The sequence below is a fragment of the Bos indicus genome, chromosome 7 (genome assembly GCF_029378745.1).
Source record: "Bos indicus isolate NIAB-ARS_2022 breed Sahiwal x Tharparkar chromosome 7, NIAB-ARS_B.indTharparkar_mat_pri_1.0, whole genome shotgun sequence".
Classification (NCBI taxonomy): domain Eukaryota; kingdom Metazoa; phylum Chordata; class Mammalia; order Artiodactyla; family Bovidae; genus Bos; species Bos indicus.
This window is the reverse complement of record NC_091766.1, coordinates 71374045-71518223: the sequence shown is the minus strand read 5'-3', so window position 1 is coordinate 71518223 and position 144179 is coordinate 71374045. Positions and strand designations below refer to the sequence as shown.

The 144179-nt window shown below is 41.0% G+C and overlaps 2 protein-coding genes and 1 non-coding gene across 14 annotated transcripts; 1 reads left to right on the top strand and 2 right to left on the bottom strand.

Moving 5' to 3' along the window:
* Positions 1 to 39409: 39409 nt before the first annotated feature.
* Positions 39410 to 73784, top strand: PWWP2A (PWWP domain containing 2A). 11 transcript variants are annotated; one of them, XR_011567782.1, is made up of 4 exons: positions 39411 to 40078; positions 56481 to 57445; positions 66288 to 66439; positions 69136 to 69255. XR_011567782.1 is itself a non-coding variant. In XM_019965338.2 (4 exons), the coding sequence occupies exons 1-4, from the start codon at positions 39495 to 39497 to the stop codon at positions 71683 to 71685; spliced, it is 1683 nt and encodes a 560-aa protein (XP_019820897.2). In that variant the 5' UTR covers positions 39412 to 39494; the 3' UTR covers positions 71686 to 73784. The 11 variants fall into 11 exon arrangements, 10 of the variants coding, with proteins under 10 accessions (XP_070650035.1, XP_070650037.1, XP_070650036.1 ...); XM_019965338.2 differs by lacking the exon at positions 66288 to 66439 and adding an exon at positions 71672 to 73784 and having other exon boundaries at positions 39412 to 40078; XM_070793938.1 differs by lacking the exons at positions 39411 to 40078; positions 66288 to 66439; positions 69136 to 69255 and adding exons at positions 40214 to 41399; positions 43063 to 43126; positions 71672 to 73784 and having other exon boundaries at positions 56481 to 58175.
* LOC139184289 (small nucleolar RNA SNORA33) lies at positions 50693 to 50822 on the bottom strand. Its single transcript, XR_011567878.1, has one exon. It is a non-coding gene; the product is annotated as a small nucleolar RNA SNORA33 (small nucleolar RNA).
* Positions 73785 to 79927: 6143 nt separating the features above from the next.
* Positions 79928 to 128881, bottom strand: TTC1 (tetratricopeptide repeat domain 1). 2 transcript variants are annotated; one of them, XM_019965341.2, is made up of 8 exons: positions 128764 to 128881; positions 127369 to 127729; positions 99164 to 99224; positions 97991 to 98103; positions 94767 to 94803; positions 90190 to 90338; positions 87815 to 87869; positions 79928 to 80545 (listed from the first exon to the last, which is right to left on the bottom strand). In XM_019965341.2, exons 2-8 carry the CDS (start codon positions 127696 to 127698, stop codon positions 80412 to 80414), a joined length of 879 nt encoding a protein of 292 aa, XP_019820900.1. In that variant the 5' UTR covers positions 127699 to 127729; positions 128764 to 128881; the 3' UTR covers positions 79928 to 80411. The 2 variants fall into 2 exon arrangements, with proteins under 2 accessions (XP_019820900.1, XP_019820901.1); XM_019965342.2 differs by having other exon boundaries at positions 128790 to 128876.
* Between the last annotated feature and the right edge of the window lie 15298 nt (positions 128882 to 144179).

Sequence of the window (144179 nt, the reverse complement as noted above, 5' to 3'; positions counted from 1 at the left end):
TTGTACATTTTGGCAATAAAGCCTTGTCAGTTGCCTTATTTGCAAATGTTTTCTCCCATTCTGTAGGTGGTCTTTTAGTTTTATTTATAACTTGCTATACAAAAGCTTATAAGTTTGGGTACCATTTGTTTATTTTTGTTTTTGTTTCTATTGCCTTGGAAGACTGACCTAAGAAAACTTGTCAGAGAATGTTTTGCTTGTGATCTCTTCTAGGAGTTTAATCAGAACAAAAGGGTTCTAACGTAGGTTTGGGTTTTTTTCTTTGTTTGTTTTGTTGCTGATGACTAAATCTAATAGTCTGATCATAGAAAGTGAAAGTCACTCAGTCGTGTCTGACTCTTTGAGACCCCATAGACTATATAGTCCATGGAATTCTCCAGGCCAGAATACTGAAGTGGGTAGCCTTTCCTTTCTCCAGGGGATCTTCCCAACCCAGGGATCGAACCCAGGTCTCCCTCATCACAGGCAGATTCTTTACCAGCTGAGCCACAAGGGAAGCCCAACAAACCTGGCGAGGGTAGCCTATCCCTTCTCCAGTGGATTTTCCCAACCCTGGAATCAAACTGGGGTCTCCTGCATTGCAGGTAGATTTTTTACCAACTGAGCTATCAGGGAAGCCAAAGTCTGATCATGATGCTGAATAAATGTGTCTTTGAAAAATCAAACAAGTCCGATTAGATGTCCATAGGCAAAAAAAAAAGCCTCCACATAAACCTCACACTTCATCTCTGGTGGTAGTTTAGTCGCTAAGTTGTGTCTGGCTCTTGCAACCCCATGGACTGTAGCCCACCAGGTTCCTCTGTCCATGGGATTTTCCAGGCAAGAATATTGGAGTGGGTTGCCATTTCTTTTTCCAGGGGATCTTCCTGACCCAGGGATCAAACCTGAGTCTCCTGCACTGCAGGCAGATTCTTTACTGACTGAGCTACCAGGGAAGCCCCAACTGGATGAAGAAGTATTCACACTTCATACAAAAGTTAAATCAAAATGGATCATAGACTTTAAAACTTTTAGAAAAAGAGTGAAACATCTAGGAGTGGGTAAAGAGTTATTAGATTTAACACAAAAAGTAGGATTCATAAAAGAAAAAATTGATTAATCGGACCTTATCAAAATATAAAATTTTTGATCTGTGAATGTCCCCATGAAGACAATGAACAGTAAGCTACTCAGTGGAAGAAAATATTTGGAAACCATGTATTTTACAAAGGACTAGTATCTAGAATATATCAAGAACCGTCAAAGTCAGTAGTTTTAAAAAGCAATCTAATTAGAATTGGGTTAAAAACATGAATAAGCTCATCAGAAAGAATATGTAGATAACAAATAATCACATCTTTATGTTCAACATTATTAACTATCAGGAAATGCAATTAAAACTACAATAAGACACCATTACACATCTATCAGAATGGCTAAAATAAAAATTAGACAACACATACTGATGAGGATGCAGAGAATAGGAATCACTCACATTTTACTGGTGGGAGTGTCAGTGGAAAAGAGTTTGTTGTTTAGTCACTAAGTCACGTCTGACTCTGTGACCCCATAGATTGCAGCATGCCAGACTTCCCTGTCCTTCACTATCTCCTGGAGTTTGCTCAAACTGATGTTCATTGAATTGGTGATGCCATCCAACCATCTCATCCTCTGTCGCCCCCTTTAGCTCCTGACAGCAGTCTTTCTCAGCATCAGGGTCTTTTCCAATGAGTAGGCTCTTTGCATCAGGTGGCCTAAGTATTGGAGTTTCAGCTTCAGCATCAGCACTTCCAGTGAATAGTCAGGGTTGATTTCCTTTAGAATGGACTGGCTGGATCTCCTTGTTATCCAAGGATTCTCCAAGAGTCTTCTCCAGGACCACAGTTCAAAAGCATCAATTCTTTGGCACTCAGCTTTCTTTATGGTACAACTCTCACATGCATACGTTACTATTGGAAAAACCATAGTTTTGACTGTACAGACCTTTATTGGCAAAGTAATGTCACTGCTTTTTAATAAGCTGTCTAGGTTTGTCATAGCTTTCCTTCCAAGAAGGAAGCATCTTTTAATTTCGTGGTTACAGTCACCGTCTGCAGTGATTTGGGAGCCCAAGAAAATAAAGTCTGTCACTGTTTCCACTTTCTCCCCATTTATTTGCCATGAAGTGGTGGACCCAGATGCCATGATCTTCATTCTTTGGATGTTGAATTTTAAGCCAGCTTTTTCACTCTTCTCTTTCACCTTCATCAAGAGGCTCTTCAGTTCCTCTTCATTTTCTGCCATTAGAATAGTACCATCTGCATATCTGAGATTGTTGATATTTCTCACTGCTTGTGAGTCTTGATTTCAGCTTGTGAGTCATCCAGCCTGGCATTTTGCATGATGTGCTCTGCATATAAGTTAAATAAGCAGGGTGACAATATACAGTGTTGATGTACTCCTTTCCCAATTTGGAACCAGTCCATTGTTCCATGTCTGTTTCTAACTGTTGCTTCTTGTCCTGCATACAGGACAATAGTTTAGCGGTTTCTTTAAAAACTAATTATTGCAATTAGCATGTAATCCAGCAATAGCACTCCTAGGCATTTTCCCCAGAGAAATAAAAACTTATGATTACAAAATAGGCCAGTATATAAACACTCTTAGCAACATTATTTGTAATAGTCAAAAACTGGTATTAACCCAAATATATTTCAGTGGTGACAGGTAAAGCAAACTGAAGTACATATCATGGAATAATTTATCACTTAATAACATAAAAGAGTAAACTACTGACCCATGCAACAACCTGGATGAATCTCCATGGAACTGAAGTGGAAGAAGGTCAATTCTAAAGGACCGCATACTGTATCATTCAATTTATACAACACTTTTTTTTTGGGGGGGGGGCCCCCACTCTGCACAGCATGTGGGACCTTAGTTCCCCAAACAGGGATTGAACCTGAATCTTAAGCACTTCTGCACAGCATGTGGGATCTTAGTTCCACAAACAGGGATTGAAACTGAATCTTAAGCACTTGTCAAGTGGGACAGTCCCATACATAATGCTTTGCAATGAAAAAATTTTAGAAATGGAGGATGGATGAGTTGCAGGTGTTGGGGATGAAGTGGGGAGGTAAGTGTGGTTGCAAAAGGGCAACACGAGGGATCCTTCCGGTGATGGAGCTATTCTGTATCTTGCCTGTGGTGTGGACAAAGGAACTTATATAGGCGATAAAATGACAACTCCTCATTCCCCTCCCCTCACCAGCCCCTGGCAACCTGTGTACCATTGATTCTTTCTATCTTTCTGAATTTGACTATTCTAGGTATCTCATAAGTGGAATCATACAGTATTTGTCTTTTTGTGACTGGCTTATTTCACGTAGCATAGCGCCCTCAACGTTTATCCATATTGTATCATGTGTCAGAATGTCCCACTTTTTAAGGCCAAATAATATTCCTTTGTCTATAGCACATTTTGTTTATCTGTTCATCCATCGATGGACATTTGGGTTGCTTCCACCTTTTGGCCACTGTGAATAATGCTGCTATGAGCATGAGTGTACAAACAACTCTTATTCCCTCCCTTCCTGGCCTGGTGAAGGCTTCTGTCCTGCCTCCTAACCCACCCAAAGACTGTTCTGCCTCCTTGGCTTGAATTCCATGTTATCAGTCTTTGCTTCATTTGTCCTTTTTTTTTTTTTTTTTTCAACTTTTGAACGGTCTTTGATTTCTCCAAAGTGCTTGGCACAGGGCCTTGTTATGGTCTCAAGTCTGAAAAGCTTTGGGCTGGTTGCCAGAGCTGCCAGATGGCTGTGTGAGCCAGGCCTGCCTGCCCTCGAACCTCACCTTACGTCTCCCTCTGCAGCCACACCGCCCTCTCCAGTTCTTCCTGCAGATGCCTTCCCTTTGCAGGGCCTTTGCATATTCTCTTCCCTCTGGCAGAAAAACCTTCTCCTGCTTGTCCTGAACTCCTAAAATTCTTCTTGAATATCATTTCCTTGGCCAGGCATTTTTTATGCCTGTGTGCGTGTGCTAAGGTGCTTTAGTTGTGCTCGACTCTGCGATCCTATGGACTATAGCCTGCCAGGCTTCTGTGTCCATGGGATTCTCCAGGCAAGATTACTGGAGTGGGTTGCTGTGCCCTCCCCAGGGTGTCTTCCTGACTCAGGGATTGAACCCTTGTCTCTTATGTCTCCTGAATGGGCAGGCAGGTTCTTCACCTCTAGCACCACTTGGGAAGCCCTCCATGCCTGTACTTTTCCTTTATGGCACTTTTCAGAGCTAGCTATGTGAGGTTACTTGTTTATTTTATTTTTTGGCTGTACCGTATGGCTTGCAGGATCTTAGCTCCCCAACCAGGGATCGAAGCCACAACCTTATCTCCACCCACGGAGGTGGAAGCTCAGAGGCCTAACCACTGGACCACCAGGGAGTTCCCACAGTTACTTATTTATTAGTGCTCTTCCTCTCTAAACTGTAGGCTTTCTGAGGCCAGGGGCTGGGATCTATTCTTATCGTAGTATCCTTTGTACCTAGCCTAGTGCCTGCCATATAGAAGGGGCTCCGTACATTTTGGTGATTGAAATAATTCACAGGAAGCAAAACGCTTGGACTAGGAGACCTGATGTTATGTAATACTTTGGAGGGCAGGGGAAGATAATAGTTGTACCCCAAATCCTAAGAACTGGGGTAGAAGGCTAACTTTTCACTCTGTTCTCTTGAGTGGTCTGGAGTGTTCACTATGTGCACGTGTTACATATAAAGAGGAATCCGGAGGCCTACCTTGAAAAGGGGACATTTGGACCTAGGTCTGTGTGCGAACTCCCTCCTGTACCCCTTCCCCTATTCTCACTGGCGCTCCAGAGAGTGATTTCAGAAAGAGATCCATTGTCCTTGCAGGAGAGGTTCTGCCAGTTATTTGCGCAGCCAAGCAGGAAGTTTACTCAACCAAAACAAAGACCCACTGGGACGAGCTTTTGAGCCTGACTTTTCCTTATGCTTAAACTTGCCACAGTAGCCGGTCCCTACAAAAATACTGTCCTTCCTAGTTGGTCATGAGACTTGGGTCATTTGGAGTTCCAAATCATTCAGTCCTTTCAAAAGTACTGACCTTTGTCTAGAAAGAAAGGAAGAGAGGGAGGGAGGGAAGAAAGAAAGAAGAAAGGAAGAGAGGGTTGGAGGGAAGGAGAGAGAGAAAGGAAGGAAAGATAGAATGAATAAAGATCCCCACCCCCTTGCCTGTTTCTGCTTCTGAGATGCTGTCAGAGGAGATGGCTTGGTTGGGCTTGATTCCATTCTCAGGGCAAATTTTTTTCTCTTGATTCTGTGCTTTTCAGTTTCTCCATGTGGCTACTTGTCCAAGGCCCTGCTTCGGCCACCTCTGGGAAATCAGAGCCAGGTCTAGCAAGCCTGTATCCTAGCTACCTTGGAAAAAGAAAAGGACCTTGATGAGAGAAGAGCTAGAAATAGCAGAAGTGTTGAGTGAGGCAGCAGGCAGACGCAAGCAAAGGCCACAGCTGCTTTTGTATCTCAGCCGGAGAACATTTGTTGGAAAAGCTAGAGCCTGAGCTCAGTCTTTAGACTGAGATGCAGAAAGGGAGAAGTTGATTAAGGAAACACTGTGTTGCATTCCTGCTTCCAGGTATGACACATTGTGGGAGATTGTTTCATGAATATCAGGTCATCTAACCTTTGTAATAATCTTGAGGGTGATAATTACTAGCCCACATAGCCTATGGGAGATCTGGAGTCCAAAGAGAGTAAGTGATGGAGCCAGGATGTATCTCAAGGGTACCTTGAGGGTACCTTGTATCTTTCTTATGGCTGGTGCTTGGCCACGTTGCCTGGACACTTTGATCAGCCCTGCCCAGGCAGACATTAGCCCTAATATCCAGCAGGGCTTCCCTGGTGGCTCAGATGCTAGAGTCCACCTGCAATGCAGGAGACCTGGGTTCAATCCCTTCATTGGAAAGGTCTCTTGGAGAAGGAAATGGCAACCTACTCCAGTATTCTTGCCTGGAGAATCCCATGGACAGAGGAGCCTGGTGGGCTACAGTGCATGGGGTCGCAGAGTTGGACACAACTGAGCGTAGTGTTCTGTCTGACTGCCAGCAGGTGAACTGTGGGTGTGGCTGCTCCACAGGGCATTAATGAAACCATCGATTGATCAACCTCCATAATATGAATCAGTCAAGAGTTTCAAATTTGGAGTTCGACAGCTTTGGTTTGAAACTGGGCTTTACACGTGGACTAGTGTGGTGTGTTTGAGCCTTTTAGACTCTTGTGACCACTTGGTCTTTCTATGCCTCAGTGTGTTCATTTGTGAAAGGGGGATTAGATTGTGGCAAGGATTAAGTGACTTAACAAACATGAAGTGCTCAGCACAGAACCTGGCACGTAGTAGGAGCTCTATAAAGGTTAGCTATGATTTACTGAGCACCTACCACATGCTAGGTCTGGGGCTAGGGTTTGGAGATGAGCAACGCAAGGCCCTGGTCCTTGCTCTGTTTGGTCCAGTGCAGGGGGAAACAACAAATATTAATCACACAAGTAAATAGGAAAAGCTTTGTGGGAAGCTGTGACCTGAAAGATAGAGGGGAATGTGCTAAAGAGGGTGTGGGGCTCCAGGCTGAAAGAAAAGCACCTTTCTGAGCTTAAAAGATATTATGAGATCATCTGGGTTTTTGAGATCCTTTCTGTTAGATTCCTCTGAGCCTGTGGGCTGGTTTCCATTACTCCAAAGACAGAATCACATGCTGAAAGCTGATCTTTGGACCACAGCCTTCACAAAGACCATCAATGGTTTCACCAAACAAAGATTCTTCTGGGGAAGTAACAAAATATGATTGGTACTGGGTCCAAGGTGAGTGAATGGTTAAAAAGGTGAGTTTGGATTGAGACCAAACTGGGCCTGGGTCTTCAACTTTTGGTGGGTTTCAGGTCACCTATGGATACTTTTCAGTGCATCCCAGGGCCAGACACTGGGAAATCCTGAGTTGGTGACTTTAGGTGGCGTCTGGTAATCTCTATTCTCTCATGCTTAGCAAGGAGTGAAAACAAAACCATAATGCTCTCATTTTGGATGCTGGCTCCACCACCTGCCATCTGGGTGACTTTTAACCTCTCTGAGACTAAATATCTTCAATGAGGATAATAATACCTACCCATAGGGCTGTCATAAAGATGGGGTGATATTAATATACATAAACATTTATTAACACAGACCTTGGCATGTGGTGAGCATTCCAAATATGGAAGTTATTTTTACTAACATTTTTGGCCAACAATGAAATATTCTGTTCAAGTTTGGCAGTGGGCATGATTTATTATGGGAATCCTGACCCATTGCAGGCTGCCAATGAGACGGATCAGAGATCCTTTTTTTTCGGTAATTTTATTTATTTCTTTATGGCTGTGCTGGGTCTTTGTGGTGGTGCGCAGCCTTCTCACTGCGGTGGTTTTCTTGTTGTCCAGAGCACAGGCTCTTAGGACCTGCAGGATTCAGTAGTTGTGGCCCATGGGCTTAGTTGCTCTGTGGCACATGGTCTTCCTGGATCAGAGATCAAACCCATATCTTCTGCACTGTCAGGCCGGCAGATTCTTTGCCACTGAACTACCAGAGAAGCCCCAAATATCTTTTTTTTTTTTTTTTTTTCGGTTGTACCAGATCTTAGTTGCAAATGTGGGATTTAGTTCCCTGACCCAGGGATCAAACCCGGGTCCCCTGCATGGGGAATGTGGCATCCTAACCACTGGGCAACCAGGGAAGTTCCCAAGATCTTTTAATATTACATTCTTGTCCTTCCCTTCTCCATTTCTCTTCTTTGAACTCCTGGCTGGAGTGACGATAACAGCACTTTGGCCTTAGGGGAAAGTCAGGCAAGAGTGAATGCATTCCTTCTGCAAAGTTTTTTTGAGGCCTACTGACAGCTAGAGACTTATCGAAGTGCAGGGGTGGGGGCGGTGAGGGAGGTGTATGGAAGGGACAACCATCATTCCTTATAGTGACCAGTGGTGAAAAGAAAATAAAACAAGTAAAGGGGTATAAAGGAAAGGGAGAGGAGCAGAGTCTGAATAGATGATCATTCTTTCTTCAAATTAGTCATTTTGAGCTGCTTTATACCCAGTCCAAAGATGTTGTTATTGATTATGACTTTCCTTCTCTTGAAATAGCTTTCAAAGACCAGAGTACATACTTTGGAATACTCTTATAGTGGCTAATACTTATCCATTAAGGGGAAAATATCCTTATGGAAAATTTTTTTTTAATTTAAGTTTAATTGATTTACAATGTGGTGTTAATTTTTGCTATACAGCAAAGTGATTCATACACATACATATTTCTTTTTTATATTTTTTCATTACGGTTTATCCCAGGACATTGAATATAGTTCCCTGTGCCATATGATAGGACCTTGTTGCCCATCCATTCTATAAGTAATAGTTTGCATTACTAGCCCCGAACTGCCAGTCTATCCCCCTCACCACCTCCTCTGCCCCTTGGCAACCACGTCTGTTGTCTATGTCTGTGAGTCTATTTCTGCTTCACGTGTGTGTGTCTACGTGTGTGCTCAGTTGTGTCCAATTTTTTGCGACCTCGTGGACTGTAGTCAGCTAGGCTCGTCTGTTCATGGAATTCTCCAGGCAAGAGTACTGAAGTGGGTTGCCATTTCATTCTCCAGGGGATCTTCCCAACCCAGGGATTGAAGCCAAGTCTCCTGCATCTCCTGCAGTGGCAGGTGGATTCGTCACCACTGCTCCACCTGGGAAGCCCTTCTGCTTCACAGACAGGTTCATTGGTCATATTTTAGATTGCTCAAGTAAGTCATATCATGGTATTTTTCCTTTCTCTTTCTGACTTACTGAATACTTAGTATGATAGTCTCTGGTTGCATCTATGTTGCTGCAAACAGCACTATTTTGTTTGTTTAATCCCTGGGTTGGGAAGATCCCTTGGAGAAGGAAATGGCAACCCACTCCAGTATTCTTGCCTGGAGAATCCCATGGACAGAGGAGCCTGGTAAGCTACGGTCCATGGGGTGGCAAAAGAGACGATCACAACTTAGTAACTAAACAGTAGCAGCAATAGCAGTATTTCATTGTAAATATATAACACCTGGCAATGGCACCCCACTCCAGGACTCCTGCCTGGAAAATTCCATGGATGGAGGAGCCTGGTGGGCTGCAGTCCATGGGGTCGCTGAGGGTCAGACATGACTGAGCAACTTCACTTTCACTTTCATGCATTGGAGAAGGAAATGGCAACCCACTCCAGTGTTCTTGCCTGGAGAATCCCAGGGACAGAGGAGCCTGGTGGGCTGCTGTCTATGGGGTCGCACAAAATCAGACACGACTGAAGTGACTTAGCAGCAGCATTTATCTATTCATCTGTTGACGGACGTTTAGGTTTTTCCATGTCTCGGTTATTGTGAACAGTGCTGCTGTAAAGATAGGGGTGCATGTATCTTTTCAAATTATAGTTTTGTCTGGATATCTGCCCAGGAGTAAAATTGCTGGATACCATTCATATTTGGTTTTCTGAGGAACTGCCATACTCATTTTCATAGTGGCTGCACAAATTTAAATCCCTTCAACATTTTAGGAAGGTAGCATTTTCTCCACACCCTCTCCACATTTGTTATTTGTAGTTATTTATTTTTGGGTGTGATGAGTCTTCATTGCTGCAGGTGGGCTTTCTCTAGTTGCAGGGCATGGGCTTAGTTGTCCCTTGACAGGTGGAATCTTCCCAGACAAGGAATGGAATTCATGTCCCCTGCATTGGCAGTCAGATTCCTGACCACCAGGAAAGTCCTGTTATTTGTAGACTTAAAAAATATATATATGTATTTTGCTGTGCCAGGTCTTAGTTGTGGCATGTGGGTTCTAGTTTGTGGCCCCAGGGATCGAACTGGGGCCCTCTGATTTCGAGCTCAGAGTCTTAGCCACTAGACCACTAGGGATGATGGTCATTCTGATTGATTTGAGGTGGTACCTTATGGTAGCTGTGATTTGCATTTCTATAATAATTAGCAATGTTGAGCATCTTTTCATGTGAGTATGCTGCTGCTGCTGCTAAGTTGCTTTAGTCGTGTCTGACTCTGTGCAGCCCCACAGAAGGCAGCCCACCAGGCTCCCCCGTCCCTGGGATCCTCCAGGCAAGAACACTGGAGTGGGTTGCCATTTCCTTCTCCAATGCATGAAAGTGAAAAGTGAAAGTGAAGTCATTCAGTCGTGTTCGACTCTTCGTGACCCCATGGACTGCAGCCTACCAGGCTCCTCCGTCCATGGGATTTTCCAGGCAGGAGTCCTGGAGTGGGGTGCCATTGCCTTCTCCGTTAATGTGAGTATAGCCCAATGTATTTTTTCTTTGGAGAAATGTCTATTTAGGTCTTCTGGCCTTTTTTTGATCCTGTTGTTTGTTGCTGAGTTGTGTGAGATGTTTGTATATTTTATAAATTAAGCCCTTATCAGTTGCATAATTTGCAAATATTTCTCCCATTATATAGGCTGTTTTTTCAGTTTTGCTTTCTTTTCAGTTTTGTCTTTCAGTTTTGCTTATGGTTTCCTTTGCTGTGCAAAAGTTTGTAAGTTTGACTGGATACCATTGGCTTATTTTTGTTTTTATTTCTATTGCCTTGGGTGATTGACCTAAGAAATATTGGTGTGATTTATGTCAGAGAATGGTTTGCCTATGTTCTCTTCTAGGAGATTTATGGTGTCTTATATTTAAGTCTTTCAGCCATTTTGAGTTTTTGTGTGTGCACATGGTGATTTGCACGCAACTGTCCAGCTTTCCCAGCACCACTTGCTGAGGAGACTATCTTTTCCCCATTTTATATTCTTGCTCCTTTGTCAAAGAGTAATTGACCATAGGTATGTGGGTTTATTTCTGGGCTCCCTATTTCTGTTCCGTTGGTCTATATGTCTGTTTTTGTGCCAATACCATGCTGTTTATTTTTAATTTATTTGGCTGTGACGGGTCATAGTTGTGGCATGTGGCATATTTTAGTTGTGGGAGCGCAGAATCTTTAGTTGCAGTATGTGGGGTCTAGTTCCCTGAGCATGGATCCAATCCTGGGCCACCTTCCTTGGGATCATGAGATCTTAGTCACTGGATCATCAGGGAAGTCCTGCGCTGTTTTGATTACTGTAGCTTTGTAGTATTGTCTGAAGTCCGAGAAGATTATGCCTCCTGCTTTGTTCTTTTTCCTCAAAATTACTTTGGCAATTCTAGGTCTTTTATGGTTCCCTTAATTGTATAAATTGTAGGATAATTTGTTCTAGTTCTGTGAAAAATGTCTTGTGTAATTTGATAGAATCACTTTAAACCTATGTATTGCTTTGGGTATTATGGCCATTTTAAAAATAGTAAATCTTCTAATCCAAGAGCATGGGATATCTTTCTATTTCTTTGAATCATCTTTAATTTCCTTTATTCATGTTTTATAGTTCTTAGCATATAAGTCTCACCTCCTTGGTCAAGTTTGCTCCTTATGGAAAATTTTAATCATGCAGAAAAATAGAAGAAAAATTACAATGCCTTCTATTTCTAACATTCAAATGTAAAATATTAATACTTTAGAGTATTACCAGGAGTTTTTATGCATTTAAATAATATTGTAATACTTTATATCCAAAGACTTATATCATAAACACTTTTCATGTTAATGCAAATCTTTATGAATACAAGTTTTTTTTTAATGGTGATGATATTCTTTTACTTTTGAGTGGTGAATTTTCAAAGCTTTCTTAGAATTTCTCAATGGTATACTGTTCTTCACATGTCTGAGACCCAAGAACAAGGTAAAGTCTTCATTCCAAATTCAAAGATCATTTTTTACAGCAGCAATCTGAATACAACGTTTAAAGTTGCATAATATACCACTGAGTGGCCATATTATAATTAATTTACCAAACCTTGTTAGTGAAATTTAGGTTGTTCCTTTTCCCTCCCCTTTAACAAGGTGAAAGTGAAAGTCACTCAGTCGTGTCCGACTCTCTTAGACCCCATGGACTATAAGAATCCTTGGAATTCTCCAGGCCAGAATCCTAGAGTGGGTAGCCATTCCCTTCTCCAGGGGAATCTTCCCAATCCAGGTCTCCTGCATTGCAGGTGGATTCTTTACCAACTGAGCCATGGTGCATAGTGATAAAATTCTTTGTAGATAAAGTTAAAAAAAAAAAAAAAAAACACTTACCTAGAAATTGAAAAATTAAGGACCTTGTTTATATTATCAAGTTGCTATTCAAAAAGAAAATATCAAATTGCAGAGGCTTGAGTGCCTAAAGGAAAGCTCATCTCACTCACCTTCACTAGCATTTGATATCACCATTTCTTTCATCTTTACAAGTTCTCTGGGAAAAGCCATGGTCTCTCATTTTTGTTTTAATTGGAATTCTGGTTCCATCTCTTACAAACCATGACACGACCTTGGGGAAGCTAGTTTACAGTTCCAAGCTTTGGGGTCTGGGACTTACTGGTGGTCCAGTGATTAAGACCCTGTCCTTCCACTGAAGGGGGCACGGGTTCAGTCCCTGGTGGGGGAAGTTGCACATGCTGTGATGTGTGACAAAAAAAAAAAAATTATATATATATATATATATATACACACAACAAATAAGTTTTGGAGTCTGTTAGGCCAGGCTTGTGGTGTTGGCTTAGCTATCACCAACTGTGTGATCAGGGGCAAATCACTTCACTTTCCTTAGTCTGTTTTCTCATTTGTATGATGCATAGGAGTTACTGTGAGAACAAAATGATTTCTTATTTGCAAAGCATCTATCAAGTAATAGTTATTATAATCACAAGCCCAGTATGACTAAAAGATGTGATTATTATGGCCTCCCTTTATACTTGTGGCTTTAAGATGCCAGCCTCTCTAATCACCCAGCCTGCAAATTTACAATGTCAGGATTTGAATTTGGAGGTTCACACCCAGCAGGTTTCTCCTCAGCTTTCAGAAGTATGATCTCCCTGAGAGCTGAAAACCAGGAGGTAGACAAGTTAGAAATCAATTGTAACTCAAGCATGGGAAGCTCGATTCTAATCCCCTGTCAGGTAGAAAGAGGGCAGAAGTTGGAGTGGTCTCCCAGGGCCTCAGGCACTGTTTGGAAAGACGTGGGTAAGATGTGGGTAAGACAGAGACAGGCAGCCAGCTACAGCCCGACCTTCTCCAGAGATTCCTGACAGTTGCCAGCAGAAGTGAAAATGAGGGAGACTAGTTAGATAGAAATTCCTCTTCCATATTCATGCAGGATGAAGGCAGAGGTGTTGATTTCCTCTTAAGTACACGTGTCACTTCAACTGTAATTACCTTTCTGCAAATTCAAGTATAGACTGGGGTGGGTAGGGAAGGAAAGGATGTGAATCTATAATGGGACTCTAAAAAGGAAAACAAAAGCCGCAACAGCTCATCAAATTTGTAACCAAATGCAAACTGCAGTCCCTTTCTGGGACAATTATTGGGAGGTAGAACTGATGGAGAACTGGATTTGTTTGACCAGATGTGGGTTCTCATAAAGGAAATTCACACATCAGGACCCATTTCCTCCATCAGGAAATGGAGGCTGCCCCAGTGGCCCAGCCCAAGTCACAAATCTAAACCTAAGTCAAGCCCTATCTTTTAAAAACAGCCTATCTCTCAGAGTAAGAAAACAAGATAAAATGGGATTTCAAATAAGATACAGTTTGGAATCAAAACAGGTCCAGGTGACTGTAGGACCAATCTCCAACAATCATACCTTTCTACTCTGTGACTCAGCCTCCTTAGAATTTAATGGGCTAAGATTTTTGATCTCAATTACAACGTCAGGGACTTCCCTGGTGGTCCAGTGGTTAAGAACCCACCTGGTAATAACGCAGAGGATGCAGGTTTCATCCCTGGTTGGAGAGCTAGGATCCCATATGCCACGAGGCAACTAAGCCCGTACGTGGCAGCTACTACTGAGCTTGATAGCTCTGGAGGCTGCACACCACAACTTGAGAGCCCGCACTCCACAACAAAAGGTCCCATATTACACAAGGAAGATCCCGAGCGTCACAACTGGGGCCCGATGCAGCCAAATAAATAAATATTCTAAAAACAAGTTACAAGGGTAAGGGGAGTTCCCAGGTAGTCCAGTGGTTAGGGCCCTCCACTTTCACTGCCATGGCCGCAGGGTAAGTCCCTGGTCAGGGAACGAAGATTCTGCAAGCTGAGCCACCAAAAAAAAAAAAATTACAAGGGCACATAAAGATCACACCCAGTGGAGAAATAACCCTTGAATTCCCTGGCCCACCCGAATCACAATCATTATGTACGCCATAATCTGCAATGAATAGTATTGAAGATGTTTCACCCTATGAGACTCCAGAGTTATCTGAAGTTCCCCAGAATCTGTGGGCAACTCTATCATCAGACATTTAGCAAAATCAAGAGTGCTAAACTCAGAAAAACATAATCTACCAAACTTTTGCCTAAATTGATTGGATATCCATTAATATCCAAAGGCTACACATCCATTGGATATCCATTAATATCAAAGGCTACACAAGGAATCATCCCCATTGTTGAATCTTAAATTTTACAAAGATTACTGTTGCTTGCACCAGGCCTTGTCATACTCCCATCCTCCCAACTAAAACACCAAGCGGGCAAGGATGGCAATTTGTCCAAGACCTAAGGTCGATAAATCGCGATTCCTCATTTTCCAGTTCTACCCGATCCAAAGACCTATTATCACAGGTCCCACCAACTGTTAAATGGATCACAGTAGTAGACTTAAGCTCAGCTTTCTTTAGCATCCCTGTGGACCGGAATCACCAACATTTATTTGTCTTTCATGGAACACTCAGCTATACACTTGGACCACAATGCCTCAAGGATTTACTGAGGCTTCCACGTATTTTTCCCAATCCCTCTACCAAGATCTGAGCACCCTACAATCCCCTCAGTTTTACAATATGTGGGTGATGTGTTGGTATATTCACCCACACAGGAAGTCTCTAAATTAGACTCAATATATTTACTCTAACAGTTTCCAAACAAAGGTCACAAGTCCTCAAAGAAAAAAACGTGAATTTTGCAATCAGTATATTTGCTATTTAGGACATGATTTAAAGCACTAGGGGATTTTACTTTTCTCTGAAGTGCATACAGTGAATACAAAACTTTCCCAAGTCTACCATAAAAACAAAACAAAACAAAAAAAAAGTTTTAGGCCTGGCAGGATATTGCAGGCTTTGGATTCCTAATTTTTCCTCAAAAGCTTCCCTGTTTTAGGAACTCACCAAAACCACACCAGAACCATCCTCAGGGGAAGACAAACATGAACAAGCACCTACTGACCTTTAGACAGCCCTCCAAAATCCCCGGCACTGGGGCTACCCAGCTATGACAAGTCTTTGTAGTCCTCCATGAAAGGAATAATAAGGCTTTAGGAATTTTTTTTTTTTTTTTTTTTAATTTTTGGCTGTGCAGGGTCTTCCTTGCAGCTCTCCAGCTTCTCTTTTTGCAGCTCACAGGCTTTAGAGCTCGTGGGCTCAGTAGTCGCTGTGCACGGCTTCTCTAATTGTGGCATAGGCGCTTAGTTGTCCCACCCAGCATGTGGGATCTTAGTTGCCCAATCAGGGATCATACCCATGTCCTGTGCATTGGAAGACTGATTCTCAACCCCTGGACTATGAGGAAAGTCCCAGGCTTTGGGAGAGGAAGAACGAGACCTGCCAAATATGCAGCAGGCCGCTGAACATGGGAGCCAGGGCTCACGCAAATCAGCTTACGGCAGTCACAGCTGCAACTCAGTTAATAATAGCCTCAACAGGTCTGAACTGATGTTTATCTCAAACATCTCACACTGTTGTTCTAAGATCAGCATCTTCTCTCAAGTAGACCCACTGCTTATAGATTCTGCTTTTGTCTCCATCTAACATCTTAAACGCTGCCTGGCTTGGCTTCCCTTATCATGTGCAGAAGAACATGGCTGCGAGACAGTCACTTTTCAATTAGGTACCCCACATCCAGATCTAAAGGACATAGGCCTATATAACCCAGGTTTAGTTCTCTGTGTGGATGGGTCTCATACTGAAAATAAACAGTGAAAATATCAAGCTGGTGATGAGGTCACTACTCAATATGAGTTCATTGAATGCAGACCTTTCCTGCAGGTAATTCAGCACAACAGGCAGAATTATTTGCCTTGACCAGAAGAGCATGCATCATAACTCAAGAAAAAGCAGTTAACATTTACTGATAGCCACCATGCCCTTAGCATGGTAGATAGTTTTCCAACTATCTACCATGCTAAGCAACTCCTATTAAAAAGAGGGAATAAGTCGAAGTTCTTCTCTCCACCATTCTCCTCCCTTCTAAACACACTATCATTAAAATCACTCTTAAAGAACTGAGCTTGAAATACCAGAGAAAGGCACGGGAAGATTTTCATGCCACAGTCACTGCATCCACACTTCCCCTACTAAGGACACCAATACTAGAAATCATATTAAAAACAAATTATTTAGGGGACTTCCCTGGTGATCCAGTAGCTAAGACTCTGAGCTCCCAATGCAAGGGGCCAGGGTTCAATCCCTGGTCACGGAACTAGATCCCACATTTGCTGTTGTTCAGATGCTCAATTGTGTCTGACTCTCTTTCACTCCATGGACTGGAGCACACCAGGCTTCCCTGTCCTTCACTATCTCCCAGAGTTTACTCAAACTCGGGTCCATTGAGTTGATGATGCTATCCAACCATCTCATCCTCTGTCACCCTCTTCTCCTCTTGAGCTCAATCTTCCCCAGCATCAGGGCCTTTTCTAATTAACAGGCTCTTCGCATCAGGTGGCCAAAGTATTAGAGCTTCAGCATCAGTCCTTCCAATGAATATTCAGGACTGATTTCCTTTAGGATTGACTGGTTTGATCTCCTTGTAATCCAAGGGATTCTCAAGAGTCTTCACCAGCACCACAGCTCAAAAGCATCAGTTATTCAGTGCTCAGTCTTCTTTATGGTCCAACTCTCACATCTGTACATGACTACTGGAAAAATCATAGCTTTGACTATACAGATGTTTGTGGACAAAGTAATGTCTCTGCTTTTTAATATGCTGTCTAGGTTCATCATAGCTTTTCTTCCACGGAGCAAGTATCTTTTAATTTCATGGCTGCAGTCACCATCTGCAGTGATTTGGGAGCCCAAGAAAATAAAGTCTGTCATTATTTCCATTGTTTCCCCATCTATTTGCCATGGGACCAGATGCCATGATCTTAGTTTTTTGAATGTTTAATTTTAAGCCAGCTTTTTCACTCTCCTCTTTCACTTTCATCAAGAGGCTCTTTATTTCCTCTTTGCTTTCTGCCATTAGGGTGGTGTCATCTGCCTATCTGAGGTTTTTGATATTTCTCCTGGCAGTAATGAATCCAGCTTGTGAGTCATCCAGCCTGGCATTTTGCATGATGTATTCTGCATAAAGTTAAATAAGCAGGATGACAATATAGAGCCTTGACTTACTCCTTTCCCAATTTGGAACCAGTCCATTGTTCCATGTCTGGTTCTAAGTGGTGCTTCCTGACCTGCATATAGGCTTCTCAGAAGGCAGGTAAGGTGGTCTAGTATTCTCATCTCAGTTTGTTGTGATCCACACAGTCAAAGGCTTTAGCATATTCAATGAAGCAGAAGTAGATGTTTTTCTGGAACTCTCTTGCTTTTTCTATGACCCAGCGGATGTTGGCAATTTGATCTCTGATTCCTCTGCCTTTTCTAAATCCTATTTGCCCTTCTTGGGATTGGAATGAAAACTGACTTTTTCCAGTCCTGTGGCCATTGCTGAGTTTTCCAAATTTGCTGCATGTTTAGTGCAGCACTATAACAGCTTCATCTTTTAGGATTTGATATCGTTCAGCTGGAATCCCATAACCTCTGCTGGTTTTTGTTCGTAGAACATGAACAAGGCTTCCTAAGGCCCACCTGACTTCACACTCCAGAATGTCTGGCTCTAGGTGAGTAATCACACCATCATGGTTATCTGAGTGAATAAAACATTTTTGTACAGTTCTTTTTCCACCTCTTCTTAATATCTTCTGCTTGTTAGTCCATACGATTTCTGTCCTTTATTGAGCCCGTCTTTGCATGAAATGTTCTCTTGGTATCTCTAATCTTCTTGAAGAGATCTCTAGTCTTTCCCATTCTATTGTTTTCCTCTATTTCTTTGCACTGATCACTGAGGATGGCTTTCTTATCTCTCCTTGCTATTCTTTGGAACTCTGCATTCAGATGGGTATATCTTTCCTTTTCTCCTTTGCCTTCCACTTCTCTTCCTTTTTCAGCTATTTGTAAGGCCTCCTCAGATAACCATTTTGCCTTGTCGCATTTCTTTTACCTGGTGGTGGTTTTGGTCACCACCTCCTGTACAATGTTATGAACTTCTGTCCATAGTTTTCCAGGCACTCTGTCTATCAGGTATAATCCCTTGAATCTATTTGTCATTTACACTATGTAGTCATAAAGGATTTTATTTAGGTCATACCTGAATGGCCTAGTGGTTTTCCTTACTTTATTCAATTTAAATCTGAATTTTGCAATAAGGAGTTCATGTACTCAGTCATCAGCTCCCAGTCTTGTTTTTGCTGACTGTATAGAGCTTCTCCATCTTTGGCTGCAAAGAATATAAACAATCTGATTTTAGTATTTGACTGTCTGGTGACATTCATGTGTAGATTCCTCTCTTGTGTTGTTGGAAGAGGGTGCTCTGACCAGTGCATTCTCTTGGCAAAACTCTTTGCCGTGCTTCATTTTGTACTCCAAAGCCAAATTTGCCTGTTACTCCAGATATGTCTGGAGAAGGAAATGGCAACCCACTCCAGTGGGATTCTTGCCTGGCGAATACCATGGACAGAGGAGCCTGGTGGGCTACAGTTCATGGGGTTGCAAGAGTTGGACATGATTTAGTGACTAAACCACCACCACCACCAGGTATGTCTTGACCTCCTGCTTTTGCTTTCCAGTACCTAGTGGTGAAAAGGACATCTTTTTTTGGTGTTAGTTCTAAAAGGTCCCGTAGGTCTTCATAGAGCTGTTCCACTTCATCTTCTTTGGCATTAGTGGTTCGGACATAGACTTAGATTACTGTGATGGTTACTGTGAATGGATTCTTGCCCACAGTAATAGATAAAATGGTCATCTGAATTAAATTTGCTCATTTCCTAACCATTTTAGATCGCACATACCACAACTTAAAAAAAGACCCTATGCACCATAGCTAAGATCCAATGCAGCCAAATAAATAAAAATAAATATTTTAAAATGTTTATTTGCTTGCACAGGGTATTAGTTGTGGCACATGGGATCTTCAACCTTCGTTGCAGCACTCGGAATCTTTAGTTGCAGCATGTGGGATCCAGTTCCCTGACCAGAGATTGGACCCAGGCCCTCTGCATTAGGAGCAGAGAGTCTTAGCCATTCAGTTTAGTTCAGTTCAGTCACTCAGTCGTGTCCGACTCTTTGTGACCCAATGAATCGCAGCATGCCAGGCCTCCCTGTCTATCACCAACTCCCAGAGTTCACTCAGACTCACGTCCATCGAGTCAGTGATGCCATCCAGCCATCTCATCCTCTGGCGTCCCCTTCTCCTCCTGCCCCCAATCCCTCCCAGCATCAGAGTCTTTTCCAATGAGTCAACTCTTCGCATGAGGTGGCCAAAGTACTGGAGTTTCAGCTTTAGCATCATTCCTTCCAAAGAAATCCCAGGGCTGATCTCCTTCAGAATGGACTGGTTGGATCTCCTTGCAGTCCAAGGGACTCTCAAGAGTCTTCTCCAACACCACAGTTCAAAAGCATCAATTCTTTGGTGCTCAGCCTTCTTCACAGTCCAACTCTCACATCTATACATGACCACAGGAAAAACCATAGCCTTGACTAGACGGACTTTTGTTGGCAAAGTAATGTCTCTGCTTTTGAATATGCTATCTACGTTGGTCATAACTTTCCTTCCAAGGAGTAAGCGTCTTTTAATTTCATGGCTGCAGTCACCATCTGCAGTGATTTTGGAGCCCAGAAAAATAAAGTCTGACACTGTTTCCACTGTTTCCCCATCTATTTCCCATGAAGTGATGAGACCAGATGCTGTGATCTTCATTTTCTGAATGTTGAGCTTTAAGCCAACTTTTTCACTCTCCTCTTTCACTTTCATCAAGAGGCTCTTTAGTTCTTCATTTTCTGCCATAAGGGTGGTGTCATCTGCATATCTGAGGTTATTGATATTTCTCCCGGCAATCTTGATTCCAGCTTGTGTTTCTTCCAGTCCAGCGTTTCTCATGATGTACTCTGCATAGAAGTTAAATAAGCAGGGTGACAATATACAGCCTTGACATACTCCTTTTCCTATTTGGAACCAGTCTGTTGTTCCATGTCTAGTTCTAACTATTGTTTCCTGACCTGCATACAGATTTCTCAAGAGGCCGGTCAGGTGGTCTGGTATTCCCATCTCTTTCAGAATTTTTCACAGTTTATTGTGATCCACACAGTCAAAGGCTTTGGCATAGTCAATAAAGCAGAAATAGATGTTTTTTCTGGAACTCTCTTGCTTTTTCAGTGATCCAGCAGATGTTGGCAATTTGATCTCTGGTTCCTTTGCCTTTTCTAAAACCAGCTTGAACATCAGGAAGTTCACAGTTCACGTATTGCTGAAGCCTTGGATCACCTCAAAAGGTTTTATATCAATAAGATCTCCAAGCTCTGCGATATTCAGGGTGGCCATTTGGTTCTCCCACAATCTCTTTTCCATATCTTATGTTCCATGTCACACCATAAGAACAGGAAGAAGTATTTACAAGCTATCAGCACTTTCTTTCATGAGGAGGAGAGTGAGAGAGTGCCAAATAGTGGCAGACTTTTAAGCTTGTCTGAGTGCCTGAACTGCTAAATCAATAGCTGCCCAACAAAAATCCCTGGACTCTGACCAAAGTTGTTCTTGATAATAGATAGCCCTTGATTATCTTTTAGATGAACAAGGAGGTATCTGTACTGTGGCCAACACCACTTACTGCCCTTGGATTAATAATTTAGGGAAGTTGAGACTCGGCTGTGTAAGATCACTGAGCAAACCATTTTACTTAAGAAGGTGACTCCTTCAACAGGGTTTTACTTTCATCTATCTGGTCTGAGTTGGTTTGCGTCGCAGGGACCTTGGCCTCAAAGTACCCTCCAAATATTGGGTGGCATCCTGCTTATAATCATGCTAATAATCTCCCTGGTGTGCCATGTTCTCTCAAAGGCTTTAAATGCATGCACGCAGCCTCTGGGGACCAGACAAATGATCTCCGTTTGCCTAGAGCTGATCTCAGGTGGCCTCAGCCTGTGGGGGCTTGATGCAGGATTTTAGTTCCAGACCAGAGGTTGGGGTCAGGCCACTGCAGAGAGAGTGCTGAGTCTTAGCCACTAGACCACCAGGGACAAGACCCTGGCTTGTCAGCTGTGTAGAAATGAATTTCCACATAGAGATGAAAAGTAGTGAAACTAACAATGTGTTTATCAGGAGGAAAAAAAGTGTAAGTGTGGATAGACACACTGGCAAGCTCAGAGAGAGTCGCACCCTTGCGGTGATTTGAATCACTCTTCAAGGGTATTTCTTCTGGGTTTCCCTTGGCCAATCACCTTGCTTTTCCTAGTTCTGAGTGTATTTGGCATATCTTAGGACCCTCCCCTGTGTACTTGTGCATCTCTTAGCCAAGATGGATTCTAGTCAAGAGGCTTATGTGTACTTTGACATCACTTATTATGAGGTGATGCCCCCTCCCTCTTGACCTTCAAGGAGTCTTTCTGTGCATGTGTAGTTGGGAAGGTCTCCTGGACTTGGAGAATGAGGAGTATGTGGTCTTTTATCTCTTATCTGGGCAGGATTTAGCTATTCTCTGAATCCTCATCTGGGAGTATCTGTCCCCAGGGGGACAAACTCTGGCTGCTGAGCCTGGGGCCCATTTATCTCCTGCCTCGGAATGTCAAAAATGAGATGAAGAAAATAGCTAACTCAGGGACCAAGACCCTGGTTATCCTAGCCTATGAATTCCAGTTAGAGATCCAACCTGATCCCAGCATTCACAGAAAGCAGTAGTGCAGAGCAGAGCTAACACCTTAAGTTTTAATCAATGCTCTAGTAAAACTGAGAGTATTGATTAAATGTGGCGAATTGATAAATCACATTCATATATCAGGACCTACAAAATGGAGCCTGGGGCTTCCCTGGTGGCTCAGATGGTAAAGAATTCACCTGTAATGTGGGAGACCTGGGTTCAATCCCTGGGTTGCGAAGATCTCCTGGAGGAGGGCCTAGCAACCCTTTCCAGTATTCTTGCCTGGAGAATCCCCATGGACTGAGGAGCCTGGCGGGCTGCAGTCCATGAGGTTGCAAAGAGGCCAGGTGAGCGACTAAGCACGCCAGTGGCCTGATCCAAGTTATAAATCTAAACCTAAGTCAGCCCACACTATCTGGAAACACCTGACTGTCTAGGAAACTAATTACAGTCCTCCAACTCAGCTAAAGCTGGCTTACCTTACCCTATAGAGCAGGACCTCCCTGATTTCCTGGTCAATCACACCCTGTTTCCACATCCCTTCATCTGATGCTCTTTTGCCCAAAACCCTTTAGAAGGAGTGCTCTTCTGCTTGTGAGGCACTGTACTTCCCCATCCATGGGTTGTTTTCACATAAGTAAAGGACAGAATATTCATTTCTAAGACGCATTATTTTTGTCATTTAATGTTTAAATTTTGTTACCTGAAAAATGGGTTTGCCTCTTGGCTCTTGGTATATGTTGAACCAAAGATGGGGTTAGAAGGTAGGATTTATTATTACTAGCAGCAGGTGAGGAGAACACTGGGGATCTTTCTTAAAGCAGTGTCTCCCCAAGAGCAAAGTTTTAAGCTTAAAAAAAAAAGTGTTAATGGCTCTATCAGGTCTGACACTTTTTTTGACCCCATGGACATGCAAAGTCCTGAACAGGCTTGAGCAGAGGAGGATTCACAATAGAATTGGGGCCAAGGTCACAGCTAACTTTTAGTTAATTGAAGTCCGGAGGGTCAACATCATCATTTCATTCCCCACCAGGGTGGGGCCTTTGTTCATGCAGAACTTAAAAGATATATTATTATGTATATCCCCTGAGGAGGAACTAGGACTTCAGTTCAGTTCCCTTCAGTCACTCAGTCGTGTCTGTCTCTTTGAGACCCCATGAATCGCAGCACTCCAGGCCTCCCTGTCCATCACCGTCTCCTGGAGTTCACTCAGACTCACGTCCATCAAGTCGGTGATGCCATCCAGCCATCTTATCCTCTGTCGTCCCCTTTTCCTCCTGCCCCCAATCCCTCCCAGCATCAGAGTCTTTTCCAATGAGTCAACTCTTCGCATGAGGTGGCCAAAGTACTGGAGTTTCAGCTCTAGCATCATTCCTTCCAAAGAACACCCAGTATCATGCATCGAACCTGGACTGGCGATTTGTTTCATATATGATATTATACATGTTTCAATGCCATTCTCTCCCAAATCATCCCACCCTCTCCCTCTCCCATAGAGTCCAAAAGACTGTTCTATACATCAGTGTCTCTTTTTCTGTCTCGTGTACAGGGTTATTGTTACCATCTTTACAAATTCCATATATATGCGTTAGTATACTGTATTGGTGTTTTTCTTTCTGGCTTACTTCACTCTGTATAATAGGCTCCAGATGAGGAACACGTGTATACCTGTGGCAGATTCATGTTGATATATGGCAAAACCAATACAATATTGTAAAGTTAAAAAATAAAATAAAATAATTAAAAAAAAAAAAAGAAATCCCAGGGCTGATCTCCTTCAGAATGGACTGGTTGGATCTCCTTGCAGTCCAAGGGACTCTCAAGAGTCTTCTCCAACACCACAGTTCAAAAGCATCAATTCTTCGGTGCTCAGCTTTCTTCACAGTCCAACTCTCACATCCATACATGACCACAGGAATAACCATAGCCTTGACTAGATGGACTTTTGTTGGCAAAGTAATGTCTCTGCTTTTGAATATGCTATCTAGGTTGGTCATAACTTTCCTTCCAAGGAGTAAGCGTCTTTTAATTTCATGGCTGCAGTCACCATCTGTTGTGATTTTGGAGCCCCCAAAAATAAAGTCTGACACTGTTTCCACTGTTTCCCCATCTATTTCCCATGAAGTGATGAGACCGGATGCCATGATCTTCGTTTTCTGAATGTTGAGCTTTAAGCCAACTTTTTCACTCTCCTCTTTCACTTTCATCAAGAGGCTTTTTAGTTCCTCTTCACTTTCTGCCATAAGGGTGGTGTTATCTGCATATCTGAGGTGATTGATATTTCTCCCGGCAATCTTGATTCCAGCTTGTGCTTCTTCCAGCCCAGCGTTTCTCATGATGTACTCTGCATAGAAGTTAAATAAGCAGGGTGACAATATACAGCCTTGATGTACTTCTTTTCCTATTTGGAACCAGTCTGTTGTTCCATGTCCAGTTCTAACTGTTGCTTCCTGACCTGCATATAGGTTTCTCAAGAGGCAGGTCAGGTGCTCTGGTATTCCCATCTCTCTCAGAATTTTCCACAGTTTATTGTGGTCCACACAGTCAAAGGCTTTGGCATAGTCAATACAACAGAAATAGATGTTTTTCTGGAACTCTATTGCTTTTTTGAAAGATGAAAGTGAAAGTGGAGAGTGAAAAAGTTGGCTTAAAGCTCAACATTCAGAAAACGAAGATTATGGCATCCGGTCCCATCACTTCATGGGAAATAGATGGGGAAACAGTGGAAACAGTGTCAGACTTTATTTTTTTGGGCTCCAAAATCACTGCAGATGGTGACTGCAGCCATGAAATTAAAAGACGCTTACTCCTTGGAAGGAAAGTTATGACCAACCTAGATAGCATATTCAAAAGCAGAGACATTACTTTGCCAACAAAGGTTCGTCTAGTCAAGGCTATGGTTTTTCCTGTGGTCATGCATGGGTGTGAGAGTTGGACTGTGAAGAAGGCTGTGCGCTGAAGAATTTATGCCTTTGAACTGTGGTGTTGGAGAAGACTCTTGAGAGTCCCTTGGACTGCAAGGAGATCCAACCAGTCCATTCTGAAGGAGATCAGCCCTGGGATTTCTTTGGAAGGAATGATGCTAAAGCTGAAACTCCAGTACATTGGCCACCTCATGCGAAGAGTTGACTCATTGGAAAAGACTCTGCTGCTGGGAGGGATTGGGGGCAAGAGGAGAAGGGGACGCCAGAGGATGAGATGGCTGGATGGCATCACTGACTCAATGGACATGAGTCTGAGTGAACTCTGGGAGTTGGTGATGGACAGGGAGGACTGGGTGCTGCAATTCATGGGGTCGCAAAGAGTTGGACATGACTGAGCGACTGAACTGAACTGATCGGATGTTGGCAATTTGATCTCTGGTTCCTCTGCCTTTTCTAAAACCAGCTTGAACATTTGGAAGTCCACGGTTCACATATTGCTGAAGCCTGGCTTGGAGAATTTTGAGCATTACTTTACTAGCGTCTGAGATGAGTGCAATTGTGCAGTAGTCTGAGTATTCTTTGGCCTTGCCTTTCTTTGGGATCGGAATGAAAGCTGACCTTTTCCAGTCCTGTGGCCACTGCTGAGTTTTCCAAATTTGTTGGCATATTGAGTGCAGCACTTTCACAGCATCATCTTTCAGGATTTGAAATAGCTCAACTGGAATTCCATCACCTCCACTAGCTTTGTTCGTGGTGATGCTTTCTAAGGCCCACTTGACTTCACATTCCAGGATGTCTGGCTCTAGGTGAGTGATCACACCATCATGATTATCTTGGTCGTGAAGATCTTTTTTGTACAGTTCTTCTGTGTATTCTTGCCACGTCTTCTTAATATCTTCTGCTTCTGTTAGGTCCCTACCATTTCTGTCCTTTATTGAGCCCATCTTTGCATGAAATGTTCCCTTTGTATCTCTAATTTTCCTGAAGAGATCTCTAGTCTTTCCCATTCTGTTGTTTTCCTCTATTTCTTTGCATTGAACGCTGAGGAAGGAACTAGGACTTACCACTGAACTATTGTCTGACTGCCTTTTCCCTGCTCCTGCATTTCTTTGTTTTCTAAAATCAAGGATTACTGAGACGTGTTCAAGGGCAAGCAGTGCAGCCAGGCTGATTACAAAATGGCTTAGGCCAAAATGGCTTCTTTTATATCAAGAAAGCCATTCCTGGTTCTCTTTCTATGGGGACCTTGTAACCTATATTTTTATAAACCCAATTTATAAGCTAAATGGCTCTCAGAGCCTCAGTTTCCTCATCTGTTAAGTGAGGATAATAGTACCAATCTCATGGATTTTATAGAAATGAATGGTATAAAGTATATATTATCCCAGTGCCTGCAAAATAATAAGAATGCCTGCTTTTTTTTTTTTCTTATGGGAGACAGTTGTGGGTGTTAACATACTGTTTTATATAGTTGAAATGTTCAATTTTATTCTTACTAAAGAAGTCTTTTCTTTATGAAATGATGTAGTACATAATAATAGTGATTTGGTGACTTTATCTGGCAAAATAAAGGGTTAGTATCCCTAAGTTTGTCCTCTACTAGTACAATATAGATAACAATATCTTTCAGATAATATTGTTGTGACAATTAAAGGAGAGAAATGTGAGATGATGTTCTACATAGGTCAGCTGAGCTGGAATTAGAATTTTCTATACCACCTCAGTTTTATAAAAATACAATATGTATCACATATATTACTGAAAAATTTCTAGTAGCTGTATTAAAAATATGAAAAGAAATGGGTGAAATTAACTCTAATAATGTATTTTACTTAAAATATTATTCCAGGGACTTCCCTGGTGGTCCAGTGGTTAAGGCTCTGTACTTCTACTGCAGGGGCTGTGAGTTCAATTCCTGGTCAGGGAATTAAAATCCTTCATGCTATATGGCTGGAGAAGGCAATGGCACCCCACTCCAGTACTCTTGCCTGGAAAATCCCATGGACGGAAGAGCCTTGTAGGCTGCAGTCCATGAGGTTGCTAAGTGTCAGACATGACTGAGCGACTTCGCTTTCACTTTTCACTTTCATGCATTGGAAAAGGAAATGGCAACCCACTCCAGTGTTCTTGCCTGGAGAATCCCAGGGATAGAGAAGCCTGGTAGGAAGCCGTCTACGGGGTTGCACAGAGTCAGACACGACTGAAGCGACCTAGCAGCAGCAGCAGGGGCGGCATGCTACATGGCACGGCGCGGGGGTTAAAAAAATATATATATATATATATAATTATTCCCAACATGAAGATACTCTATTTTTGAATTTTAATGATTTATTTTTATTTATGTTGATTTGCAGTATTGTGTTAATTACTGCTATATAGCAAAATTATTCAGTTCTACATATATATACACACATTCATCTTTTAATATATTCTTCTACATTATGGTTTATCATAGGATGTTGAATATAGTTCTCTGTGGTATACAGTAGGATCCTGATGTTTACAATGGGATATTTTATATAAAATTTTTCTCCCACAAGTCTTTAAGGGTCAGTGTGTATTTTATACTTATATCGCATCTCAGTTTGGACCAGATACATTTCATGTCTTCAGTAACCACACAAAGCTGGCAGCCACCCTGCTGGGCAGCATAGCTCTGAAAGTATTGGCAGCAAGGCTATAGGGAGGTACAGATTTCCATTCTTCCCTTCTCTTCCCTTGTCTAAATCTTTTGAAAATTGAAAATCAAGCTATGAAAAGCATTTTCCAAATTCACCTTCCTCTCTATGGAATGTCCTTTTTTCAAGTACTCTGCTCCTTGGCTAACACACAGCAAAGGTGTTGGGCTCTGGGTGAGTCTGGGAGAAGATTGTAGACTTTTCTGTTTTTGTCTGTGACCAGAAGTTCTAGCAGGAGAGTACTTTGTAACTTTGGAATAACAAAAACCACTTATTGAATGTCAGGCATAGTGCTAAGTGATTTATATTCATTATTTTATTAAATCCTCACAATGACTTATAAAGTAGGTTCTATTATCATGTTTGTACAGATGCAGAAATAAAGGCTCAGAGAAGTGAAGTAACTGTCAAAAGTCACACAGCTGGACAATGGCTGGACTTGATCTCAGTGAATTTGAAGTCATTGCCTGAACTAATGAGCTATTGTACCATCCTTTATCATTAGTAAATTGCAGAGTAGCATTCAAATTCGCCTCTGACTCCAAGTAGACAGATTCAACCATTCTCTGAAGCTTCAGGTTTCTCAATTTAAAAGGAAACAATGACAGTCACTTTGCAGGGTAATTTTAAGGATTAAATGAGCTAATTTACTTGCAAATCTGTACTGGAAATCAAAATGCTTTGTCTCCCTACAGGAACTCTAGTACTGGCCTTTCACCAGGGGCTCATCACAATCTGATTACCATAAATTTGGTAACCTTTAGTGACAGTCCCAGGAAGTGGGACCCCAGTGCTTGGCACAAAAGGCCAAGAAGTTAGAAAATTTAGGATGAGAACATGGGCCCTGCACACCCTTGATGATGAGAAATTGTGGGTGAGTCCTTTCTCCTCTATAAACTGAGGGGACAGAACTGGAAGGGTTCTCAACCCCTTCCCAGCTCTGACCCTTCCCTCTGCACAGCAGAACACTGCCTCCCTTCCATCAGGCTCAGGCTCCCTGCACACCATCGCCCTGCCACCCTCCCCTCCCTGCTTTAAAGGCCCAGTGTGTCAGCTGCATGACTGTGAATGTACTCAGTGCCTGTTCCCCCGTGGGTGGAAAATGCAGAGGTGGCCTTGTTATGAATGAATATCGAGCAAAAACCACAGGGTTGAGGCTTCAGAGAGAAGTCACTATGGTGACCAAAGCCAAGAGAAGGAGCGCGGGCTCCAAGAGCCCTCCAAGGTCTCTAGCATTTCATTCCAGAAGTCTGCCAGCCTCCCCACACTGGGCTCCCCCCTACCAGGAGCTCTGCTGAGTTAAGTGCCTCAAGGTCAAGCGAATAAAGCGAGGACGACAACTAAATTGGCTTGTCTGTTCCCTTCTTCCCCAGCAGCCACAAACCTGGGTGGAGAGGGCTGAGTATGGAAGGAATTCAGATTTGGATATGGGGAAACGGGTCACCTCTGAGGGTTCAGGGACAGGCGGAGGGTGGGAGCCGGGCCACCTCTAACGAATGCTGAGCCACAGAAACAGTCAAAGTCAAAGAGCTCCTTATGAATCATTCTCAGTCCTTGAAAACTCTTTGAGGACTTGCTTCTTGTTTTCACCCAGTAAACATACGAGAGCAAAATATGATGTGCTGTGACCCAAAGGAGAATGGAAAGGGCAGGCTGGCGAAGGCTCTGGGTTCTCAGATCGGAACTCTTGTGCCTTCTCCCCATCACAACCCATGTCTCTGAGTCATGCCTGAGGCTCTGCACACCCAACCCAGACAGCCCATGTTTGTGATCTTCCTGTTACAAGACTACCCAGGTTCCATTTTATACACTTATTTATTTGCTGAAGAAAGATTTTAAACATTTTCTGTAAGAAATACATGTTCTATGTAGAAAAATGAGAAAATTAAGATAACTGGGACATGTAGATGGGCAAAAAGAGAGAGAGAGCCACAGTGATCCTGCTAAGTCGCTTCAGTCGTGTCTGACAGTGCGACCCCGTAGACGGCAGCCCACCAGGCTCCTCTGTCCCTGGGATTCTCCAGGCAAGAACACTGGAGTGGGTTGCCATTTCCTTCTCCAATGCATGAAAGTGAAAAGTGAAAGTGAAGTCGCTCAGTCATGTCCGACTCTTGCGACCCCAGGGGCTGGAGTCTTCCAGGCTCCTCTGTCCATGGGATTTTCCAGGCAAGAGTACTGGAGTGGGGTGCCATTGTCTTCTCCGACAGTGATCCTACTCCCTAGTAATAACTATTCATTTAGTCATGTTTATGAATTTTACAATTTTTTTTGGCAGTCCTGCGTGTGGGATCTTAGTTCCCAGATGAGGGACTGAACCCATGCCACCTGCAGGGGAAGCATGAAGTCTTAACCTGGACTGCCAGGGAGGTTACTACAAATGTTCTTGAGGGTATGCTGTATGCCAGGCACTGTGCTCTGTGCGTGCTCCGTTGTGTTCAGACTCTTTAAGACCCTATGGAGTGGGACCCCCCCCCGCCCCCCCCCACCCCCCCTCAGCCCCCCCCGCCCCCCCTCGCCCCCGATCCCTGCCCTCCAGCTCCTCTGTCCATAGGCTTCTCCAGGCAAGAGTATTGCATGGGATTATTGTTCCCTCCTCTAGGGGATCTTCCCGACCCAGGGATCCAACCCATGTCTCCTGCATCTCTTGTGTTGGCAGGCTGATTCTTTACCACTGAGCCGAAGCACTGCGTTCTGTGGGAGAGGTCAAATGATGCACAAGACTGATGTCACAAGGGCTTTTTTCTATGTGTAGCTGTATGCACATTCCTTCCTAAGAAGAATCTCTGCTATTTTAAAAACAAATACAACAGAAAGTAGGAACTTGATATAAAAATGAACCAAAGCAACATAGAACTGAATATTCTATTCTGTTTGTATTTGCAAATGTAACAGCTCTGTTGTTGCTGTTTAGCTGCTAAGTCATCTCTAACTCTTTGTGACTCCATGGACTGTAACCCACCAGGCTCCTCTGTCTCTGTCTCAGAGTGGGTTGCCATTTCCTTCTCCAGGGGATTTTCCTGACCCAGGGATCAAACTGGCATCTCCTGCGTCAGCAAGTGGATTCTTTTCCACTGAGCCACCTGGGAAGCCCAGCACCTGTGTAGTGAGAGAAATTACTGGGGGTAAGCACGGAAATAGCTGCTTAGAAACGAGTAGCCATGAACTGAATGCCAAGACTAGGGCCTGGCTGGCAGCCTCTAGCTCTGAATTTATATTGTATTCGTGCTTAGCCTTGCCCAACACTTACATTGGGTGAACCAAATGACCTCCACACTCCCACTCGGGCCTTCAGACCTTTGGGAGGGATAGTAAGAACAGTTGCTGCTTCACAGCCCTGATCCAGGTAGAGATGATTGTTTTTTTGAGGTAGAGGTGATCATTATCATTAGAGGCAGAGACAAGGAAAGCAAGACAGAGAGAAACTGTGATGACACAGAAGTAATTCTATCAAAATGAGTTTGTGTTTTTTCAAGAATGGATGTCATATCATATGAATCTCTTTAGCTGAGGTTTCCACCTGTTTTTCAGAAAGATTCACTTAAGTCTGTCAGAGCAAATGATAGTTTTTTTCAGAAAAAGCACAGGGAGCTCTTTGTAATCAACAAGCAAATAGATGTTACTCTTTGGTGCCTATATTTACTAGCTGTGTAACCTTGGGCAACTTACTTAACCTCTCTATTCCTCAGTTTCCTACTCTGTAATGGTGAAAATTATGTGATTATACCTCGTAGGGCTTAATTGATTTAAGGCTTGATGTAAAGTAAATACTTGATAAATATTAGACATTATTACTTGGCCTAGCACTGTGCTAAGGAAGTTATAAAATTAAGTCCTTACTTTACAAGGATCTAATAATCTAATAGCTACCACATTTGACATGAGGGGAGAACCCAACCTAGAGGAATGTTAAGTAAATAAAAGTTCTTGGAATTATTATGAGGGGGTGGGTTCAATCAGAGGTGTTTAGAATCTAAGGTCAGGTTTTATTTTTGTTTTTTTAGATTTTCTACTTTAAAGGTCAGATTTAACCTGTCGGTTTGAAAGTAGAAGGCTAGACCCAAAAAATGCACACTGATTTGCCATTTACCCAAGGATCCTGTCCCAGGGAATGGCTAAGGAAACATAAGAAACAGCCAAAAGATCAAAGTTGCCGAGAGCGCATTCTTTGGAGACTATGAGGCCCAGTCTCTAGCTTTGGAGGCTTTCTTTGACCTGTCCGAGGCTCCCCCTCTTGCTCGGTCGTTGCAAAGATCAATGTTCATTTCTGTAAGATACGAAGCATGAAGTCTGGCCAACCATTAGGGTTTGCCTAGCTAGGCCTGAGTGGTGTTTTGTTTTGTTTTTTTAATTTGGTTTTTTTTTTTTTTTTTGGACCGTGCCATGCAGCATGCAGGATTTTAGTTCTTAACCATTTGACCACCAGGGAAATTCCAGGTCTGTTCAACTTTTAACACTGAACATCCTGTGTCACAGGAAATATTTAAGTTCCAGACAAACTGAGACATTCAGCCTAGAACCACTCCCTCCCAAGCAGTACCCTTAGGGTCCCTTTTGAGGGAACTATGTTGACACGGCAGCTGTTGAGCATATACAGAGAGGGGCAGGGACCATGTGAAGGAACACCTGAGACCAGGGAGGAAGATGACTCAGGATGGTGCCCACCTGTGATGTGCTTGATTCCCCCAGGCTCATCTGGCTGCTGTCTCAGCCTGGCACATAATAGGTGCTCACTAAATAGCTGGATAGATGACGGCTGTCTTTTCTTCAATATTGGGATTTACTTTTTTTTTTTTTTTAATATTCATTTATTTATATGGCTGTGCTGGGTCTCAGTTGCAGCATGCAAGATCAATCTTCCTTGTCGCATGCAGGATCTTTAGCTGTGGCATGCAGGATCTCGTTCGCTGAGTAGGATCTAGTTCTCTGACTAGGGATTGAACCCTGGCCCCCTGCCCTGGGAGCTCAGAGTCTTACCCACTGGAAATCCCAGGATTTATTTTTTTTAGTATGATGGCCCCTTCCACCTGCCAGTCTGAGGTGAGGATCTGTTACTAGGGGCAGGTAATATGGTGTGGAAAGCATCTGCATTGAATAAGAGGCCTCAGCAGGGTCTGTGGATGAGTGTGTCGGGATGGGGGGAGGTTTGGGGAAACATCTAGAATATTTTTTCTTTTCATCTTTTAAAACCTTGAAATGAGGTGTCCATCAGCTCCCAGTGATCCTTGCCTTCTTGGTACTCCTACCCCTGTGTGATCTTCTACTCTTGTGTTTGGGCTGGCTCTAGTGACTTGCTTTTGAACAGAACACAACAGAAGTGACAGGATGCCTCTTCTGAGATTAGGCTATAAGACACTGTGACTTCTGTCTTCCTTGCACCATTTCTCCCTGGCTCTTCTCATTTTCGTGCTCTGATGAAGCAAGCTGTCAGTCACAAACTATTCTCTGGACAGGCACACATGGCAAGGAGTTGAGGGCAGCCTCTGGCCGGCAGCCACTGAGGAACTGAATCCTGCCGGGATCATGAGAGAGAGGTTAGAAGTGGGCCCTTCCCTAGTCACACTTTCAGATGACACTGCAGCCCCTGCTGGCATTTTGATTATAGCCTTGAGAGAGACCCTAAATAGAGGACCCAGCTAACCCTTGCCTGAATTTCTGACCCAAGACACTGATAAAATAAACGTGGTGTTTAAGACACTAGCAGTAAAGGAAAACTAATACAAATCTATATACAAAAAAGCACATATGTGCACAGGTTGATGAATTTTTATAAGTTGAACATTCCTTATAACTAGTGAGTAGATGAAAAACAGAAAAATATCAGAGTCCCAGGAAACTCCATTCATATTCCCTTTTAGTCACTAGATGTACCGTCCCCTTTCTCCTGCTAAGAAAGGAAGAGTTGTAACTGCATAAGTTTATTTTCGGAGAAGGCAATGGCACCCCACTCCAGTACTCTTGCCTGGAAAATCCCATGGGTGGAGGAGCCTGGTGGGCTGCAGTCCATGGGGTGGCTAAGAGTCGGACACAACTGAGCAACTTCACTTCCACTTTTCACTTTCGTGCATTGGAGAAGGAAATGGCAACCCACTCCAATATTCTTGCTTGGAGAATCCCCAGGGATGGGGGAGCCTGGCCGTCTATGGGGTCGCACAGAGTTGGACACGACTGAAGCGACTTAGTAGTAGTAGTAGTAGTAGTAAGTTTGTTTTCTTTGTTTTTGTACTTTATATAAATGTGATTACACAGTACGTAAAACAACTTTTTAGTGGATTCTCAGAGATCCCTTAATACATTGAGAACCGCTGAGACACATGGAAAGCCAGTGACATGTCTGTCGGTAGTTATCATCACAGTCTTGGCCTGGGAGTGGGTCATCTGATTTTAGAAGAGAAATATTGGTTACTTGGACAGAAATAGGCCTAGAACAGGAGGAGCAATTTATTCAGCCACTATGACTTCACGACCATGTGCTGATAGTTACTTCCTTTTGTCCTGAGTCTCCAGGACCCATGCTTTTGTCTTTCTGTAATTAGATTTCCCGAGAGACCAGGCCAGGAAACAAAAACTACTAAAACATAATTAGCCATATTTATCCGTCTTCATGAACCACCACTCCAGTGTTTGGGTTTTTACTTTATCTTCCCTGGGTAGGGAAGATCCTCTGGAGGGGGGTATGGCAACCCACTCCAGTATTCTTGGCCTGGAGAATCCCATGGACAGAAGAGCCTGGCAAACCACAGTCTGTGGGTTCACAAAGAGTTGGACACAACTGAGCAACTGAACACATACACAAATTGTAGTACTCTGGAGAACTCAGATCAAAGTCTGTTTGAGACAGTGAGAATCCACTTGGTTAGTCAGCTGGATTTCTTATCCCTGACATTCATCTGTCAATCCACCCATCCTTTCAACAATTTGTCCAACCAAACAACTATTCATCTGTTATGGTCTGAATGTTTGTGTCCCTCCAAAATTCACATGTTGAAATCTCAACCACCTAGGCAATGGTATTAGGAGGTGGGACTTTAGGGAGATGATTAGGTCACTAGATTGGACTTCCCAGGTGGCACAGTGGTGAAGAATCTACCTGCCAGTGCAGGAGATATAGGTTCATTCCCTGGGTTGGGAAGATCCCCTGGAGTAGGAAATGGCAACCCACTCCAGTATTTTTGCTTGGAACATTCCATGGACAGAGGAGCCTGGTGGGCTAGAATCCAGAGGGTTGCAAAAAGTCAGATGTGACTGAGCACTAGGTCACTAAAACAAGGCCCTTATGAAAAGAGACTAATGCCTTTATGAAAGAGGCCCAAAAAAGCACTCTTGCCCACTTCTGCCAGTGAGCATACAACAAGAATTATGCAAGCTGAAAGAGGGCCCTCACTGAACTGTCCTGGCACCTTGATCTTGTATTTCTAGGCTGCAGACCTATAAGAAACAACTTTCTGTTGTTTATAAGTCGCCTGTCTGTGGCATTTTGCTCTAGCAGCATAAATGGACCAACCTTTCAACTATTCATCAAAACCTTTCTCAATTCAGCAACAAATGCCATGTGGCTATCCATTCTGTACAGGCTTCCCTCATAGCTCAGTTGGTAAAGAATCCACCTGCAATGCAGGATACCCTGGTTCAATTCCTGGGTTGGGAAGATCCGCTGGAGAACGGATAGGCTACCCACTCCAGTATTCTTGGGCTTCCCTTGTGGCTCAGCTGGCAAAGAATCCACCTGCAATGTGGGAGACCTGGGTTCAATCCCTGGTTTGGGAAGATCCTCTAGAGAAGGGAAAGGCTACTCACTCCAGTATTCTGGCCTGGAGAATTCCATGGACTATACAGCCATGGGGTCGCAAAGAGTCGGATACGACTGAGCGACTTTCACTTTCACTTTCACTTCATCCATCCTACAAATACCTCCTCTATGCTTACCCTATGCCAGGAGAAAGCTGAAGGCAGTGGAGACTAGGATATAGCAGCACATGTAAAAACTGGATTCCCAGTAGATCTGGAAACCCCTGAGGGCAGATCCTTGGTTTTGTATTTGAAGTACATAAAATAAGACTTCTGTTTTCCTTTCCAGCCTTATCTCCCTAGCTTATCTTCTTATTCCTCTTCAACCACATTGAATGAGAGATTTCTCGATCATTAGGGTTGACTCTTGGGACTTCATGGACTGTGGCCCGCCAGGCTCCTCTGTCCATGGGATTCTCCAGGCAAGAATACTGGAGTGGGTTGCCATTCCCTTTTCCAGAGGATCTTCCTGACCCAGGGATTCGACTGTGGTCTCCTGCATTGCAGGAGGACTCTTTACCATTTGAACCACCAGGGAAGTCGCACTGGTTTCTCTGGAGTAAACCAAGCCCTCTTGTGTCACAGGACTTGAGCAACTGCTGTTCCTTTTGACCCAAATGTTCCTTCAGCAATGTCAATAGCTGGCTCCTCCTTCTTTTTAAATGTATTTATTTACTTAGCTGAGTTGAGTCTTAGTTGTGGCATATGGGATCTAGTTTCTGACCAGGGACTGAACTCAGGCCGCCTACATTAGGAGTTTGGAGTCCCAGCCACTGGGTCACCAGGGAAGTCCCTGGCTCCTTCTTAATCCTTTGCATTGGTTAAAATGTCTTGTCCTCAGAGAGGTCTTTTCTGACCACCTTATCTGAAAGAGACACTCTCTGCCTCTCCCCTAGCTATTCCCTATCACCTCACCCTGTTTATTTCTTGTATGGCATTGCTCACAATTTGTAATCATGTTATTTATTCACTGCTTATTTTCTAGTTCCCTAAGTAGAGAAATAAGTCCCAGGAGGCTTACATGTTCTTTCTGCCTGTCTTCTGACTGCTAGCCTGGTAACTGGCATATAGTGTGTGTGTGCTCAGTTGTGTCCAACTCTTTGTGACCCCACAGACGGTAGCCTGGTATGCTCCTCTGTCCATGGGATTTTTCCAGGCAAGAATACTGGAGTGGGTTGCCATTCCCTTCTCCTGGGGATTTTTCTGACCCAAGGAACCAACCCGGGTCTCGTACATTGTAGGTGGATTCTTTACCACTGAGCCACTTGGGAATCCCCAACTGACATATAGTAGGCCTTGAATATTTATTTGTTGAATAAATGGATGAAAGATCTCCCCAGTATTAGAAAGCTTGAAGAGCAAGGGAGAGCAGACCCCAAAAGATAAAGTAGGAACAGAGAGAGCCTTGAAGGACAAGCAGAAGAGGCTAGGAAGCCAGTAGAGAATCTTGAGTTGCAGGCTGAAAATGGTGATTTATTTAGAAGGGTTACTTGGTATCCCACAACCTGCTATAAATCCTTAATTTAAAGGATTTACTGCAGCATCTTGCAGTGAATTACTGCAAGAGGTAATCACATCCTAGGACCTGAACTGTATTTTTCTCCCTGTAGGATATTATGCAATGTGGGAACTCTGTGTGGGTCTCCAAGTTTCATAGAACTATATGTAATGTTTAATTGATTATGTTGAAATATAGAAAAGCAATCATGGTAAAAACTCTGTAAGGTGGGATCCATGGCTGTTTCCTGCAAGAGATCTAGCCTGCAGGGGACAGATTATTTGTTCAATGAATAAGTGAAACAATCATGCTCTTGAAGGACCTGCATTCTCTAGGATCTGTTGCTAGCCATCTGTGTGATGGCTAAGAAGACCTGTAACCTGGCTAAGGATCAGTTTTCTCACCTGTAGAACAGGGAGAAGGTTTAACTCACAGGGTTTTAAATAAGAGCTTATGGGGGAAATCTCTGGTACACAATGGATCAGTACCTTTATTTCCTTCTGTTACTTTGGAGATGCTGAACCTGCCCTGATTGGGATTTCCGGCTTGCCTTTCCCAAGAGCTCCAGGGCTTGAAATAGGGCCTATGGCGATTTTTCTTTCCCATTTTCAATCCTTTCAATGTAAAACTGTAGGTTTTTAAAAAATTGAAATTAGTTGATTTATATTTAATTGAAATATAGTTGATTGATAATCTTGATAATAGATAATCGATAATGTATTAGTTTTAGGTGTATAGTAAAGTGATTCACTCATATATATATATTCTTTATCAGGTTATTTTCCATTATAGGTTGTTATAAACTATTGACTATAGTTTTCTGTGCTATACAGTAGGTCCTTGTTGTTTATTTTATATATAGTAGTGTGTATTTGTTAATCCCAAACTCCTAATGTATCTATCCCCCACTCCCCCCCCCCCCACAAAAAAAAAACCACACAAAACCTTGGAATTCTGACTCTGCAATTTACTATATGACCTTGGGCACCCTTTTTGTGCCTCAATTTCTTTATTTATAAAACAGGTGTAATAACAGTCGGGCTTCCCTGGTGGTTCAGTGGTAAAGAATCTGCCTGCAATGCAGGAAATGTGGCAGGAGCCATGGTTCCATCCCTGGGTTGGGAAGCTCCCCTGAAGGAAATGGTAACCCATTCCAGTATTCTTGCCTGGGAAAGCCTATGGACAGAGGAACCTGGTGCACTTAACAGTCTATGGGGCGGAAAAAGAGTTGGATACAACTTAGCAACTAAGTAACATTACCAGTAACTGCCTTATAGGAGTATTTTAAGGATTACATGAGGTGTTATACCAAGTGCTTGTACTAGTGCCTGGCACATAGGGGATGCTTAGTAAGTACTGGCTGTGATGAGTCTTTATCATTCCCTTTTTCACTCCTAATTTTGGTAACCTTTCTTCCTTTCCTCCTGTAGGCATTCTTAGTGCATACGATCTCTTCTGGAGAAAAGGCTCACTCTGAGGTACACTTTGAGAGAAATGGGTTCAGTAGAGTCTTCCAAACAAACAAATCAAGAAACTTAAAGTGGGAATAGACAAGTAGGGGCATTAGAACCCTGAAGAGAGAGGCTTTTTGCACCTGTAGCATACACGAGGCAACGATAAAGGCTGAAGCAAGAAACCAGGTGTGACCACTTTCCAGTGAATTTGGGTTGAAAAATTGCTATTCATGTGAAGTCCAGCAATGCCGCAGAACTAGTCTCTGAAACATTCATCAGCTTAATCCAGTGTGTATGATGTTCTTCTGGTTTTCATTAGCATTTTCCTACTTCGAAATAAGTAGGTGCATTGTTCCTAGAAAGTGGAGAGTACTCAATGAGACACTCCTTGTGTGGGAGCTGAAGCGGCTGCCATGAGGTTATGGAGAATGTCTTTCACATCTTTCTATCCCTAGCACTAGCACAGTGCCTAGCATAGGAGGAGCTCAAAAAGTGTTCGTAGAATTATCTTCAAACTTTAGTTGTCCTTCCCAAAGAAGCTTCTCTTGCCCACACTCGGCCGCAAGCAGGTCCGCTCCTAGAAATAACATTTATTCTAAGGACCTCTGCGCAGAGAGTCTTGGGAAGCGGTTCCCCTCCCTCATTACCTCGTTACTCCTCCCCTCTGTAGCCTTTGAAAGAACAGGCACGCCACGTGATTCCCTCCTTTATCCCACCTCCGAGAAAACCTGGTTGATAATGGGCAGGAGCATAGGCCAACCATAAGACTTTACTTTCTCTTCCATCCAATAAAAAGAGGCGATAGGTACAAGGCTCAGCTTTTGTGACTTCCCCCTCCCCCTTTGAGCCCGCCCCCCCACTTCTCCTCTAAGATTCGGCATTTGACAACTCGTCTGGCCAATGAGAAGTTCCTACTCTGTATGAGAAGGCTGGACCGACTGAATGATAGACATTCCCACCTGACCAATGAAGTGTCACAAGTGTGGGAGGGGTGTAGGGCAGGACCAATGGCGCGGTGCCAATAACGAGCATCGGGGTGAGGGCGGGACAAAACTGTTTGCTGGAGGGAGGGGAAGGCCTAGGGAACCAAACAGCGCTGCCGCCGCCGCCGCTACAACCCGAGTTGGAGGAGGGAGAAGCCAGGAAGAAAATGGCGGCCGTGGCTGCAGAGGCGGCAGCGACTGCAGCGTCCCCCGGGGAGGGGGGCGCCGGCGAGGCCGAGCCGGAGATGGAGCCCATCCCCGGCAGCGAGGCCGGCACTGACCCCCTCCCGGTCACGGCTACTGAAGCATCTGTGCCGGACGGAGAGGCTGACGGGCAGCAGTCCTCTCCTCAGGCCGATGAACCGCCGCTCCCGCTGCCGCCGCCGCCGCCGGGGGAGCTCGCCCGCAGCCCGGAGGCGGCGGGGCTGGAGCTGGAGCCTGAGGAGAAGCTGCCCGCTCGAGTAGTGGAACCGGGGGCAGCCGCGCCTCCGGAAGGGCCCAGCTTGCCACCTTCTCCTGTACCGCCGCCGGAGGAGCCCCCGGCTCCCGAGGAGCGCCAGGAACCGCCGCTGCCCCAGCCAGCAGCCCCGGCTCTCGTACCGCCGGCGGGCGGGGACTCCGCGGTGTCGCAACTGATCCCCGGCTCGGAGGTGCGGGTCACGCTGGACCACATCATTGAGGACGCGCTCGTCGTGTCGTTCCGCCTCGGGGAGAAGCTCTTCTCCGGGGTCCTCATGGATTTGTCCAAAAGGTACCGCGCCCGCCTCCAGCAGCCCCCCGGGACGCCCCGGCCCGCTCGGTCCCCGGGGAGGGAGCGAGTCCAGGCTGCCCACCTACACCCGGCTCCCGCCTCTCAGGCGTCCCGCCGCCTGCGCCGCCCTCGGGTACCGCGCGGCGCGTGGCGCGCGCTCCGAGTGGGGCAGGGGCGCGGGGCCGCGAAAGGGCGATCCCTGCCCCAGGTGGGCGCCTGGAGGCAGGTGTGCCTCCAGGTGGGGGGCGCGAGTGCTTGAGGGGCTCCTGGGTCTCACCCTCCCCCCCCAACCCCAGTCCCAGCCTCCTTTCACACCTGACCCTGGCTCACCCACACTGAGTCGGGTGGGTTAATGCAAAACGCAGAAGAATTTTCGCAGAGTACGGGATACAGGGTGGGGGAGATTGCTGTGTTCCGAAATTAATCTTTAATGAGGTTGGAGAAAGGGGTGTGTGCGTTGGGGTTCCGGAAACGTTAACTGTCACTCCTTATAAAGGGAAGAGCATTTATTGAAAATGAGCCTTTTGATTGTTAATCTCAATGTTAGAACTAATTCCCCCTATATAACTGTTCAATACGGAAGCATATTTGGGTAATTACGATAAATTTTAAGAGAAGTTTAAAGAAGAGATGGGATTTTTGTTATTTAATTTTTAATATCAAGATGATGTGGTATAAAAGTGTTCAAATACTAACTTCTAAAACTGGATACAGTTTGAATGGTTGAGTTCACCCATAAACCTCTTTAGCACATTTTCATTTCTTACATTAGGTTGTTTTGGGGCTTTGGTTTATACAGGTGAAGATACTGTGTTCCGAGTCTAGAATTAAGTTAACCTTTTTATTCTCTTCTTTTGCAGATATGAAGTGCAGAGACTCCCATTCACGGCTCTCCATTCTGTTTCCTGCAACAGCACACACTCTGATGGTATTTCACCTGTTTAGAAATGGCTTATTTTAGTGTGTTTTGCTTTTAACTGCTTGCCCTCCCATCAAGACACAAGAATCTTTCCTTGTTTGGGGAAGAAGTGTGTAATAGAAGTATGGGAAAAGATGGGAGCCTTTACCATTACCGCAAACACTTCTCAAAAATTTTTTTTAGTTTTTTCATTTATAAAGAATTTTGGGTTAGGACTTTTGCACTTTTGTTTTCGTAAAACAGAAAGCAGAATAAGACCAGTGTGCTTTCTACTGATGTGTTTATTAGCAAGCGAGAGAATGTATGGTCAGTAGTGTGTATGCTATTGAATCAAACAGAAGTGAAGGGCAGTGATTGTGTGAGAATCTGGATTTCAAATCTGCAAAAGGAAGGTGCAAAAAGGTAAGTTGTTTCTGGAAATGGAATCCATATTGCTTTCCTGTTTTGAGGTGCTCATTGTCCAGGTGTTTTGTTTGTTTTTAAAATTTTTCTTTCATAGGAAATTGCAGTTCTGTTTTACCTACAGTACTTCTAATGAACAGCAGCTTTTGTAGCTCTTGTTATGAACCTTTTACATTTTAATGTTTTGAAATGAAAAGATCCTGTCATTAAAGTATTTTTTAAAAAGCCATTAAGGGAACCATATTAACTTTTCATTTCACAAATATTTGTTGAGCACATTTATGTAAGGCACCCTCCTAGCTATTCTGAATACTATATGTATGAGACACAATCTGACCCTCCTAGAAACGTACATGGGAAGCATACACATTATGGAAGTGGTGAGGAAATAAAACAGTTTTTAAAATTTAGCTCTTTGAGGAAGTATTGGGTCAGTGATTGATTAGTTGAATATCCTTTCATAATATAATTTGGAAAAATAGATCTGCCAATATTATTTTGTAATCTTTGCATACTTTGCATACTTTCATGCACAGTTTTGGGGTTAAACTGATGATCCAGGAGAGAAATCTTTACAGATTTTACCAAGACTGTGAGTATAGTCATCAGTTGCTTTAAAAATAGTTTGTATCAGGAATTCCTTCTCCGATCAGTGGGTAGGATTCTGCACTCTCACTGTCTGGACCCGGGTTCCATCCTTGCTCTGGGAACTAGGATCCCACAAGGCCGCATGACCAAGAGATAAATAAAAATAAGTTGTTTCCTATTTGAATTGGCCATTGAGTGAAACCTTTAGGTAGAAATAACAACAGCTTCCTCTATATGGGAGAAGGATATGAAAAAAATAGACTGTATAACTAAATCACTTTGCTGTACACCTGAAATGAACACACACTGCGAATCAACTGGACTCCATAAAAATTAAGACAAGAGCTTCCCTGTTTTTTTTTTTTTTTGAGTACCTGTTAAGTAACAGGCTTTGAACCTCATGCTTCAATTCTGGGGGTATTTTTCATTTATATGAGAGGAAATTCCATCAGTTTGGCCAGTTATTTAGCTTGTAAATTGCAAAGATTCAGATGTAGTTGATCTGATTCTAAAGCCTGTGCATTTTCTAATTTCATATTAGAAAGGCAGTTGGGCTGGCAAATTTCCTGTTAAGTAGTAAGTAAAGAAGTGCATGCTTCTGAAATATATGCTTATCCTTCTGTTAATAGCTATATCGGATAATACAGAGGTTGTGTATGTTGGAGCCAGGCAGATATTTTTAGTCAGCTCATAGCCATACCTGCTCTGGAGACTCCGCGTTTTCATAGCTGTATACTGGGAACGAAGTAAACTCTGAGGCCTTGGTTCTTGCCTCCTCAGTGAGATGTCAGAAAATAATGAACATTTGGGAGGCTACTAGGTGCCTCCTAGTATGTGCTTTTCTTCAGTCTTCCAATGGGCCAGTTCATGCTTTTATTAATTTTTTTATTCTGACGTGTGGCACAGAAATGTCTTTCAAAGTTGGAAGAGTTGTTCATGTAGCAAGAGTGTCTGATCCTAGAGTACAGGATTTTATATATATATATGTGGCTTGATCAAGAGTCTGCTTTTTGTAAGCATTTGCTTGACATTCTTTACCTTCCTGTCATTGAATTATTTTTTCCTTTATTTTTAGAATTATTTGATTGAAGAAGACATTTTTGAAGAGAATCTTTTTGTGGAAAAGGAGCAGGACACATGTAATTAAAAAAAAAAACAAAACCTAAAGAAAAGAAAGTGGTGCTGAATGGTACATTGATCTGGACAGAGTTTCAGGGTACATGGGTGCTGACTTCTAGCATCTGCCTCTCCAGTTAATACCTTGACTTTGGGCAAATCTCTTTGCCTGTCTGGGATTCAGTCTCTATCTAGTCTTTATGAGGCTAATTCATTTTGACTTAAGGCAATTCACTTTACACACAAATAAGCAAACAAACTTTACACCTCAATTTATAGACCTAAATAGGGTGACCAAGTGGTCTGGTTTTCCTGTACCATCCTACACAGGTACCTGGTTTCCTGTACCTGGTTTGATTGTTGATCTCCTTTCTTTATTCAAAGTAACTTGCTTTGGCAAGTAAAAAACATGGTCACCCTAAAAATGAGGATATTTGAATATCTAGTTAGAACAGATATTGTGTAGTGGAGTATTTGTTTGAAACTGAATGGCTTTAAGTTGAGGCTTGCATTATTTAGTTTATTCTAGGCATATCCACTATTTTATCCTCAGCCCTCTTAGGTAGTTTAAATTAACCCTGTCTACTTTAGCAAAGTCTAATGACAAGCAGATAAAGTAATCAGGTAACTCCCAAATGTAGTTTGGTGTTCCTATTGTCTTTTCTTCCTTAACCTTATGCTTTTGAAATTTTGACTTTGGTACGTTTGTTTCTTCATCTAGCATTATATAGTATTATATAGTAAACATTCCTTCAGGTTGCTAAACTGTCTTAATGCTTATTTTAGACAGAATAATCATTGGTTGTACAATATTTAATTTTCTTATGGTAAATAAACATCCATGGTATTATGGTAAGTGGATGTTCCTTGCTCTGACATATGTCAACTGTTAGCCAGATTTGTTTTATCATACACACACCTCCACTGGGTTATTTTGAAGCAAATCGTAAACATCATTTTACCATAAATATTTTGGTACAGATCTCTAAAAAGATAAGGACTTTAAAATTTTAACTGTACTACTGTTGTCATATCTAATATAGTAGCAATTCCTTCACATCATAATATGCAGTCAGCGTCTCAAAATTAACATCTAAGTTTTGTTCAAATCAGAATTCAAGTAAAGTTTATTACATTGCAATTGGTTAAGTTCCTTAAGGTTTTCATCTGTAGTTCTCCTACCATTACTTTTATTCCCTTGCAGTTTATTTGTTAATCCATAGCCTTTTTGGTAGAATTTTCCACATTGTGACTTTCTTCCAATTGCATCCCCTTGGATGCATTTCCATAACATTTTAAAAATAGTTCTTTTCCCTCAGGAGTAAACAGATGGGACAACTGTAGCCCCCTACAGGCCCCCAAGGGCCTTGTTTTGGGTCAGTAGAAATGATACGATATCTTTTGCCTGCCTGCAGACTTCTAGGCCTCTCCCTTAAACACACCTCCAACTTTAGTAATTCCAAACATAGAAAAGTTCAACCAGGCAAGATAACTTGCTGAGGGCAAAAGCCTTCAGCCAGAGCTTCTGAACATGTAGTTTCTCAGGCTTCTCAATCTATACTTGAAACAAAATAAGTCTTTCTGTAAGTTGTGACTGACTCTCTGCCCCACCAGGCTTCTCTGTCCATTGTATTCTCCAGGCAAGAATACCGGAGTGGGTTGCTGTTTCCTTCTCTAGGAGATCTTCCTGATCCAGGGATCAAACTCAGGTCTCTTGCTTGGCAGGCAGATTCTTTACCACTGAGTCTTTTGAAGGGACATATGTATGAAACCTGTGGTTTCTTTCTATAAGAGGGATCTTTAAACTGTTTGTTACTATTCTTCACATCTTTAAAGTTATAAAGCTACGTTGAAGTCCTAAAAAATCTTTCTGATCCCGTATTTTGGGAACTGATATGAATTAAGGGATCATGAAGTAAATGCTTAACGCTTAAAAGTCCTTGTGCATTTTTAATTTTGTGGTACGTACTTATTAAAGATTGTAGCTAGTTGTATTTTGGAAATGATCTTTTATAAAACTGACTTTTGTATATGCAGGTTGCATTAATAAGAACTGAGGTGATTTCTTAATAGACAACTTCAGATTTCACTAAATTCTTACGACAATTTATAGATTTACTTGTTTTTTTAAGGAAATATAAACCAAGACAATAATTTTTTTTCTTTACAGACATCATGAAACGTATGGTGCAATAGCCCTACTTTTGGTGGGAAAAATATACAGCCATTCTGGTGAAGCAGTGAGTAGTGGTATGAGTAGCTTATGCTAAGTGTCCAGGCTGAGAATTTAGGCCCTGAAGTAGTATGCTTGAATGATTGTGTTGAGTTGTGCATATTTAAAACACTTAAAAATATTTTTGATTATTCTGCTTATATCCAAATGTGTTGATAAAGAATTTCGACAGTAAAATAGCGTAGAGATGAGTGCCAATCACTTTGACCCAGGCAGCTTTAGGACAGCCACTGCTGTACTTGTATATATATTGTATTGAGAGTGAACTCTTCATTGCTGGTTGGACTACAGTGATTTTTTTGGAAGTGATTAGTTATTGAACATTAAAAGTCTAGTTTGAATGTAAAGAATCTTGTAATATCATAGTATTGAAAATGAATTTTGTAGACTAGATAACTAGATGTGTTACACACAAATTATGCCAGGCATGTTTTATTGGAGTTGGGTCTCCAATAAAATGAGGTTAAATTTCAGCCTTTTATGTGTGAATAAGACCATACTTCACTGTGTACTGTCTTAAAGCAATGCTCTTGATGGAACTAAGTTTAATCTTCCTGAGATCAGCTTTTCTGCGGGGGGCCATTAAAGAATTTGTGTTCATCTTCTCTGTTATGGCTGAGTTAATTTCACATTGATTAAAAATGAAAGATATTTTTAGTAGTTAACTTGTGCCTCCGAAGTACATCCTTGTTTCTTGATATTTATTGGTCCCATTCTATCTTAATTCCCTCATTAGTTCAGGCACACCAGAACAGAGCTTGCTTTAGTGGCAGATCATGCAGGAAAGTGGAGGTTAAATTATACTCTGGATGGATTTAATAGAGAATGTTTTGGCTAAAATCTTTTGAGCAGTTTTTCTCAAAACAAATGTGCTTTAAGATTTCTGAGCTTCGCTCCACCAATTTGTTTTTAACAAGCTGATTCTGATACAGATGACTCTTAGAGCATATTTGGAGATAACTGACTTTTAGGGGTAGTTTTGCCAAGATAGTAGGACCATAAATTTGTTAAACCTGTTTTTAAAGTTATTGGGTAATTTGACTGGAATGTAGTTACAAAGTAAGCAATACATGGGCCACTTGGGTGGCAGGTCAGATCCTTTGTGTAGAACTGGTAATTAGACTTGCAAATTGTTCCCTAAGTCTGATTGCCTACTAGAAGTTTAAGAAGTCAATTTTTGTCTCTTTACCTTTGGACCAAGTGGCCTTAACAAAATTGTGGGGTCTTTTAGCCTTTTTTAAAACAAATAATTCCTATAATATTTGACTTCTCTTTTCTGCTTATTCCCACCATTTAAAAAGGTTGCCAAGCTTTACTTTCTATAATTAACAATAGTTACTATGTATTTCCCACTCCCATTCGAGGCACTGTGCCAGGTACTTTGTAGATATTGTTTCATTTTACTCTAGGAAGTCCAATGAAGTTAAATTCTATTAATCTTCATTTCACAGATTAAGACACCAAGGCTCAGAGATTAAGTTAATTGCCTAAAACTATAAGTGGTAGGAATTAGCAGGTGTATCGAAGACACCTTTTTGCTCATGGAATAAGATGAACAGCTGATAGTCACAGTGGTTTCTGAGAACTACATTTTGTGATTTGAATAGGAAAGCACTGAGGAGCCTTTTTTTTTTTTTTAAGTCTTTATTGGATTTGTTACAATATTGTTTCTGTTTTAGATTTTGGTGTTTTGGCCAAGAGGCATGTGGGATCTTAACTTCCCAAGGAGGGATCGAACCTCCTTGCCCGGCATTGGAAGGCGAAATCTTAACCACTGGACCATCAGGGAAGTCCCCGAGGATGCGTTTTTGAATGACATACAATTCTTTAAGATTTACAAACAGCCTTGTTCTACTTCGAATACATATAACTATTTTTTCCCATTGTCATTTAGCTTACAATTGTGGTGGGGAGTTACCCTACTAGGTAGGAATGGCAGAGCGCTCTGTTCTCACGCCACCAAGAGTAGCTGCTTGACTTTAAATTGTGAGCTGCTTTTCAGTTAGTTCAATTTAGTGAACTCTTTGGGGCATTTTTGAAAATGGGGTTTCTTCTTCATATATGGTCCTAGGTCTTAAATGTTGTGCCTTGGTTGGCCTGGTCCTGGCAACAGTGGAGTCTACTTCATGGGAGGAATCACAAAATGTCAGATTGGAAGCTTGTTGAGCACAAGATCACATTGATTAAGTGCTGGATGATTGAGTTGGAAAAGACTTTAAAGACTAACCTATAGTAAGTTGTTGGAAACCTGTTTGTGGTAAAACAGAAATAGTGAAATTAATTGAATTAGTTGCTTTTAAAAAAGTCCATCCATTGAGAAATAACTTAGACCTCTGTGTGATAGATCCTACTGGATATAATACAGAAATATCAAAAGTACATAGAAATAATAATGGAAACATAGAGAACTTAAGACTATGTATTGGTGTCTTAGAGCCAGGACCAAGGGAATTCTTTCCAAGTGTTTGAAAACTGATGAGTATTTTGTTGATAATTAAGATTCTTTTATTATACCAGTGTTCATTTTCAAGTATCTTTCTCTAAGTGATGTTATACAAAAGTGAAGTCAAGATTTGTCAGCTCTTAAAAACGTTTTGCCGCTTCATGGTCATTATCATTTTCTTGGATGGTTATTTTAAAAGAATTTACTGTTAGGGAGTTAAATAATTTGAGTACCATACAGATGTTATGACCATTTTGCTTTGAAAAAGAAGGAAGTGTGTTTTCTTTATAGTTGTTTCCATATTTCCAGAATATCCAGGTAAGTAGTTGTTTTTAGAGCAGCAGTTACCAGCCTTTTGGCACCAGAGACTGGTTTCATGGAACAGTTTTTCCCTGGACTGGGGTCGGGGGGTGGTTGCAGGATGATCCAAGTGCATTACATTTCCTGTACACTTGATTCTATTGTTATTGTATCAGCTTCACTGGAGATCATCAGGCATTAGATTCCAGAGGTTGGGGACCCCTATTTCAGAGGATTAGTTGAAGGTATATGAGTGGGAGCTTAAACTCTAAATTATTCACGATTAACCTCTTTTTTCTTTTCCTCCAAAAACTATATTTATGAAAGGGAATTGCATGGACTTTTCAGAAGATGGAGTAGATCCTTAGGATTACAGAGATGTTCTTTTAAAACTTATGCAGCCTGTCCATGCTCCCCACCCCTAGTTAATTTTTCCTGGCATTCTTGTTCATAATATGTGGATGTTTTGTTTTTATGTTGCTAAAGTCATCTTCCCTCCCTCCCTCACCCATTTGGGTACCCACAGTCCTTGCAGATTGCCTTTATAATACTTGGGGCTTTTAATTAAAAATATCCATTTACTCAGTTAACAAAATTGAATATATTTTATTTTTTAAATATTGTTTTATTTATTTAGGCTAGGCTGTACAGATTCCCAACCAGGGATCTTAGTTCCCCAAGCTGGGATCAAACCCATGCCCCCTTTAGTTAAATGCAGAGTCTTAACAACTAGACCACCAGGGAAGTCTCAGATATGTATTAATTTTACTATAATAATAGTTATCATATATTATACCTGCTGCTGCTAAGTCACTTCAGTCATGTCCAACTCTGTGCGACCCCATAGACGGCAGCCCACCAGGCCTAGTATACAGTAATTATTTATACTCAATTAATCTTGACAATTCTATCAAGTTACTTCAATTCCAATATTGAAAAAGCTCTGAAACCAATTTTCTGTTAAATTTTTTGGTGGCAAAACCTAACCTGACTGAAGTTATATGAGGATATTATATGTGTTTATCCCATTTAGCGTGAAGTTGTTTCATTTCACCGCTGAACTAGTAATATGCTTGATGAATCAGTGCTTATTATCTTTTGAAAGCTGGGAAAAATTCTGAGGCCTGTCCACCTCGATGGGGTTCAGAAAACAGTATGTGGGCCTGTTAGCTCCTCCACTCCCTTAGAGGTGGAGGAGAGGGGTTAAGTAGCTTGATGAAGTAAGGGGAAGCAGCAGTAGTGTGGTTAAGATTCTGATTTTGGGGGCAACTGCCTGGATTTGTATCTTGGCTGTACTGCTAACTAGCTATGTGATCTTGGGAATGTCATTACACTCTGTGCTTTAGTTTTTCATCAGCTACAAATTGTGATGATTAATCAGTTGCTGTAAATAGAATAGTGCCTAGCACAAAGTACTATATAGTTGTTAACTATTCATAGTTTTATGAAGTAGCTATTAAGTGGCAGAACTAAGATGACAGCAGCTGTTACAGTCATTTAAATAGGTTTGCTTGAATAGCCACCCAACCTAATGCATTGTGGCCTGCAGTATAATCTGCATCTTCAAATAACTTGAAAACATCTGTAAGCTTCAAGTAATACTGGTGAAGTATAACTTTCCCATTTTAATAAGGAAGGATGACATTTATATTTTATGAAGGAGTGAGATAAGTAGGAGTTTTCATGATGGATGGTGAGGGATGTGTCTCAATTTTTTCTTCCAGTAACCCCTTGGGGCAGGTGGATTTTGAGGGAATTATGGGCTTTGTCATGAAGAGAAAGTTACAGTGTCATTTGGGAAATTTAGTCCTGCTTATTACATGCTTCTAAAACATAATTGAAAAGGGCTCACTTTTGATGAAGACAAATTTCAAACTTAGGGAACGGAAGATGTTTTGTGTTCTTTTCACTTATTAAATGGTGGGACCAGACTAGAACAGCTGAACTTTTTAACAAGTGATTTGTACTTTTGGTCCCATCACTATGTAATCAGAAACCTGCACTGGCATTGTCTTTTTAGGAGACTAGTACTCTTCTTCCCTTGCACTCTTACCTAACCCTCCCTCATACACACGCTCATCAACATGTCCTCTTTTCCCACTATATGGATTATCTGTGTTTTATTGCTTGTGTAAGCCTCTGAACTGTCTCCTATGGAAGGGGGTGTCAGTTTGCTGATGGGTAATTCCTGTGCTGCATCTTATCACCTGTTGGCTTTTTATTTTTTGCTTTTTTATTTTTTTTCTAAAAAACAAATGTGGCTTTACTAAAATTTACAAACTCCCAAGTTGTTAGCACTAGTTACAGTGAAGCTTTACAAAAAAAAGAAAGAAAAAGGGGCTTCCCTGGTGGCTCAGAGGTTAAAGCGTCTGCCTCCAATGTGGGAGACCCGGGTTCAATCCCTGGGTTTGGAAGATCCCCTGGAGAAGGAAATGGCAACCCACTCCAGTATTCTGTACTGGAATTCTCCAGTACTGGAGAATCCCATGGACGGAGGAGCCTGGTAGGCTATAGTCCGCGGAGTTGCAAAGAGTCAGACACGACTGAGCAACTTCACTTTCACTTTACAAAAAAAATAGCACATCTTATTAAGTATTTCCCACCATTAAAATGCCTTGTAGCCATTTTCAGGGACCTTAATGACTTCAATGTCTTTAAGGCTCGTAACATGGCTTTCCTATTGCCAGCATTTTCTAAATTTCTGCAGAAACACATTCAGGTAAGCAGATTCTTTGGCTGGCTTAAGTTTTTTGCTTTTTTAAAACCTAACTGTAGTTGGTTACCAACATTCAAAAACAGGCAACCACTCTCTGCCACTCCTGTTTTGCTCTTTACTTAATCTGCTTGGGCCCTTCCAGGTATAGTCTATTGCAAGGCTCATTGCCTAGCCAATAATCCTCAGTGCTTTCTTTCCCTCTGGTCTAGAACCCTTTTTTAGCAGGGACTCATGCATTCTGTCTCACCTACTGCAGTTGATCCTAGGGCTGGGAACTAGTTTTATACTATCTGACTAATTAGCATACTTGTATTTGAATAGATTTTGTGCTTAGTGGTAGTTGAGGTGAGTTTGTGGGCATTTATGTTTAAGCAGAACAAATTTTCTTTTTTATATACTTCTTTGGAGGTTTTAATTTTTTTCCTCCTTGTCTTGTCTGTGCCACAGCATCCCTAGTTTCCCAACTAGGGACCGAACCCGTGCACCCTGCAGTGGATGCTTGGAGTTTTAACCACTAGACCACCAGGGAAGTTCCCTGCTTGAAAGTTTTGAGGGAACTGAGGTGTAAACTAAATTTAAGATTATACTTTTTAGAATAATTTTTACACTTTGAAATAATCTCAAAATAGAGAACTTAAACTCTTTTATCCTAGCTGCACTGATTTTTAACGTTTTGCCACATTTGCTTTATCATTCATTATATAAACACGTTTTTCTCTTGAACTGTTTGAGAGTAGGTTGCATACATCTTCTCTCTTACCCCTTAATATTTGAGCATTTATTTCCTAAGATCAAAGATATTTTCCTACATAACCACAGCATAGTTTTCAAATTCAGGAAATGTTGATAAGAGAACATTTATCTGTTTTGTAGCTCATGTTTCATTACTTTGTCAATTTTCCCAAAAGTGTCCTTTAAAACTTTTTCCTTGAGTAAATGTACTGCATTTAGTTGCAGTATAATATAGAATGTATGAAATGGGGACTCTTCCTCCCTTTAGTTGTCTGTTCTTACTCACCAGAGGCTCACACAACAGGCAATGTTGTGTGCTCAGGGCACCGGGTCTGTGGTCATGTGGCCTCACTGGTGATGTTCCGTTTGAGTCTTCTCTCAGGTCAGGGTGTTCTTCTGTTATTCTCCATCATAATTACTATTTCCCTTGCAGTAATAATTCCTTTATCACCATGGAAATATACTGCTTCTCATCAAACTTGCCCCTCTTCATTAGACAATTAAAAAAATTTAATTGTGGTAAAAACGTAAAATATACTCTTTAAGTGTATGTAGTTCAGTGTTAAGTACATTCATATTGTTGTGAAGCAGATCTTCAGAACTTTTTATCTTAAAAAACTGAAACTTTGTACCCATTAAGTAACTCCTGTGAGTTTGACTACTATCAGTGGAATTGTACTGTCTTTTTGTGATGGACTTATTTCACTTAGCATAATGTTTTCAAGGATAATACATGTTGTAGCATGTGATAGGATTCCTTTCTTAAGTCTGAGTCATAGTGCATTGTACTTTATACATTTGTCTGTAAATAGGCATTTGGGTTGTTTCCATCTTTAGCCTGTGGTGAATGCTGCTATGTATGTGTGTGTGCAAATATCTTTGAGATATTTGAGAAACCTTTTTTTTCTTCTTCCAGTTATTGGCTAAATACTCAGAAGTAGATGTGTTTAATTTTTTGAAGCATATATGTACATTGTATTTTAATTTTCTACCTCACGTAGCTGATATTGAAATAATTTCATTTGACCTAACAACCAATCTTGTAGAGATGCACTGTGAACCAAAATCAGCTTGCTTTAGTTTTCCCTCCCTTATGATTGAACCTATTGGTGATTTAAGGAGGGAGGTAGATTTCTGAAAACATCTGCTTGAAATAAGTACATCTAGATATTTAAAAAAATGGGTTAATTTCATATAATTTTTTCCTACTGTAGGTTTTTATAAGAGAAAAGAATTCTGAGAGAGAGAGGTTTCCCTTTGTCTTTCCTTCATACACTTGAATGGAGGGAGGTTTGGTTCAAACGGAACTCTGGCGTCTGTCTCAACTAACTTGCCTGAACTTCTTTTCTGAGCAATTGTTTCACATCTGCATTGGCTGAAGATTCTTTTTCATAGTGATTTTCTCTTGCTTTGACACAAAATAACTATTAAGCCCCATTATTTGCCCTCAGAATTTTGATATTCATTACTCCTAGATTATTAAGATGATGGCTAGTTTTAAACTAGTTCTGAACTAAATTCACAGGAATCCACAGAAGTAGGGCAGGGAGGTCTCCTGTCTACTTTATATCCAAAAGCTATTTTTAATTAAGCTATAATACCTGAATAATTTTCCTTTAGAAGATTTGGGTACTAAAGATTGGAAATGGATAGGAGTTAGAATGAGTTGTTGCTAATGTGTTAATAAAGATCCTCATGCTGCACAAAGAAGGGGAGGGGAAAGAGAGATGGTTTGAATCTTTCTACTCGACGCTTGAAGTATTTGTAAAAAGTTCTTTTGGAAAAAGCTCATGCAAGGGATACTAGTCTGCTTTCTTCCTCTCCACTGATCATTAAAATCTTCCTCTGCTGAGGCCACCCTTTGAGCATTTACATGGGACATAAATATCTTCACTTTAGAAAAAGGTAAAGCAGATATACTTGCTAAAAATTTAGATCCTGTGTTCCAGCCTAGGAGAGTCTGCACATTCAGTCTTGGGGCAGGGCTTAAGAATCTCCCTTTTCAAACACCGTTGAGTCATGGTGTGTTGTAGATTTCCCCAACTGTATTTGAGAAATTAGATTTTAGGGTTTTTAGAAGACCATAGTTTTGTTGCTACTTTATATTCTTATTAAGGTTACAGTTTCATAAGTCATTGGCTTTCATACTTGAGCATAGTAACGAATGTATTTTATCTGTGACCCCGTATATACACATATTACATGAGACAGATGCACTGCAGTTACATATATTTACACATTTTTAAAAATTTAAATCATAGACATGACTCACAAATAGACATGACTGTTGATTTTGCAACCAGCCTTTCCACACTTAGTTTGAAAACAGCCATGGTATTAAGTGTTCTTCCTGGAACGGTAACCAAAATGATCACTAAGATGGAGTAGGACATTGATGCCTTTTTCCTCTTAAATTTATCATTCTGGTTCTTTTTGGAAGTTTTGTTATCAGTTTAAAAAATATTTGCCAATCCACTACCCACAATTACCAGTTAGGCTTCTTTCTTTTTTTCCCTCTCTTTTTTGGCCTCTTTTTTTTCCATTATCATTATACAATCAAGTGCTTCCCTATGTTATTAAAAATATGTAATACTTGTATATGCATGAGAGGGAAAGGCAAAAGATCTAGTGGGGAAACTAATGTTCTTATTAAAAACTGCATGAAGGTGGACATATGAGATTTCACAGCTTATTTGACATAAACAGATGTAAAGTAATTGGCCAGATGATACGTAAGATACACAGAAAAGGATCTGAAACTCAGGTAAATTGTTAGTTGAAAGTAAAATTAAATTACTTGAAAAATGGTTAACATTTATTGACCTGTTAACCTCCCTGAATTCTCTAAGGTAGGAAATAGTGCTATTTTCTTTTATACAAGCAAAAACTAAATTTAGAGGGGTTCAGGACTGCCTGAGGATACAAAGTTGTTAAAAAAAAAAAACAACAAAGTAAGATGATTGCAGTTTAGTTATCCCTAATGAAAGGAAGGAAATTTGTTCTTTTCTCAATTATAGAAATAAGTGAAAGTATAATGGGACAAAATGATGGCTTATACAAATTAGGGAATTCTGTTAATACAAATAGTTGTCTCACCTCATTAAGTTTTTTATGTCGCTGCAGAAGAAAACACAGAAATACCTTTGCCTTCCTGTCATCTTGAAAAAGTGTTGAGCACTTACGTATAAGGGCAAATACTCAAAGTACGTTGCAATTAAGTAGTCAGGAAGCAAACACTTGGGTACAAAATGCTATCCTGGAATAGAAAGCTACTTAAAAAAAATTTTTTTTTTGGTATTGAAGTATACAGTTGAAATTTAATTTTGCAGTCTGACATAGAGAGGAATTTGTCTTTCCTTTGTGGATTAGCACAGACCCAAACTTGTCCCACCCTAGGTAAAGACGGCGTTCCTCTTCCTTTGTGACTTATATTTGCTAAAAGTTGCTGGTTTGTGGTAGTCAAGCTAACAAAAGACTTCAGGAAGAAAACCATTCAGGCCTTGGAACCAAATATCCTGGTGTTGGCTCTTCCTGTATCCCTGCCCAAGTTTAGGTATCTGTAGCCCTAAGAACTCAAGATTTCTTTCCAGTGAAGAATTCAGTACATTTTCAGGGACATAAGGATGGTTTAGAGAATGTGAGAACCAAGACTCAACCATTCTCCAGAAAAACAGATCTATATAAAACATTTGCATCTAATAAGGTCAGGGGTTCCATCTGACTATTTGAAGCCAGTTCTTGGGTTCTACGCACTTTTGCTTTAGAGGATTGGCATTAGAACTGTATTGTGTTCAATACTGTTTTACTCAATTAGTGCTTAAAATTAGCACGTTAACATGTACTTGATGAAATTGGTAGTGTGCTTTTATTTTTATGTGCAAGATTCTGCGTATATAGCAAGTTTAGATTTAAGGGTTCTTGATGTTCAGCTCAGGCAGATCAAACCACAGTAAGTCCACCTGAGAAGCAAGGTTATTTGACTCCTGTTTTATTAGAAATTGATCATTGTAGAGACTTTGTTCTCTACCATTGCTTCACAAACTGGGTTTGGATCTGTAAAGTTCTGAAATCCATTTACTGCATCTGACTAGCATCAAAACAAATGAAAATAGACCAGAGTAGAAAAAAATACAATTATGTATAACATATTGTAAGGTTAAGTATTTAGTGACGCTTTTGCTCAGTTGTGTGCATTTACATATGTATGCATGCATGTATACATGCATAAACATTTTATTGGATTGCAACGTGAAGATATTTCTTAATGTGTGATGTGATTTTAAAAAGCTCAAAAGCCATAGTTCTGTAGCTCTCTGCTTTTGAGGTTATCTGAATTTCTAATATTTCTGTGTTGTTTCCCTGCACCCCCACCCCCTTGGGGATAGGGCGGGGTGGATGAATGGGATGAGCTAGGGTAGAACAGTAAAGTAAATACCTGTGAATCTTTAGGGTTTAAACAATAAAGTTGAGATAGGATTTTACTGATTCAATATTTTGGAGTAGGTAAGGCCAAATTTGCTTTGTGAAGCTTTTGAAAGCTATTATATAACCAGAGGAAGATCCATATACTACACATTTATAGTTGCATTTATTGGACATGTCTAGTTGAGAGAGTGTTACAGCAAATGACATTAAATATTAAGCTGTCGGACAGAAACTCCTTACTGATTCAAGACTGAAAAGACCTATTTGAAATAACAGCAGCTATCATGGCATTGCTTAGAGCAACTATTGAGTATTTCCTGTTGAGTGTATGCCAAAATGTAAGACAAAAAAAATGGAATGGTATGCTTTGGGACTTTTGTGGGGAGGTCCATCCGTAGGTTTTTGGATTGTTTTTTAAAGTGAAATAGCTTTCAAGGAAGGTCACATAAACAGTAGGTGGTCTTTCAAGAAATGGAATTGTAGATGCTAACTTAATGGTTTCTTTTTTTCCTTTCATTTCTTTCAAAGGTTTGGGCCCCATGGGATCCCTGTGACAGTATTTCCCAAAAGGGAATATAAGGATAAACCCGAAGCCATGCAGCTCCAAAGTAATACATTCCAAGAAGGGACAGAAGTCAAGTGTGAAGTGAATGGTGCTGTTCCCAATGACCCTTCTCCCGTCCCGCCTCCTGAGCTCAGCTTGGCCGAAAGCCTGTGGACTTCCAAACCACCACCTCTCTTCCATGAAGGAGCACCTTATCCTCCCCCTTTGTTTATCAGGGACACATATAACCAATCAATACCTCAGCCGCCTCCTCGGAAAATTAAGCGACCCAAACGAAAAATGTACAGGGAAGAACCTACTTCAATAATGAATGCTATTAAACTACGACCCAGGCAAGTTTTGTGTGACAAGTGTAAAAACAGTGTTGTTGCTGAAAAAAAAGAAATTAGGAAAGGTGGTAGTGCAAGTGACCCTTCTAAATATGAAGATAAAAAACGGAGAAGTGAAAGCGTAACTACTGTGAACAAAAAACTGAAAACTGACCATAAGGTGGATGGGAGAAGCCAAAATGAAAGCCAGAAAAGAAGTGCTGTGGTTAAGGTTTCAAATATTCCTCACAGCAGAGGCAGAGTAGTCAAAGTTTCTGCTCAGGCAAATACATCAAAAGCTCAGTTAAATACTAAAAAAGTGCTCCAGAATAAAAACATGGATCATGCAAAAGCTCGGGAAGTGCTGAAAATTGCCAAAGAAAAGGCACAGAAGAAGCAGAGTGAAACCTCTACATCCAGAAGTGCGCATTCAAAAGTTCATTTCACACGTCGGTATCAGAACCCTAGCTCAGGCTCTCTTCCACCCCGGGTTCGTTTAAAGCCCCAGAGGTACAGGAATGAAGAAAATGACTCTTCTCTGAAGACCGGACTGGAGAAAATGCGAAGCAGCAAGATGGCACCCAAGCCCCAGTCCCGTTGCACCTCTACCCGCTCAGCAGGTGAGGCCCCTTCAGAAAATCAGAGTCCCTCCACAGGCCCTGAAGAGGCCAGCAGTGGGGTTCAGGACACAACTGAAGTGCTTGTGCCTGGTGAGCAGGAGGAACCGCAGACACTGGGCAGAAAGGGCAGCAAAAGCAGTATCTCTGTTTACATGACCCTAAATCAAAAGAAGTCTGACTCTTCCAGTGCTTCAGTGTGTAGCATTGATAGCACAGATGATTTGAAATCCTCCAACTCTGAGTGTAGTTCTTCTGAAAGTTTTGATTTTCCTCCAGGCTGTATGCATGCACCTTCCACCTCCACTTCCTCCTCTTCGAAGGAAGAGAAAAAGCTCAGTAATTCCTTGAAAATGAAAGTCTTTTCCAAAAACGTCTCTAAGTGCGTCACACCAGATGGCAGGACCATATGTGTAGGGGACATTGTCTGGGCCAAGATATATGGCTTCCCCTGGTGGCCAGCCCGTATTCTTACCATAACTGTGAGCCGGAAAGATAGCGGCATTTTAGTCCGACAGGAGGCCCGTATTTCATGGTTTGGGTCTCCAACAACATCTTTTCTGGCTCTTTCGCAACTCTCCCCCTTTTTAGAAAACTTCCAGTCACGCTTTAATAAGAAGAGAAAGGGCCTGTATCGCAAGGCTATCACAGAGGCAGCTAAGGCTGCCAAGCAGCTGACCCCTGAAGTGCGGGCTCTGCTGACACAGTTTGAATCGTGAACATGGACAGTAAGGTAGGCAAGAACCTTTGGGAGGCGCCACAGGTTTTCTAGTCTAGTGAGGGGTAACTTCTATGAGACAGCTTGGCTAAACCTGAGAGAGAAACTGCACTCAGTTGGCTGCTTTTTTATACTTAATCTTATAGCCATTTTTAGACAGAGAAGCTTAAACTGAACAAGCAATCAAATTTTGTCTTTAGGAAAGGAGATTTTAGCAGTATTTTTCAGTTTTGAAGTCTAAAACCATCACAAGGCATAGGAGCCATAGCCTCAACTGAAAATGAATTTTTGCAGGGACTGTTAATTGTCATTTGTACCTAGTACTGTGTGTATGTGTATATGTATATACACACATGTACATGTATGTGTGTGTACATAGATGCATACATATATAAAATATCGCCTGTCACTATGTGACACAGGTTGCATATTTGGGATGTTAAGGGCTGGTGAGCTGGGGGGAATAGTGATATTTAATGACTTCTTAGTTTTTATTAATCAGTACTTAATACGTGCATAATGGCACAGGAGTTTGATATTTGGATGTCTGACAAACTGAGCTGCTTGCTGTGAAGGTGCAGACTGGGGAAGCAGCCCAGTCCTGAGGATTAAGACTGTCAAGGCTGGCTAGGTCTGAATCATCGCGCCCTCTCTCTTGTCCAGTGGGGACTTAACAAAAACTTTCAAACTTCTGGTTTGGGAGTTTAGATAGATTTGTCTTTGGATATGTAAATAGTTGATTGCTAAATTTGGTCAGATTTCTCCTGACTGACTGGCTGTTCCTAAATTCTTAGGATATGTCCTGGTAAATTACACTTTGTGAATTAATTGTCATATATGTAATTGTTGCATTCTGGATGTACCTAGTTTGATAATTTTTAAAAAAATATTTCCGTTTAAGGTTATCTGTTTGCAGGTCAGAAAATGAGAAACTGTAATTGTGTAATGCTTTGAAATGTAAAAAAAAAAAACAAAAAAAAACAAGCTGTAAATAAAATCGACTAAATCCAAATTATTTGTGTGTGTTTCTCAAAAAGCTTTGAAAAATTTCAGGATGGTAGAGAATTATTCTTTGTAATAGTATATAGAGAAGATGAAAAAAAAATCACCTATATTTTCCTGTTTGCCCTATCAGGGAATATATAATCTGAGCATAGATACAATTCAAATGAGGGACTAATCAATATAGTCTTAAAATGAGGTTTTGTAGTTTAGAGGTCTGATAAGCTTCTAGATTTGAGCCCATCCTCCAGCCAATTTCTCATAAGTACATGGGTTTTAATTACTTCATATTTAGCTTTAATATTTCACCGCATGCTTCATTTTTTTTTGGTTTGTTTTACATTTGGGTAATTACAAAGACTCTCTTTTCTGCTTGATCTTCTGCCTCAGGTATCATTGCTTTTGGGGCTTGTAACTTAGCTAACTACTTTCTACATGGTCCATCTGTCCCTAAGATTTGATCTCTTATTTTCCATTTTTAGATTTTTTTATTCTTAGTGAAAAATCTGATGGCCTTTTAGAGGCAAGTTTCTCCCAATATTTGTAAGTTGGTTTCATATTGTATGCATCCAACTTAACCTTTAAGTATGATACAATGTCAATTTGACACTTTTGGAAACTTGGAACTTTTAAAGAGAGCAACTTTTTGTGGATTCCTAAGTAACCAGTTTGAAATACTGTAGTTCCTATGGAATTATGAAAAGATTTTAATGGAGACTGAAATCAATAGTCTGTCAGCTTCCTTAAGGTAAGGTACTGATTTCTACAAGTAGAATTTTTTCTGGGGAACTCAGTCAATGCTTTTTGATTATAATAAACACACAATTTAAAAAAGATGTTTCACTTGAACATATTCTTTCCTGCAAACAGAAATAACTAGTATTTTTTAAATTCTTTGATTATAGGCTGAAAGAAGTTCAGTGTGATTGAGGAGTTTTAAGGAAGTATCTTAAAGGTTTTCAGAGTATTTGTTTCAGATTAGTGAATTTGTTCATTATTTTTTGAAAGTTTCAAATCTAAGGTTTAGGAAGTTTTAAACATAGGCAGAGTCACCTAAGTTATGTCATTCCAACGTCTCATGAAATGATCCAGGTGAGTTTTATCCTAACATGCTTTGGACAGTGGATATTGCTAATGGAGTCAAGTGCTTGGGCAAATGCTCTTGTGGGATGAACTAAATTTGTTTCAGAAGCCATGGGGAAAGAAGAAAAAATCATGATTGAATATAAAAGTAAAACTGAATTTGATACAATCCATACCTTGGAGGAAAAAGTTGAAGCATGATCACAATTGTGCATGATCTCTAATCATGCCAAGTAAGCCCTCAGTTTTAAACCAGCAGTCTGGTATATTTCATCTGAATTTTCAATAAGGAAACTAGTTTGAAAGAAATTCTGTAATCTTTTTAAGATGTACTCTATGTTCTAAACACTAATCCAATAGCTGCATACTAAACAGTGTTTTATTCAAAGAGAAATTTTTTAAGCAGGTAAGATATATTTGTCCAGGGTCCACTGTAGATGGAGATAGAATTGGATTGGGTAATTGTAGTCATTTTTCTCTTTAAGTTTCTTTTTAATGACAAAAAAGGAGACACTTGGCTCTTTGTGTTGTGCATAGTCGCTCAGTTGTGTCTGACTCTTTGTGACCCCATGGACTGTAGCCTGCCAGGCTCCTCTGTTCATCGGATTTCCCAGACAATACTGGAGTGGGTTGCCATGCCCTTTCAGGGGATCTTTCCAACCCAGGGATTGAACCCAGGTCTCCTGCGTTGCAGGTAGTTTCTTTACTATCTGATATCTGTGGAGACAACCAAGTGGGTATTTCCCCCTGAACAGAGAGAATACTAGGCTTAGGCCAAGTCTCTAGTGGTCCAAGAAGACTGGTTAGAACAAGATTAGCAAGGGTGAAAAACTAAGCAAAGTAAAAGCTATGAAGGCTAGAGATGTCTATTTCTAAATGTAAAGCATCAGAGTGTGTTTTAGTTTTCTAGAATTTATAGATCAGAAAGAGTCTGGTTTAAATTTGGAAGGAGCTCTTTATAGATGTAGAACCAGAGATCTAAGTTATCAGTGAAACAGAGAAAGTAGAATTCACTCGTCTGAAGCCCATTTGCAGGACTTGACAGTGTCCCTACTTGGATATTGAATAACGTTTATAGTAGTGAGTAGAAAAGACAGTAGGAATATAGATATGAGGGTGGGCTGCAGGCAGAGGAATATGGAACTTAAAATCAACTAAATGAATGTATACATTAAGTCTGAATATCTAATGTGAAAATACTGAGTTGCACCCATATTTGAGCTGGTGCTTATGCTGAAGAACACATTTACATTCCATTATATACATATACATCCTTAAATACCTGAGTTGGGAACTGGAATACCTTAAGAAACCAATAATTTGGATCTAAAAAATAATATTTTCCCTTGTAAGTTGTGAATTTCTCTATACTTCCTGCTGCATTGGTTCACATTTGTTACTACTCATAGCAGAGAAGAGACTGGGAAATGTCTAGAAAAGTTGGTAATATGTAAAGTGAGGACAGTGTTCTGATTTGTATCCAGTGGTGGTCTCCAGTAGGGGATTTGCCAGAAAACTCTGAAGACCCTATTTGTAAGTTGGGACAAATTTACTTTTTTCTTTGGGACTGTACAAGTATGGTTGATATTAAAACAATTAAAATGCCTGATAGAGGGAATTCAGAAATAGAACAGGAGGCTGGTGCCGTGCCAGTTGTCAGGAGAAATAAAACAGCTAAGCTGTCTCAATTACTTTTACCTCATTCTGACTTAGTTACTAGGCTCTTTATACTCTGTTTGCTTGTGTATGTTTACTGTATACCTTATTTCAACAAAGAGTGAACAGAAATGTTAACAGATGGAAGCTTTAGCAGTTAAAGTCCTGGGGATATAGATGATCTATGCATTTTTAGTTTTCCAGGAAGTCTTGGTGTTTTTACCATGGAGAGTTGATGCTGAGATGAGAAGAGAAACAGCTCAGCTCTTTGTTTACTCAAGTAAGAGACTTAACCTTTATAGACTCAAACAGGGCCTTTTTCCTGTTTACTTTTTTTGTGACTGTAGGTGGAACTCATTTCTTCTCTTATATTAATAGATCATTGTAGTTTGCTGAGATTTTATTTTTTTGGTATTTAAAAACTCATTAAATATACCTAACCCAGTTTACCATTTTAACCAGTTCTGTGGCATTAAGTGCATCTACATTGTTGAGTAGTTGTCACTATTATCCATCTGTAATTTGGTTTTGGATAGAAATCTTCTAAGTTTGAGTGGTATTGTTCTGGCAGCCTGGTTTCCAGCATTCCTTCCTAACCAACCTATAGTTCTGCACTGTGCTAGTGGTGCCCATTTTTAAGAACTATCAGATCAAGTTGCTCATTCCTGTCTGACTCTGCGACCCCATGAGTCCCAGCACGCCAGGCCTCCCTGTCCATCACCAACTTTAAGTTCACTGAGACTCAGGCCCATCGAGTCAGTGATGCCATTCAGCCATCTCATCCTCTGTCGTCCCCTTCTCCTCCTGCTCCCAATCCCTCCCAGCTTCAGAGTCTTTTCCAATGAGTCAACTCTTCGCATGAGGTGGCCAAAGTACTGGAGTTTCAGCTTTAGCATCATTCCTTCCAAAGAAATCCTAGGGCTGATCTCCTGCAGAATGGACTGGTTGGATCTCCTTGCAGTCCAAAGGACTCTCAAGAGTCTCCAACACCACAGTTCAAAAGCATCAATTCTTCGGCGCTCAGCCTTCTTCACGGTCCAACTCTCACATCCATACATGACCACAGGAAAAACCATACCCTTGACTAGCCGGACCTTTGTTGGCAAAGTAATGTCTCTGCTTTTGTATATGCTATCGAGGTTGGTCATAACTTTCCTTCCAAGGAGTAAGCGTCTTTTAATTTCATGGCTGCAGTCACCATCTGCAGTGATTTTGGAGCCCAAAAAAATAAAGTCTGACACTGTTTCCACTGTTTCCCCATCTATTTCCCATGAAGTGATGGGACCAGATGCCATGATCTTCATTTTCTGAATGTTGAGCTTTAAGCCCACTTTTTCACTCTCCTCTTTCACTTTCATCAAGAGGCTTTTTAGTTCCTCTTCACTTTCTGCCATAAGGGTGGTGTCATCTGCATATCTGAGGTTATTGATATTTCTCCCGGCAATCTTGATTCCAGCTTGTGTTTCTTCCAGCCCAGCGTTTCTCATGATGTACTCTGCATAGAAGTTAAATAAACAGGGTGACAGTATATAGCCTTGATGTACTTCTTTTCCTATTTGGAACCAGTCTGTTGTTCCATGTCCAGTTCTAATTGTTGCTTCCTGACCTGCATACAAATTTCTCAAGAGGCAGATCAGGTGGTCTGGTATTCCCATCTCTCTCAGAATTTCCCACAGTTTATCGTGATCCACACAGTCAAGGGCTTTGGCATAGTCAATAAAGCAGAAATAGATGCTTTTCTGGAACTCTCTTGCTTTTTCCATGATCCAGCGGATGTTGGCAATTTGATCTCTGGTTCCTCTGCCTTTTCTAAAACCAGCTTGAACATTAGGAAGTTCACAGTGCACATATTGCGGAAGCCTGGCTTGGAGAATTTTGAGCATTACTTTACTAGTGTGTGAGATGAGTGCAATTGTGCGGTAGTTTGAGCATTCTTTGGCATTGCCTTTCTGTGGGATTGGAATGAAAACTGACCTTTTCCAGTCCTGTGGCCACTGCTGAGTTTTCCAAATTTGCTGGCATATTGAGTGCAGCACTTTCACAGCATCATCTTTCAGGATTTGAAGTAGCTCAACTGCAATTCCACCACCTCCACTAGCTTTGTTCGTAGTGATGCTTTCTAAGGCCCACTTGACTTCACATTCCAGGATGTCTGGCTCTAGGTCAGTGATCACACCATCGTGATTATCTGGGTCGTGAAGATCTTTTTTGTACAGTTCTTCTGTGTATTCTTGCCACCTCTTCTTAATATCTTCTGCTTCTGTTAAGTCCATACCATTTCTGTCCTTTATCAAGCCCATCTTTGCATGAAATGCTCTTTTGGTATCTCTGATTTTCTTGAGATCTCTAGTCTTTCCCATTCTGTTGTTTTCCTCTTATTTCTTTGCATTGAACGCTGAAGAAGGCTTTCTTATCTCTTCTTGCTATTCTTTGGAACTCTGCATTCAGATGTTTATATCTTTCCTTTTCTCCTTGCTTTTCGCTTCTCTTCTTTTCACAGCTATTTGTAAGGCCTCCCCAGACAGCCATTTTGCTTTTTTTGCATTTCTTTTCCATGGGGATGGTCTTGATCCCTGTCTCCTGTACAGTGTCACAAACCTCATTCCATAGTTCATCAGGCACTCTATCTATCAGATCTAGGCCCTTAAATCTATTTCTCACTTCCACTGTATAATCATAAGGGATTTGATTTAGGTCATACCTGAATGGTCTAGTGGTTTTCCCTACTTTCTTCAATTTAGGTCTGAATTTGGCAATAAGGAGTTCATGGTCTGAGCCACAGTCAGCTCCTGGTCTTGTTTTTGCTGACTGTATAGAGCTTCTCCATCTTTGGCTGCAAAGAATATAATCAGTCTGATTTCGGTGTTGACCATCTGGTGATGTCCATGTGTAGAGTCTTCTCTTGTGTTGTTGGAAGAGGGTGTTTGTTATGACCAGTGCATTTTCTTGGCAAAACTCTCTTAGTCTTTGCCCTGCTTATGACTGTATTTACCAGAGTAGGTTTTGGGTTAAAACCATCACTTCCTAATGACAAAAACAATTTTGTGAATATGAAAATCATTTAAATGATTTTAGTAATGGAATTAATTAGTTTCCAAAACTTGTTTACATACCATCCCACTCTTTACCATATTTTCATAATATGGGTACTGTTTTTCCACTTTTTATGTCAGTACTACTAATGAAAAAACAGATATTCCTTGACATATGTAGATAATTCTGTTTGGAATTCTGAGATCATCTTGTTTATCACACTCTGGTAGGAAATACTGAATTTTTATACCCTGTCTTAAAATCCATCTTGGATAGAGCCAGGTTTTAATGCATCTAATTAATCTTTGAAAAAACTAATTGCCAAACTTGAGTTTTTTCTTATATGATCCTATGTCATGCTAGCATAAATTAAAGACTGGTTGTGGGGATGTGTAAAGGAAATGAAACCAGATTCAGAAGTTACCAGGATTTATTGAAACAGTGAATTTGAGTCAAATTCTCACTGTTCACAGAATAAATTAGATGGCTGTAGTATATGTAGTCTAACTTGTGGGCCTTTTGTTTTAGACATTTTGGTTTGTGAAACCATAAAACTTCAATGTTGAAAACTGGCTAGTTCTAAAATTACTTGTCTTTAAGCTTAGTTTGAACATAAATATTAAGTTTTTGATATTTGTAAGATCTCATTAAAAAATGGAATTTTCCTTTTAAGAATGTGACAGTTAACTTCCTTTTATTGACTTAGAAATCTTAGAGCGCTTTTATTACCAGAACCGTCATTTAAACCTCCTTGTGATTTTTTTTCTATCCGGTGTAGCTATCTAGAAGTAAAACTAGGTACCCCTAGTTACATAGCCAAGTGTTACAGCTGTATTATAATTTTTTCATGTAAACTAAAAAACTTGTAATTATAATGCACATCAAGGTTTAGCAAGGTCTTTTTGTTGTTTAAATATTTAAAATAATTTTGTAATCCTCAGTATCCCTCACTTAGTTGTCTGCAGCACAAAGATTCACTTAAAAGCTACCAAAAAAGCTTGATAAATGTGCTGCCAAAGTGAGCACAAAAGCTATTGAAAAAGCTTGGAAGGAGCACGGAGCACATCCCCATCCCCTCCCAGGACCCTGTTCCCCCAGGTACGTTACCTATTGTACTTTATAATAGGGTTCCTCCCCTCCCTCCCCTGCTTGCCTGGGGAGACTTTTTTTTTTTTTTTTTTTAAGAAATGTGAGAGGATCATCCTGTTGAGTGTAAATGATAGAAATGGATACTTATGAGAATATAACTTGCCAGATGCAGGTGAGCTGGAATGTTTGTTAACATTTTTGCACTAATAGTACTTGGTATCAGTCTTTTAATTGAGCAAAGGATCGGTCTTTTTCACTTTTCAGGCACATGGTGGAAAGTACAGGCTCTTGAGCTAGATAGACTTCCTATGCAAAACCTGACTTGGATCTGCCACTTCCAAGCTGTGTGATCCTGGGCAGGTTACTTCAGTGTCATGATCTGTGAAATGGGGAGAAAAATATTACCTCTTCAAAAGGTAATTGTGAGAATTTCAATGTTCAGAGCAATAAAGTGCCTGGCCCTAACACTTAACATAAATACTTGCTGTTATAACTACCACTTTCTGTATGTGGCATAGAAATTTCATTCTGGTAGCTTCGGATAGTATCTTTCTGCAACATACATGCAGTATAAAGTTTTTTTTAACAACTTAAATTTTCTTGTCTGAAAGTGAAAGTGAAGTCGCTCAGTCATGTCCGACTCTAGCCCACCAGGCTCCTCCATCCATGGAATTTTCCAGGCAAGAGTATTGGAGTGGGTTGCCATTTTTTAAATCTGAAAATCCCACTAATCATAGTATGATCAGATACCTAAAAGTGGCATGATCTGAGTGGTCTCAACAGTCACCTGTGGAGAGCAACTGGGCTGGAGGTCATGGAGGTTATAGTAAGAAGCCCATGAACACTGCAGCTCTTGAATGAGGAAGAGTAATTGTGCTTCAGACACTTGTGTACTGATGACCAGTCACCATCTCAGAAGGCCTTCAAAGGCATGAGCAGCGTCTGAGCTGGTGGGGCTCAGTGGGGCAGAAGTCCTCTTAGGAAGACTTTCCAAAGGCATTAGAGCTACAGAGGTATACTTCTCAGCTTTTAAGTAGCATAAATTAGCAGTTTTTGGTTTTCTTGTTTCCTGGAACCTCGGTGTTTATTATTTTAATATTTTGCCAATTGGTGAAAAAGTGGACATTAACTTGAACATTCCTTCTTAGTGCCACTGGTGTGATTTGAGTAGGAGATCGTTTCCCATTTCTAGCAGGGAAATACCTCACATTCCAAGGCCTTGATCTGTGTGTGTTGTGGTTGTATTTTCCAGAGAGTAGTCATTTCTATCTGCGGCTCATTTTTGAGGTGCTGTTGTTTACCAACCTGTGATTTCCCCTCACCATTTAGTTTTTAGCAGGGAGTCCAGCTGGGAGTGGCACATCTTGGTGGGAGTCCTGGAATGCTGGGAAGAACTATGCAGTTTGTCTAAAACCCTAAAAAAGAACTGGTTAGAAAAACAGCATTGAGGCTGAAAAACCAGAATGTCTACTGTAAAATGTTTTTCCTGGTGGTTCATGTTGCATCATGCTACTCTGTATTAAGAGAGGCAGCAGGATGTATGTAATTTTAGTTCTTTAGTTTTTAATTCTGGGCTTTGCTCTAAGAGTGTGACCTCCTCTACTTCATTCCTTCATGTGCTCTAAAAAAGGGAAATTCTTACCTGTTCTGGTTTGCCCCTTTATGTCTTTGCTTGCATCCCAGGGAGTAGTTGCCATTGTTGCATGTAAGCTTTTCTCTTAAAAAGGACAAAAATAAGTACTTTCCAGTGAAATCCCTGCCTTCCATGAGGTTCTCCTATTTACTACCTCACTGTCAGGGTTTCCTGGTTCTTCCTAATGGATCCTGTGTGGTCAATTCTAAAGAAAAACCTTGAGACCCTAAAAGCTTTGAGGGGAAACTCAGCATTAGCACAAAAGACAGGCCAGGCTCTGTGGACTGGGGTCTTGAATGTTAATATTTTCACAGCATTTCTGGGCACTGGTAGGGTTAATGCATAGGGTAAGATTATTCTTTGATGCAGCTTTTTGACCCCCTCTTGCCTAGATGTGAAAAGGAGATTCTTTAGAATCATTGTTGAAACCTAAGTTTTACCCATGGAGGGAGAGAGGTTCAAAAGATAATTTTTTGTGCATTCATATTTCTACTTGTGTGATTGCTGTTGGGTTATAGCTAATAGTATATTTGTTTCCCCATAAACAAAAGGGTAAATAACCTCATTATTGAACATCATTTAAGGAATCTGTTGAGTTAAAATTCAGTAAGTAATCATGTTTATAGATCAGGTGTGTAACGTTTCTTCTTTTTCAGTATCAGAAAAGCCTATTTTAAGGTTTTGATTAGCTACTCTTTCTGATTTAGAACTTAATATTATAGGGACTGGACATTATCTAAATCAGTGATCCCAGAGTTGCCTACACTGATATGATACATGAGTTGTTACTTATATATATACTTATATATATATACTATATATATATACAGTATATACTATATACTGTACTTAGAGAAAAAAGGAAACAAGCAAATAGGTTAATAAAAAATAAGGCTGAACAGTAACCCTTTGGTGTTTGGTCTCTCTTCTGAAAGCCTCAGAGAAAGCTTTCCTTGTCAAACCTATTTCAAACAGGTCTGACCTCACAGTAAGTTCAGCTGTTGAATGGTACGCAGAGGTGCCACTGGCATTACAGAGAAAGGGATTCAGGCAGTTTTGGTGATTCTTCAAAGCAGAGTCTCTGAGCTCGTTAATGCAGGTAGGGATGACAGCTTTGGCCCTTGTTGAATACTGAGACAATCAGGACTCTCTCACCACTAGGCTAGTGTTAGGCTAGTACAAGATTTTTGTCAGAATTAAACCGTGAGTTAGCATTGGCGGGCAACATTTTCATGAGCCTTAAGGCATTTTGCGGCTCAACTGACTTGGGCTGGAGAGTGCCCTCTCCTGGCCAAGACTGGTGTGTACACACCTCAAGTCTACCAGCGCTTCCCATTGTGTGAAGCCAGCAAGCTATCTAGAATAAATTCATTATGAAAATTCAACTGAATTTTAGTCTATTTTTTTTTTTTTTTTGGTAAATGGATGAAAAAGAACTCAAATGCTCTATTTTTGTTAACTTGGTTTTTTCTACCATAGGTCTCAACAAATGGCAGCTATTACATCAGACAGTGACGAGCGCTGCTGCTCCCTTACAGTGTCTGACAGACCACTGTGGATTCAGACTGGGAGCATTGAAGTTAACAGTGAAACGGGCAGGTCTGTCTGTGCTAAGCCCTGCCACAAAGTGAAGAGGGCATCATGTCATCACTTATCATTCCCTAAGTAGATTAGGCTAGACATAAAAGAATGCACTGGTTCTTTTTCCTTTGTTTTCATTGACCTTGGTAGCTGGGTGTACCTCATATTGGTGGTAGTTTTTGTGAGTGAAAATAGCTTTCAGTCACCATTACTTGTGTTTTAAAAAAAAAAAAAAAAAGAGAGAGCCGCCTCCGGAGCACTTCATGATGGAGAGGAGTTATCTCCTAGGGTGGGAGAAGCTGGGTGTCCAGTTGCAGAATTATGTCAAGTAGTGACTGAGGCTCCACAGAAAGTCAACTAGTGGACTTGTCTTTTCTCAGTCTTTTGTCTCTTTTATATTCATTAACTATTTAGTCATTACTTAATATATATATTAAGAATATATATCTGTATGTAAACATACTCTTAGTGAATTAAATCAACCTCACTTGTCATTTACATGAGGCAAGTCCAAATTCAAGACGGTGGCAAAAGATAATGCTGAAGTACAGCTGTAATCTTTCTTCACATTTAGTAAAACCTCCTTGGATAATGCACAAAAAGCTTCTTTGGGGCTTTTGTAAGGCAGGAAGGGCTTAGGGATTTTTGTTGTCATGCTGCTTTTGAATTTAGGATCTTTTTTTTTTTTTTGCTTCCTTGAATTAATGCTGCTTAACTCTGCTGTTTGAAGCTAGTGAAGAGCTGTAATTGGGCTGTATCATTGTGTATGAGCTGAAATTTGCAAACCAGGTCAGAATGGCACATTTTGGATCAGAGATTGTGGCTAGAATATTTTGGACTCTAAATATTGTGTAGGAGTCTTAGGTACTGGTGACCCCTTGAGGGAATAGCATTTTCAGTTTTCTTCATCTCCCACAGAAGGAATAGTAAACTTCAGTCTTTGGCTTTCCTGCCAACTTGAATAGGCCTCACTAAGGTTGAAGCCAGATATTGGGAGAGTCAAAAATAGAAATAGAATTGTATATAGAATTGGCTCTTTACCTTTTTTTCTCTTTCAGTTTATACAATGGGGATATTTACTTCCAAATTTCCATGAGTCTAAATTTATTAGTATTAGTGAATAGTCTTAGAAAATAAAAACTTTTCTTAGCTCAATGTCAGATTTTAAAATCATGTTAATGATTCCATTGCTTTAGTAAGCATGGACTACTGTTGTTTTGATGTGTGCAGTATTTATGGCTAGAAGTAACTTTCTATTGCTGGAGAAGAAATGTGATAGATGCCCTGTGAAATTTATAAGCCTTGATCCAGTAAGTGAATGAAGCCTGGCAGCACTGGGAAGTTTACATAAGATCAAGAGTGCTATCAAAAAATGAGAACTACACCTACTCTGAAATGTCCGGAAGTCAAATACTGGGAAGGACGGGGATGGTTTTCCTTTTTCCCTTTTTGCTTTGTCTATTATTATTCCACTGAAGATACCATATCTTTTTTTTTTTTAAATACATTTGACAAAAAATCATCATTCTTTCCAGAGATCACCTCTTTTGGAACTCAAACCCTTACTGGTACTTAGGCTTCCAGGTTGGAAAGGCAACTGTAGAGGGTTTCAGTGGGATTATACCACTTCCTGGGATCAAAGTGAGGTTGTAATGTTGGGCCTTCTGGTCATGCTCCTTAGCAGTGATTTTGATAAGCCTCATCCTATATAAATATTCTGTTCAGAGTCAGGCTTTCTGTTGGAGGTACAGTGCAGAGTGGCTCTGCTGGTAACTTGGTCTGCTGGTGTACCAAGGACACTGTGGTCAATGGAACCAGTTGTCTTCTGGCTGCAAAACAGTACTGCTGATGCCTTTGGATGTGCTGCGTGTCTACCCCGGGGAGGCACCCTCCACCCCTCTCTCTCTGTTTCGTTCTTACATGTGTGTAGACAGTGTCATCTGCAGCAATTTTTACCTGGTTTTGTATATAAATTTGCTTCTTAATCCTGTAGGTAGCCTGTGCTAGAGGAAGACTGCTGGTGTTTCATGGTCCACAGCGGCAAAACTGACTTGCAAACTTTTCTATTGTTACTTGTGAAATGGCAGCGTAAAGGACAAAGCTAAAATCCCCCTTTTATTAGGCAAACATTCACAAATAAGTGTTGAAAAATATACTCAAGTGCAGATCGACTCTGTGACGGTGATAACCATTTTATTTGTGTTGGAATTTGCCCAGATATGCTTTGGAAAGAATAGGAATGCTTCTGCTGGTTTATAGTGGCAGTAAGTTGTTTTCTCAAAAAAATGCACACTGGTCAAATTTAATTGATTTTAAGTAAAAAATCAGGTGTGATCCCACAATCTATATAGGGCTTAAAAAAACAAGGACATCATTTTTATCATAATTACTTGTGCTTAACTACATTTTCTTCCTTTTCTTTACTATATTTCAGCACAAAGACATTAGCAGGCTGCTGGTTTCATGGACCTGTACCACAATGACAGAGAACACCAGAGCATCAGGACTGAATGAAATTGGAGACTCAGATTTTTAAAGCTGCACTAAGAAGTAAATGTTCAGGCAGTGATTAAAACCAACAGTCTATAAAGAGGCACTTGCATATTGTGCTATATTAAACTGAAGAAAAGGTATTAGGGGAATATTTTATTAAAAAAAACCTATTGCAATAAATTATGCATGAGATGAGGAGGAAAGTGATGTGAAATACGCAAAGAACTCTTGAATTCTATGTGTGAAGAATCACTGACAGTACCTTCTTTTGAACGTGAAGTTCTCAGTACAGTTTGGACACGCCTAAAAGGCACAGGATGATGACAGAAATGCTGAATTATTTTTCATATTAAAACTGCTTTCTCCAAGGTTTACTGTTAATCAGCTCAGAAACGATGATCTAACATCCTACTAAAAGGATGGTAAAGTGTCCCTATACCCCACCAAGAAAATTTGGATCTTTTCTTTAATAAAGCAGGACTATGCTCTCTTAAATATACATTTGCTTGTTAGAACATATTAAGATGTATTTATTTGCCACCAGTATTTAATGTTTTCTGCACATTTTCATAACTACATTCTTAACTTTCAAATTCTGACTCCAAGTGGATAGGCTACTGTCAATCTTGGAGTGAAAACATACTCTCTAGGAACTAGTTCTTAATCTTGCTGAGCTGGAAAGGCTTTATTCTTCCTGTCCTTACTGATTTTATCGAGTTCACAAAAGGTGATAATATCTGAATTTTGATACTGACCTCTCTCCACAGAGAGCCCCTCTTTCTAATAAGTGCAAGAATTCCTCAGAGGTGTCCGATGGGACTTGATCCTGGGGAACAAGCAGCAGGAACCATAAAGACGGTGAAGTTTTCATGCATAAAGTATGAATTCTTATTCACAGAGACCATAATGTTTTATCTATGAAAATTACACATTATAAAAGACCTTACTTTTTCTTTTTTAATGAATGGAGAAAACATTGAGAAAACCAGATGAACTTGTTAGTACTACATTTTTAAGGCATTTTATATTTGATGGTGCCGTACTTTTAATAATATACCTGAAGTTTTTTAGTGGCAATACTGATTTATTTTTTAAACCAGAAAGGTAATCCATAGTGATTACTTAATACAAAAGGAAAAAAATGCCAAAAATAAAAATACAAAATTCATTTGAAGCAACATAAATGATAACTGAGCATTTGGCTTCAGTGCTCAAACTTTGCATAATCTTACTATATGTGTTTGGAATTACTTATTAACCCCACACTCAGGATTAACACACAGTTCTGGGTAAGTTTTAGAACATTTACTATACCAGCTAGGATCTGTTTTACAACCCTAGAAAAGGTAGGCAGTCTTGCTTCTAGCGAGTTTAATGCCAACCCTAATTACGCTGTAACTAAAAGTCTTGATTCCATTCTAAGATTGTCTTTATAGAAAATTTTTTATCATGAAGTCATTGTACATTTGATGAAGTCTGAAAGAGTCAGCTCAGGAACTGCAGCAGCAGGAAGCTCTAAACACAAGCGACGCTCTGCTCTGGCCCAGAGCTTAGGCTGGGGTCCCTCTTGTTCTTTCAGATCCGTAACCCAGCAGTACCACTTCAGGCTCATTTCTGATAACCTGATAACTCCCAGATCATAGCAGATTTTGCATAATCAAAACTTCTAATTGCAGAGTGATGGAAATGACGAAGTAACATAAAGGCAAAAAGAACTGGGAGAGATCAGGTTTTAAGTATCTAAACATTTTTTATGACAATTCTCAGTGGTGTTTGTTATAAACCAGACTTTCATTTTTTTGAAAAATGAAACTTGGTGGTATTTAAAATCTAGACATACCATGTTTGCTATTTCACCTTCATTGCTTTAGTTGCTTAATATTTAAGCTTTGCTTCATGCTACCTTCATCTGTATTTCAAATCTTCACAAGCCTATTTCATTTTGTAGACTTGAATGACAACAATTGTTTCTCATCTAAACTATGCTGAGACCTAAATGTTAAAGAATGTTGTGTAACATATATTCAATAAAGTCTTGATTTTTTTAAAATTTAGTTATTTAAAAACTATTTGTTTACTACTTAGGAGTTAGGTTTTAAAGATTATTTTTAAACTGTTAAGATTCAACCACTTGTTCTCTAGGAAGCTGTTTTTAAGCAGCACTGCTTCCTTAGGAGAACAGCCTATAATCACTGGGAGATTTTATGGGATGTCTTTATGACCAAGGATGGAGGAAGGGAAACTAGCTTAATAAGGAACTTGTGCACAAACATTACTGTTTTCTGATAGAAACAAATAATCTACCATTCAGAGCTGGATGTAACTAAACATGTACTGTTGGGTTTGTCTTAATTTCAAGTAGTTCTACTCTTATGGATAAATGGTTGCTTCTTTAAAAGCTGAGTACCTCCAATCTGAGGGCAAGTGTTTGACCAGAAACACTCAGTTGTTAGGAAAAATTAGCCTCTGGACACCTACTGGACAGCTGAGATTTAAAAAGGCTGATCTAGAAACCTAAAGTCAGGTAAATTCTGTTTTTTTTTTTTTTTTTTTTTTCATTTAAGTAAAGCAATCCTTTAGAAGGCTGCCTGTTATTCCAGAGTATATACACAAGAGTCTTTAACTGCAAACATTCTCCCATTTCAGTTTACCTAAATGTGTAAGAAGGAAGCCACTGGAGTATCTCCCTGGGAATGCTGGCATGTCACTGCACATAAAAGTAAGCTGTTTTCTTGCTTTTATACGTGACAGCTCATTTCTACTCTTTCAAGTAATGATTCTTCCCTCAGTGCTTTGAAGAGAGTATACTGTAAGTGTTTCTTAAGCATACTTTTCTCTGGTGAACAGCACCCTGCCAAATCTTGGCTTATTCACAAAGAAGTTTCATGGCCTTTGCTTTGATATCAAAGGGTGATGACCTTGGGATGAAAGAATACAACTCAGGCATTCTGTGCCAGAGGAAGAAAGAGCTGGCTAAACCAGTGGCTAGGTCATTGTCCTAAAGAGTTAATACTTCTAGGATTAGCCCTTCATTGCATTGTGGAGCACGGTTTTAGAAGCAACCTCACATACAGGAGGCAAAATGAGTGGGTGATATTAGGATGATGCTTCTATCTCAACAGGCACTTCCCTTGTAGCTCAGTCAGTGAAGAATCTGCCTGCAGTACAGAATAACCTGCTTTACTCAGTAGAGACATGTATTTTAATCTTAGTTCTATCAGTTACCTTATTGACAGAAGAATCACTTAGTGGCCACACTGGCCAAGATGAGGTATGGAAAACAGGTGTCTCACTCAACTAGCTCGAGTTCTTATTCAGCCAAGGCCAAAAACACAGGTGACATCAGGGAACTCTACAGAATAGTTCAGTCAGGGAATAATCCTACTTTTCTGAATTCTGCCTGTGCCCAGGGCCTGAAGCCTGTGGATACTGAGCAGACCGCCCACACCTGTAATCTAACAGAGGCAAATGGATTCAGCAATGGGCAGTGCCCCGAGGTAAAGAGGAGCCTGATGTGTCCCTGCTCTAGAAACGCAGGGCCAGGGGCTTCAGTGAGACACAAAGCGACCTCACAGAACGCGCTTCCACAGAGCTGCTTTCATGCTGGTAGAAAGGGAGCGGCTGGAAAAGCTGCCTCCTGGCCTCTGGAGCCGACTGAGAATCCAGTCAGTCACACGGCTCTTGGAAATAAGACAGTTTCCCAGCTAACTCCCTGAGGTAGCGCTGCAGATAGCATATCTGTTCTGGGCAGCCAAACTATCCCTACACAACAGTCCTGTGTCCTTGAGACTAAGTACCAGAGAGTCCTCCAAAGCCTCCATCCTTTGAAATGTAAACACTTTCCCATCTCACACTGTTCCCTTGCTTCCCAACCCTGGCCTCCTCCTTGTCTTTAGTTTGCTTGACGATGCTCATGCTTGCTGATTTCTGACTTGGAGGGCAGTGTGCCTGGTGTGATGGGGTGTCAGATGCGGACCTCCGCTGGCACAGCACTCCACCTGGTACTAGGAGTTCCACTGTCTGCAGATCTGGCTCCTCACACCTGCAACTAAAGGCTTCCTGAAGAGCATCTGGGTTGATTCCCTTCACATCTGTCAATCATGACATGTTTGGAGAAGCCCCAGTGCCTGACTTGGGGTTGCCATCTGGGTAGGCTGTATTTTTTTTTTTTTTTTTTAGCAAGGTACAACTAGCAGCTGGGACTTGATCTCACCCACAGATTATTAGCTGTGGGCTACCCTGGCAGTGAGGTGACAGGCTTTGCCGTGCTTCAGCTAAGGTGGGAGGGAATGTGAAAGGAAGCTGTAGGGAGTCTAATTCTAGTCTGGCCAATAGAAATTCTCAGGAGTTTATTCCTAGCTTGCAGCCCTCAGAGGGTTGAGAAATTAGAAGAAAATGGAGTATTTTTTTAACCCTAGAACATTTCAAACATCTGTAAAGGCAGACTGGTATAAGAAATAAACCCCATGTACCCATCTTTACCTTAAAAAATTACTTACTCACAGGAAGACTGAAATTTTTGATACTCTGAAATACGAGGACATCCTCACTAGTTTTCATAAACTAACCTCTAGTTTCCTTGATTGCCCTTTGGAAGTTCTTACACAGTCACTCTGATGCTCTATGGGCTGGCTGGTAGCAAGTAACCCATTTCTCATTTTCAGGAGTACTAATGGACTCAGTCTAGTATGAGCTCAAGGCTGCTCTCCAGACAACAGATAGTGACTGGAAACTGCCATTCTCTGCATTAGCTGTGCAGCTTCCCTGAAGAAAGAGAATTTCCAGCCACTTCTGGTGGAATGTTCACATATCAATGCTTCCTTTTCTAAAGGAAATCCAGATGAGAGAAGGACTCAGCTGCTTACTACTGAAGTGCAGAGAGGGGTAGGCTGCAAAGGATGAGGAACATCTCACTGAAATTGCTTCCAGGAGATTTTTCCTAGGGTGTGGGAATGTGTTATCAGGTACACAGTATACACCCATAGGAGGATTTGAGGAAGATTTCAGTGCCTTAACAAGTAAGGCAGGGTCAAAAGCAGAAGTGATCAGAGAGCAACATGGACAGAGCTGTGGGCTGGCAGTGACCCCTGGGCTGCAGGCTCAGTGAGACTGAGCTCTGGCAGCCAAGGGCCTTCCTTTCCCACAGGGGAGTGCACACCCAGAGCTGAGGAGGAAATGAGTTTAAGCTGCTGCTGGCTCCTGTCGGGTGTGGTGTCTCAGGTTTACACTCTAGTCTTGGAAGGTTATTGGGTCCTGTGCTTTAAAGATCCTTCTCACGATTAAAGCAGCCAGTAACTTCTTTCCATTCTCCTTAGCCTCCTATCATAGTCTTCCCCTTTGACATTCCAAGTTTTGCTAAACCGGCAATTGTAAGGCAATTTGCAGGTCTGCTCATTAGCTCCTGGGAGCAGATAACCTTCCGAATACACCTTCTAATCGGGCTTAGATTTAACAGCCACTGCCAGCTCCCCATTCCACGCCAGTCCAACCTGACAGTAACATGCCTCCATAAAGTCCCTGTGCCTCTTCCTACAGCAGTCTGGACTGAGAGCTGTGAGAAACTCAGCAACAGGCTCGGACCCCAGCATAGAGATCAAGGAGCACCAGAAAGAATCACCAGGCCCAGCCACATTTCCTCAAGCAGTTCTCTATCTTCAACTACACAAAGTGCTGTAGGACTAAACATTCACACCTTTGACTCTACCTGAGAAACTCTGGAGGTCCAGTGTGTGAGGTCTTGTCATCTTACTGCAGCTCAAACACAGGCCCAGTGCTGCAACGTTCAGGTCATAACCTAGCAGCTCGGCCACTCCCTGCCTCAGCATCTCGGCATGGGGTTAACATTCTCTGGTCCAGTAAGCACGATAACTTTAAGTTACGGTATCTGGGCAGTGGGTCAGACAAGGTGCAAAAGGGTAGGGAAAAAACCCAGCTGCAATGCTTGTGATGGAAACATAGAAAAGGAGTTCTTAGAAAAGGGCTGGGTTTTAAGAATAGAATTTAACCATACTTCAGATCCATGATGCATGTGCAAAATGAACTAAATCCACAGTACACTCTGCACAGAAAAACTACCACCCAAGTGTGACTGTAACAGAGCCAAGCCCTGGGTAGGCCTACTGCAGAGGCTCCCATGTATGAGAAAGCTGCTCACGTGAGAACCAGGAGGTGGCTGAGACTGCGGACACACAAATAGAGAATATAAGGTGACCTGGAAGATGGAGGGGAGCATGAAACCAGAGGACAAGCTGGGGGTTTCTGAAAGTCTCAAGATAAATCCTTGTAAATATCCAAGATGCAGAAATGAAAATTTAAAAATCAGGAGGCATTATGTTTACAGGCCAGGGTGAATGATCACCATCTGAGGCTATTCTACGTGGCTGCACAACATGGGCTCGACTGGCTTTAAGGGACTCTCTACAAATGTCTTTTTGAGCTGCAAAAAACCAATCAACCACCACAGGCACTAAATAAAGAAAGGCCACAGAACCTAGAGACGTTTGGATAGAATGATTGTTCACACTGAGACCACTTCTTGTGGAACAGCCTTCAACAACAGTTCACTAAGCTTCTCTAGTAAAGCAGTAGGTGCTATTAAGATAAATATGGCCCTTACCTTCCAGAAGCTCACGGTCTATTCATGGAGGCAGGTAAGGAATAAGTAATGGCAATTCTAGAAGATCCAAAATTTTTGTGATCCACTGCAGTGTCACTGGCATAAAAATAAATGTCTCAGCGTGGATTACCTTAGAAGTCTAGTCTGGTATACCTTTTTTGTGGGGTGACAAAAGCATCACAGACTTTTAAATCATACATCTTATAACACGAGGTAAATACAGGCCACCGTAATCTGACAAAATGACTTTCAAGGTGGTCCAAGGCTCCCCAAGGGTTCCTGGGACCCTTTCAGGTGTCTACGAGGTCAAAACTTTTCATAGTGGTTATGAAATAACTTACTAACAAAAAATAAATTTTATTTTAAAGGAATATTTTTAAAATTTCTATTTTAACTTCTATATAAATATTGATAAATATCAAGACTTTAGTCCACATAAATCAAAGAGCTCTTTAAATTTTTTTTTTTGCTTTATTTTTTTGGCAGCACGTTGTGGCACGTGGGATCTTAGTTCCCTGACCAGGGACTGAACCCATGCCTCTTGCAGTGGAAGCGTGCAGTCTTAACCACAGGACTGCCAGGGAAGTCCCCTCCTTACATTGTTCTGAGCGTGGAGTAGTGCTGAGATCGAGAGGTCGGTGGAGTGCTGGGCCAGCAGGGCACTGTTGCACAGGGAGCATGTGCCACCGCCAGCCGGGCCATGCAGCTTTCAGCCAAGGTTTCTGTGCTACGTGTGTGATTTCTCACACACCTTCTGGGAAAAATTAGATACCAGATTTATCATAAAGACAGCAAAGCAAAACTAACCACATTCTTTTTCCTTCCCCCTGATAAACTGCATGAAGAATCTGATTTCCATCTAGGAGGCAGGACTTCCCTGGGGGTCCAGTGCTTCCAATGCAGGGGGCATGGGTTCAATCCCCAGTTGGGGAGCTAAGATCTCTCACGCTGCCCCTGCCAAAAAACCTGGGAGACAGGCTTAGCGAACCACAGAGTGTGGATACAGCAGATCATTCCACTGCCTAACAACAGACGCTAAGAAGCTTTGAGGAACTGATCAGAAAAACAGCACAATTCTTAACACTGGGAGCATGCGTACTGCATGTCATTTACAGAATTATACGTGTACTTCATTTCTAACATGAAACCTGAATGTCACTGCTTTTAACACTTAAACCATAACAATCAAAAGCTTTTCACCAGCACTGAGGATTAGAAAAAAACTACCTTTGAAATTTCTGGGTTCATGGAATCTAAGAGAAGACGGTTTTGTTCTGGGATTCACATACCAGCATTCCTAAACGAAGCCATTTTAAGTAAGACTGGTTACTTGGTCAAAAACACTGATTTCATAAGCATCTGCACAAACCTTGAGAGGCCCGGGACAGCTTGTGAGGTGGGGTTTCTGAATCTTAGTACATGGTGGATGCTCAGCTCCTCCTGATCGTCTTCAAGGTGGCAGCTAAGGCTCTGGGAGGACTGGACTCCAGTAACACTGCTCGAAATCAACACTGCCTCCTACAGCCAGAACGCCTTCTGCTCTAGCTGTTATTTTGGGGACAAAATTCACAACCCAGCTCAGACTGTCACAGAAAGCATTTATTACCAGAGGAAACCAGGAGATGCTGGAGCCCACGCAGGGCAGTGTGTGTGATCGGGGCGAGGGGACAGCAGGCGGGGACCCCATCACACATGGCCAAGTGGTCTCTGCCAAGCAGGTTTGCTCAGCCCACGAGACTCCAGCTGGGTTTGTGTTTGTGGAGCTCAGGGAGGTGAGTCTCGATAAGCAGGCTTTCTCCTGGACAAAACAAAGGACAGCTGGAACCAGGGCAACAGCAGCACAGACACCACCGTAAAATGGAAATCAAATTAGGCTCACTGTATCAGGAAGTGCATTTCACCCTGATCGTAAAACAAGGGGGAGAAGGGAGCGCTGGGCTCTACGAGACAGCCTGTCTCTGAGATCAGATGCTTTTAGAAGTTAAACACTGGCAGGGCCTTTCCCCTTGCTAATCCAAGCAGCACACAATTTCCAAGCCAGCTTTAAAAGCTATTGTTATCTTTGTTATCTGTTGTTATTTGGATTTTGAACAAAATTGATGGAGTAGGAGCCAGTAGAGGAATCCTGTTTGATCTGGAAATTCTCTGTGGAGAGTCCAAAAGGCCGGAGAACCAAGTTCCCAAGATCTTTTAGTTTACCTGCAACGTAAAAAGCAAAGAGTCCAGTAAAAACAGGGAGTCGGCAGAAGCAAGAGATTCCAACTGCCTTCCTATCTGACTACAAAACACAGTATTCCTCTGCAGTTAAAGAAACTCCTGCTTTTAAAATTATGAAACCCTCAGCCCCCAATGTACCAACAGTAGAGCAGTCATTTCAGTGCCATCCACCTGAGCCATTGCTTGCACAGATGAGCACAAGGGGCCCCGCTGGGACAGCAAAGCTTCTTGGCCACACTGGCCAGAATCCCCAGGGGACAGGCTCTCTGGGCTGAGTGATGAGCTGCTGCCTCGGGGACTGAAGGCCAAGCCTGGCGGGGAGGGCTGAGGCGCCTCCAAGTCTGTTCTCCATGAAACAGCAGAGTCACTTGCTGAATCTAATTCCACTCAGCAGATTTCTACTGAACCTGAGGTTGAAACTCAAGAGCCTCCTGCTTTTCCAAGTCAAGTCTCAGCTTCCAAACCAAACTCATCATTTCTGGGGAAACGGGAGATCTTGTTCTCCTGCACAGCTCCATCAACCTCAACAGCCTAGTTTCCCTCCCTGAGTTTCGGGCTTTCTTTGTCAATCACCAGGTGAGTTCACGTCATAAAGTCAAATGAACACACACAGCATAACCATGGATTTTTATGTTGATTCTCCATGTAAGGGGGACATGGAGCTTATACAAAAGTAGGAGTTTCCAGGACATTTGGGAGACTGGGATTTGTGGGGCAACAGGATGGAATATTTGAAACTAGGGTGTTTTGGAAAATCTTGGCTAAGATGAGTAAATATGCATTTCAATCATTTCTAAACGGTTCTAAATTTTTCTTGCAGGTCTGCTTCCAGTGGAGAGGAGGAAGAGGATAAAAGAAAAAGAAACCCCTGCTCATCAGAGGTACAGATTCCTTCTCACCTTGCTGCCCTTGTTGGCAGCTTTGTTACTCTGAGATCTCCCACTTTGAAATAAATCCCAGATAAAGAACTTAAAGATGCATGCTTTTAAATGCCAAGGCCTTTCCTGGGAACTCTTGGAAAGAACTTCTGGACTCAGTCTGAGATTTAGCCCCCAGAAAAGCTCACCATATTCACAGAAACCCAGACTGACCACTCTCCAGACAGGCTTCCCAAACCCAGAACACACATGCTCAGTGCTGCTGATGGAGGAAGAGTCATCGCACAGGCCTCGTCCCTGTGCGCCAGGGGCAGCACAGAGAGGCCCCATGTAGGGCAGGAGACAGATGCGTGAATAGGAAGCCAGGAAAGACAGGGCCTCCCCAGGACAGCGCAAGTCAGCCAGAACTCTGGCAGTTTGTCTTGGGACTGAAGAAAGAGGACAGGGAGGGAACCAAACATTTAAAGAAGCCCACTAAAATGTCACTGCTGGCACAATCCTTGGCTCCTCTGACACAGAGTGAGTGAAGCAAGGAGGTGCCTGTCCCAAGGCTCTGGACTGTCAGCCAAGCCTGGGGCCATCACCCGGGGGAAGGGATCACTGCATAGCCATGTCCACGGCCGGAACAACAATCTCCAGGGCAAATGTGTGTATTATCTGGTGTCCACTACACGAGGCACTGGGATCTAAAAAATACGAGTTACTCTGGTGTAACTTCTGAGATGCTCACAGTCTAGCAGGCAGACACAGATTGGGGTGAGTGCAGAGGAGCCCCCAGGCCCGTGCGGGGGTGTGAGGCAGGCGTTTCAGGAGGGCAGAGGCCCTGAAGGATGGGAGCAGGTACTGAAGGTGGTGAGGAGGCCCCTGTACCTTGGAGATGGCAGTGAAACCAGAGCACGAGTATTCACACTGAGGACAGAGTGGAGCAGGGGCCGTGCACCGGCCCTTGCTTTGCCCATCAGGCTGAAGCGCCTGCACCGCAAGGAGCTGGGAACCTTGGCCTGGCTGATTCCACTGAGTGGCAGCCAGAACACGCACTTCTCTGGATGCAGGGCGCCTCCACGCCAAGGTCGCAGGTCCCACAGCTGTTCAGTCAGTGACCGAGCCCTGCAGAACAGAGCAGGGGCCCCTGTGACAGGCGGTGTTGGCTCCCCAGTGGCTTTGCTGAAGCGTCCCTGGGACTAACCTGCAAGGCAGGACTTCTCTGACCCAGGTCCCTACTCCTCTCAGGGACCTGACGGGATCCCAGTCACGTCCAGTTCCCTGTCTCTGCTCACTTCCCCTCGCAGGTGTTCCCTCTAATAAACCCCTCATATTTCTAATCCAATCTTTGCTTCTGTTTCTCCAAGGTCCCAACCTAACACGTGTGGCATCACTTTTTCCTTTTATTCTCGTATCTCTGCCCTCCTAACATTCCACAATAGCTTGACTATTACCACCAGAACAGCAGAACAGAAGATGGGAAGTCTGCCTGCTAAATAGATAACGCACATAAAATCCCTGGCAGGTACCAGACACGTAATAAAGACACATGATCAAACAGTCTCCATGTAAGAGAAGACCTGAGGTTACCTGACTTGAATTAACCAACATGTACCAAGTACGTATGTGCAGTGGGGATGCAAAGATACATGACACTGTCTTTATACCAAAATAAGCTTAGGTCTGATGGAAAAGCATACACACAAGCCAGTTCACATGGAGTCAAGACGTAAAATGCTATGAGAATCAGTAAGCAGATGATCCCCTCCAGCTTGGGCAGGAAGGAGGGAGACCTGGCAGAGCTGTGTACGTGAATCTGCATTTCAGTCACCAAGGACAGGCAGAACTGCAACGGTCTGAGACAGAGGGAGTAGGCAGTGCGGTGAAAATGGATGGAGACGGGGGCAAGGGAGGGCGGCAAGTCCACAGGACTGAAAGGAAGTGGGAGGGTGCGGCCAAGGCCACTGATAGTTGGAGAACAGTTTTCAGTGTTAATAATGCTGTGCGGCAAAGTGAAGAACAAACCCAAAGGTTCTGACAGAGAGCTAGTGCAACATTACAAGAAAGAGGCCATTTATTCACTGAACAAACAGCTGATGTCTATGCTGTCGGGTAAAGAAGCTCTGAAATTAGGGGTATGGAAATAAAAGACACAAACTACTATATATAAGATAGATAAGCAAAAAGATACACTGGGAATTATACCCGTTATCTTGTAAAAACTTCAAATGGTGTATAACCTGCAAAAATACCTAAGCACTGTGCTGTATACCTGAAACTAACACAGTGGTGCTGATGATCTGTTTAGTTGTCACGTCATGTCCGACTCTTTGCGACCCCATGGACTACAGCCTGCCAGGCCCTTCTGTCCGTGGAATTCTCCAGGCAAGAACACGGGAGTGAGTTGCCATTTCCTTCTCCAGGGAATCTTCCCAACCCAGGGATGGAACCTGCCTCTTCTGCACTGCAGGTATTTTTTTTTCTTCTGCTGAGCAACTTTGTAAATCAACTACAGTTCAATTTGACAACGCTCTAAAATCAGTGTAGGACCAATGGGGACATAAGGAGACAGAGCCCAACATTAAGGCAGAACCAAGCTGTGGTGTCTGCACAACTCACCCTTACCGTTTACGATGGTGGTAGACAAGCACCTTCAGTGAGAGCAGGCTTTCGGCTGTGCACACGATCACATGCTCAGACTTCCTGCTGCTGCTCAGTCAGGCTGGACTCTCAGAGCCTCAAGCAGCTTCTGCACACCCCAGACAGGACCATCTGCCATCTGGCCCATCTCCGACACTCTCCACTGACTGCCAGATTTCACCCGCCCCTTATCTGGGCAGTAATCAATCAGGTTCCCTTCTTTCCACTTGTAGCAAACCTGGTACCACCACTCGGCCTGAACGTGTCCACATGTCCTTAACTGTAAGGATCTCATCTCTCAGACCAGATCCCATGGCAAAGAGAAGAGTCCAACAGTGCTTGGGCTCAGACAAGAACACTTAGGACTAGAGACCAAGGCTTGGCACTGGATCCACTTCTGATAAATATTGAATTTCTGTGTCTGCAAGCAACACTGCATTGTAATAAACCAACTGACTTGTTATACATCACTTCTCTTTGGAGACAGTGACTGGGCAGTAGTCAGCTTACTGTCAGGAGAGGCAGGAAGACAGTTTGTTTTCACCTTCTCAAGATCACTGAGGTGGAGGCCTCGTGGAATAGATCCTCTATTAGGAGAACCAGACTGCACACAAGTGAATCCTGACACTGCATTTCCTCTTCTGAGGCAGGAAACTAAGCCATGCAGCTGACTCCTAATGTCCTCTGAGCAAAAGGCAAATTAAGAGACAGCACAGAAAACAGAAAATAAAATTTAAACCCAATTCAAATGCTTATATATTAGCTCCTGGGTGAAAGTGGAAGTCAGTTCCTTACCAAGCTAACTATCAAAGCAGCAGGAGTGATTCTCCCGAGAGGAGGAGCTATGGGAATAGCAACCACGAAATGAGGCAAAGTGCAGGGAGGGCACTGAAAACCCCCAACTGGCCTTCGCTACTGAGGGGCAACAGCAACGCGGGCTGGCTGAGACTCTCTGCTGGCCAGACCCACTACATGGCAAGTGCACAGTCTGAGCTAAGGACTAGGGAGTGCAGCAGGAAGAAAAATGTGGGAAAGGAGCCTGGCTGCAGCAGCTTTCAGGGCCAGTAACAGGCGAGGGAACGACCAGATTCTAGGACCCTGAATCACTTGCACAGAAGCCCTTAATGCGAAGGAATAGTCAAAAGAACCCTTACAATGACACGAACAAGTTACTTCCAGCTCCAAATCTCACTTTTTAACATGGATCATACAAGGTGGTGTTCTTAATTTAGTTCACAAATGCACACTCATTAGGATGCTAGTGGTCAGGAGCAAACACCTGAGTAACTTCAGGACTCAGGGGACTGGTAACATGTTCCAAGAAGGTGGAAGGAGGGGATGGTACAAGTGGAAAGCTGGACTGGATGACGAACAAGGCTCCCGTGTGTGCCGAGCAGCTGGAAGCTAGTGAAAGAAAGGCAGGGTCACTGGGGCAACACCTCGCCCACGGCTCTTGACCTTTGAAGGAGTCAATAAGTTTCATGTCCAGCTCTAGGTTTTCCAGGTCAGGACAGACTCTCAGCTGAGGTGGGAAGACAGATCATCTGGAATGGGTGGAACAGAAGCTAGATGCTCTGTCCAGGGCATCTTTCCCACCTCATCAAACCAGTGACTATACCCTGCAGTCCTTTTAAACCTTATGTTCCCTGGCTACAACAGGGAGGCTGTCTTCCCAGAGAAGAGAAGAGGGCAAACAAGTAAACACTCCAGTGACTGACCCCTTTCCTCTAATCTAACGTCAGCACGATCATCCTCTCTGGCAAGGACTGTGGCACTATGACCAATGGCCACTCCTGTTCTAAGGATGACATTTACAAACGACAGGCTAAGAAGAGAGGAGCAAGTATGTTCTGCCCACTCACAGTTTCAATTAGAACTTTTTTTCCCAAGGAGGGGGGTACATTTCCAACAAAAAGGAAGTCAAGTTACAGACAGAAAAGGAAAAGAAAATCAAGAGTACCGAACAAACTAAAAGTCATGCAGTCCACTGCAAAAAGCCTGCACGGGACTTCTGAGTAAGTGATACGGCTCTGCGCATCTGGAGGCACCAGCCTCCAAGGATCTTAAAGTGCACGAATCAAAGCTAGTTCATGCGTAACGAGGAGGGACACATCAGGAAGCTCATACAATGCTGAGAGTGACTTCTCCCTTTAAGGCTCTCCTATGGTAGATGCTACCAAGAAGCAGTATTTTATGCACTATCATTATATTCATGAAGAAAATAAAGGAGTCCGCTCATTCAGACTACTGATGTATAACAACAGACTGACGCATTATTTACCAAGCAACTTACGTTATTTCATGAAAGGAACAACCTAAGTAACTGCCAAAACCGCAAGACAAGAAACATTAGCTTATGAGACCTGAGTGACAAGGACAGATGGAACTTAATTCCATCTGGAACTAACAATGGCAGTAAGATTCAGTTTATATCTATCCATTTATTGTTTCATGGTGATTAAAAAAAAAAAAATGGACCCAGAGATCAGTGCCTAAGTGACCAGTATGGTCATTCACCAAGTCTTCTCTTTCAGCGCAAAATCCAGCTCAGCTAAATGCAAACACCTTTTTCCTTTTTGCTAAAATAAATAATCATTTTGAATAGGTGAGGAATACTCTTCTTCCTTCTTTGAAGAAAAAGTACCTCCAAAATAACTTTTTGGCTCAAACATGGTGTCAAATTTGATTAAAAATGTAAATTAGGGAAAGAGCCAATTTTGGAAGAACTGAGGAAGGCTCCAGAGATCTGCCCACGTCTGAAGCAGCTCTCCTGGGAGTCTGAGTCCACCCAGCAGGGCCCACACTTGGATTTACTGGGTCAGTAGTTTCTCCTCAATCAACTCTCTGTCAGTGATCTTTTGGGAAATTTGTCTCATTTTCTGACACTGATTCCTAAAGGCCATAAATGGTCAGGCTCAATTTATTTTAAGTGATCTTTCCTTTTGGCCCATGTGACTGCAATTCATGATATAGATTCTTCATAAGGAAAATAAACAGGAGATCATGAACAGACAACTATCACACAGGTTCTAAGCAGACTGTGCTGGGCAGGTCTCTGTCCAGGAACCTTTACTCCTCTTGGTCATGCAGACTGTTTCCAATGAAGAGCCCTCTAATCCCAACCATAAACACGGTTTGGCCAATATAAGAACTAACTAAAACACGGGTCAAATGAAACCATTTCCCCTGACCCTCCACCCACAGAGTTTTTTGCCCTCTTCCCATTTACTACTAATTCTTACCCTCTCATGTCTTCTCAAATACTAAAGGGCCTCTGAATGTTATTTTCAAAACAAAAATCCCCTTGGTTTTCACAGGGTACTGGCTTGTACTGATTGCATCCTAATGAACTTAAAAACTGAAATTGTTTCCTCAGTGAACAAACTCAACCGTTTTTATGAAACTGATGATCTGAAAGAGAGATTGGTGGCACCCCCAGGGATGGGAGTTAATTATGTTTGCATTTTGAAGGCAGGAAAACTTACCAAAAAAATAAAAGCAAAATGGAAGTTTAGTTTTTGAAAAGCTGATATCCACTCTAAACTACACTGGTCCTTTAGAGTCAAAACTGAGTAAGAACTCATGAGCCCCAAGTTGCTGGTGCCCCATGATATTGGTACTGAACCACAGAAAGGCCTCAAAGCTGTTTCCAACTGTTGAGTTCTCCTCTAATGAATAAAAGGACGGATGGCTGTGTCCCCCAGCTTCTGAGCTGTTTATGGTAAAGAGAAGGCAAGGGAGGCAGACTTACCTAACATCTCTTCCTTCAGTCTTTCATTGCGTTCTTCAATCTGCTTAGGTAATCTCTGAGGGAAAAAGCACCAAAACAGGGTTGTGAAAATCTTTTGGCTTTATTTTGAATTTGAGAAACATTTTTACAAACCTTGTGTGAAAATGAGATCAGGTTAAAGCACACATATATGATCCTACCAACTATAGAAAAATCCCAAATATTTCTCTGTGGGGGCACTACAGAGACAGGAGTTTTGTTTGGTTCAATGCTATACACAGTTCCTGGATCACTGGAGTGGACTCAGCAGGGCCTCAATAAAAATTTGGTGAAAAATACACATACACACACACACACACACACACACACACACACACACAGAACATCTGAAAGGATAAACATCAGATGTTTACAGTGGTATATTCAGGTGGTGGGATAATGGCTGATATTTATAAATAGTTTCTGCTCACTTGTATTTTTTAACTTGAAGTCCTTTCTTTATGTAACTTAATTGTTGAGAAAGCATCAGATCGATATTTGATATTCTGAAACGATCATCCAGTTTAGGGTTTTGCAACCTTGGCCCGATAGTCTGGACGGGGCAGTCTGCTGTTGGGGCTGCCCTGTGCACAGTGCAGTGGTCAGAGCACCCCCGGCCTTTAGTGATGCCAACAGGACGCTCCCCACCATGGCAAAGTGACCCCCCACATAGCCAAATGTCCCCCGGAACCAGATCGCCTCCAGCTGAGAGCCACAGATCTTCTCTGGGCACTTTTAGCTCTAGAGTTGCCCCCACACACTCTGCGATTCCAGTATTAACTCCGTTGTAATAATTCAAGATAAAATAAATTCTTTACGCCTATAACAACAAGCTTTAATAAAAGGCTCCCTTTGTCTTAACACTAATTTGACAAGGATAAAGGCCACCATGAATTTAGCCAAGATTTTAAGTACTCTAGTCCCTTTCCTCATGTCCAATTTAAGTTAATCCTAACACCATTCAGAGATACGTTAAAACTCAGATAAAGGATTAAAAATGCTTTCAAATTGCGTATGTATTTTAATTACCCAAATGAACCTTTCTCCGATTACTCCATATCTAGGTAAATAAAAGACCTGTTGTAACCAAAGGAACTCACCTCAAGTGGGTATAAAAACAAAGCTAAAGAAAACCCAAACTACCTAGGATACTGATATTAATGCATGGAGACGAGTCAACATTTCTCAGGTCTGCCTGGTGGAAAAACAGTCCCATGAATTAAATGGGAGATCCTGTGGAGTAGGGGCTCAGATGCCCTCAGGGAACTGACAGGAAACGTAAATAAGTAATGGACCGGGTGTAAGCCAATAGCACTGGTGTGCTCAGCCATGTAATCGGAGCACTCAGCCCCACGCCAGCATGTGCGAGTGCAAGGAGGAGCCCACATGTCCACATTTTCCAACTTTCAAAAGGAGCCCAACTTAGATTTTTATCCATTTAATTTTATCCACTTGAAATGGATAAAAGTTTATTCATTTAAAAATTCTTTCCATTTTTAAATGTTGGTATGTAGCCTCAATTAAAAAAACAAAACCAAAAAGTCTGGCTAAATAAAAGATGCCTGTAGCTCTCTGGCTCCTGCCATCTCAGCTACATACTGGGTTCAGGACAGACCTCTCCATTCTAATGCCCTCTGAAAAGTCTGGCAATCAAGAAACCTGTTTAGTTAAAGCCAGTGTCAGTCGAACTTATTTGAACACCTATTATTTTGGGGCAGTGAGACACACATCCAATTTTGTAGGAAATCCTTAACAGTATACCCTATGCATTGGAGATAAAGAGTGATGATAGAGGTAAAAGCACAAACATACAGTTACTTTTAAAGAGAGGAAAACAAGTAATATTTAGTTTTAATTTACTACTGACATAAAAATATGACATTTAGAAGGAAAAGGATTTTTAGTGACAAGGACAAGAACTAGAGTCATTTTAAGAAGGATAAAAAGATTAGGATATGTTTAACTGGAAATGTTCTGCACATATGACAATGAGTAGAAACTTGGTGACTGAGTAAGGAAAAGAAAACCACAAATTTATTATCTATAATACTAAGGCTCACTTTCGACTAAACTGTACACCTATAAGCAGACAAGGTTTCCCTAGTCCAACAACAAAATAAAGTTCTTGTTAACCTAGAGGTCAAAGGTTTATACAACAGTTTTAGAATGAAGGTTAAACAGTACAGGGTGCAGTGCGCTGCAGCCACCATTTCAAAGCTCTATCTCCTGCATATTCCTTCCAATAAGCTTTTCAAAAGCATACGAATGGCATGTAGTTGTGTCTCAGAAGATTATTTAAGATTCAATGACTAGTAACACAAGGAATAGAAAATATTTTTGTAAAAAATCAGGTTTACCATGCAAGCTTCTCTTGCTTGATGTACTGATGGGTCTTTTTCTAATATGGATTTATAGTCTTCCAGGGCTTCATCCAGCTTGTCAGTCTTCTCATACAACTCTGCTCTCCTCAGTATTGCCCTGATATAGCTGGGGTTTAACTGAATTGCTGTAAAAAGGGAAGAAGTAACTGTTACCATGAGGAAAAAGGGCCTACACACCCTCAGTTATATCAAGTTTCCTCAATAATCATTCTTCATGGCTCCATAGGAAGAGTTATTTGTTAAAGGTTATACCTAGGGTCAGCAAACTTTTTCGGTAAAGGGCAGGTAGTAAAGATTTCAGGCTTTGTGGGACAGACTGTTACGACTACTGAACTCTGCTATTGCAGCATGAAAGCAGGCACAGACAATGCCTAAGCAAATAAGGGTGATTGTATTACAATAAAATTTTATTGATGGGTACGAAAATCTGAATCTCACATAATTTTCATGTGTCCTAACATATTACTTCTCTTTTGATTTTATTTCCAATGATTTAGAAACGTAAAAACCATTCTTAGCTTGCAGGCTGTACAAAAGCAGGTGGCATGCAGGCTGCATTTGGCTTGTGGCTGTAGTTTACCCAACCCTGGTCTATACCCCAAGTCCTGGTTTCCACCTAGATCCTTCACCCACTTCAGAACAATCCAGAACAACAGAGCTCAAGTGTACAGTGAAAAAGTGAGAGGGAATTTGAAGGTGCATGTTAAAGAACTGAGGCAGAACAGTGGCAGACTATCATTTACTCTCGTTTTCTAGGCCTCAACTACGGAGGTCACATAATGACAACTGAGGTGGTATTTTTAGCTAAATCCTCACTGTTCGTTCAAACTCTTGCTCTAACACCCTTAGGTGACTAGTGTATAATATCCTCTCTTTTATCCAACAACAAATGCCTTATAATAATCCGGTGCCCATGTTTTGGTTCAAGTACACTACATTCTTGTATTATTTTTTGTGTTTTTTATTTTTTCTGTTAAAAAGCAGTATCATGACTCTAAAACTTTTTTCTTTTCAAATGATATCCTCATTTTTAAATTCATTCATGGTTTCAGTAACTGTTTGTTTATACCTAATATATGCACCTAGGGTAGTGACCCTCCAGAGGACAGTGTAACCAGAACAGACCAGGTCCAAGTCTTCATGAAGCTTTAACCTATTCCAGGAGGCAACAGAAGATGGCATACAAATAATTTCAGGTAGCTGTAGAGCTACAGAGAAAAATAAAACAAGGTGATGTAAATTCAAAAGAAGAGGGGAATAAGTGACTTTATAAAGAGTGGAAAGAATATGAAAAGGGATTACTTGAGGGAAGCCAGCTATTTGAAAAGCTGAGGGAGACAGTATAGGAAAAAGAACTAAAAAGAGTAAAGGATCTAAAAGCAGGAATAACTTCGGCATCTTGGTGACAGGCAGAGGTGCAGAAGAGATGAGGTTGAAGATACACAACAAGCAGGTCATGGGGGCCTTGCTGGCCAGGGAAAGGAGCTTGGACTTTTTCTATTTTGTATTTTTTAAAAGTTTTTATATTGGAGTAATACAGTTGATTCACAATGTTGTGTTAGTTTCAGGTGTAGAGCAAAGTGATTTAGTTATATACACACACACACACATCTATTCTTTTTCAGATTCTTTGCCCATTTAGGTTAATACAGAGTACTGAGTAGAGTTTCCTGTGCTATGGAGTAAGTCCTTGCTGATTGTATATTTTAGTTATTTATTATAATTTTTATTGGAATATAGTTCATTTACTAGACCTTTTAAGTGTGGTAAGAAGCCACTGGAATCGTTTCAAGCAGATTAAGACATAATCTGATTTACAGTTTTAAAAACTCACTTTGGCTACAGTGTGAAGGGTATGGGTGGAAGCGGTGAGACAGCTGGGAGGTCACTGCAATAGCCCAGATGACAGAGGGTGCTCACTAAGCTGCTAAATGTGGAGATGGAAAGGAGAGGCCAGATTAAGGGAATGTCTCTGAATCAGAGCCCAATGGACTTGCTAATTAATTAAGCCATGTGGAATGAGAGAATAACTCAGGGATGACTCCAAAGGTTTTAAAGTTTCAGCAAGTGAATGGATAATAATGCCATTTACTAGTATGAAAAAAACTACCAAGTTGTTTTCATGCATTCATGTATGTGTGGGGGACTGGGAGGCACCAGAGTCTGTTCTGGGCACATCTGCTACGCCATGGGACCAGATGTCCCAAGGAGATGTCAAGTTTGCAGTGGGGTACAGGGCTCCAGACTACAGGGCAGGGCCGAAGATATAAACCACACGGTATGGACAGGCAGACAGTCTTTCAATGAAGCAGATGAAAGAAATGGTGCAGTGGCTGGAAGGGGATAGTGGTTCAGGAGAAGGTTTTCTGAAAGAACATAAACTGCAGAATTTCATCTTTACACACTGTCAACCTCCCCTTAGTCTAGCATACCATATTCTCTTAAAATACTCCAGTGACCTCTACCACGCCATCTTTTAAAAAACTGAACCCTCTAATTTACATTTTAACTCCTATACTGCCCCCTTCTCAACTAGTGGATAACTTCTAACAATGCAAATATTGACCGAAGAGATGGAATCCTTCCAGGATTGCTCTTCTTACTGGCAGCACAGCTGACAGGATCTTAGTTTCCCAACCAAGGACTGAACTCGGGCCCCGGCACTGAAAGCACTGAGTCCCAACCACTGTGCCACTAGGGAATTCCCTATGACTACTTTATAGAAACCTCTAACACCAACTTATCACTCTAACTTGTGATTTGCTTCCTCAATCCCTATAGAGAATTAAACTTTATTTACCTGCTAAGGCTAAAAGCATAAAGGTGACTGGCATTAAATACTGTTCCACAGTTTTCACACAGTTTCTTAGATAGTATTTCATAGCAAAGAGCTCCAAATGAGTTAAGTCCTTTGCCAAAGTTTGTACACAGAGTGGGCATGCGTTTATTTGGGGGGCAGGGGAATGAAAGGTCCTGTATATCCAAATAATCTGTACTACTTAATCCAAATAAACTGTACTATTGTTAATGTATTTTGCGCATGGATTCAATAAACCATATGTAGCCATAACAACTAAGTATAAGCACATGTATTTTGGTTTAACCAAAACCAAAAACAAATCTGGAAAACAAACACTTCCCCCCACTTCCTCTCATTCTCTTGGCTCCTAGACTGAGAGCGACAGCTAGAAATGTAGTTTTCTAGTATATTCCCCGCTAATCAGCTTACAAGCCATTTTCTCTCCATTTGGTTACCAAGAAAAGAACTCTGAAAATCGCAGCTTGTTCCTAATTTAAACTCGTCAAACCCACACATCTCACAGAGATTAAGGTTAAATACCTTCTTCCAAACAAAACAGTACATTTAGAATTAGTTCCAGCTGAAGACAGTAATAGATCAGAATAAGTTTGCTGGATCCTAATGTGTTAAGTTTCATTCAGAGACTCTAATGAATTGCCAAGTATAAAGAAGAGAGGGTGACTAGTTAATGTTATTAAAAAATCGAAAGAAACAAAACAATTGAGGGAATTCATGCTTGGTCTGAGAGAAGGATTAGACAATATATATGATTCTTCTTCTTCTTTTTTTTTTTAAATAAAGTTCTTTTAAAATCTGATTCTCTCAGAGAAAATATTATCCAAAATGGAAAAGAAAATACAAATTTAAAAAACAATATTAGCTTGAAAAAACTCATGCGAGTAGCAAGATGCAAGGAACAAGATTATGTGTGTTTCCCACACCAAGCAGGTTATAAAGACAAGACAACCATCTGGCCTGTCAGGAAATTTTGGGGAAAAAAACCCAAAAACAATAATGACCCTATGTCTGGAGCTGTCTCTATGAGGTGGTAGAATGCAAAGATCATTATGGAGCTCAGACATCAGATGACAAAGACTGTTCACTGTGTTGAACTTGATAAAAAATGATGGCAAGGAGATTTGGATTAAGTACAACATCTGAATGGAGTACCATTTTCCTAAGAGCAACCACCACCACTAACCAAGCACACAGATTCAGAAGCCCCAGCAACAGCTGAGATCTTCATTTCAAAGGCAAGCACACAAGAAGTATATACTGTTTCTGTGGCCAAGGTAGGTTTAAATTTTCTCCACATATCTACCAATACAGGATAAACTGACTGAACTATCCATTCAAAAAATGCTTTCACTAAGATGACTACTGCACAGTACACCTCCGAGAAAGACCCAAAGCTTCTCATTTAGCAGCCCCAGAAGGGTGCATGTGTACAAGTACACACCTGGCTGAGAGCCTCTGTATTTGCTGTCTAGCTGAACTAACAGGCTTTCCAGGTGACTCAGTGGTAAAGACTCCACCTGCCAAAGCAGGAGACAAAGGTTCAATCCCTGGGTCAGGAAGAGCCCCTGGAGAATGAAATGGCAACCCACTTCAGTATTCTTTGCCTGGGAACCCCATGGTCGAAGGAGCCTGGTGGGCTACAGTCCATGGGGTCACAAAAGAGTCAGTCACAACTCAGCAGACAGCTGAGGTAATGCTCTTGTATGTTAACATGTACAAGACCAAAAAGCTGTACCTTTGCTGCAGTCACTGATGGCCATCTCTTTCTTCTCCTAAAAGGAAATAGATCATTAATATGTGTCACCCTAATTCTGTCTCAACAGCTTAAAGGCTCAATGACATAAACTGATCATTAATAATTGCTTACAGAGATAGATGCATGCTCTTTAAGGAAATCACACCAAAACATGCATGCCACTTCCAAGCTAAAATTCAAACTATGCTGACAGCTGACTTGAAAGTCTCCTGGCAACAAATTATTCAAGGAGCTTCCTCCTGAAGTATCTTTATTTAAAGACTGCTGCAATTGGCCTGCAATATTTTACATTAGAATGTTGATAGTGAGAAAACTCTATCAATAAACAGGACAAATGACTGATACATGAATAACTGAATGAGTAACCTTCCTCTTTGGTGAACTGTTACATATCACACCCAAAGTGGTATTTTCCAGAAAGTACAGAGGTGGTTCATATACAGATAGAGCATGGCTTGTCATGTAGTCTCAGTTATGAACCTTAATTGATTCACTGACCAAACAAAAATACAAAAGAATTTGCCAAATATCTAATTTAATTTGCTGAATTGAGAAGCATGGTGTAGTGAAAAGAACACAGGATTTCAAAAGAACTAGATTCTAGCTTGAGAACCAGACTCTCAAAAGAACTAGATTCTAGCTCTGATATTCATCTGCTATTTAATTTTTCTAGGCTCTAAAATGTCTATTTTTTTCCAAATTGGAAATGTTCTACAATGTTAGAGAGATGTTAGTTCAAGTACGTGTTTAATACTTCCATAATGGCTACTATGGCAAACGCCAAATACTTTGTAGAATATTTCAGAGCACTGTCTACCAAATGAGTTTCAGGATTCAATCAAAAACAGTTCCAGGATGGGGAGTGACTGCTTAATGGGTTTTTCTTAAGGTCATAAAAAATTACTGGAACTGGACATGATGATCATTGCTAATACTATGAATATATCTAAAAATGGTTAAAATGGTCAATTTTATAGTATGTGTACTTTACCCACAATAAGCAAAAAAAGGTTCCAGAGTTGTCTGGGAAACACTAACTACATTATCTCTTCCAATGTCCAAAATAGCAATTCACATATTAAAAACTCTAACAAGAAGTCCTGCAGTATAGAAAACTGGAAGTCAGTATTTTCCCAACTTTTAGATAACTGTTAAGTCTGATACACACAATGTTATTTTTAAAATTTCTGATACAGGAGTAAATCTCTATAACTTGTGTGTACAGCTGATGTGGTGGTATTCTTTGTGCCCCCAAGTAGTTATTCTTAGAACCTGTTTTTTGGGGGACTTTGTTTACTCTTGTGTAGTCAGGCCTAGAGCTGAAACCTGCCCTAACTCCAAGTTTGCCTTTTCCCCCTCTAGACGCGAAACATAAAGCTTGGCCAGGCATACCCAATCAGGGATGCTGAGCCTGCAAACTTGTCTTTCAGAGATTCTTCTTAAAATAGTTAACCCATCACTTCCTTAAACTCAGAATAGGCTCCTTAAATCACTTCAGTGCATTCCTGAAAGTCTCCAAGTCTGTAATTTTAGTATCTTCTTAAAATATTAAGAATGAAAGTTGAAAGAATAAAACAAACAAAAAGAGCCCAGTAGCAAACTTATCCCTTGTAGAGGTCAGAGTTACAGAGCAAGTCTGAGTTCCCCTCGGCTGTGACAGACAGAAGACTAACAAGGCCATCCATCTTCTTAACTTAGGAACGAGTTGCTCATACTAGCCTAATGCTAGCCTAAATGGCAACCCACTCCAGTGTTCTTGCCTGGAGAATCCCAGGGACAGAAGAGCCTAGTGGGCTGCCGTCTATGGGGTCGCACAGAGTCGGACACGACTGAAGCGACTTAGCAGCAGCAGCAGCCTAATGCTAGCAATGTCACTAATTTTGGTAATTGTGAGAACAAAGAATCCCAAATTCCAGGAGCCAAATGGGTATGGTGTGTTTTCTCTGACACTGAAGGTGTCCTCGATCTCAACTCACAATGACAATTTCCAGTCTATGAATGTGGCTTGATATCTCCCAGAGGCAAAAGTGAAATCAGAATTTTCCAGCTAAGTGGAAAGACTGTTAGTTGTGAATTCTGATCGATGGTAGAACGTATTAATGAATGTTGTTTTAAATAAATCTAAAAATTGTTTTATTTCCCCTAATACAAAATGTCTGTTTGTATATTCTATATGCTCTAGAATTATTCCCTCTCTTGTGTCACATGAATCACTCTAAAAATATTAAAAACTTCACCCTGGACACTGAATCCAGTAACAAAACATACAAGCCTGGATTAAAATAAAACTTTTTGAATGTCCAAACATTCAAGTGCACCCCCCCACTCTCCCCTTTAAAAACCCTCATCAGTCGACATCAAAAAGAAAATGACATAGTTACCTGATCAAAACAAACAGAAAACCACTTCACCCAATCTTATGCCTGCTTTGTGGTTGCTTAAAGGTAAAAAAACCCTCTACCCTTGTGCTTTGAATATAAGTAGTCTTTAACAAGGGGTACTGTTTTTTTTTCAAGCTCTCACCATTTCAATCCAGCAAGATTTACTATGGTGTCTAAACAGGAATATCAACAAATCACCAATCTAACTTTTAATACCAACATGATACCAAACAAATATCACAACATTCTCCTCTACTCTACATTCACCCTGCAACATCAGGTTCTCAATCCTTTGGAAATACAAAAATGCTTCTGAATTTTCCCTGACACCTATTTTGCATTTAAGGGTACTTTTCACCCCAACTCTTGGATGCTTCTCCCTATATCCATACTTTCAACAGAAAATCAGAATCTCAGGGATAAGCACCTTGAAGTCCAGTTTCAAGCACTGCTTCCTGTCCCTTCGAGTCTTATCTGAAGTTTCAGAGGCCTGGAATAAGCAGCTGGAGCTATTCTAGGACATGTACTACTTGGCTGTTTGATTCATTAACCTACCCTGGTTTGGTAGAAACTGTGCCAGGCTTCCTTCTGTGAAAGTATTCACTCAGCCACTTTAATAAGGAATACGAACAGTAATCTGACTTAAGTTTTTCAAAATTATGCTTCTATCCTTCCCATGCCCTTTAAATCAGCGAAATATAGGGGTAGGAAAAGAGAAGCAGCGACTTTAAAGCCCCTGTGCTTGTTTCCGGAGAGAAGCTAGCCTACAAACACAGTGCAAGTCCATGTGCTTCTGAAAAAGACAGGGTCCAAGACACATACCTGTTTCATCCTTGCTGCAGCTCTGTTGGAAAACAGAACAGACCGGTCTTTCTGAAAGCAGGAGGGACACGTCTGCAGGGCTCGAGTATAAGAACTTTCGGCTTCTATGTAATCTGAGGAGAAGGGAAAATATAAGAAGTCGTTATGATTTTATTTCTGATATCACTGTATTCCAAATGACCTCAGGATGTATAGCTTTCCATTCTATACATTCACCTTTCACTTGGCTTATCAATTTAGTAAAGAGTTTTGAAAGGGGATTAGGAAACTGGACAGAGGAAAGAGACTAAAATCTGGAATTAACAGCCCAGGATGAAGAAAAAACTCTATATATTTTTCATTAAAGATATTCTGCTTTCATGGAGTCAACCAGACTAAAAATGCTTTCCTGAAATGTCTGGAGAGACATTTTATAGAGCTAAAAGCAACTATGTTAAAAACCAGTAGTTGACTAAATACCTTAGAGAGAAAATGGTGATCAACTCATACATTCTTTGCCACATACAGAATTATAGTTAGGATACTAAAAGATAATTGCCTAGTCACTCCTTTCTCAGGTTTGAAATATTTAATACTAAAATATAAAGAGATAAAACTTTCAGAGAACCTTTAGTTCTCTTAGAAAAAAGAAGTGATAATTGATAAATCAGGATATATGAAAAAAAATTTTTTTTAACCTAAAAATAACAAAGGGAAGATGTTACTACTCCTAGATATCCAAAGCATACATACTCTGAGATGTGACAAATTTGATAATAAGATCAAACAGTTCTCCCAAATTATAAAAATGAACCTCAACTATCCCTAAGCAAATACAAGAAATGCAGAAGGACCATCTCTCTAGTTAAGGCATCTACAGAAAAAGGAACTTGAAAGAGCAACTGAAGTGTAAGCAAAACCCTTCTTAGGCAGCACAGGACGCACTGGGCCAGTATTCACAGCACTGTCACAAAGTAAGGAACTGAGACCCCCTTTTGACAGCAATTCAGCAAATAGCCTTTTAACATTCCAGATCAGAGTTTCCCAAAGCAAAAACTCAAAGAGCTTTGTTCTTCAGTATTGTTAGCAGTTCAGATCTGCTAGCTGTTTCCAAACATTCTTCAGTGTTTCTTCACAGACTCTACAAAAGAATGAGTCAAGACAGCCAGCATCAGTGCTGAAAACACATCTTACCTCCCTTCTTAAACTGCTCATTTCCCTCCTCCTTTAGTCTAGAGCTCTCTTCTCTCCTTCTCTGAAAAAGATCAGAGAATGACAATAAATACAGTATTATGATAAGTGAACAGAAAGGCCAGCTTTCATTACACATTAGGCTATTCAACTGGCAGCAGCTTGACTTTTGAGAACTGGGTCAGTTTTACCTACATCTCAAACACACAGAAAAAAAACACATGACCATCTGGCTAAACATCCAGTGAATTCTTGACACTAAAAAGACAAAACCCAGGTTTTCTTTGTTTCCAGCTTTTGCATGGACAGTAATTTCCATTTACTAAAAATGAAACTAATATACCCACTGGTATGCTTACCTTTATAAATTAAAATTCTAGATCTGCTACTTATTAATTGTAGATGATCTTGGACAAGTTTCAGATCTTTCTGGGCGTTAATTTCTTCATCTAAAAATTAAGGCTAATAGATTTATGGGTTAATGTGATAATGTATGTAAAGTTTCCAATCCACTGGTGAATAAGGGTTCAAAAATTAGCTATTATTTTTCTATAAAATAAATAGTGTAATACTTATTTAGCTACAACTGCACTCTGTGTCATGAAGCAGACATACAGAGGCTGGCAGAGTGCACTATGGGGGATGAGTCTTATTTGCAGGGTCAGGCGGTATGCTGTTAGCAGGCTAACACAGGGGAATTTGAAGAAACCCAGAGGAATCTCTTTTCCTAGCCTCTTCTATCAACAGAATTTCACACAGATGGTAGAGCACTCATGGGACTCAAAGGCAGAGTGAATGTTAGTCTGTGGAGCCAAAAAGACACGTGCCGAGCCCCTGTGTGCTCTCAGCCCTGAACACCTCAGCAAGTTGGCCGGCATAAGCAGAGCTAGCATGCCACCTTTGACAGCATTAAAAAAAAAAAAAAGAGAATCTCCAAAAATCTCTTCCTTCATTCTTGAAGTTTCTGACTCAATAAAAACTCCAATGGGAGGAAACAAAATTAGCACACTCTTTCATCGACAGTACAAGCTGACATCCTAAACAGTTGGTACTCTAAATATTAGGAACCAAATTAAAAAAATATAATGCTTCTGGAGAAGATCTGTAAATAAGCTGCTGAGATCTGGGTGCTTTCCAAATACCTTATTACTATACTCTGAAAGAAACAGAACACTTGATGAATCTCAATAAAGAAACTAAGAAATAGGTATAAACAGAATCTAATTTTTACGACATCTATTACAGGCCAGATGTTCAGCAGACAATAATAATTCATTTATAACATATCTGAAGAAGGCCTATTCCAAGAGAATACAGGAAAAAATAAGATGGGTAGTGGTGATGACAATCAAAATATAAAAATGTGGCCACATTTACCTACTACCACCCAGAGGAAGGTGCCCGAACTGTAATATCCTCTATTGAACTGGTTAGTGTTTTTGTTGTTTAGTCGCTAAGTCATGCCTGACCCTTGCGAACCCATGGACAGCAGCTCGCCAGGCTCCTCTGTCCATTATTGCCCAGGCAAGGATACTGGAGTGGGTTGCCCCTTTCTCCTCCAGGAAATCTTCCCAACCCAGGGATCAAACTCACGTCCCTGCATTGGCAGGCAGATTCTTTACCACTGAGCCATTTGGGAAGCCCGGTTAGGATTTCTGGAGGCAAGCAAAAGAACTATCTTGGGCAAAAAAGAAAAAAAAAATTTTTTTTTAAGGGCATAAGTTTACTGGAAAGCTACCGTGGGGCTCACACGATCACAGGGAGGCCTAAAACATGGGCTTATAAAACAGACAGGACTCAAGGCAACTCTGAAGTCAAAAAGCTAAAAAATATTGATGTGTCTTCTAGGAGAAGAGTCTCGCCAAGATAGGGCTGTAATAACAGCCAACAGACCCTAACCATTCCCCTTTCTTTGTCCTAATTTAGATTTAAAGTTTTGGTCAGAAGCCTCCAATGAGCCAAGCGTAGTCACATGCCTTGGCTGTCAAGAGACCAGAGTGAACACAGGGGACTGACCAGCACTCAACAAGGGGAACTTTCTCCACATAAGAAAGGGAATTCTATGCTGGAAGCAAAGAAAACCCCACAAAGAATCCAGTTAAAAGTTATTTCAACTCCAAATAGACAAAGTGACCTGGAGAAACAAAGTTGGAGGCATCACACTCCCTGATTTCAACCTACACTTCCAAAGCTCTAGTAATAAAAATGGTATGGTATTGGTATAAAAACAGACACACTGATCAGTGAGACAGAATAGAGAGCCCAGGAATAAACCCACACACATACGGTCAATTAATTTATGATAAAGGAGCCACTAATATATAACTGGGGAAAGGACAGTCTCTTCAGTAAGTGGTGCTGGGAAAACTGGACAGCCACATGCAGAAGAATGAAAACAAACCACTGTGTTACACCACACACAAAAGTTAACTCAAAATGGATTAACCGGAAACCATAATACTCCTAGAAGAAAACAAAGGTGGTAAGCTTCTTGAAGTAAGTCTTGGTGATGATTTTCTGAATCTGACACTCAAAGCAAAAATAACCAAGTGGGACCACATCAGATTAAAGAGCTTCTGCACAGCAAAGGAAACCATCAACAAAATGAATGGAAGAAAATAGTTATAAATCATCTACTTGATAAGGCAGTAATCTAAAATACAAAAAGAACTCATATAACTTAAAAGCAAAAACTCCCCAACCTTATTAAAAAGTGGGTCAAGATCTGAATGGACATTTTTCCAAAGATGACATACATGGTGAACATGAAAAGATGTTCAACATCATTAATCAGCAGGGAAATGCAAGTCAAAACTACAATGAGATATCATTTCACACCTGTTAGAGTAACTATTATCAAAAGACAAGAAATAACCAGTGTTGGCAAGAATGTGGAGAAAAGAAAACCCTTGAGCACTGCTGGTAGGAATGTAAATTGTGAAGCCACTATGGAAAACAATATGGACATTTCTTAAAAACTTAAAAATAGAACTACCATATGATTCATCAAGTCCACTTTTGGGTGTTTATCTGAAGAAAATGAAAGCACTAACTCAAAAAGATGGCTGCATCCCCATGTTCAACTGCAACATTATATGCAATAGCCAAGATATGGAAACAACCGAAATGGCCATCAGTGAACAAATGGATAGGGAATTCCCTGGCTTTCCAGTGGTTAAGAATCCACCAGCCAATCCAGGGGACACAGGTTCAATCCCTGGTCCAGGACAATCCCATATACCATGGAGCAACTAAGCCCACGTGCTGCAACTAGCGCGGGCGGGCCTACGTGCCTAGATCCTGTGCTCTGCAGCAAGGGAAGCCACTGCAACGAGAAGCCCACCCACCACAACAAAGAGCAGCCCCTGCTCACCACAATGAGAGAAAGCCTGCACATGGCAAAGACGACCCAACACAGCCAAAGACAGAAGAAACATACCTCAAAAAAAAAAAAAAAAAAAAAAAAAGGATGAATGGATAAAGAAACTGCGGTTATACACACACAAAGGAATATTATTTAGCCATAAAAAGAATGACATCTTAGACAAAAAAGACCAAAAAAAAAGGAATGCCATCTTGCTATCTGACACAACATGGACAGACCTCGAGGGTATTATGCTAAGGGAAAGAAATCAGAGAAAGACAAGCACCATATGCTCTCTCTTATATGCAGAATCTAAACAAATTATGAAACAAAAACACTAAGCTCAAAGGTTGGGGCAGGAGGGTATGTGGAGAAATGGGTGGGGGAAAAAAAAAAAACACTTCAAAATTCTAAAGTAATTTCAATTAGGGCAAAATGAAAACCCTATAAATAGTAGTGACTTCATTCAATCAATCTTAAATTCACACAAACAACCATATATCACTGGCTAATAAAGTTCTAACAGTGAAATGAAAAATTGGTTTCACATTAGAAAATATATTAATGCAGGGTAGCATATTAATGAATTAAGAGAAAATTATAGGATCACATGAATATCACATGAGTATCACAGGTCTGTAATATATTTTTTTAAAACAGTACTATCAAAAATAAAAATTCTTCAGGGAAGGGCGGTTCATTAAGTTATGAAGAGTTCAATGCCCATCCATCAACAACTTCAATCTCTCTAATTTTAAGCTACTTTCTGATCTATAATCTGTTCTCCAATGCCAACTTACCAGGAATGTTTTATGAACACAGATCAGTCATTCAGACTGCCAGATCAGGCTCTCGTGAAGAGTGTGTTTTAAGAGTTTAATCATTATTTGGTAAATTTAGAACATTAATATTCCAACAAGAAAAGCCTAGATCCAAAGTATACCCAGAAGGAATTACTGACGGGGGCCAGCCTGAGCAGGCAGCCTGAGAGAAGTTCACAGTGTTGTTACAACTGGGCCTAAAAGTTGAACTGGCCAAGAGGCTCTGGAACATACTACAGAGGCCAATTATTCTAAGGAAGGCGTTTTATTTTTTTGGTCTGATAAATTACAACTCAGTGACCCATTAAGTAATAAACACTGGAAAAGAGCTGCTGCTTTCACAGATTGTGTTAAATTGAGGATTAATGCAATTATCAATATCATGCTGAATATCTCCTTGGTAACAGCTAAAAATAGCACTTTGAAAAGAACGCTGCACTGTCTCCCGGCTGTGCCAGGAGACTAACTTGATCCTAGTACAAAGACTAGGATTTATTCTGCCGCCGGAACACATTCTTTAACCCGAGGATGGCATGCACACTGTGAAATGCTGTGGAATCCAAGGACAGACTCCACAGTGCATAGTCTTACTCAGCCTGCCAAGTGCCAAGAGCATCACACATAAGTGAACTGGCAGGGCTGGTATCCTGCGGTGCAAATCTTCCAGGTTCTGGTCTAATGTGGTTAAGGGCCCTCTCACATGCCTCCAGATTCTGGGGAGGCCGCATGGGGTAACATCTGTTCTAGAATTTTGTTTCCTTAAGAATGGGAACCAAAGAAATTTTACAGGACTCTAAACTCAGTAGACCTCCCCATCACTGAGAGCTCAGGGGGAAATAGTGACATTATTTTGTATTGTGAATCATCACAGGAGCTGTCACGGAAAACCTCAAAAACACAATGCCCTTGATGAAGGGAGTTTATTTCAACAGTTACCACTGCAACTGCCAACTTTTCAGCCTGTTATTCAGTTCACTATAAACTCTACCAGTACAGATTTCACTGCTTGACATCTGCTATCAGACACATTAGAGCTCTACTCATCGGTTTCCCAAGACAATTCTGAGAGATGGGCATGTAGGTATTTACCTGTTTTACAGGTTAGAAAAAAAAAAAAAAAATTCAAGATTCAGAAATCTTTTATTTTTTGCAACAAACTTCTATTCCAACCTACTCAGTCTTATCTCCCATTACTACACAAGTCCTCTCTTCTAACTAGTTGGATCTCTTATTCTTCATTCCATTCTTTTGCTTATGCACCCACCTTGGAAATGCCATTGTTTTTCTTCCAGATTTTCCTTTCAACTGCCCAAACCAAATTTTGCTGTTTTCCAAGTCTAACACAAACCAGACCTCTTCCCCAGGACTACCTTCACTTCCTTCCCCACATGATCTTCCTCTGAATGTCAACTGTACAAAACGCCTCTAACTGGGCAATTCAATTCTACCTCGGGTTATTTTTAAAAATTATAAGAGACTTTTTTTAAAAAGCACTGCAGAAAGTCTAGATGGTTACAAAGTGCTTAGATGGTTTCATGAGTTGAACATTCCACATTCCTTAGGCCTGGGCAAAATAGGCCAGTCAAGCTCCTCCTCTGACTGCACTCTTCCTCCTGTGGGGCCCCTTTAGGCCATACTCCAGATTTCTTACCCAAGACTTCTTAGCCCACTTTCAGGATATGCACGAATCTTTGCCTGGATCTATCCCCCTAAGGGTAAGCTTTGCTGCAGGCATACATTATATTCCAAGTGCAATAGTTTGTACTCTGCCTTCCCTGTACCTGGAATCAGTCATTTTTTCAAAACCAAGATCTAGGTGTTATGAGGGAGTCATTGCTTTTAGGTCCTCTCAGTGAAGAGATTCATGAAAATACATCTTAAATAAAACAGAAATCCCAGGAGTAAATACAGAAATAAAACAGAAATCCCAGTAACAGCAAAATACTTAACTCATTTTGCTCTATCCAACAATAAACAAAAATTTCAAACACTATGTGACTATTACTACTTATTATCTACTACATAAAGTTCAAGATCTCATTTTTTTCCAACTTTAGAATATATTCTACTAAGGATATACACCCAGAGTATTATGTCCAAATTTATTGAAATTACCTTCTCTATGTAATTAACTTGAAATAGTTATGCCAACATGTAATCAATTTGATATAGTTACAGCAATTTGTTTCTGTTTGTAATCCATTTTAAGGGTTAATTACCTTTCTGATTTAATTTTAACATTTGAAAGTGTAAAATACTTGCACAGTTCAAAACAATACTAAGTGAGACTTCTGATGTGGCTAAACGAGGTTTCCAAACCCTCTAAGAGCAACGACAAAAAGATCAACCACAACCATTTCAGTGTCCTGGAAATGGATTACAGGCTTACGACAAATTGAACAATGCTTATTTATGAAAAAACTATTGAACTTCAGGAAATCACCATGAAAATCCCTGGCATACTTCCTAGGGACTGCTCCCTTTCTTCCTCCCATCATTCAGTGTGGTAATTTTCACACCACAAGGTACATTGTGAATAACCAGCAGTTTTACTGCTGGAGGACTGACTTGATTTAAAGAAGGTGAAATAATCCATGCCTCGTGGTGCTGTAATCTGAGAGCTAAGCAAATGGGGAAAGCCAGGGGTTCTACTGATCTGTGGTTGCAGTCCTGGTTGGGCAAAGACAAACGTAAAAAAGCCATGGGACAGAAAAATGTAATGGGAAGATAAAAAGAGAGAGAGTCATAGAGGCACTTGACAAGCGTTTCAAATATCCTGGCTAACTGGAGTTGGTGTGCACGCTCGAGAAGGATGAAACTATTCACACATCCTTGTTTTATCAGAAGCCTGTGCACATGTACTAAGGAAACACAAGAGGTGCAGACCTGAAAACTATCTAAACCTGGAATATACTTCTGAATTCACATATAGATCCACTGATAGTAAGTGGAAGCCATATTGGTTTGATATGTTTGAATATAATCTCTGACCAGTATTGGATGGCCACTACACTGTGTGGAAACAGACACAACCTCAAGAAAGCCAGAATTAAAATTAAAAAAAAAAAAAAAAAAACAAGAACAAAAACAAAAACCAACTAAACAGAGCCATCAGTGGCCACACATCCCAGAGGAAATGAATCACACAGCTAAGTCCAGGTAAGTCCAGATAAATTACTACACATATAAGCAGACAGGCAAAATAGCAACAACAAAAATAATTGGGGCATGGAGGAGGGTCAGACTTTACAGTTGCAACAATATTACTTAAAATACCCAGATTCATCAACAACAAAATAATTGTAAGACAGGCAAAGAGAAAGTCTGACCACAATCAGGAAAAAGCAGCAGCTGACAGAAACATCTGATTATACAGGGATACTAGATCTAACCCACAAAAAGCGGCTATAGAAGGGAGGAATCAAGATGGCAGAGCAGGAGAACACGGAGTTCATCTCTCCCCACAAATACATCAAGAATACAACTACGAATGGAACAGTTCTCACACAGTACCCACAGAAAGCCAGCAGAGGACCTTGGACACCTGAAGGACAAACAAGATCCACACAGGAGGGGCAAGACAGAGGAAAGAGAGGAAGCAGCACAGGACCTGCACTCCTGGGGAGGGGTGAGGAGCTGAAGGAAAAGAAAAAGTCCCGCACCTGGGGAAGCCCCCTCACCAGCAGGGACATCAGCAGGGTCAGAAAAGGAGCTCTGGGGGCTTGGAGCAGCGTGCAGCAACTGGTCGGCGGCAGGCAGGACAGAGTGAGACCCACCCGGATGGTGTGTGCCACAGCCCCACGCACCCCAGCCTGAAGTGTGGGTCTGCTAGTGTGGATGGGGGCTGGGGGCTGGAAGGTGGGGTTTGGAGAACAGACCCGGGTAGAGGACTGCTGTTGGCTATGAAGAAAAAGCCTGTAGGGATGGGAGCGAGGAAGTCCACAACCAGGAACCGGGAATGCCTGTGGAAGAAGCCTGGGCCTCCATAGAAATGAAGCTCCATGGTTGAGCAGTGCACGGCGGGCGTGGCCTCCACTGCAGCCTCTCCCCTTCACCCTGGCCCCTGCCACCATGGGCACTAGGAGGGGTGGCTTGACCACCACATGTGGGCAGACTCACAAACCCAGGTTTCTGCGCGTTGGCCCCATTCTGCCTGGGCAGGCTCATGTGCCCTGGGGCAGCCTCAGGAGAAGACACCAGCTAGGGAGCGCACATGGAGAAGGGGGCTGACACCCCAGCTGAGTCCCAGGAGCCATGCGACTGAGAGAGAAGAGATGATATCTCTGCTCACGGCAGTGCGAACTGTGGATTTACATCCGTGCTGCTGATTCTGTAAATTCAGCACCTACAGAACATCCCAATAGACAATGAGTGCTCTCAAAGCTGAGATGGGTCCAGCTTTAGAGCTGTGGGCTTTGTGGGCAGATACACAAGGGGGCTGGGCCAGGCCAGAGGCTGAGCTGCTGCCACAGCTACCACAGCAGGTCCAGGGGCGTGGCTACTACAGTGCTGAGACCCACCTTCAGTGAATTTGTGCTGGTGGCCTGGTGAAAATAACGCCTGAGAGACACCAGGGCCAACCACAGGCCTACCAATGGTCACGATAGGGCTGAGAGCAGTGCCGACAACGGTGTAACTCATGAGCCCGCACAACGGTGAAACGTGACACAACAGAGCACACGCACAGGTGGACAGCTCCAAGGGAGGCGCTCAGGGACGTCTCCCGTGGGAGTGCTCCAATCCCACTATCCTGCACCACAGCTCAGAATCGTACCTCAGAAACACCTCCAGGGGCTTCTACTCCATTTCAATGGCAAGGGAGCAGATCCCGCCCCTGACAGGGCAGTGTAACCACAGAGCAAAGGGGAGGTCCCACTCAATATCCAGTGCAAGCCCTGGTCACCACAACATCAGTCTGCCTAAAGCTGTACTGAGTTTACAGCCACCTCAAAACATACTCCTTGACACGGCCCTACATACCAGAGGGACAAGACCCAGCAGGGGGTAGTCACTAGAGGCAAGAGGAACGAGGAACTACTCTCCTGCACCCTGTGGAAAGGAGACCACAAACACAGAAAGCTACACAAAATGACATGGCAAGAGAAATATGTTTCAGACAAAGGAACAAGATAAAACCCCACAAGAACAACTAAAGAAGAGACAGGCAATCCACCTGAAAAGGAATTCAGAGTAATGATAGTAAAGATGATATGAAATCTTGGAAAAAGAATGGAGGAATAGACCAAGAAGATACAAGAAATTGTTAACAAAGAGCTATAAGATTTAAAATACAAATAGAGATGAACAGTATAGTAACTGAAATGAAAACTAAATTAGAGGGAATCAAGAGCAGAAAAACTGAGGCAGAACAAATAAGTGAGGTGGGAGACAGAGTGGTGGAAATTATCACCACAGAAAAGAATAAAGAAAAAAGGATGAAAAGAAATGAGGACAATCTCAGAGACCTCCGGGAGAACACTAAATGCACCAACATTCACATTTTAGGGGTCCCAGAAGGAGAAGAGAAAGGCCTGAAAAAAATATTTGACGAGATTATAGCTGAAAACTTCCCTAATACGAGAAAGAAAACACTCAAGTCCAGGAAGCACAGATATTACTATATAGGATGAACCCAAGAAGGAACACGTCAAGACACATATTAACCAAACTAACAAAAATTAGACACAAAGAAAAACATTAACAGTAAACAAATAACTTTAACATACAAGGGAATCCCCATAGTTATCAGGTATTTTTCAGCAGAAACTCTGCTGAAAAGAATGGCATGACATATTAAAAGTGATGAAAGTGAAAAATCTACAACCAAGAATACTCTCAGCAAAGCTCTCATTCATATTTGACAGAGAAATCAAAAGCTTTACAGACAAGCAGAGGCTAAGAGAATTCAGCATCACCAAACTGGCTTTACAACAAATGATAAAAAGGAACTTTTCTAGGCAGGGGTTGGGGGGGTGAGGGGAGAAAGGAAGGAAAAAGAAAAAGACCATAACTAGAAACAAGAAAATCACAAGTGGGAAAGCTCAACAATAAAGGCAAATAAACAGTAAATGTAAAAACTCATCCATACGAGTAAGATATTAAAACCAGCAACTGTGAGATGAGACTACAATTGCAGGAAGTGGGAAATGCATGTGAAAATAAAAGTCCAGTAACTTAAAAACAACCTTGTATAGTTGGCGTAAAACTCAACATTCAGAAAACTAAGATCATGGCATCTGGTCCCATCACTTCATGGGAAATAGATGGGGAAACAGTGGAAACAGTGTCAGACTATTTTTTTGGGCTCCAAAACCACTGCAGATGGTGACTGCAGCCATGAAATTAAAAGACGCTTGCTCCTTGGAAGAAAAGTTATGACCAACCTAGACAGCATATTCAAAAGCAGAGACATTACTTTGCCAACAAAGGTCTATTTAGTCAAAGCTATGGTTTTTCCAGTACTCATGTATGGATGTGAGAGTTGGACTATAAGGTAAGCTGAGCGCCGAAGAATTGATGCTTTTGAACCGTGGTGTTGGAGAAGACTCTTGAGAGTCCCTTGGACTTCAAGGAGATCCAACCAGTCCATCCTAAAGGAGATCAGTCCTGAATATTCATTGGAAGGGCTCATGCTGAAGCTGAAACTCTAATACTTTGGCCACCTGATGTGAAGAACTGACTCATTTGAAAAGACCCTGATGCTGGGAAAGACTGAAGGCAGGAGGAGAAGGGGATGACAGGGAATGAGAGGGTTGGATGGCATCACCGACTCAATGGACATGAGTCTGAGTAAACTCTGGGAGCTGGTGATGGACAGGGAGGCCTGGGTGCTGCACTCCATGGGGTTGCAAAGAGTTGGATATGACTGAGCGACTGAACTGAACTGATCTGATATAGACTGCTATATCATAACCTCATGGGAACTACAAACCAAAAAACTACAACACACACAAAAAAGGAAATGCAACCCAAACACAACACTAAATAAAGATAATCCTCAAGTCACAAAAGAACAAAAGGGGAAGGGGAAAAAAAAGACCTAACAAAATCAAGTTGAAAATTATTCACAAAATGGTAGTTAAGAATTCAGATAGATAATTACCTTAAATGTAAACATTAAATGCTCCAACCAAAAGATTTAGAACAGCTGAATATATACAAAAATGAGACTTGTGTACAGGGTGCCTATAAGAGACCCACTTCAGATCCAGGAACACAAACAGACTGAAAGTGAGGGGATGGAAAAAGTATTCTGTGCAAACAGAACCAAAAGAAAGCTGAAGTGGCAATACTCACATCAGATAAAACAGGCTTTTTTAAAAAAGACTGTTACAAGAGACAAGGAAGGACACTCCGTAATGATCAAGGGGTCACTCCAAGATGATGATGTAACAACTATAAATATATATACACTGAACCTAGTTGCACCTCAATATGTAAGGCAAATGCTAACAGTCATAAAAGGGGAAACTGACAGTAACAGTGGGGGACTTTAACATCCCACTAACACTAATGGACAGATCATCCGGACAGAAAATCAATAAGGAAACACAGGCCTTAAATGACACATTAAGCGAGACAGACAATTGATATTCACAGAAAAATTCATCCAAAAGTAGAATATAATTTCTTCTCAAGTGCACATCGAACATTCTCCAAGATATGTCACATCTTGGGCCATAAATCAAGCTTCAGTAAATTTAAGAAAATTGAAATCATATCAAGCATCTTTTCTGACCACGACACTATGAGATTAAAAATGAATTACAGAAAAAAAAAACCTGTAAAAAAAAAAAAAAAGCAAACATATGGACACTAAACAATTTGACACTGAACTACCAACAGATCACTGAAGAAATAAGAGAGGAAATTAAAAAACACCTACACACAAATTATAACGAAAGCACGACGATCCAAAACCTATGCGATGCAGCAAAAGCAGTTCTAAGAGGGAAGTTTATGGCAATGCAATCTTACCTTAGGAAACACAAAAAATATCAAACAACATAGCCTTACACCTAAAGAAAGAAGAACAAACAACATCCAAAGTTAGTAGAAGGAAAGATATAAAGATCAGAGCAGGCAAATGAAATAGAGATGAAGAAAACAAAGGAAAATATAAACGAAACTAAAAGCTGGTTCTTTGAAAAGATGTAATTGATAAATCTTCAGCTAGACTTTCCAATACAAAAAGGCAGAAGGCTCAAAACAATAAAGTTAGAGATGACAAAGAAGTTACAATAGACATCACAGAAATACAAAAGATCATAAATTCTTAGAAAGGTACAATCTTCCAAGACTGAACAACAAACAGAAAATATGACCATGTCAATCATAAGTATTGATATTGAAACTGTGATCAAAACACTTGCAACAAATGTTGACAGGCAAATTCTATCAAACGTTTAGAGAAGAGTTAACACCTATACTTCTGAAATGTTTCCAAAAAACTGCAGAGGAAGGAACATCCCTAAGTTCATTCTAAGAGTCCACCATTATCCTAATACCAAATTCAGACAAAGACATTACAAAAGGGAGAAAATTACAGGCCAATATCACTGATGAACACAGATGCAAAAATCCTTAAAATATTAGCAAATCAAATCCAACAATACATGAGAAGGATCATACACCAAGATAGAATGGGATTTACCCCAGGGATGCAAGGATTCTTCAACATATGCTTATCAGTGTGATACACCACATTAACAAACTGAAGAAGAAAAACCATACGGTCATCTCAACAGTTGCAGAAAGAGAATTTGACAAAATTCAAAAACCCATTTATCATTAAAAAAAAAAAAATCTCCAGAAAGTGGGTACAGAGAACCTATCTCAGCAAAATGAAGGCCATATATGACAAACCCACAGCTAACATCACTCTCAATGGTGAAAAATTTAGATCATTCAGGTGGCACAAGTGGTAAAGAAACTGCCTGTCAATGCAGGAGATGCAAGAGATGCAGGTTTGATCTCTGGGTCATGAAGAGCCCCTGGAGAAGGAAATGGCAAACCACTCTTATTTCTTGCCTGGAAAATTCCATGGAGAGAGGAGCCTGACGGGGAGTCCATGGGAGGGCAAAGAGTTAAGACAGGACAGCAAACACACACCACGCCTTCTAAGACCAGGGACAAGCACGTCTGCTCTTCCCACTTCTATTCAACACAGTTTTGGATGTCCTACCCACGGCAATCAGAGAAGGCAATGGCAACTCACTCTAGTACTCTTGCCTGGTGAATCCCATGGATGGAGGAGCCTGGTAGGCTGCAGTCCATGGGGTTGTGAAGAGTCGGACACGACTGAGCAACTTCACTTTCACTTTTCACTTTCATGCATTGGAGAAGGAAATGGCAACCCATTCCAGTGTTCTTGCCTGGAGAATCCCAGGGACGGGGGAGCCTGGTGGGCTGCCGTCTATGGGGTCACACAGAGTCGGACACTACTGAAGCGACTTAATAGTAGTAGTAGCCATGGCAATCAGAGAAGAAAAAGAAATAAAAGAAATTCAAATTGGATAAGAAGTAAAATTGTCATTGTTTGTACATAACATGATACTATCCACAGCAAATCCTAAAGAGGCCATCAGAAAACTATTAGAGCTCATCAAGGAATCTGGTAAAGTCACAGGATACAAAATTAATATACAGAAATCTCTTGCATTTCTATAAACTAACAACAAAAGACCAGAAAGAGAATTAAGGAAACAATCCCATTTACCATCACATCAAGAATAAAATACCTAGTAATAAGCCTACCTAAGGAGGCAAAAAGACCTGTACTCAGAAAACTACAAGATGCTGATGAAAGAAATCAAAGATGACACAGATGGAAAAATATATAGTGTTCTTGGATTGGAAGAGTCAATACTGTCAAAATGACCATACTATCCACAGCAATCTACAGATTCAATGCAATCCCTATCAAATTACTGACGACATTTTTCACAGAATTAGCTAACAAAAATTTTAGGGATTTGTATGGAAACACAAACGACCCTGAATAGTCAAAGCAATCGTGAGAAAGAAAGATGGGAGTTAGAGGAACCAGGCTCCCTGACTGCAGACTATACCACAAAACCATGGTCATCCAAACAATGCAGCACAGGCACAAAGACAGAAGTAAAGATCAGTGCAGCAGGACAGGAAATCCAGAGATACACCCACGCACCTAGTTTCAACTAGTCTGTGATAAAGGAGGCAAGATCATACAATGCAGAAACATGGTCTCTTCAATAAGTGGTGCTAGGAAAACTGGACAGCTATATGTAAAATAGTGGAAATTAGAACCCTCCCTAACATCACAGACAAAAATGAAAAGGATTAAAGACCTAAAAGTAAGGCTGGAAACTATAAAACTCTTAGAGGAAAACATAGGCTCAACATAAGTCACAGCAATATCTTTTTTGATCCACCTCCTACAGTAATGAAAATAAAAATAAACAAATGAGACCTAATTAAACTTTAAGTTTTCTACAGCAAAGGAAATCATAAATAAAACGAAAAGACAATTCACAGAATGAGAATATTTTTAATCAGTGCAATTGACAAGGGGTTAATCTCCAAAACATACAAACAATTCATGCAGTTCAAAAAAAAAAAAAAAAAAACACACACAAACAACCCAATCAAAAATGGGTGAAATATATAAACAGACATTTTTCTTTTTTTTTTTTTTTAAAACAGACATTTTTCTAAAGAAGATATACAGATAGCCAAAAAGCACATGAAAAGATGCTCAACATCACTAATTACTAGAGAAATGCAAATCAAAACTACAGTGAGATATCACTTCACACTGGTCAGAAGGGCCATCATCAAAAGATTATATTAACTGAAGTTAAGTCAGACAAATATCATATGAAATCACTGATATGTGAAATCTAATAAAAAAAAAATGATACAAATGAACCTATTTACAAAACAGAACAGACCCACCAATCTCAAAGTCAAATTTATGGTTACCAAAGGAAAAACACAGGGAGGAAGTGATAAATTGGGAGATTAGGATTAACATACACACACTACTAAATACAAAATAGATAACTAATAAAGACTGACTATAGCACAGGGAAGTCTTACTCAATATTCTGTGGTGACATATGAGAAAAGAATTTGAAAAAGAATGGATACACACACACACACACACACACACACACACACACACCTGATTCACTTTGCTGTATATATGCACTAACCAAATTATAAATCAACTACACTCCAATATAAATTTCTAAAATTTTAAGATGATAAAAAATAAAAAACCAGTTATAATTTGTTGCAAAAACTAAAAGGAGTATGTTTAAAAACTTAAATGAGCATGATGACAATGATTTAAAAAAACAGATCCATGAAAAAAGGACAGACATTATTTACAAAGAAAAACAAAATGAAACAAAGATGGAAGAGTCAATAACTGAAATAAAATATTCACAGATGGGCTCAGCAGACTTATATCAGCATAAGGAATAAGTAAACTTGAAGTCAGAGCAATAGACATCCAATCTGAAGAACTAAGGGCGGGAAAAAAAGACAAGGGGGGCGGAAAATGGACCTGTCACAATATATGTGATTAGAGTTCCAGAAATGAGAGACCAGGTATTTGAAAAAGTGACTAAAAATCTCAAAACTGTGATGAAGAGTTAATCTAAAGATCCGAGAAGCTCAGTGAACCCCAAGTACACAGATCCATCTTTTAGAGACACCAGAGTCAAATGTGCTCAAAGACAAAATCTGAAAGCAACAAGATAAAAACAACTTATCAAGTACAGGGGAACAACAAAACTGTCAATATCTGATTTCTCACCAGAAACAATGAAGGGCAGAGGCAGTACAATGACACATTCTAAATGGTAAAATAAAAAAGACTGTCAATCAAGAATTAGATATTTAGGAAAACCATACCTCAAAATAAAGGCTAAATAAAGACATTCACGATAAAGACAGAGAATTTGCTGCTATCATACCTGCCTTACAAGACATACTAAAGGGAGTCCTTTGGACAGAAAATGACAACGGACAGTAAAAGTTCATGAAGAAATGAAGGGCATTATAAATGGGAAATACACCAAATGCTCTATAAATACGTTATTTTCTCTTTTAGGGCTTCCCTTGTGGCTCAGCCGGTAAAGAACTGCCTGCAATGTGGGAGACGTGGGTTTGATCCCTGGGTTGGGAAGATCCCCCGGAGGAGGGAAAGGCTATCCACTCCAGTATTCTGGCCTGGACATTTCCATGGACTGTATAGTCCATGGGGTTGCAAAGTGTTGGACATGACTGAGCAACTTTCACTTTCAAGAAAATTTAGCTAAGAAACAGATGGCTAAATCAGAAATATTAAAATGGTACAGTAAAAAAATTATCTAACACAAAAGACTGTAGTAAAGGAAAAAGGAATAAAAAAGACATGAGACGTATAGAAGACAAAAAGTCTGATATAAATTTAACCATGTCAATAAGCATAATGTGAATGGACTAAGCACTAATGAAATGGCAGAGACTGTCAGACTGAAATTAAGAAGATCCAATTACATGCTGTCTCTAAGACACACTTCAGATTCAAACATGCAAACAGGATGAAAGTTTAAGGATATCAAAAATATATGAATCAGTAACCATAAAAGAGAGTGGATGTCTTAGTTTGGGCTGCTATCACAAAAGTATCAAAGACTGGGTTATAACCAACAAGCATTCTGGAGGCTGGAAGTCTAAGAATAAGGGGCTGGCAGATTCAATATCTGGTGAGTGCCTGCTCTCTGGATCCTAAGGGTCTTCTCACTACAGCCTCATGTGACAGAATGGTCAAGGGCTCTTGGATCTCTTATTAGAGCACAAATCTCATTCATGTGTACTCCACCCTCACGACCTAATCATTTTCCAAAGGCTCCATCTCTTAATTCCGTCATATTGGGAGTAAGCGTCGAAGATATAAATTTAGGGAGGATGAAAATATTGTCTATAGCAGTGCCTCTAGAAGTATCAGACTAGATAGTTTTAAAAACAAGAAATATTGCTAGAGACAAGGAACATTTCATGGTGATAGGAGAGTCAAGTTAGGAAAATATAATAGCTATAAAAACGGATATCTACCTAACAGTAAAGTGGTAAAGTTATAAAATACATAAAGAGGACAAACTGCCAGAACCTCAGACGCTTCCCAGGTGTCCCTTCCAAATCTGTAATACCTTCTTTCTCACCCCAGTCCCACATCCCCCAGCAAACACTCAATTTGTTCTTCATAAATTAACTTGAAGAATAATTTATGTATTATTAACTGAGGTTAACATAATTCTAAAACTCTGAAATATTCACTTATGCTTGCCACCTTGTGAGAAACGTATCCAGAAAGGACTCCAGAGATCTTAGAGGCTGCTCTAGGCCCCTAAGTATTTTGCAGACTACACTCCACTGAAGTTTAGCTACAACTTCGCTAACAACTAACACTGCCTGATTGCTTTCATGTGCTAGTCATCTAATCCTTACAATAACTTTGTGAAAAAGGTAGTACTATTATCCCACCTTACACCAAGTTAAATGATGGAACTAGGACAGATCTGTCCAACCCCTCATGCTTTTAACTACAAGAGTATATTGTTTTTCACTGTATGGAAATAACAAATTGTTTGCAGGAAGAAATAACTGAGCAAGACATAGAAACTGCTGCACAAAGGTAAAAGCACAGAGCTTACACGTTTCACTGTCCTGAAGAAAAAGTGACTTTAAATTCCCTTGCTACCAAGAATTAGGGCACCTGAAAGAAGATGACACTACTTCAGAACATTCATCAAGTCACAGAGATCTGATCTATAAAGATTCTGAGACCTATGTTAAAAATAAACCTCTACCTCACTGTGAATCAGGGACTTGTACCACTGGTCTTGGGTTTTTCTTCTATAGTTAATCCAAGTTCATTTTCCAGTAAGTTAGCAAAATGGATTCCTTGAAGATGGATGAATTCAATCTGCAAGTACTTATTCTTTGAAAGTGAAAGTCACTCAGTCATGTCCAACTCTTTGCAACCCCACGGACTACAGTCCATGGAATTCTCCAGGCCAGAATACTGGAGTGGGTAGCGTTTCCCTTCTCTAGGGAATCTTCCCAACCCACGGATTGAACCCATGTCTCCCTTACTCTTTGCCCTTACAAATATACAGATGCATGGGATCTTTTATTCTGTTTTCTAGGAAATTATTTTCTTGGGTCATAGGGTAAAATAATTTCACATGACTTGGGGCACAGTCCTTTATGAAAGAACTAAAATATTATACTGCAGAAAGCCATCTCCACAGCACGCTTTTATACTTTTAAAATAATTCTCCAGTTATTTTAAAATTTTATTACTACTCAAATCTCTGGTAATCCAATCTGAATCTAAATGAGGTTCTAATGCCACTATAACCTAAATTTAAATGATAATCTGACAAACAGGAAGAAGGTAAGCATTTGGGAAAGGAAACGAACCCAGCTGACACTAAAATATACCTAGATCTTCGAGGCACAGATGGACATTTTGAAACAGTCCTGGGACAAGTTGGTAGTTATTTGGAAAATGAAAACTTTGGATTTCTATGTCACACTACACACAAGAATAAAGTCCAACTGGACTGCAGATCTAAATGTAAAAATCTATAACTACTGGGAAAAAACAGGTGAATTCCTCTTTAAGCTCGGTGTAGGGAATGGCTTTCTGTAACTCAGAATCCTACAGAATTTCAACTGACACAACTTTAGATATTGGTGTAACCTGGAAAAAATATCAGAAGGTGTTCAACCGTTCCCTTATTAATCACAAAACATCCACTCTCCACCAGAGACCCTCTCGATGCAGTGGCTGGCTAGGGATATTTCCTATACTTTAGGTCAGTGAACAAAACATAAATACAATAAGCTTGACTTGGAACTTACAAGTGTATATGCCTTCTATCATTATTAAAAGATAAAAACTTGCATTAAGTACATTAAAAAAAACTTCTCATAATTAAATAATTCTGTAGTGAATATGTGTTTATAGACAACAGGGAGAAAAACAAGAGGTTCACTATCCGCAGATTAATTTCCATATTGTAAATCTATCAGCAGCTCTCTGGTTCCCCCTGCAGCTTTGTAAAGTAATTGCTACAAAATAAAAAAGTACAAACTAGCACAGTAAGCAGAGATCTGGAGAAGGCAATGGCACCCCACTCCAGTACTCTTGCCGGGAAAATCCCACGGACAGAGGAGCCTGGTAGGCTGCAGTCCATGGAGTCTCAAAGAGTCGTGTCAGAGACACGACTGAGCGACTTCACTTTCACTTTTCACTTTCATGCATTGGAGAAGGAAGTGGCAACCCACTCCAGTATTCTTGCCTGGAGAATCCCAGGTACGGGGGAGCCTGGTGGGCTGCCGTCTATGGGGTTGCACAGAGTCGGACACAACTGAATCGACTTAGCAGCAGCAGCAGCAGCAAACAGAGATCAATCTTATCTGGCTAAAAAAGAGGAATAAAAAAAGTTACATACTTGCTAAAGGGCTGGAAAGTGGAAGCACAGACAAAACTTTCCGCTTCAGCCCTGTTTAGGTGGGAAAAGGAATCCCTACACTGAAAGGGCTAGATACACTGACCTACAAATTATCCTGAAGGGAATGGTTTATCATTAAAAAGGAAACAGAAGCTTCAGTTTTGTCTTCTTTGAAATAAGACATCATTTGCTTCACACATTCGCTCTTTCCACAAGTCACTTTTATTAGTCTACTAGGAGCTTGGAGGGAGAAATCTCTAGATTGAAGCTGTAGTTAGAACCTCTCACTAAGCCTTGTCCTTCTGAGGAAAGACAACTGATCTTGGAAACAGTTTCCTGTTTCTTAACTCAGAAAATCCCATCTCCCAAAACTCAATTCAACAGAAGTAAATTTTCTTATTTTGGTACTGCTTACATTCATCTTTTAGAACCCTGAGCGCAAGATCAGGGTAAAAAAATATATATATATCCTATTAGTAAGCTCTTCTTCTGATGTTAGATGGAGTCAGTATACTGGTTAGTCAATACTTCTTGTTTTGGAAGCTTAATCATTTGCATCCATCTAGCTCTCTGTCTCCCAAAGTGGAGTCACAGTTCTACCTGAACCAAAATGACATGGAAAATAAGCCACAAGGATTTACTGTATAGAACAGGGAACTACATTCAATATCTTGTAATAACCTATAAAGAAATATAATTGAGAAAAAGTACAACTGAATCGAATAGATGCTTTTGAACTGTGGTGTTGGAGAAGACTCTTGAGAGTCCCTTGGACTGCAAGGAGATCCAACCAGTCCATCCTAAAGGAGATCAGTCCAGGGTGTTCACTGGAGGGACTGATGTTGAAGCTGAAACTCCAATACTTTGGCCACCTGATGCGAAGAGGTGACTCATTTGAAAAGACCCTGATACTGGGAAAGATTGAGGGCAGGCGGAGAAGGGGACAATGGAGGATGAGATGGTTGGATGGCACCACCGACTCAATGGACATGGGTTTGGGTAGACTCTGGGAGTTGGTGATGGACAGGGAGGCCTGGCGTTCTGCAGTTGATGGGGTCGCAAAGAGTCAGACATGACTGAGCGACTGAACTGAACAACTGAATCACTATGCTGTACACCTGAAATGAACACAACGCTGTTAATCAACTAACTTCAATTGTTAACAAAGGAGATTACTGGCTGCTACCTCACAATTTTGTGGTAGCAGACACTTATCAGGGCTTTGCATGGTTAGCAAGTTTCCTGTGATTCTCAGACACAATTCAGTTTGAGAACCACTTATCTACACAATGAGATCTTCCTTAGTAAACAAAAGAAACACTGAATGCCATTTTAACTCTTTCATCTGCAAATAACTTCCAAATGTTTTAGAGTAAACGACCCTTACTTCCCCTGGTTTAAAATCAGGATCAGAAATCTAAGGTCCCTTCCAGTTCTTAAATTCTAGGATTTTATTTAATCACTTGTCAGTAGCATTCATTAAACTTAATACTGGTAAACGCTATAAAATTAAATATGGCAAGCTTAGTTCAAAAGAATGCACATTAGAAATGAAATAAAAGGAAAAGAACAAATCAGAAAGGGTTTTCTCATGAAGTTAACAGAATATGCAGGGCACTAAGTTACTAAAAACTTTCTGGAAGCAATCGAGAGAACTGTTCCTGGTAATCATGCCCACAGTTACAACAACACTGATAAGATTATGAAAACAATGCAATGGGGACTTCCCTGGTGGTCCAATGGATAAGACTCGGTGCTCCCGATCCAGGGGGCCTGAGTTCAATCCCGAGTCAGGGAACTACATCCGACGTGCAAAAACTAAGACCAGCCACAGACAAATAAATAAAACAAATAATATTAAAAAAATATAATGCAATGAGGCAGCAGATACATGGAAATCAAAAGGATAAAGTAATGTGGGATTTAAGAAATATGGGAGTGACAGGGGAAAGACTGATAAAGAACTTCAGCACTAAACCAATAACTATTCCTGGTTAAAGATTAAATAGCCCTAAAGCAAAAAACAATCCTTTCAATTTCAGAACCTAAGGAAAATGTTTTAAAATCGCAGAAACAACATGTTCTGAGTCCACGCTCACCAAGCAACAGACTTTTTGTAAATGAACTCGATGTGCACACAACTGGCAACAAGGAGCAAATCCGTTAAAAGGAAGCAATCTGCGCTCTCGCTCACAAATAAAAAACCTTTTTCATTTGCACACAAAAATGAAATCACCAGAGACCTGACAAGCTCAAAAAGCCCTCCTCATCTGCGTATTTCTAATGGGCATCACCAGCTACCCAGTAGCCAAAGCCAAGGAATCATGCTTATTCCTCTGTCCAGCCCTCCCAAAGGAATCCAGTATGCCTCGTCAACTTCTCCTCCAAAATGAATCCTGAAGTATTCACTTATCTTCACTCAGTCCACAGTTCAAGCTACCATCGTCTTTCACAGGCTACAGATTAAGCCCTAACTGGTCTCAGTGTTCTGCACCATCCCTGTCCCCATGACCAACAGAATATCAATAAAATGTTAATAACTTTCATCTTTCCTCTGGCTTAAAATTTCCCATCTGTTTTCCATCTGTGCACTCGGAAAAAAATTCAAATTCCTTACTCACAGCTCTCAAGGTGTTCCATCATCAGACTCTCTCTTACTTCATCATCCCATTCTCTTCCTTAATCACTTTGCTCCAGCTCCCAGGCCTTGCATTCCTTGCATGCTCATAAACTGTAGCCCGCCAGGCTCCTCTGTTCAAGGGATTCTCCAAGCAAGAATACTAGAGTGGATGGCCATTCCTTTCTCCAGGGGATTTTCCTGACCCAGTGATAGAACCCAGGTCTCCCGCATTGCAGGCAGATTCCTTACCATCTGAGCCACCAGGGAAGCCCATGCCAAAAATACATCAAGTTTACAGCTACTGTACAACCTTTATACTAACTGCTCCCTTTATATGGAATATTTTCTTATCAGATCCTCACACACTTGACTCCTTTTTCCCGAAAAGTCTTTCCTAAAATGGCACGTCCCCAGAGAGGTCTTCCCTGACCAACCAATTTAAAGTAGTCCTGCCTACATGAAGCAACCTAGACAGATGTCCACCGACAGATGAACGTATAAAAAAGATGTGGTGCAGGTACATAATGGAATATTACTCAGCTATAAAAAGGAGTGAAACTGAGTCAGTTGTAGTGATGTGGATGGACCTAGCATCTATAACATAGAGTGAAGTACATCAGAGAGAGAGAAACAAATACCATATATTAACACACATATATGCAATCTATAAAATGGTGCCGATGAACCTACCTGCAGGGCAGGAATAGAGATGCAGACATACAGAGCGGACTTATGGACACAGAGGGGAAAGGAGAGGGTGGGCCGAATGGGGAGAGCAGCACTGACGTGCACGCATCACCATGTGTCGGACAGAGGGCTAGCGGGAAGCTGCGGCGCGGCACAGGGAGCTCAGCTTGGTGCTGTGACGACTAGAGAGGAGGGACGGGGTGGGAGGGAGGGTCTAGAGAGAGGGATGCATGTATACATATGGCTGATTCACGCTGTTGTACTGCAGAAACTAATACGATATTGTAAAGCAATTATATTCCAATTAAAAAAAATAAAGTAGTCCCACCCATCCCACCAGGCCCCATGCGTTTCTCATCACTCCCCCCACCTCCACCCATACCTCCCAACTAGAATATGAGAGATGAGTGTTTTATTCACCACTGTATTCCTAAATGTCTCAAACAATGTGTGGCATGTGGAAGAAATGCAAATATTTCTTGAATAAATGAATGATAAAATCTCTGATATCTGTAAGACCAATTACTGGCCCTCATGGGAGAGAGAAAACCTTACTTACTCAGCTATTTAATGAAGGAAGACAGTGTGCAAGGTTCCAAGAGAGTGGTCTTTGAATTTTAGTGTGTGCATAAGAATACCCAGAGAACTCCACTTTGATAAGCAGCCCACAAAAAATGATTCTCTTACATCAATACCACCACAAAGAAATATATTCTATAGTTTCCCAAACTATAAGCATCTTTGTATCATAATTTTATTATAGTAATAATTCTCATCTGCTACCAGGTAAGTCCACCTCAGTCAAGCCTTTAAAAATCATTTATTTGTTTGCAGATCTAGTACATCTCAAATGTGAGTTAAAAATCCCATCCCTCTGGGTACTCATGTCTACATTTAAGTTTTCACAAATAGTCAGGATTGCTGCTGAAACACACGTGCACACACAGTGCTTTCTTGAAGAGATTCTGCCAGTTTTAACCAAACCTTAACTGCCTCCCTCCTCCATTACTCCTAATCTACGAGTTCTGCTGAGAACTGGCACTCACTTGAGCCTGGATCTTCTCAGCCACAGGGCAAGTCAAGTCAACTTGAATAACAGACTTCAGCTATTGATACCTGATATGTTTGGCAATACATAGATCCTATGATAGTAAATCTTTCCCAAATCTCCAAAGGTCAGCTTTGTGTACTTACTTTAGTAAAAAGTCTGCCCTGGTTATAAAGAATAGAAATTTTATTTATTTATATACTCAAATTGGAGTTACTTTTTTTGATGTTGGTCATAAATGTAACATATGCTTACCATAAAAAAAAATCCTGCAAACATTATAAAATTGTATTAAATATAAATGAAAATTCTCCAATAACCACATCCTTCAGAGCTACTCACTTTTTATAATTTGGTGTATACCCTTCCAAGCATTCCTGTATTAACGTATTTTCATGTATAAACTATTTTCACACAGGTTTGTAACTTAAAAGGAATCACTGACTGTTCTATGCTGCTGCTGCTAAGTCGCTTCAGTCGTGTCCAACTCTTCGAGACCCCATAGACAGCAGCCCACCAGGTTCCCCCGTCCCTGGGATTCTCCAGGCAAGAACACTGGAGTGGGTTGCCATTTCCTTCTCCAATGCATGAAAGTGAAAAGTCAAAGTGAAGTCGCTCAGTCGTGACCCCATGGACTGCAGCCCACCAGGCTCTTCTGTCCATGGGATTCTCCAGGCAAGAGTACTGGAGTGGGGTGCCATCGCCTTCTCCAGACTGTTCTATAACCTCTGATAAAGAAAACACCTGCATGTCTCTTTTACTCTCAACACTCACTCAGAACATGTGTAGAAGTTTCTCCCACACCAAACAACTCCAGCTCTACAGTGGACAGCAGCCAGTGTGCTACACTTTAACTTAATTATGTCACAATCTATCTGGAGACAGTGCCAGACCCCACAGGTTATAGGCTGAGTTCCACAAGCCTGGATCCATCCCCACTTCAGATGGCAACTGCAAGTCCAGGGTGTCACTGCTGTTTGTTTTTTTTGGGGGGGGGTCTGTTTATATATATTTTAAACTACAGTTGATGCACAATATTATATGTTATATATAAAGGTGTACAACACAGTGATCCATGATTGTAAAAGTTACACTCCACTTCTAATTATTATAAAATATCAGCTATATCCCCTGTGTTGTACAGCACATCCCATAGCTTATTGCATACACAGTAGTTTGTGCCTCTTACTCCTCTACCCCTATACTGCCCCTCCTTTCTTCCCTCTCCCTACTGGTAACCATCGGTTGCTTTCCTGATTCTGCAAGTCTGTTTCTTTTCTGCTGTATTCACCACTTTGCTTTATTTTTTAGACTCCACATGTAAGTGGTGTCATACAGTACTTGTCTTTCTCTGGCTTCTTTCACTTGGCATAACGACCTCCAAGTCCACCCGTGTTGCTGCTGTCAGCTCTGCTTTTGACCCATGGGCTATACATGGACAGCTTCCACGACAACCTCCTCAGGTTCAACTAATTTGCTAGAGGGGCTCAGAGAACTCAGAAAGAGAGTTCACTTATTAGATTATCACTTTACTATACAGGATATAACTCAGGAACAGTCAGATGGAAGAGATGCGTAAGGCAAGGTTTGTGTGAAGGGGCACTGAGCTTCCAGGCTCTCTGGATATGCACCCTCTCAGCTTCTGTATGTGCTCATCAACTCTGAAGCTCTCTGAACCCCATCCTTTAGGGGTTTTATGGAGCTTTCATTAAGTAAGCATGATTGATTAATTCAACCTTCAGCATCTCTTCCCTCCCCAGAAGTGGGGTGGAGTGGGAGTGGGGCTGAGAGCCCCAAACTGACAACCAGACCTCATCCTTAGGGGTTTTCCCAAAGTCATCTCATTAACTCAGATGTGGTTGAAAGAGCCTTGCTATGAATAACAAAATAAACCTTCATCTCTTTCCACTTAGGAAATGTCAAAGGTCTTAGGAACTCTGTGTCAGGAACTGGATAAACACCAAATACATATTTATTATAAATTATATTATAACACCTGCTTAATTCATTTAACATTCAGGCATTAATCCATGTTGATACAAGATTTATCTCTTTTTAATGATTATGTTGTACACCACACATAAATATGCCAAAACTGTTTAAAGTAATCCCCTCTGTTCAACATTAGTTCTAGTTTTCTGAAATTATGAATGATCCTGCAAAGCGTCTTTATGGTACTCACCAGCCATGTGCGACCATTTAAATTAACTAAAATTAAAAAAATAATTTTTAAATTCATTTTGTCAGCTGTACTAGCCATATTTTACCTGCTTAATGGCCAGATGACTGTTAAAATGTAGTAGCAGTGGCTACCATATTGGACAGTGGAGATACAGAACATTTCCATCACTGCAGAAGGTTCCATGGTATCCCTGATCTAAAGAAATGCTCATATAAAAATTTGCTATCTGTACACTATAGAAATGATATAGCAATTCAAACTCTCACTGTTGGTACATTAGTTGCTACTTCCTTTTCTTGTCAACATCCGAACAATGTTCTCATCTGAGAAATGACATATGTTTTAATTTGCATTTAAAAATTATTACTGAGACTGAAAGTCTTCCCGTGTGGCCCTTTGTGTTTATTTTTATTGTTGAATTATCTGAACTGTGTCTACTTTAAAAGAATCAAGCTTAAACATATCCCTTTCCCAATGACCTATAAAACTAAACCTTATGTGCAACAGAGACATTTCTTCATCTGTTTAGCTGATTTCCTAATACTAATTTCACAAAGATATTTATCAAAGCATCATAAAAGAAAGCTAATACTACAACTGCTGTGAGTTACACAGGTATACACAGCTGTCAAAACTCAGTGAGTAGTACACATTATAACTTAAAGTTTTACAACATGTAAATTATATCTTAACTTTTAAAAGGACCAGTGTTACGAAAATTAAGCCAAACACTTTCTGGAAAATCATTTCTCTAATGTTATTAAATAGTACTTGATTTAATTTTCTGAGCCGTTTCTGCTGGAGGTAGTTTATGACCTTGGCTCATTTTTGCCCTTTATCGTTCTCCTCTAGTGGCACACACTAGCACAAAAGCTAACACATGCATGTTAAAACCAAAAGATTTGATAACGAAAAGTGCCTAAGATGCTTCTCCTCACTTCCTGCTACATTCCCCCGCCCATCATTACACTGCATGTTTACCATCTCAGCGCATCACCAATGCATCATAACCTGTTCACTGAGTGAGTGCTTCAGAGCCGTAAGCTACAAATCTCACTCATATTCTCTGCAGACAAATTCAGATGTTATAGTACCTCATTAAGCCACTTTGCTTATGAGATCAGAAGGAAGAATATATAGAAGACACCAAGCCTCTGTCTCCCAAAATAAATGCTTGCTCAGTCACTAGCCCAGGGGCAGAGTAGCAGGACAATATACATTTTATTAGTGGATCTGCTTTGTAGGAAGACAGTTGTTTTTGTTATTAAATTCTGCATTATATTTTACCTTTGGAATCAAAGAGATCTGGGTTTGAGAAACAGTTCTACTACTTAATAGATATGTGATTTTAGGCAAGTTACTGTACTACCCTAAGTTGCTATCTTATGGAGATACTAACAGTATACATTTCATAGGCATGTTGTAAAGATTAAATGAAAACGCAAGCAACATTTTAAGCTTAGTGGCTGGCATATTACTGGTGCTTAACAAATGAGTTACTATCACACATAATTCTGTTCCTCAAGAAAAAAATGTAAATGACATAGGTCCCAGTCACTGCCCTCTGTAAGCGAATCACACCAGGATATTCAGGCAGTCATTTTTTGCTAAAGGATTAACAAACAGGCAGCATACCAAATTCTAAAGTCTGACCAAAAAATATCCACGACAGGAATTTCAGCAGCCAACCATCAATAAGGTCATTAAAAAAAAGCTAAAGGGTATATATATAAGAAATAGTTACACAAGATGAAAGTAAGAACAAAGTTCACAGAAAAAAAGTGGAAACTTCTTCGCTAAACAGATACACTCAATGCGGCCCCACCATGTCACTGATTTATCTCAGATGCATCATTACTAAAGCAATAAGGACACAGATGGGCAAGTCACTCTTTACCACAAATGATGCAATCTATGATAACAGTATCAATCAAATTTAGCACTTTACAGAAGTTTATGTGGCAAATCATGCACACTAAATAGAATATTTACCTTTTTCTCTTCATCTGGCATGTTCTTCTCCAGCTCCATTAGATATTCTTCATCTAGTTCAGAGGGATTCATATCATCCTCAGGTTTGTTCTCAAGCTTGTCGGCTCCCGGCTCCTCCGTCTCAAATGAGGCACTGGCGTCATGAAAGCACTCCTCCTCCCCCTGGTCCTCCTGGGGCTGGGCGTCGACATCCTTGAGCAGCTCGCTCTGGGAATGCTGCTCTTTGCCACTGGATACTGGAGGGTGAAGACACTCTGCTTCCTGGGGATCTGTAACTTTCAAACCAGTGAACAGATCCTCTGGAACCCTACAGTTCGACTTTTCCCCCATTGCTCAATCAGTGAGGGAGGTGAAGCCGAAACTGCGAAAGAGAAAATAGGTTAAGTAATGCTATCTACCTGCCTATCCAATCCTAACTATCACATTTAAACAAACTTCTGCATCAAATCACATCCGAACTTCTTTTCATTGATTCAATTATATATTCATACATAAAGGGTTGCATAAGCCCACAAATAATGCCAAATGTAATTCTAACTGCTACCCTTTTCAGAACTTCTTACAAGCCAATAGGAGACACCGCTTTTAATGTGATTCTTCCATCTCCTATTGCTCCCAGTTTTTCAGGGTTGCAAAAAATTGGCAGAAGCGAAAACAATGGCAAGAAAAACGATGCGTTTCTAATTTTTATTCAGATTGAATAACCACGTCGTAAATAATTTCCAGCACCACCGCAGGAAGCTCAAAAATAAGTTTCTGGTAGAGTTCAAAATATAATCCGTGCCAACACAGCAATCATCAACTTCACCCACTTGCATGTGATACAGCCCACGCAGGTTACAGTGGAAGGGAGGCCTTGGCTCTGGTAGCCCTAATCAGGATTCCCGAAGGGGTCAGAATTAGCCATGAAAAGCGTGGTTCTTAACCCTGGACGCACAACGTTAACACTCAAAACGCTTTAGCAAGTCTTGCTGACCAGACTGTATACAGATTCTGATTTACTAGTCTGGCGTGGAGCCAGGGCATCTGTAGTTTTAAAACGGCATCCCAGGTGACTTTCAGGTGCAGCCAATTGAGAACTAGTGCTGTAGACGCTGAGTCAGACCGTCAGCAGCTCCACTCCTCCGGTCGCAGTAAAATCACGCAGACTCTTGGGTTGCGATAAAACCCGAATTCGCCCCTATTTCGTCCCAAGAAAACTTTAAACAGCACGATTTTAATACGGAGACTTTGCCTCCACAGCAACGTTTTGTTTTTCCCAGCTCCCAGGCCTAGTGTAAGAACACAGGAGTCTGAGGCTCCTGAGTTAAGGAGGGCCACCCCTACACATCCCAAACGTTCCTCCCCTAGCTGTGTCCCTCACCGCCAAGACTAAAGACCCATGTGGCTACTCACAGCTTCACTGTTCCTCTCGTCCTCACCTTCCTCGCCTCTGAGATCTCTACTTCCGCTCAGTCAGGTGCTCTTCCGTCGGCGCCGGCCAATATCGTCGGCGTTGGCAAAGCATCCTGGGAAATGTAGTAAAACCTCAGGGAGAGGGTGCGGCACTGTCGCTCTATCACGTCATTGTACGGACTGAAAATGAGCGATGGTTGCCATCTTGGGTTACGGCGAGACTCCGCGATACCGGGCTCTGGAGAAAAAAAGGAAAACAGAAAGGCTGTTTCTATAATGTTCCTTTTACTCCTCTGCTCTGACCTCTCAAATGCCAGCTGTGCTGTGTACAGAAGCATGAACCTGTTCAAAAATAGTTTTCCCTCTAATGTTTCTCAAAGTGTATTTTTGTCGAAAGGGGTCTACAGCTAGATCAAAACAGTGTTGATAAATTGTTAAATGGCAACCCACTCCAGTACTCTTGCCTGGAAAATTACATGGATGGAGAAGCCTGGTGGGCTACAGTCCATGGGGTCGCAAAGAGTCGGACACGACTGACTTCACTTTCACTTTTCACTTTATACTCCTCTCATGAATGTACAATGGATTTTTCCAGAGGATATGTGTCCTGTGATAGCGCAATGGATTGAACGCAGGAGCAATGAGAATCCAGGTGTCTTTTATTAAGCCAGAGATTTGCAAAAATGTAAGACAATGCCACTCTTCACTATATGTACATTTTTTGTTTTGGAAAACTTAGTTATCTATTGAGAGATTGTTTATGTTCGCATATAATGGGTGTATTGTTATTTTAAGTGAATTAATAAACTGATATTACAGTAATTTCAGTTATAGATAGAACCCACATAAACAAAAGCTTTTTGTGGTCCTCAATAATATTTGAGAGTGTTAAGCAGTCTGGGAACCAAAAGCGAACTGTTGGCTTATACATTCATTCAAGAGATGTTTACTGAATGTTAATTAGACCCCAAGCATTGCCCACTAGGAATACAGAACTGAGATATCCCTTTAAGGTAGCCAGATACATAACCAAGGTTAACAGCAGAATATTAGTTTTCTATAATTCACAGAACCTACTGCAGAGAAAGCTGGAAGTGACTTTTTCAAGAAGGGTATAACATTTGCTTTTTGAATTTGTGCCTGAATTAGGTTATACATACAGTTATATTTTTGTGTAAATCAAAAGTTTTAATATGCCCAAAGTAAATATTAAAAATATATCAGAATTTTAGAAACCTTTTTATATTTTTTATTTTTTTAAATACAGTAAGACCTTCAAAAAGTTAAGTGGTCAGGTCTTATGATCTTTAAGAAGTCCTGTTAAATTCTTGTGTGATAGGCTATAAATTTCAGAGGAAAACTAAGAAAGTAAATAAATTCAACAGACACATTACAATGTCAAGTTTTTTTAATAGCTGTCCCACTTTGGATGATAGTTCTAGTAGCTAGCCTTTATTGATTACATGCTTATTAGGTGCTATATGCTGTGAAAAATGCTCTAGGTGGATGATTTGATTATTTGAATCCTAATTCTAGCTCTGTCATTTGACTAGCTGTGTGACATTGGGACAAATTACTTAATGCTTCTAAGCTTAATATATAAATGTACCTCATACGTAAAAATTGGGATGGAGCCAAGGGAACATTTCATTCAAAGATGGGCACAATAAAGGACAGAAATAGTATGGACCTAATGCCAAAGCCTTTGACTGTGTGGATCACAATAAACTGTGGAAAATTCTGAAAGAGATGGAAATACCAGACCACCTGACCTGCCTCTTGAGAAATCTGTATGCAGGTCAGGAAGCCACAGTTAGAACTGGACATGGAACAACAGACTGGTTCCAAATAGGAAAAGGAGTACGTCAAGGCTGTATATTGTCACCCTGCTTATTTAACTTCTATGCAGAGTACATCATGAGAAATGCTGGGCTGGAAGAAGCGCAAACTGGAATCAAGATTGCCGGGAGAAATATCAATAACCTCAGATATGCAGATGACTCCACCCTTATGGCAGAAAGTGAAGAGGAACTAAAAAGCCTCTTGATGAAGGTGGAAGAGGAGAGTGAAAAAGTTGGCTTGAAACTCAACATTCAGAAAATGAAGATCATGGCATCTGGTCCCATCACTTCATGGGAAATAGATGGGGAAACAGTGAAAACAGTGTCAGACTTTATTGTTTTGGGCTCTAAAATCACTGCAGATGGTGACTGCAGCCATGAAATTAAAAGACGCTTACTCCTTGGAAGGAAAGTTATGACCAACCTAGATAGCATATTCAAAAGCAGAGACATTACTTTGCCAACAAAGGTCCATCTAGTCAAGGCTATGGTTTTTCCAGTAGTCATTTATGGGTGTGAGAGTTGGACTGTGAAGAAAGCTGAGTGCCGAAGAATTGATGCCTTTGAACTGTGGTGTTGGAGAAGACTCTTGAGAGTCCCTTGGACTGCAAGGAGATCCAACCAGTCCATTCTAAAGGAGATCAGCCCTGGGTATTCTTTGGAAGGAATGATGCTAAAGCTGAAACTCCAGTACTTTGGCCACCTCATGCAAAGAGTTGACTCATTGGAAAAGACTCTGATGCTGGGAGGGATTGGGGGCAGGAGGAGAAGGGGATGACAGAGGATGAGATGGCTGGATGGCATCACTGACTTGATGGACGTGAGTCTGAGTGAACTCCTGGAGTTGGTGATGGACAGGGAGGCCTGGTGTGCTGCGATTCATGGGGTCGCAAAGAGTCGGACACGACTGAGCAACTGAACTGACTGAACAAAAGCAGAAGATATTAAGAAGAGATGGCAAGAATACAGAGAAGAACTATACAAAAAAGATCTTCATGACTCAGATAACCACAATGGTGTGATCACTCACCTAGAGCCAGACATCCTGGAATGCGAAGTTAAATGGGCCTTAGGAAGCATCACTATGAACAAAGCTAGTGTAGGTGATGGAATTCCAGTTGAGCTATATCAAATCCTAAAAGATGATGCTGCGAAAGTGCTGCACTCAATATGCCAGTAAATTTGGAAAACTCAGCAGTGGCCACAGGACTGGAAGGGGTCAGTTTTCATTCCAATCCCAAAGAAAGGCAATCCCAAAGAATGCTCAAACTCCCACACAATTGCATTCATCTCACACACTAGCAAAATAATGCTCAAAATTCTACAAGCCAGGCTTCAATAGTATGTGAACCATGAACTTAGAGATGTTCAAGGCTGGATTTAGAAAAGGCAGAGGAACCAGAGATCAAATTGCCCACATCAGTTGGGTCATAGAAAAAGCAAGAGACTTCCAGAAAAACATCTACTGTGCTTTATTGACTATGCCAAAGCCTCTGACTGTGTGGATCATAACAAACTGTGGAAAATTCTTAAAGAAGTGGGAATAACAGACCACCTCACCTGCCTCCTGAGAAATCTGTATGCATGTCAAGAAGCAACAGTTAGAACTGGACATGGAACAACAGACTGATTCCAAATTGGGAAAGGAATACGTCAAGGCTGTATATTGTCACCCTGCTTATTTAACTTCTATGCAGAGTACATCATGAGAAATGCCAGGCTGGATGAAACACAAGCTGGAATCAAGATTGCTGGGGGAAATATCAATAACCTCAGATATGCATATGACACTACCCTTATGGCAGAAAGTGAAGAAGAACTAAAGAGCTTCTTGATGAAAGTGAAAGAGGAGAGTGAAAAGTTGGCTTAAAACTCAACATTCAGAAAACTAATATCATAGCATCTGGTCCCATCACTTCATGGCAAATAGATGGGGAAAAAATGGAAACAGTGACAGATTTTATTTTGGGGGCTCCAAAATCACTGCAGATGGTGACTGCAGTCATTAAAAGACGCTTGCTCCTTCAAAGAAAAGCTATGACCAACCTAGACAACATATTAAAAAGAGACATTACTTTGTCAACAAAGGTCTGTCTAGTCAAAACTATGGTTTTTCCACTAGTCATGTATGGATGTGAGAGTTGGATTATAAAGAAAGTTGAGTGCTGAAGAATTGGGGCTTTTGAACTGTGGTGTTGGAGAAGACTTGAGACTCCCTTGGACTGCAAGGAGATTCAACCAGTCTATCCTAAAGGAAATCAGTCCTGAATATTCATTGGAAGGACTGATACTGAAGCTAAAACTCTAGTACATTGGCCACCTGATGCAAAGAACTGACTCACTAGAAAAGACCCTGATGCTGGGAAAGATTGAAGGCGAGAGGAGAAGGGGACAACAGTAGATGAGATGGTTGGATGGCATTACTGACTCGATGGTCATGAGTTTGAGTCAGCTCTGGGAGTTGGTGATGGACAGGGAAGCCCAGCATGCTGTAGTCCATGGGGTCACAAAGAGTCGGACACAACTGAGCAACTGAACTGAACTGGATGAATCACAAGGTGGACTCAAGATTGCTGGAAGAAATATCAACAACCTTAGATATGCAGATGATACCACTGTAATAGCAGAAAATGAAGAACTAAAGAGCCTCTTGATAAAGGTGAAAGAGGAGAGTGAAAAAGCTGGCTTGAAACTCAACATTAAAAAAATTATGATCATGACATCCGGTCTTATCACTTCATGGCAAATAGATGGGGAAACAGTGGAAGCAAAGACATATTTTATATTTTGGGCTCCAAAATCACTGCAGATGGTGACTGCAGCCATGAAATTAAAAGATGCTTACTCCTTGGAAGAAAAGTTATGACCAACCTAGATAGCATATTCAAAAGCAGAGACATTACTTTGCCAACAAAGGTCCATTTAGTCAAGGCTATGGTTTTTCCAGTAGTCATGCGTGGATGTGAAAGTTGGACTATAAAGAAAGCTGAGCACCAAAAAATTGATGCGTTTGAACTGTTGTGTTGGAGAAGAGTCTTGAGAGTCCCTTGGACTGCAAGGAGATCAAATCAGTCAGTCCTAAAGGAAATCAAACCTGAATATTCATTGGAAGGACTGATGCTGAAACTAAAGCTCCAATACTTTGGTCACGTGATGTGAAGGGTGAACTCATGGGAAAAGACCCTGATGCTGGGAAAGATTGAAGGAAAAGGAGAAGGGGGTGACAGAGGATGAGATGATTAGATAACATCACTGCCTCAATGGACATGAATTTGAGCAAGCTCCAGGAGATAGTGAAGGACAGAAAAACCTGGCATATTGTAGTCCATAGGATTGCAGAGTCAGACACAACTTAGCAACTGAACAACAACAAATTAGTGGTTACTTCCTCTTCAGTTTTTTGGCAGAAAATGATATAAACTAGAAGACAAGGACCCACAGGCTAGGCACATAATATTTAATGCACATTAGAGACAATTATAATATGTGACAGGCCTTGTGACAATAGCTGGGTACAGGACACCTAATAAGAAACAGTCCCTGCCTTCCTCCATCCTCATGAGCTCACAGGCTAGAGACAAAGGCTCGGAGACTGGGGATGAAGGAAGGCACTACTGAGCCTAAAGGAAGAAGCACTCCATTCTTTTCTTTTTATACCAAGAACAAACAGGCAGTTGGACCTGTTTGGTAGATCTTCACTAAGAAGATATCTGAATTAGTCTGTCGGAGGAGGAATAATTCATTAAGAGGATAAAAAGGACAAAAAGAGAGGTTGGAGGACATCATGAAAACCTTCGGAGCATTTTGGGGAATGAGAAGGAGTTGGATGTTGCAGAGGTATAGAGCATGAGACAAGAAACATTTTTAGAGATGTGAGCCCAACAGTCAATTCTGGAAACTGTAGAGATTTTGTCTCTTCGTTCTTGCAACCCTGCTCTGTAAAAGGAAAATAAGCGTTTTCCATCCAGGGGGTGGTTCTGTTGTGATTTTCCCAGTGCAGAGACCATGTCTGTTTTGTTTACAGTTGTAAGGGGTCAGTGAACATCCTGCTACCACACGGGTGAATGAAACACTGAATAACCCAGTGCTCTCATGGGTTGTGTAGTATTTTGAGGCTTCTGGAATTTCCTTATACCATTGTTGTGAGAATTAAACACAGAAAATTAAGTGCTCAAGATAGAAAAAAAATTACTAAGTGCTAATTAAGTGATATTAATAGTATTTAGCATGGCAAGTGCTCCACAAATATTATTAATGAAGGTGTTACAGTATTACCATTATTAAGACCAATTACTAATAGTAATATAACTTGATTATTAGTGTTACTAATGATGACCAGTAATATTACTAATAGTGATAGTATTTGTGAAGTTTTCATTCACATCTCACAAGACAGGGAACTGATCACATAAATTTGTTGAAATAATGAAAGCTGAACATGAATGCAGCATACTAGACCCTGTGGTGGGTACAGTGATATATCTGGAGAATAGCAAAATAATCATTTACTCTTTGTTTTTCTTTCTGGAGGGAGCAACTGGGTGATTTCTCAGTGGCACACACCCATCTCTCAATCATAAGGAGTTGCCCACTTAGTCATGGCCTGCTAGCTCAGGGCTGGGAGCAGAGCAGGGACTAGCAAGGGGTAAGCGAGTGTCAGCAATGGCTAGAAGTTATGGAAGTAGAGAAGAAGTCTTATATTCAAGGGTGGTCCCTTGGGTCACTGGCATGTCAACAGGATTGCTGCCTGTATGGTGACTAAGAGTGTAGGTTCTGGTGTCAGGCTGCCTGGGTTTGAATCCTTGCTCTGCCTCTTAGCAGCTGTGTGATATGATTGATCTTGGACAAGTCACTAAACCTTAACACCTACATCAGAAAGTTTCATGAAGTTTGAATGGGATAATGAACCTAAAGCACTATATACAGACCCTGGTACAAACTTTAACTATACTTTAAGTTAAAGCAATTTATTTAATTGCTTTGTGGAGAATCTGCAGGCAGAGATGGAAATCACTCCTACCTGTCCCAGTGATTTACTATGAACACACTGTCCTAAACCTTTAGGAGGCTCTGTGCATCTATGCTCCCTGGAGCTAGAGATTTCAATCTATGCTAGACTTACTCGGTCCTTTTCCTGCTCAAAGTGGATATATTAATACCACAAGGTTACTAAGCTTGGCTTTGGGGATTCAGCTTTACACCTGCAGGTTCTTTAAGTCCTGGGCTCCTTCTCCCAGAGTTGGAGTGCTTGAATTCACTAAAGTAAGGTTCAATATCCAGGAATAGTCAGGGGTGCCAAAAGAATTCCCTGAGGTTGAGATACACATCAAATATATAATTAACATGCAGATCCTGTATTCTTAGTGTTTCCAAAAGATGCTATTGCTTTTTATTTTTTCCCAGTTCTAATCTTCAAATTGAGATTTCTAGATAGGAGACATAATCAAGAGTTAACATCCTGTGTGTTTAAATTTCTAGATTTCTGTATCTGTTTGACCAGCATGTCCAATAGTAATACACGAGACACTTATGTGTAACAGACAAGAATAAACCTGACTCCATGTTGGATCTATTTCTTTAGCTCTAACCCATGTGCTCTGTGGCCCATGCTTAGTCATGCTGGCTTTGCACCTTTGTGAAAGAATGTTGCCTATAGCCTGCAATATACAGGAGAACCCATTCTCAGGGCTCTGACCTTTAAAGATACAACACTTTTCCTCTAAAGACCACAAAACAGAGAATGACATTTGTCCTGTTGGAGGTTTAGGGGAACATTGTTACCAAACAGACCTACAAGGAAGGCAGGAACAAAGGATTCTGGCACCTAGGTTTGCAACATCAAGCCACACCCCCTTTCCTTTTACCATAAAAGAAGCCTGAATTCTAACTTAGAGAAGATAGTTCTTTGGGACACTATTCTGCCATCTTCTCAGTCTGCTGGATTGCTGAATAAAGTCTCTATTCCTTGTCCCAACATCTCACCTCTTAATTTATTAGCTTGTTGTATGGCAAGAAGTAGTAATCTTGGACTCAGTAACATATGTTAATTAAAAAAATTTTTAAAGCTTTAAAAACAGTAAAATAAGTGAAATTAATTTATTTAAATAATATTTAATTTAACCTAGTATGTCCAAAATTTGAACATATAATCAATATGAAAATTATTAACAGAATTTTACATTTTCTTTTTCATACTAAATCTTTGAAATCATGTGTGCATTTTACTGTTATAGAACATCTCAATTTGGACATTAAATTTTCATCAAAAATAGTTGACTCTGTACTCAGATTTCATAAAATTTACAGCTAAAAAATAGACTCATATATCCAAGTTTTTCAAAAGTTCTTCCCAAGTGACTGAGTCAAATACTAGTTTTTAAATTTAATAAATATGAAATAAAATACATTTACATGATTGCACTAGTCACATTTCAAATGCTCAACAGCCACATGAAGCCACTGTCTACTGTATTAGATAAGACAGGCTTAGATTTTTCAGAAAAACAGCTAACTAACATTCATAGAGAAATTCTATGTGTCAGGAGGTATGCTCATTATTTTACCTTTGTAATTTTAGGTAATCCTTACAACCTTGGCCTCCCTGTTTTTACCCTTTTTCCCTATGATCCCTTCACCATGCAGTAACCAGACAGATCTTTTAAACATGCGATTCCTATACATATCTCAATCACTTTCATTGGCTTCTCAGGCTGATCAGAATAAAACCTAAAACTCCTTGTCATGACCCATAAGGCCCATGTGAGCTGGTCTCTATCCACCTCTCTGACCTTGTCTTGTACCACTGCGCCTCTTGGATACTGACTACTCTGTCTTCCTAAAACACATTTTCCCTGCCTCCAGACCTTTCTCCCTCTGCCTGATGTAATTTACAGCTCTTCCCATGGTTTTCTCGTTCTTATTCTACAGGTCTTGCCTCAGTATCACTTAAGTAGCTCACTCTATTACATCACCCTGTCTCCTCCATATCACTGATCACATCTGTAACAATCTTAAGCATTTATTTACTTGATTATAATAACTCCCTCTACTAGACTATAAGAGCCACAAGGATTGAGATCTCATCTGTCTTGTTTGCTGTGAAATCCATAGAGCCCAGCACAGTGCCTGGCACACAAGAAACACTCAAATATTGTATAAATGGATGACAGTAATAGATATTATTATTACAAATGACAAGACTGAGAATCAGAGAAGTTAAAAGTTTTCCCCAAGGTCACACAGCTAGTTGAACAGAACAAGGGCATAAAGCCAGGTCTAACCACAAAGTCTGTGTTTTTCTAAAGAACCAAAGGGGTGGGCAGATATAGTAACCTTAACTGTTAAGAGGAGAAGTGGCCTTGAAGGCAATTTATATCTATAAAAAATATATGGATATATACTTGGCAGGAAAACTCAGCAGTTTTTCACTGTCAAGCAAATGGCCCAGAGCCCGGTTAAAGATGAGGCCTTTAATGTTGGTAATGGATGGATGAAGGTACCATATAAAATGGAGCCTGACAGTCTTAGAGGGACTCACGCAGAAGACTGCCAAGGCAAGCATCCTGCACCCACTCGCCCAACCCCGCCTCAGCCCTCAGCCTTGGCCATTTGGATCAAGAGAGGGAATCTGTGCCCTAACCACAAATGGAATGACTTAGCTAGCACATTTTTCCCCCTTGGGACTCATCCACTGGACCAAACAATTTATTATGAGTTAGGACACATACTTCCAACCCTCACTTTACTATATTAAATGTCAATGCCCATTTTAAAGCATAAAGCATTGTGTTCATGATGTATAAACCTTTGCAAGTTTAGGCAGCAGACCAATTTTGGTTCAGCAGGTGGCAAGGATGGGAGACAGAAGGAAGGAGGGCTGTTTGGGAAGTGCCAACTGGGTGTCAAGTACCATGCTGAACATTTTCATCTGTCATTCCCCTCACTGAATCCTCCCAGGCTCCCATTTAAAGGGGGAGGCAATCTTTTAACTCCAGAAAGGAGACTGTCTTCTTTGTCATCCTTTGCAGATGTAGTGGATATAGGGGGAGCTAAATAAGCTACAAGTTCTTCAGGGAGAATCTCTGTCCCAGGTTTCAGATCTCAGCTTCAAGGTCCTCTCTCTGGGGACTCACATTTTAAAGAGCTCATGCCCCACCACTGCAGTGATTCTCTTTCACAGGGTTCCATTTCATGAATCATGGTATGTTAAAAAATTATTTTCAATTATTTTACTTACCTCTTGTCATTTATGTGGGAGAGGAAGCAGTGGGAGTTGGAGTTTTAGAGCAGTCTCTTTCCTGTAAAGGGACAGGTAAATATTTTAGGCTCTATGGGCCATGTGGTCTTTGCTGCAACTACTGGACTAATACTGTTACATGGAAGCTGCCAAAGGCATCATGTAAATGAATGGGAACTTGTCTGTTTCAATAAAACTTTATTTACAAAAGCAGACATTGGGCTGGACTTGGCCAGTGGGCTGTAGTTTGCCAACCCCTGTTTCAGAGCACAGACTGTGGCATCAGATTGGCCAAGACTGAATCCCAGCTCAGTCCCTGACTAGCCCTGTAAACCTGAACATGCTCCTTAAACTTGTGATTCCTTATCTGTAATGTAACGTGGGGTAACAGTATTTTCCTTCTAGGGTGACTGAGAAGCGTTAATGAATTCACATAAGTAAAATACTTAGCACAGAGCCTGTCTCTTAAAATTTTTAATGTTATCAACATTAGTCGTAAGTGTCAGGAGGGCAGGGGCCACATCTGTTGTGCTTGGCATAGTGCCTTGCTAAAGGTGCGCAATCAAGAAACACTTGTAAATAAATAAATGAATGACCTCTCATTAATATCGACAAGAAAACCAGAGTTTTTTCTCTGTTGTTTTTCTTTTAAATATAGAAGTAGGCTTTTTTCTATTTTAGTAGAATAAAAGTTTTCCTCAATTCTACCTTTTAGCCGAGTTCTTCTCTATCTGGCTAAGACAGCAGAATCAGACTTCCATTCTCTCAAAGCCAGAAAAAAAGGGCAGCTTCCATTGTGCAAACCAGACATCCTCTTCAACAAAAACATCCCAGGGTATTTCCAAAAGTCCTTGGGGAAACCGATCAAAATATCACCTTGTTTAGGAACCATCTTTCTTGGCCAAGCTGACTACCTCCCAGTACACTGTGTCTTTGAGTTTAAGACTATGAAAGCATGAAGTTAACACCCCAAACATAATTTGAGCTCATTTCTAAAATATTGTTGAACAAATAAGATATTTGTAGATATTTACTTTGCTACTTAAAATATTATAGTCACCTCAGCAGATTTCTTGGATGAATAAATATTTGGTAAGTACTCACAGATATTTTAAAGGCACAGACTATGAAAGAAACCAACTTTCTCAACTTTCTAGTCATTTGTCCAATTATCCCTGTATTTAGAGATTACAGAGGAAATGACTGATTGATCTGTGATTTTTTTCTTTTAGCCATGGTTTATTGACTGAAGTTTTTCAGAAGTGTAGTGAAGTCACTCAGTGTGTCCAACTCTTTGTGAGTCCATGCATGGAGTAGCTTACCAGGCTCCTCCGTCCGTGGGATTTTCCAGGCAAGAGTACTGGAGTGGGTTGCCATTTCCTTCTCCAGAGGATCTTCCCAACTCAACAATCAAACCTGGGTCTTCTGCATTGTAGGCAGATGCTTTACCATCTGAGCCACCAGGTAAGTCCAAAATACTGGAGTGGGTTGCCTTTCCCTTCTCCAGGGGATCATCCCAACCCAGGCGGATTCTTTACCAACTGAGCTATCAGAGAAGCCCAACTTCCCTGGTGGCTCAGACAGTTAAAAGCATCTGCTTGTAATGTGGGAGACCTGGGTTCAATCCCTGAGTTGGGAAGATCCCCTGGAGAAGGAAATGGTAACCCACTCCAGAACTCTTGGCTGGAAAATTCCATGGCTCCTAGGCTCCTAGTTTCTCAGAGCCTAGCATAATTGGAGTTATATGATCCATTGGGAAAAATCTCATTTTCTCTCCTGTGTTCTTCAGTAGTTCTATTCAAGTGCATTTAAGGTGCAATTTCCCCTTTATTATTGAGTTTTTTCCTAGGTCAATCCCAATCTATATGACTATCTCAGGACACTTATCTAGAAGTGATTCAAAAAAATCAGCATCTCTGGGAAATAGGTCTAAAGTTGAACAACTTAATAACCCTCATTTATTACCACTTCAGAAGCTGACTCTGCACAGCTGAACAGGCATAAGCTCTGCATCTGTGTGTACTCACATGCAGATTTCTCTGGTTCTCTTAGTAGCTCTTAACTAGATAACACTAGTATTATTCCCATTTTACAGAAGAGAAAACTGAGGAAATAGAGCACTGAAGGGAGTTGTTCAGGATGACCATGATAGTTAGTGGCACAGTCTCATTTACAGCCAGAGAGGCAGAGTTCTCATATTTCAGGAGCTTTGTCTTATTTGTTCCATGGGCTCTTTGGCAGTCTGATGAAGCCTATGGATCCCTTCTCAGAAAATGTTTTTAAAGGCATAAAGCAAAATACACATGATTATGAAGAAAATAAATTACCTTGAAATATGCATGCTCAGTCACTTCAATGATGTCTGACTCTGCAACCCTATGGACCTTAGCCTGCAAGGCTTGTCTGTCCATGGGATTCCCCAGGCAAGAATACTAGGGTGGGTTGCCACGCCCTCTTCCAGGGGATCTTCCCAATCCAGGGATCAAATGTGAGTCTCCTGTGACTTCTGCATTACAGGCAGGAGAATCTTTACCGCTGAGCCACCAGGGAAGCCCCATTTTTTTAAGTTACTAAAATATTAAAAACAAAATTTGTAAGGTAGATCTATATAGATGTATGCCTCTTAATTAACATATTAAATATGGCAGGTGTAATAATGACCACAGTTTTAGGTAGTGATGAACATAAATGACATCTTAACATATCTGAAACAACTATAATAGGCTCTAAAATATCTGTGATTTCCTTTGGTAAAAAAGTCACAGAATCTGCTACTATTACTGTGGTCTGTTGTCTACAGTCATAATAGAAAGAAATGCTAAATTTCAAATAGAGGTTAGAGAAAATAAGAATGAAATGGTTTTCCCCATCCAAATTCACAACCCTTCTTCCTGGGTTTTATCCATGGTCCCTGGAAGGGTCTGGAGACTTTAAAAACTCCTTCTCTAGTCTAGTCCTTCATTAAACAGATGAGAAAATGGGGGGTCAGAAAGTGATTACTTTGGATTGCTTAGCTATATAATAGAAAGGATAAAACCAGAGCCCAGAGCTTGTTAAAAGCTCTCATACAGGGCTGTTATGAAGAATAAATACAATACATGTGAATGTTTGGCACAGTATCAGGCACACAATAGCCATCTTGCAAAAAAAAAAAAAAAAGGCCAGGTGATACAGTAGAAGCACATAGAGACAGAACTTTCTGGAAATCTCCTTAAATAAAAGGGGGACAGAGTCAGCAGGATGTGCCTTTTGTTCTTGTCGCTTTCCTTTTCCTGTCCAGAAGAGAGACCTGGTGTCCACATTAGAAGGACAACACAGGCAAATGCTAGAAGGGACATGGGGCCTCCATCCTCAATGGTAAGGAGGGCCCTGGGTTAACTACTCCCAAACTTCTCACATGAGAAAAAAAATCTTCTGAGTTGTTCAAGCCACTGCTACTTGTGTTCTGTTATGTGTAGCCAGTTCACTCACTGACACACGCTTCTTGCTGGTTGGTGGCTGACTCTCTCTGAGCTTTGCATCTGTAAGAGCAACATCAAGATTTTCTGGTGAGGATCAGAGGATACAGAGGATACAGAGGACTCAGCACAGTGCCTGGCTCAATTTCAAGTGCACAGTTAAAGGCAGTTGTTGTTGCTCATACAACTCAACAAAATAAACCAAACAACCCAATAAAAAAAATGGACAGAGGATCTAAATAGACATTTCTTCAATAAAAAAATACAAATGGCCAATGAGCCATTTGAAAGATGAGCCATTGAAAAGATACTCAATGTTGCTAATTATCAGAGAAATGCAAATCAAAACTACGGTAAGGTACCACCTTACACTGGTCAGATGGCCATCATTAAAAAGTCTACAAATAACAAATGCTGAAGAAGATGTAAAGAAAAGAGAACCTTCCTACACTGCTGGTGAGAATGTAAGTGGGTGCAGCCACTATGGAAAACTGTGGGAGGTTCCTCAGAAAACTAAAAACGAAATTACCATATGATCCAGCAATCCCACTCCTGGGCATATATCCAGACAAAACTCTAATCCAAAAAGATACATGCACCACTATATTCCTAGCAGCACTATTCACACTAACCAAGACATGGAAACAACAGATGGATGGATGAAGATGTGGTTCATATATACAATGGAATACTACTCAACCATAAAAAAGAACAACAAAAAATAAAAAAGAACAAAACAGTGCCATTTGCAGCAACACAGATGGACCTACAGATGATCATACTAAGTCAGTCAGAAAGAGAAAGACCAATACCATATGATATCACATATGTGGAATCTAAAATATGACATAATGAACTTATAGAGAAACTCACAGACATCGAGAACAGACTTATGATTGCCAAGTGGGGAGGAGGCTGGGGGAGGGATGGAGTAGGAGGTTGGTGTTAGCAGATGCAAACTATTATATAGAAGGGATAAAAAAACAAGGTCCCACTGTATACCACAGAGAACTATATTCAATATCCTATGATAAACCATAATAGAAATGAATATAAAAATATATACATAACTAAATCACTCTGTTGTACAGCAGAAATTAACACAACATTGTAAATCATTATAAATCAACTACATTTCAACTTTTTTTTGAAAAAGGCAGCTGCTGTTACTATTATTGTTTCAGTGCCTTGTGGCTCGTTTTAGTGTCTTGCGGTTCAGTGCTCTTTCTTCCATATTGGCTCACAGCTGCAAAACCACGTACACAGCCTCACCATTCCTATCCACCCTCCCACCCCCTCAAAACCCCTCTCCCCCTCCCTCTGGTACACATGCCTCTAACTCAACCTTGATTAAGTGCTTATCATGTCTCACAGAAAGGAATAGTTTGTGAAAATGCTGACAGAGGCAGAACACCTAATAATTAGTGGCTAACAACCACAGGCATGGAAGCAATTAGGAGGTTTATACAAATTCAGGGAATGAAAGCAACTTCTCATTTATTCCTCAGATTTCTTGCATAAGCCCTGGAGATGTTATTTCCAACCAGCAATGCTGACTTCACAGGAAGACTGTGGGATGAGGAGTGAGTGGAGAGGTTGGAGGGTGTTGTGAAGAGCCTTCAGACCCCAAATGCCCCTTCCACCATGCTCCCATGGCTACTCTGCTGGCCCTTTACCACCCAAGCTGGGGTCCTATGGATGGCACTCTTGCTTATGAGTCTTGACAACAGGATGGTGCTATTTCCCCACTCGGTCCTATTTTTCCTTAGACATCTCTTGCCCCAGCAGTGATGGACTGGGGACCACTTGGGATGCTAATGCCTTCCAAGTAGGCTTCCTTAGGCATGGAGCACTTCTCTGCACTTAGGGCTGGTTGGGGCT

What these genes read in the sequence shown, in the direction of transcription:
- TTC1 (XM_019965341.2), bottom strand. Translation starts at nt 127,698, where the DNA reads ATGGGGGAAAAGTCGAACTGTAGGGTTCCAGAGGATCTGTTCACTGGT. An exon ending in CTGCAGCAAGGATGAAACAG is followed by an intron (nt 94,804 to 97,990) that starts GTATGTGTCTTG and finishes ATTTCCTTTTAG; the next exon opens with GAGAAGAAAGAGATGGCCAT. An exon ending in AAGCAAGAGAAGCTTGCATG is followed by an intron (nt 87,870 to 90,189) that starts GTAAACCTGATT and finishes TTTTTCCCTCAG; the next exon opens with AGATTACCTAAGCAGATTGA.
- PWWP2A (XM_070793934.1), top strand. Translation starts at nt 39,495, where the DNA reads ATGGCGGCCGTGGCTGCAGAGGCGGCAGCGACTGCAGCGTCCCCCGGG. An exon ending in CTCATGGATTTGTCCAAAAG is followed by an intron (nt 40,079 to 56,480) that starts GTACCGCGCCCG and finishes TTTCTTTCAAAG; the next exon opens with GTTTGGGCCCCATGGGATCC.